Here is a 144,179-nt window from a genome sequence, read left to right as displayed (position 1 = left end):
CGATTACCGTAATAGGATTTCCCACCCTCAATGGTTACAGTAGGAATTAAGCTTCTAATATATGAACCTTGGGGACACAATTCAATCAATCCACAGCAGTCCATCAACAGGTATGGATAAACAAAATGTGGTATATATGAGGGTGCTACCAAAAATTCATGGAAAGATTTGTATTATCTTTTAATACTATTTTCCCATGAACTTTTTGAAGTACCCTCATACACGCAGTAGAATATTATTCAGCCTTAAAAAGAAATGACATCGAATACATGCTACAAAATGGATGAACCTAGAATGCATTATGCTAAGTGAAATGACAGACACAAAAGGACAAATACTGTATGACTTCATTTGTATGAAGTACATAGAGTAGTCAAATTCATAGAGACAGAAAGTGGAATGGTGGTTGCCAGGGGCTGGGAGAAGAAAGGAATGGAGAGTTAGTATTTAATGAGTGTAGAGTTTCTGTTTGAGATGATGAATAAGTTCTGGGAATGGATTGTGGTGATAGCTGTACTGTGAATGTACTTAAAGCCACTGATTTACATGCTTAAAAATGGTTAAAATGGTTAATTTTATGTTTTATGTAGTTTACAAAACACACACACACACACACACACACACAAAATCATCTGAGAAATCTACAAACTACTGATGCCTGGGCTGCAATCCCCAGAGACTTCAATTGATCTGGGGTGCGGTGCAGGCAACAGTGGTTTTTAAAGTTCCTCAGGTGAGCCTGATGTGTTGCCAGGCTTAAAAAGGGCTATATAATCCTCAGGGCAGCAGTGCTCAGCCTGGACTGCATATTAGAATCATGTGGGGAGTTTTAAAATATACCGATGTCTGGGTCTTACACCCAAGATTCTTGTTTTATTGGCTTGGGGGTGCTGCCTGGCCATTGAGAGTTTTTCTTAATCCTTAGCAGAGTCCCATATGTAGTCAAAGTTGACAGTCATTGCTCTTGAGAGAGGCCAGCATCTCTGCCTCTCACACCACCTTTGGAGAATGAGTATTTCAGTATGTCAGTGATGACATCAAGCGCGTGGTGGGGTGAGCTTCTGGTGAGAGTCAAGGGGCCAAGTTCTCTAAGTCTACATGATTCTTCATTTTTGCCTTCATGGAGTCAGAATGTTAAAAATGGAAGCAAAGGAGACCAATGGAGGGCTCAGGAGAAAGGGAGTGAAGATCAATCTACTGGGCTCACTCTTTCTCTCTCCTTCTTCTACTCTTCCTCCTCCTCCTCCTCCTCAGCTCCTACCAGCTTCTCACATGGTAACTGCTGTCTTGCTCCCTGACCCCATTCCCAATCCCCATTTGAATTCCCCTTCCTGCCCAGGAAGGGCCCAGAGCTGGCCTGTCTAGCCAGGGTTCCAAAGAGCCAGGTCTGTTGGGAATATACCAATCAAGGGACCATAGAGCTGGTGAATGAAAAATGAGCCAGTTTACCTTCAAAGGATTATTGAGGTGGTAGAAACACACCATCCCCTGATTGATCCTGATTTACTTCAGCTAGTCTTCTGTCACTTTTACCTTTCTTCATATTTGTATTTCTCTTCTTCTGTGCAGATGCCTGCTTAGTCTGCTAATGAGGTGTGTTACATTCTTGCATCTTATTTGACAAAGACGTACTCCCACTTTAGGTCCTTGGAAGCAAGGCCATCTAGACAAGGGGTGGGGTGGGGATTTAGACATGCAGCTGAAAGGCAATGTGGGATCAGGGAGACACCTAGAAGCTAGGAAGTATGGACAACGCTGGTAAGGCCAGTTCTGTTCCAGGCCTTAGGGGAAAGTAGTGGTTCCTCATTAGTGGATCCTATTCCATCAAGGTAGAATCCCACCATAACATTTTCAGCTGATGACTCACTCAGTGGTAAAGAAAGCACATTTTCCTGCAATGTCCCCTGTGTAATATGCCCCTCTTCCATATACATGACCCTTGGGAAACAAGCAGACATTGGTAAGGAGGCTCAGGATTCCAGATCCTGGCAACCCACTCAGACAGAGATGACAAGGAACGCAAAACAGAAAACAGAACCTCTGTTTTCTAGGAGCCTATGATCTAGTTGAAGAGCTAAATAATACAAACATGGAAAACTGACAAAGCAAGGTTTTGGACTTTAGGATTTCTGTACTGTTGGTGTATGCAGTTCAGTCGTTTTCCAGAAACTTTTATCAAAGGGCCTAGGGGTGGACAAAGAACAAAGAGAAATAATCTTTTTTTTATTTTTATTTTTATTTTGTCGATATACATTGTGGCTGATTATTGCTCCCCATCACCAAAACCTCCCTCCCTCCTCCCTCCCCCCCTCCCCCCCAACAATGTCCTTTCTGTTTGCTTGTCGTATCAACTTCAAATAATTGTAGTTGTTATATCTTCTTCCCCCCCCGGTTTGTGTGTGTGTGTGTGTGTGTGTGTGTGTGTGTGTGTGTGAATTTATATATTAATTTTTAGCTCCCACCAATAAGTGAGAACATGTGGTATTTCTCTTTCTGTACCTGACTTGTTTCACTTAATATAATTCTCTCAAGGTCCATCCATGTTGTTGCAAATGGCAGTATTTCATTTGTTTTTATAGCTGAGTAGTATTCCATTGTGTAGATGTACCACACTTTCCGTATCCACTCATCTGATGATGGGCAATTGGGCTGGTTCCAACTCTTGGCTATTGTAAAGAGTGCTGCGATAAACATTGGGAAACAGGTATACCTTCGACTTGATGATTTCCATTCCTCTGGGTGAGAAATAATCTTTGAGGATTAGGAATGATGGACTCAGAAGGTTAAAGAAATATGACTAATGAAGACATGATTATTTCCTGTGTAATAGTGGTGTAATTTATTTATTTCTTTTTAAAATGTGACAATCATGATCATTCCTGGTTAATGATGACCTTAACCTTTGTAGGTGTGCAAAGTCAGGTAGAAAGGTGGTTAAATATTCTACTCCATACCTTCAAGGGTGACCTGCTCTTAGTCGGTCTCCTGGAATTCCTAATGGAGGGAGTTTAGAGGGTGTTGTGTGCCAAAAATTAATTCAAAGCTCCAGATCACTTGGGCTGTCCATTTAGAATGTGGGAATTCCTTGGCATGGTACCCTGTGGACACATTTGGTGGGTCAGACTGGGGGTGTGGCCTGGATGCTTTCTACAGTTCCTTTCAATCACGAGGTTCTGGGTGCTAAGTGACCGTGGAGAAGGGAGAAACCAAAGAAAATTACAGTGGCTGAAGAAAGCCCAATAGAAAAGTAGAGGCCTACCCTGAAGGCTGGGTAGAATTGGAAGGGCATCAGGTCCTCCAGGCGGGACAGCCCATGATCAAAGACTAACTGTAGACAATGACCACACATCAAAGACCAGCCATGCCAATGATCCCAGTGGCTCCAGGATTATGGAATACTTACAAAGCAAATTAACATATAAATAAGATATATTTGGGTGGGAGAGAGGGACAACATTTAAATAACTGATCGCTCAAATTGTAACATATTATATATCTAAAATAGATTTTGAGCATAAGTATGGCTATTTCAGGAGGAAGGACACAGTATTAAATTAAAATGCAACTGAGATTTATTTGTTGGAGGAAAGGGGAGAGGAAGGTACCTGTTCAGTTGACCCAGTTTAAATCATACCTGAGGCATTTACACATTAGTTTTATGCTAATCCTTATGCTAATTATCAATTAAATTTGTTCTACAAGGCAAAATCAGAGAAAGCCTTATTTTGAAACATTTTTGTAGGAGGCTAGTTGAAATTATGAGTAAAAGGGCATTTATTTAAAATATACTGTTATTCAAGCTTTTTACTAAGTGACTTTAATGAGTTTTATTTAATAAGGTTTTGTTGTATATAGATCAGAGCTCTGAAGCTCCTGGAAATGTTTACGGCATCATAATAAAATAAGCAGTCAATAATTATTTAATGCTAATGAGAATAGCTTGACACGAGTATGTATTGAGTCAGCTGTTTAACACTATAATCATAGAATGTCAGCTCTAAAGAGCATCTTAGCTGACCTAGCCCAACACCTGCGATTGCAGACAAGAGCCCTGTGGCCTACAGAGGTTTTCTCTGTCTCTTCTTGAACAGCAGTGGTCCTGAAAGTGCAATCCCTGGACCAACTGCATCAGCTTCATTGGGGAGCTTTTTAGAAGTGCAAATTCTCCAGCCCCACCCCAGATCAACTGAATCAGAAACTCTGAGATGGGCCCACCCATCTGGGCTGAACAAGGCCTCCAGGTGACTGTCATCCAGGCTATGTTTGAGAACTGCTCCCCCACACTTCAGCTTCAAAATATCTTGGGGAAATAACTTCTCTTAGATCACTCTCAGCCACATAGAGAATTACTTCCTGTTTTACATCTAAATTTATCTCCCTCAAGCTTTGAAGGGTGGGGCACACAGTCTTCACAAGTGTAGAGACACTTCTCTCACATTCCTTTATGCGTAACAGAACCGGGTGAGCCTCAGCACAAGGGAGCCAAGCCTAAGGAGGAGATGAAGACAAAGCTGGACCTGCATAGGGACGTGGGAAAACAAGGGCTGGACTCTGCCCGCCCCCAACCATTATTTGATAATTTGATCATCTAAGATCCACTCCCAAAAGAAGCACAGCATAGTCTGGTTTGGGGGCTGGGTTTTTAAGACTAAGAACATGAGTCAAAGGAGGACGGGGTGGGAGAGGAGGTTTGGAGCTATGTAGCAGAGATGATGGGAGTCCCGTATGCTGGCCAACAATGTTTCAGAAATGGTCTGAATGAAGCAAGATAGAATAGAGAATGGTCCATCCTGAGGGAGCTGAGCATCGACAAGGAAAAAAATGGCCCCAGAGGACTGGCTGTGATTTAGGGCAGGATCCTACTGCTCCCCATGCACTCCTGCCAACCCAGTGTTAGCTGAGAAACCCCGAGATCCAGGACACTCAAGAGCTGAGGGCAGAAGAGAGCTCTGTAAGTGGCCTGACTGTGCTCCTGAAGGCTTCACAGCACTGTTTGGGATCAGTCCCAGGGGAGGGAAGGACTGTGAGGTGGACAGTGGCTACTGTTTCGTCTGCTTGGACTAGCACTCCGTTCTCAGGAATTCTGCTTTCCAATGTGCAGTTTAATAGGTCCCCCAATTTCTAACCAATCTGTTTCCTTAACTCAGTGACTGGCTGGAAGTAGTCATGTCCCCCAAGCTCAGCCAGTCCTGGGATTTCTGACATTCAATCAGATGAAGAGGGTCTCAGCCTTGCTCAGGAGGTAAAGCTGTGGGTATGAGTCTGAGCCTTTTGATGGCCAGGTCCACAGAGGCTGTGTGGAAGGAGCCAGTCTGCAGTGGGAGAAAGTGACTGCCCCACTGAGAGAAGCAGAAACGAGAGGCAGAGAAAGGGTCGGTGGCATTCCAGTCCCTACTAGAGGTTATACCTGGGGCCCAGCTCACACACATCTTCCTACAGTCCAGTTGGGTGAGCCAGCAAATTCCCCTTTCTGCCTAAGCCAATTTGTCCTTCCAGGCATTGTGTCCAACTTTATGACATCTTTCTGAAGATGCTTTAACTGCCAAAGCACCCAGTTAAAAACAGGGTTTTGTTTATTTTTAAAATAATAATAATTTTATTTTGCTCTCAAGTGGATAAGCAATCATCCCATACTATTTTTTTATTGTTGTAAAATATACATAACATAAAATTTGTCATTTTAACCATTTTGTGTACAGTCCAATGGCGTTAAGTTCATTAACAGTGTTGTGCAACCATCACCACCATTCATCTCCAAAACTTTTTCACTGAAACCCCATACCCATTAAATAATAATCCCCCATCCCTGGCAACCACCAGCAGGGTTTCTAGAAAGAGTGGAATAATGGTTTTATTTGCATCCAGTACTTCCCTGAGGCTAATTCTTGCTTGAGACCTTTGAGGCATTGGGCAGACTGACTTCAGAATAGAGATGGGACTCCTTTGACTCCTTCCCAAGGCTACACTTTTCCAATTGAAATTTACAACTGCATGCTTTTCTATCTCATCTCAGTAGCGTGAATAACCATACATAAAACAAGCAGGACTTGAAGGCTCTAATTATAATGCAATTTCATTTTTAACTCCCATTATTGCCTTAAAAGCATCCTGCGGAATTAGTTCTTGCCCAACCCTGGATGAAACTTAAGGCAATGTGACTTTTCTGTTCATTTATATGTAATAAAAGGTCCTACAATTAGTAACTAAAATGTCTAATCCTGGGTAATCATCAAATCATGAAATTTAAGAGGTTTCTCCTCCTCCTGACAGCTCGGGTAAGAGGCCTGCACTGAGGAAGGGACAAGGTAGGCTGCTTCTCTCTCATTCCCCCCTAACACTTTTACCATATCCCCTGCAGCTGGCTAAGTGTGGTTTCTGATCCCGCAGGTATAAACTGCAGTGCAGGAGGAGATGTAAGTGTGGCAATGAAATCTTACCTGGCTAGTACTGTCATGTTGAGCTAATGGTGGGCTCTTGGGACTTGACGATGTTTAGAGCTAATCTCTGGTGGCCACATTCATAGGCTGTTCTTTAAAGACCCTGACCCTTGGGCTGGCCAGTTAGCTCAGTTGGTGAGAGTGTGGTGCTGATAACACCAAGGTCAAGGGTTCAGATACCTGTACTGGCTAGCACCATAAATAAATAAATAAATACTCTGACCCTCAGCACTGATTTCTCAGGCCAGGGCAAGTGCAGCTCTCTTTTGAATGACCATTTACTCCTTCTTCAGCCCTTAGGAACTTCAAAGTACCTGCAGCTTTACTCTACTGAGGTTTCATTGCCCCTTCAGGTAACCCCCTTGGACAAGACCTAAGTTGATCCCTGCACTGAACCTCTCTTGCATGAGGCTCCTGAATGGATGAACAGTTCACCAAAGTGGTATGAAAACTGCTTTGTAATGAAAATATCTGTACAATCAGTAGCCACAGAAAAACATTATACTTAAGCAGAGCCTCCTGAAAATACAGCTGCCATTGACCATCTTCTAAGGGAGTTTCATATTTCAGAGAAGACTGACCCTTAGCACGTGAAGTTCGAATTCAGCTGCCCACTAGCATCAAAAAGCCCAACTGAAGCTTCTATACTTCCCCATTGAAGCTCTTCCTCTCCTCCTTTTTGTTAAGTTGGTATATAAACCTTTACCCCTGGCTATTCAGTGAGGTACTCATTACTGACTTCCTACAAACATGTGAATAAATCTTGTCTTTTCTCCTGTTAATCTGTCTATTGTCAGTAAATTCACAGGCCCCCATCATTGAACTTAAGTTGGTAGAGAAAAAGTTTTTCCTCCCCTTACCCCCATTTGGTCTGCAGTAAACTCTCAGTCATTTGCCTATCCCAGCAGACTCTGGAGTCCAGGCCACTCAACACACCCACCTCTCTTCACCTTCACTGTAGAAGGAGCTCACAACATGTTTTTTAACCTTTACAGTTTCCAGGTAGGAATCAAACATGAGCGTAGGATACCCCCAATCTACAGGGGACAAATATTAATTTACCTGAGTTATCCCAGAGTTATCCTGAGTATCCTGATCAGATACTCTGAGTTATCCTTTTTTCTAAACTTGAGGTGAGAGGTGGGCATGGCACGCCCCCCTTTAATGTGGCAGGAAGTTCTGAGCATCCTTCAGTTCTTGCAAAAACCCTTTTCTTATCTCTGACACTTGACTCTTTTATTCCCTTGATGAAGGATTTAAGAGTCTAATAACCATTTTTTTCTGCCATCTGCTTTGTAAATTTTTGCATCTCATTGTTCTTGTACCTTTTTACAACAGGGTGTCTATTTCAGGGGCCCTCAGCCAAATATTCACTTTAACATCCTCTTACATTTATCTTACTTAACTTGGCATCTTCCCAAGCTTATTGATGTCCACAGACTTGTAAATTTGTAAGCTCACACATTTTCATCATCTATAACAGTGACTCATGGAAGAACTGTTGTGACCTTCGTCCCTTGAGAAGCATTTCTCTTTATTCCTACCCTTCATTTTCTGCCATTGAGCCAAGCCTGAACCTTTGCCCATTTGTTAACCTTGTGATGAGCATGTGTTTATAAAAACTTGCTTTTTGTGTGGAACTTGGTCAAAGAATTTTATCACTATAAATAATTTACATGCACTAATTTGCACCATCTTAATCAATTATGGTTTCCTTTTTCTGGGTACCATGTTATCATTCACTCTGTGGATTGTTTGTTCATGCATTTAGATGTTCCTATATTTTATGACAGATTCCACTAAAGGTGTCCTCTGGAACAAACATTTGTTTTTTGCGTAGTAGTAGTATTGGCAGCTCGACAGCCTCCTAACTCAGTGGTCATCTGTAACATCAGACTGACCAAGAATAACTCAGTTTCTTCCTTAGCTGTCTTCCGATCTCTTCAATGGATATTGCCTAATTCTGGCAACTTAATATTGAGTTTTAAATAGCTTCTGTTTAATAGAATGCTTCTACCATACTTGCTTCAAAAGACATTAGGAACCAGACTTTCTCTAGAATATGGAGCCAAGACAAAAGGCAAAGAAAGCTTGAATGCTATGGTCCTATTACTCCTGAATGCACGTGTGCACTACATTTATCTAGTACAGTGTGAAATAACATGGACCCTAAGCTTGACTGTAAACTTTTGGTTTCACCCTGTTATGTTTCCTCCCTTGTGGTTAGCCTCTTGGGAGGGGATTTCCGGAGATGCAGGCTCCACAGTTTGTTTCCCAAAATATTTTGCATTGTTTTGGGTGAGAGAGTGTTTTGCCTACTCTGTGACACCTAGGTCTCAGAGTGCTAATATGATTTATAAACATGGTCACATGATCATAATTTGTCCCATTGGTGAGGGGAGGTGCTTCTGTCATGACCCATTTTTTCATAAGAAAAGAAAACTTAAAAAAAAAAAAAAAATATATATATATATATATATATATATATATACTTTTTTTATTGTGGCAAAATATACATAAAATAAAATTTACCATTTTAACCATTTTGAAGTGTATAATTCAATGGCATTAAGTTCACAATGTTGTGCAACCATCACCACTATCTATTCCCAGAAATTTCTCATCAACCCAAACTGAAACTCTGTACACATTAAAAAATAACCCCCCCTTACCTTCCCCACAGTCCTTGGTAAGCACCACTCTACTTTCTGTCTCTATAAATTTGATTACTCTAGGTACCACATATAAGTGAAGTCATACAATATTTGTCCTTTTGTGTCTTACTTCTCTTAGCCTAATTTTTTCTAGGTTCTTCCATCTTGTAGTCATCCCATTTTAAGGCTGAATAATATTTTATCATATGTATACACCACATTTTGTTTATCCATTCATCTGTTGATGGATGCTTGGGTTGTTTCTACCTTTTGGTTAACAATCAATGCTGCTATGAATTTTGGTATGCAAGGATCTGTTTGAATCCCTGCTTTAAATTTTGGGGGGTATATACCCAGCAGTAGAATTGTTGGATCATATGGTAATTCTGCTTAGCTTTTTGAGGAGTTGAAAAAATGAAAACTTTTGAAGTGTCATATTTTTTCATCACTAGCCACACGTTGGCTCTCCAGGCCCCAAATGTGATGTGATAGAATGTCTCAGAATACACCAGTGCCATTTAGAATCATGGGATTTGAGGTTATGGGTACACCTCCCCAGTCTGTCAAATGCTCCAGAAGCTGGTTTGGTATTCCTGACACAAGGCAGAGTAGGAGGAGACAGTTCAATTTTGGGTATTTTGTCTGAACCCATGATATCGCTGTACAGAAGAGTTCCAGGTTTTTTCCCAAGAGGACTCTGATTTTTAGGGCAACTCTAAAACTAACTCTGTATCCCTAGTTTGATGCAGGCTGGAGCCTTTACAGAACTGGACTAAATCTTAGGGTTGTTCCAGGCAAGACTAGAAAAACACCCGCCTCTTCCTAAACTGCCAGAGCACATTATCACCAAATCCTGCCAATTTTTATGCTGTGACATATAACTTGATTTTGTTTTCTTTCCATATTCACTGTCACAATTCTGGTCCGAGTTACCCTCATTTCTCTTGTGGACACCTGCAGTAGTAGCATGTCTTGCTTGTCTTCCACATGCGCTTCTGTCCCTTAAACTGTAGCCAAAACGACATTTTTGAAATTCAGATTTGATTATGTCATCAACAGGATTTTCAGGGAACCAAACACAATGATGATAAAGTTCGTGTGGGAAAGTAAACAGGTAACAATCAGAAATTCTTGAAGAACAGGAGTAATGAGAAGGGACCAGCCCCATCAAATGTGAAAATAGATTACTAAAGCCACAAGTACTAAAATAATTCATATCAGCATATGGGTAGGCAAATAAATGGAATAGAATACAGAACCATAAATGAGACCCAAAATAGATAAGGACTTAAATTATAATGAAGGTGACATTACATTTTGAATCAGTGGGGAAAATTTGATTTTAAGTAATTAGATGTTGAGACAATTGAAAAAAAATGTTTTCTTAACTCATGAATCATACCAAAACAAGTTCCAAGTATATAAAGGATTCAAATAGTATTTTTAAAACAGGAAACCATAAAAGTACACAAAGAATTTCAGGAGAATGTCCTTATGTTTAGAATAGGAAGGGTTTTCTGAAAATAAAAAATCTCAGAATCTTTCAAAGAAATGATGGATAAATTTGTCTACATGCAAGTTAAAATTTTCTTCATAGAACAATATCATAGATGAGGTAAAAATGTAAATGACAAACTGGTAAATACATTAAGGACACAGAATACTATCCTTAATATATAAAGTCCTATTACGAGTCAATAAAAAAGACCAATCAACAGGAAGATGGGCAAAGAACACAAACAGGCAGTTTACAGACAGAAATAATTCAAATGTCTTTTGCATATGTGAAAAGATACTTCACCTCTTTTTAAATAATAGAAATGTAATTAAATAATCAATAAAACTATCCATCTATCAAATTAACAAATAAAAAATTCTAATACAGCATTTTATTGGCAAAGGTGTTTCAAATCTGGCATCTCATATATTGTTAGGAAGAATGTAAATTGGCATTACTCTTTAAAGGATAATTTAAAAATATCTATCAAAATGAAAAATGTGGGCTGGCAGTTAGCTCAGTTAGTTAGAGTGCAGTGTTGGTAACACCAAGGTCAAGACTTTGGATCCCCAGACTGGCCAGCCACCAAAAAAAAAAAAAAAAAAAAGGGAAGAAAAAGAAGAAAAATGCATTTACTGTTTGACCTAGCAGTTTCATTTCTAGGAATTTTTCTGAAAATTATGAAAGACTCATATATAAGGATATCATGAGAGAAGTCTAGAAGCAGTTAATAATTCTGGCAGGATAGAGTACACAAAAGACTTTCAGAGAGGAATCCATCACCAGAAGAGTAAAACAGCTGACACACTCTTAGCTAAGACAAAAGAAATCCCCCACCATCAGCCAACATGTGATATGGTTCATGTACGTTTAAAGGGATGGTTAAAAAGACTCAAGCAAGGCAAAATCTATGGCTCGCTGAGTTCTAAGGCTGGAGAAAGAGATCCTCAATATTTCTTCTGGGACCAACATTAATTTTTGCATGAATTTCCCTCCTAAAAATACCTGTATTTCCCTCTCTGGGAATAACTTGCCCGTCATCCCACACTTACACGTTTCCTGATGAGGCATGTAGCACATCTGCTCCTGGGACCAGCTCCGTAATTGGCAGGGCCCACTGCATGGGGAAAATGCAGGGCCCCTTGTTCAAAAATTAAGAATTTCAATATGGCAACAGTAGAACATTAAACCAAGTGTGGGACCCTGTAAACAATGTCCCATAAACCGTCCGTGCTCATCTGTCAAAGGAAGCTCTGGCAGACAAAATGTGTCAGGGCCACACATCCAGGGGCAGATGTGCTAATGAAAGTGGGTTGAAATGAATAATTATATAATTAATTCTCACTGGTGACCTACGCCATGATGATAGATTATTAAGTCTACACTTAGCATTGTATAAGGAAACCTAAGGAAATAAACTCTAACCAGGTAACTGAGTGCCTCTGTTATTTAAATAGCACAACAGCATGTTTGTGTGTTGAAGAGGGTATATCTTCTTACTGTCCCTTGCTCCTAGGGTCCAATTTTCATCAATAATAGTCGTGTCTCAAAATTGACCCTTTGAGTTTCATTGCTTTGAGGTAAACATTTTTTCTATTTGGGCATTCTCTTTAAAATGCAACCATTCTCCAAAATTAAGGTATCAAGTTCCTAACTCTATAGTGAGTATGAGTTTATCACAGACTTACCCCAGCCTAAAGTAGACTGGAAACATACTGGATAGAAATTGATTACACAACCTGGTGAAAGGTGGCTGATTGGCTACAAACGTCTTTTTTGTGTGTGGCTGGCCAGTACAGGGATTGAACTCTGGGCCTCTGTGTGATCAGCACCGCACCCTAAGCAACTGAGCTAACCGGTCAGCCCTATACATTTCTTAAAGCGCTTATTCGTGTCGTGTTGTTCACTGGTCACTGCACTTGGGGAGCTTGTTAAAAAGACAAATTCGTGGTCTTGAACTCAGATTCGCTGAATCAGAATTTCTGGGCCCCTAAAATCTGCATTTGAACAAGAGACGCAGGTGATTCTGATACATAAAGTTCGAAACTAATTGCTTTAAAGGTCAATTAAACTTCAAATAAAATGAGATGAAAATATCCTGCAGTTCATGTTTTGTTTTCATCATTACTTTTATATTGAAATGAACATTATGGGGGGAAATGCCTCAACACTGCATGGTCAGGGCAGAGGGAAAACTGGAAAGGGGAGAAAATGGAATTGAAAGAAAAGGCCTAAGAAATGACACTTCAAAAATTCCATCTTTCCTGGGGCTGGGGCTGTACCTCTAAGACTTCTCAGAATAACCACAATTGATTTTACATTCCATCTTAATCAGTGCCACTTAGTAAGTCTTTCGAGAGTGAATGAGAAAGACTATGGATCTAAGATCCATCCATTCATTCTCTCAAAGACTGAGACTTGAGCCTGTGCCAGCCAGGCACTATGCGAGGGTACTACTTCAAAAGTTCATGGAAAAATAGAATTAAAAGATAATGCAAATCTTTCCATGCACTGTTTGAAGTACCCTTGTAGTCACTGCTGGAGATAGAAGGGAGAGCAAGCAGAGCTTGGTTGGAGAGAGGTAACAAGAACATTAAGAAGTTGACATTGATATTTGTTTTCAAAACTTTAATGGAGTAAAGGAATAGGTTGCTTTGTTAATGATAAAAATGGAAAGCTATTTTGTTATTGTATTTTGGCTTCACTGTATGGGGGAAGTTAAAATGGGGAAATCCTTAGCACTTATAGAATTGAGACTTTTTATTTATTTATTTATTTTTTTGCAGTGATGGGGCTAGCCAAACAACGGGTTACAAAGCATTTTGGCACAAATAATGATTTCAGCAGCAATATAGGTGATTCTCTCATCATCAGGAATTAATCTATTTTAATGATGTGGTTCTCAGAATGTAGTGGAAGTATTCTCCACTCCTCCCCTGCCCCCACCAGGTCTTGGAGCATGTCTGCATCTTTAGGGTGGGTAAAACGAGCACGTTGGATTAGGTAATTGTGAAGGGCCTTTGAAGCTGTTCTTGTTCTTGCACTAAAGACTCCACACTCTTTAAACTGGACATGGAAATGGAGTAGAAAAAGGAACTTCAAGATTGACCTTAGATAAGCCTGAACAGATGTATCTAGATAAGGAATATCCATGTAAACACCTAGTATATGCATGGTATTGTCCTAACTTGGGCAGGAATCCTAAAGAGATGAAAAGACAGGCCTTGATCCCTCCAGGATTTTACAAACACAGTTGAGAAAATTGTATATAGCTGTGTGATGGAATTAAGTCGTCAGAGGAAACCACCAAAGTGTAGTTGGTTGAGGTGGTCTTCATCTCCTCTCCATGGCCAGGGCAGATTTCCAGGGAGGAGGGGAGCTCAGCTGTGCAGTCTTCCCACCCAGTATTCACTGAAAAACTCTCACCATCATTACCACTAATTTTACGAATTCCAGGAACTCAAAGTGTCAAAACAAATGAGTGATACATGATTCAGAGAAGGGAGGTGCAGGAATGCTGGAACAGGAGCTGCCAGGAGGAGGATGCACCTGAAGGTGAGCTGTGAAGGAGGTGAAGGAGGTGCAGAGAGGTCAATATAGGGAATTTGGGAACAGTCAAAGAGGTGGGTCTGGTTGGAATGCAGAGTGCCTATAGGAGTCAGTGAAAGCAATTTTCCTTAGGGAGTCAGAATTTTATAGTCCTGAGAATGCACTCCCTGATAGTCCAGCTTAATGCCAGCATAAAACACAAGGTAAGCTTTACTATGCCTTTTTTGTTATTAATACAGCATCTTGGGCACTAGATTCTTCAAGTCTACCTAACCAGTAGGTAGCAGGCAGTAAGAGTTCAGTAGCTCCATCTCCTGAACTTTGCAGAGCTCCTAGAGCACACTGTTCTCCCTGCCACCTTTACGTTCCTCAGGGGACAGGCTGTCTTGTTACATAAGGGAGCAGCATGATAATACCGTCAGGCAAGCAAGCGTGCCACGAGGTGGCTGGTGATAATTCTTGCCTTAGACTTTTGGCTCTCTGGGTATCTGTCATGTGGAATATCATGTTCAGGAGGATCTACTCACTAGGTATCTGCTTCTCAGGCTAATGGGTATTAAAATGCAAAGTAATCATTCAAAGTTGCAGGTTTACCAAGTAGGTCCAACACTCTTTAACGTGTCTGAAGAATAAAGATCAGAAAATGCCCTATTGTTGGACAAGATAAGCAGAGGATCCATTAACTGTTTTATTCTTTCATAAAAGCTTTATTTAGGTATAATTTACATAAAATAAAATCCTCCCATTGTTAGTGTATGATTCAGCAATTTTTGGTATATGTATAGAGTCGTGCAACTATTACCACAATCCAGTTTCAAACATTTCCATCATCCCCAAAAGTTCCCTCAAGTCCATTTGCAGCTAATCCCCACTCCCACCCCCAGCCTTAGGAAACCACTGATCTGTTTTCTGTCTCTATAAATTTGTTTTGGTTTTTTTTGGTTGGACTTTCATATAAATGGAATAATTCAATATGTAGTCTTTTCTGTCTGGCTTCTTTGAGTTAGGATAGTGTTTTTGAGGTTTATCCAAACTGCAGAATGTATCAGTTGTCCTATTCTTTTTATTGATGAATAGTACATATACATAGTTTGTTTTATCCATTCACTGGTTGACAGACATTTGAATTGTTTCCAATTTTTGGCATTCAGGGTTTTGTTTGGACATGTGTTTTCTTTTCTCGTAAGTAGATCCCTAGGAGTGGAATTGCTGGGTTATGGTAGTGTTATGTTTAATGTTTTAAGGAATGATCAAATTGTTTTCCAAAGTAGCTGTGCTATTTCACATTCCCACCAGCAATGTATGAGAGTTCCGTTTACTCACATCCTCATTATACTCAGTATTATCTGTTTCTTAAGTTACAGCAATTTGTGGGTACGCAGTGGTATCTTGTGCTTTAATTTGCATTTCCCTAATGATTAATGATGTTGAGCATCCTTTTATGTGCTTATTAGCTATCTGTATATTTTCTCTGGTGAAATGTCCATTCCAATCTTTCCCCCATTTTTAAATTGGGTTACTGTCTTTCTATTGTTGAGTTGTAAGGGTTTTAAAAATATGTATTCTGGGTATAAGTCTCTTATGAAATATATGATTTGCAAATATTTTCTCCCAGTCTGTGGCATGTAATGATGTATTTTGAAGCATAAAAGTTTTTAATATTGATGAAATGCAATTTCTCAATTTTTACTGTTATGGACCATACCATATCCATATATAAGAACTTTTCGTGCCATATACAAGAACTCATTTGCCTAGCCAAGGACACAATTTTCTCCTATGTTTTCTTCTGAAAGTTTATCCTTGTAGCACTTACATTTAGGTCTATAATCCATTTTGAGTTAATTTTTGTGTATGGTATGGGGTAAGGGTCTAAGTCCAGGGTTTTCTTGTTTTCGTTTTTGTTTTGTTTTTGCATATGGATATCCAATTTTCTTAGCACCATTTATTGAAAAAACAATCCTTTCTCTTGTTGAATTATCTTTGTGCCTTTGTTAAAAATTAATTGACATAAATGTAAGGGCTTATTTCTGGACTCTCAAATCTGATATATCTATATAGACTATACATCTATAAGATAGTGTGCAAATAGCACACTGTCTTAATTACTGTGGCTTTGTAGTAAGTTTTAAAATTAGGTAGTGTAAGTCCTTCAAATTTGTTGTTCTTTTTTAAAAATTGCTTTGGCTATTTTAATTTTATTGCATTTTCATATAAATTTTAAGATTAACTCATCAATTTCTACAAAAACCCTGCTGGGGTTTTGACATGGATTGCATTGAATGTATAGATCAATTTGGGGAGAATAGCCACTTGACAATATTCCAAGACATAAACATGGAATGTTTCTACATTTATTTAATCTTCTTTAATTTCTGTTTTCAATGTTTTATGCCTTTCAGCATATAAGTCTTCTTTTGTTAAGTTTATTTCTAAATATTTTATTCTTATTGATGCTATTGTGAATGGAATTGTTTTTTTTAATTTCATTTTTGGATTGTTGTTGGTATATAGAAATACAATTGATTTTGTGCACTGATTTATATCAAAATGTGACTTTGCTAACCTTGTTTATTAGTTTAAAGGTTTGTTTGTCAATTCCTTGGGATTTACTACAAACAGGATGATGTCATGGATACTTTAATGTTTTTTCCTTATTCTCTGGTTCAAAACCTTAAAAATATTCATAACTTTTGGCCCACTAATGTCACCTTTAAGATCCTGTCCTTACACAAGAGTGATGCACCCAAAGATTTATATACAAGAATGTTTATCACATAGTTTATAAAAGCAAAAATGTATAAGCAATCTACATATCTAACAGTAAAACACTGCCTGAATAAAGTATAACACATTTATATGACAGAATAATGTACTGGCTTTTCTGAAGAATTCTTAGCAACAGTATCATGTTAAGTGAAAAAGAGAACAGAAAAGAAGAAAACTCTGATAACAACCAAGATTAAGGGTTCAGGTCCCTATACTGGCAGGCTGCCAAAAACAAAAAAGAGAAAAGAAAACTGTTATAAAATTCTTAGTATATATAGCATAAGCAAATATTTTTTAAAATTTAATTTTCCATATACTGTCCAGCTAATTAATTTTAGTTAGCATTTGTGAAATGAGGCCTAGGGGTCAACATACAAATGTATGGGAATTGGAATTTTGCTCCTGTTCTGAGGGCTATAGTGCTTTCTTATGGCTGTTTTTAAGATGAAATTGAAGCATTAGAATAAGCCATGATGAAATTTTATCTTGGAAGTTTGGGTATTTTTTTCAGGTACTTAGACTTATATTTCATTAAGTTGAATTTTAACCTGGTTTTGATATTTTGGTTTCAGGTAGCTGAAATACAGTACTTCGGGAACATGATGGATTAAATACTTTGTGTCCTGTGAATCTAACTACTATTTATAATTTTGATACTCTGGGGAAAATGAATTCCAAGTTCCATACAACGTTCACATGTTTGGAAAAATCCCTCTCAGACATGTCAATTCTTATAAAAAAAACTTTATTTTTATTTTACAAATATTTTTAACCTTCATCTTCTCACAACGATTTCATAGAAGACTGTTACCTGGAATGAAAAACACCACAAGAGAACAGAGTCCTATGTACGTTAATATTTCTTTTGTCACTGTACAGGGGGAAAAAAATGCCTGTTTAGTTGACCTACCTGAGTGACTGGAGACCGTTTTAAACAGGTGAACCAAATGAGGGTTGCAAACATATGATTCAGGTCACGTCCACTGACGAGAACCCCTGGACCCTGGATAGGGATGAATTTTTGAGAGAGGGAGAGGAAGCTGAAGCTGTCGGTGCCTGGGGGACCCTCCCTAAATGTTGACAGCTCTCTGCAGGAGAAGTGACCCGCTCAGTTCCAGCTTGGCCTGAGGACCCTGGCAGAACTTCTGATCTGACATGTGATTGGTAGTAAGCCCCAGCCAAGAATGTGCTCTGCTGGGAAGGGCATGATATCATGCCATTCTTCATGAACATTCAAGAACCTTCTGTGCCAGGAAGAATAAAATGAGCAGATAAACCCCTTATGTACCAATCCAAGCCCAAGTTATGGGAGTGAAAAGCAGATTGAAACCTAATGAATTTGCTTTAAGTATTCAGATTAGTTAGGAACTGGCTAGATCCCAGTCTCCAGCAAGTCTGGGGCAGCCAGTCAACCAAGTGGCACCCATTCATTCATGAAGCCAAGAAAATACGAGGAGTTGGAATTCTAGAAGGCCCTGAAGTCCTTCCAGAGAGGGAATTAAAAAAACATCTGATACGAAAACACATTTCCAACTCTATCCTCAGAAGGAAAATCTCCCTACAATTGAATTTTTTTCTTCTCCTATAGCTTCAGAAAAATAGAAATTACTTAAACATATTTTTTTATACTCCATACTACTTTACTTGGTATGATGCTAAACATTTTTATGTCTTTACTTTTAATCACAAACTCATCTATTTTTTGGTGCTGTTAGAGGGACATAAATATATGCCTTCCTTTTTAAAAATTTTCCTAACATCTTATTCTTTTCATACGCTCTCTGAATAATCACAGAAAATTCAGAGCGAGTGTCTTGGCCTAATTGAGTTTAATTCCAAGGTCTCTGTTCATGATTTTCTTCCAACCCTGCTCTCCAAAACCTAAGGTTAAAATAGGAACTCTGCAGGCTAATGAGATGAGTAATTGAAATGAGTACAATTAAATTCATTATATATATATAAAGCCCTCTGCTCCTTACATGTATTTTACTAGAAGATGAATGTTAGGAATTGAGGGAATTGGTCTTTCAAATTGTTTTTGAGGAACAAAATTGTTTCATAGTGAGTTTCAATTTTTCCATTTCAGAACTCCCCGGCAACTCTTCTTTCCTAAGCACATCGCATTTATCTATCGCTTTGAAACATTCGATCACTTTTGGCTTTATTCTCTCCTCCTCTTTGTGACAGCTTTTGTTTATTCTTTATCACATTCCGAACTTAGAGTTATCTCCTCTTCTCTGGAAAAGATCTGACACTGTGAAGACCCAGTTTTCTGCAAAACTAACAGTCACAAAGACTTGGTTATTTCTGCATTCTGTTGAATTTCATAGATGTGCTGCCAAAGAGACAGTCATTGTACTAGAGTATCTCAGCTTTCAATATCTTTCTTCTCACATGAAGATAAAGCTGAAAAGCAGATCACATCAACCTCACACTTCCTGATATTTCATCCACTTTAGATGACGGTTTTTTGTCTTGTGAAAATTTCATTTCATCAAGGGATAGTGACACACGTACTGTGCTGTATAAAAACAATTTGCTTTTGAGGATTATAGTGCTCATCACAGAGTGAGTGTTTACAGTTCTGTCCCTTTCAAAGTCACACACTTGGAGCTGCTAATTTTAGCCGTCTCCAGGAGTCTCACAAGAGGTTGCTTTCGAAGCTGTCAGCTTCCAGGTGTCATACACTGGAATTGTTTTTTAGAGAGCCAAAGGGGTTACGGAAGGATACTTCTGGATTTTCTATGTTCTTTCTTGGATTTGGACAAGATTCAAAAAAAGAAATGCCTGCTTTGCAAAATCTACTTTGCCAACAAGAACAATTCCTGGCAATTGGAAAGAATAGGGCCCATGGTATTTCTTCTATGGATTTTTTCTAACCTTTGTGAATTCTCTTTTTTCCTATTACTGTATTGAAAATAAGAAGAGGGTGTGTGTGAAAGAGAGAAGGGAGGGGAGGGGGAGAGAGAGAAGTGGGAGGGGACAGGAGGGTGGCTCCTGCCTTGTTTCTGTGGCTTCTGCTTTTCTCAGAGAACCTCAAAGGACTACCGTAATACCAGTTCTAAGTGAACGACATGTGACTCTTATTTTCACCTCCTCTCCACACCCTCCGCGGGTTTCCTACGTGTACTTCAAATGCCAGACGGTTGTGTTACTCTTTGGTACGGTTGTGTTACTCTGGCCTTAATCACTGTATCAGGCAGATGCTTTTTATTTTCCTAAGAAGCGAACAACTAAACCCGAGGTCCTGCACGGGCTTTGCAAAAAGCTGCTCTGTCTCTGAGCAGCAGTCAGTGACAGCTCGTCTGGGTTTCATCAGATCACTGGGGCTGCATTTCGTCAGGCACCTTTGCCAGGGCCTCCCTGGTGGCGTCAACAACAAGTGTCGCACCTACTGCAGAAACAGCCCTCAAGTTTCTTCACAGGGATGCTAAAAAGTATTCTCCAGCTTCAGCAATGACTTAGTTCATTCAGGGGCAGGGAAAAAATGCTCTTCCTCCAGACCTTCCCTGGGCACGGAATTTTCCCTCTTAGGAAGACACGAGCTTTTCTGGAAACAGACACAACTGTGCTTTGACCCATTCGTGGAACAGACCCTGAACCCTGTAACTCCTTTGAATTCCTCTCTCAGGAACAGGGACACCCAGTCAATGCCTGACACACAGCCTGGGGAGCCCACAGCCGAGCCAGCCGTCCTATAACATCTCTTGGACAAAGAGTATTAAAAAGTAAGTATTAGACTTCGGTTTTTATGTAAGGAATGGCTGTGGCTTTAAATATATAGTTGTTTACATTTTCTACAACAAAGAACAAAGCAGATTGTTTCCTTATGAAGCAGAACTAGGTAAAACAAGTAGGGTTATATCTGGGTTTTAAAGTGGCCAAATTCTCACAGTCTTGTAGTTTAAGTCCATTCTGACTCTTTTGGAAAATTGTTATTTTTAAATGTTTGTTTATTTTGATTTGACAATAATAAAAATAGTTTCTTCCACATCATGTCTGTCTTAACAATTAGAAAAAAACAAACACAGAGGGTGACTCAAAGGAGTGATTTGTAAAGGCTTTGCAAAAGTAGCATTAAAAATTGAGGCAACTTTCCAGGTATCTCATGCCCCAGATACTTTTGCCTGAAATATTTGAGTATTTTAGTCAAAACGTTTTCCTTTTACCTTGGATTACCTGAATGATTGATTGGGAATCTCCCCTTTCTGGGTGGACACAGCTGTATATCGTCTGACAACAGGGGATGTAAGTTGCTGAAAAGCTATCAGGCATTTCAAAATGGCTGATGCAAACATTCATCGAGACTTTATATAGATTTTTTTAAAATTTAAGGCAAAAACTCAGCCAAAAAAAATCCTTTGATAAAATGGCAACACCATCACATTACACGTCAGTGAACACATCTAAACTTTAAAACCACCAATTAAGGGTGTCAGTTACATACATCTGACAATCATTTAAAAATAGATAAAAGTAATAATAGCATGTAGAGCTGCTTCTGTTCTAATTATTTCCATCCCACAACCTTTTCCTTAAGTAAAGATAGCCTTCAATTCTGAAGATTAATTAACCAGGAATGGTATGTCAGTCTTACCGCTCGAAAGATACATGATACATTTTATAACAGCCTACCAGCTAAGGGTAAATGAAACCAGCTTTTGTGCTGTGAGGCTTCTGAACTGAAACCAAGGATGCAGTGAGCTACCTTCTGAACCAACAACATGACAAACCCTATTTTCAAAGGTATGGATGGCCAATAAGCATTTTCAGATCTTGGAAATCAGGATTTAAAACAAACTAAATGCATGTTAGCTCCCAAATTACATTGCCCTGTTGAACTTTTGACAAAATGTTCGATCACAACTTTGGGAAGTTTTCTAGGTAGGGTGGAATTCCTATTTTCATCACCTGTAAAGTTTTTTCCATCCAATTTCATTAGTTTTTGACAGCCCCATGCACACATACACAGAGGTATCAGCCTATGCAAGGAGCATGCAGTCGAGAGAGCATGCTAATCTGGATGGAGGTGGGGAAGTAGAGTGGTCCTGAGGAAGCAAGCCCAGGCTTTAGAGTCAGATGTGGGATCAACTCTTGACTGTAGCACAGTTTTTGAATCTGTCTGAACCCCTGTTTCCTCATCTGTAAAATTAAGATGATGGTATACCCTTTGAGAGGGTTGATGGGGAGTTAGATGATAGATACCTGAAGTATCTATCCCACTGCAGTTTCTCAACTAAAGTTAGTTCTTCACCTCGGTTAATTAAAAGCTTCTGTCTCTCTTTTCTTTCCCTAAAACTTCAGGATACTATTGTAACATAAACAATATAAAGTAATAGACACTACACATTATTGACATCAGTGCAATCAACGATGAAACAAACATAACACAGAAAATTAAATTCTTTGACAAAAGTTCAGTACTTGGAAACAATGAGTTTGAAAGCAAAATAAGAAAAAAGGATTAGGGCTGGCCCCGTGGCTCACTCGGGAGAGTGTGGCGCTGGTAGTGCCAAGGCCGCAGGTTCGGATCCTATATGGGGGTGACCAGTGTGCTCACTGGCTGAGCGTGGGGCAGACCACACCGTGCCGAGGGTTGCAATCCCCTGCTGGTCAAAAAAGAAAAAAGGATTATATTTTAGAATGCATCTGAGATACATAAGAAAAAATATTTTTTACTGAAAATAGTTGATATGTTTATTATCTAAAAACAGAGGCAGAGATTTATCAACATCATCTGAGAATGCTTTTTAATACATATTAGTACCATATTTCAATATGAGTATTTAGGGGCCGGCCCATGGCTCACTTGGGAGAGTGTGGTGCTGACAGCACCAAGGCTGCAGGTTCAGATCCCTATATAGGGATGGCCGGTTGGCTCACTTGGGAGAGTGTGGTGCTGACAACACCAAGTCAAGGGTTAAGATCACCTTACCAGTCATTTTTAAACAAACAAACAAACAAATAAATATGAGTATTTAGAAATCCATCGTAATGAAAGGTAAGACAAATCTGTGTATACAAGATGCTGCCTGTGGTTATTATGGAAACTAAGGCACAAGCCCGCCTTTCCTCAGAGATGACAGTTGAGCCTTGCATTGATTAAATGGAGGCACTGGGGAGTGATGGGGATGGGAGTGAGAAGTCTCCAAGGTGGACTAGCCATCAGTGGGGCTGAGCAGAGACAGCAGCTGGGTAGCTGGGTGGGCCATCTCAGGAGCGGTGTGGTTTCCAGTCTAGGGATCACACTGTGGGCTAGAACTGAGAGGCCAGTGATGAAAGTTCACAATGAACAGATGCTCCCTTGTTCTGGAGCAAGGCTGAATCAGGCACAGGAGGGGGCAGACACGAATCACAAGCAGGGCTTGTGGAATAGCTACAAGGAACTTCATCAGATTTCTTTCTTGTTCCTCTTGCTTTTATTGAGACACCTCACAGCTTTTTCCCAGACACATCAGAGTGTCTGGATATATATATATTTTTTTGCTTCAGTTACTAACAGGCTTACCAGGAATCCTGTTATTCTGGGCTTAATTCTGCCAAAAAAGAATATTGAAAATGCAGAAATATAAAGAAATGTGGGAGAAAGAGATGAGGTCATCTTAGGGTTGGCAGAAACGAAGGAATAAATACCCGACCTAAATGAGGGAAAAGCACATTTAAAAATGTTTAGAGCCCTTATTGGGATTTCTGCAGATGCACGCCCACCTGGCATGGCCCCAATAGATAAAACTGACCAGGATACTTCAGACATCAGGTCACAGAGACGGATACCAGATTGAAGAGAAGCTAGTTCTGGATAGTTCAGGTCTGGATACGCTGCAGTTTACCTCTCGAGGGCCATCTCCTCCGTGGCTGCTTCGTCACATCTGGGGCCGCACAAATCACCTTGATCTTCACTGGATCTTCAGCCCTGGTCATCACCAGGCTCATTTGCTCCACAATCCCCCATTTAAGATCTTCCTGTGAGTCCAGTGGTTCTCAGACCTCCACATGCAATAGAATCTGACAGCTATTAAAACACAGGTTTCTGGGCTCCACCCTGAGAGTTTCTGATTCTGAAGGTCCCAAGAATTTGCATGTCTTATTCGTTCCCAGGTGATGCTGATGGTGTGGACCAGGGCCCACACTCCGAGAACCACTGCTTTAGCCATCAGTGTGGCCTGCAATTCCTGAAGGAAACCTATTTGCGTTTGTTCCTTTCAATTACTAAACTTGCCTGGCTTCTCAGAGGTGTCAAAGGCCGAAGACACAATGTGCTGGTGCTGTGGAGAACACAAAAGCTAAGCCTATCAGGTCCTCTGCTGGCAAACAGTTTACAGTCCAGTTGTCTGTGGGGGGATACTGAGTGTAGGGGCCACACACAAAGGCGAATGTTCTGTAGTTCAGAGGGGGCTGTTTTTTTACAGCTGAGGATATTAGGGAAGACTTCAAAAAGAAGCTAGCATTTGAGCTAGGGTTTGAAAACTGGGGTGATCTGAACAGATAGAACTGTGTAAAGGAAACAAGAAAAACAAAATAAAAACACAGAGGGCAGAAAGAGGATAAATACAGAACTCAGAAATTACTTTTGTTGGGCTATGCTTTTCAATTTTCCCCAGCACCCTCTTGGGAAAGCATTCTTTGCTTAAGCCCTCTGACCTTAAATCCGTTACTTCTGTATGTAACTTGGTGTCCAACATAGAGATCTGGAATGGAGCCAGTGGCAGGAATTCCAGGCACCATGGGCTGAGGAGGAGAGGGCATGGACGTTTCAGTATGTCTTCTGGAAGTAACAACAACAAAGATACTCTCAACTTAGCTTAAACAATAACATGGATTTATTGCTCACACATTGGAAAAGTCTACGAGTTTGGTCAGGACCCTCGGTGTGTTCCTGCATTTCTAGAGACTCTGCTCCTCTCTGATTTAGTTTCAACCTCAGGCCAGCTTATGCAGTCTCTAGACAGTCAAGGGCCTCAGCTGGGGTCCACATGCTTTCTTTTTCCTGTTGAGGACCGAGTGAAAGACTAAGCTTTGCACTGATCCGAACACCCCCGACTACTTTCCAAAGAGTGCCACGTGCTGATTGGCTTAGGCTTCGGTTAATGAACCAATCGGTGAGTAAGAGTACGCTGAATGTATCCTTTCACTACAACAAATTGAAAATCAGAATCAAGAAACCTGGGCTTTGGCACTAACAAGCCATGTGACCTTGGAAAAGTCATTTAACCAATCTGTGTCTCATGTGCGTTTTGAATTGTAAAATCAGGGGAGGTACCAAATTCTCACACAGGTTTCATTTAACCTTGAGCTAAAGCCTTCCCTTAAAGAATTGAAAACTGCCACAGATTTTAAATAACAGGAGAAAGGAGTATCAGAAGGAAGAATCTATTCCACCTTCAGAAAGTCCAAAACAAATCCAGAGAGAATGGCAGGCCGTTTGGCATTCACCATGTCTATCTGACAAACACTGTGCACCCAGCACACTGTTGGGCACATGGAGATGCTCACTATCAATATTTTAAAATTAAATTTTGTTTATTAGGTAACATATAAATTCAAAATATCCAAAAGGATATACAGAGACAATCACTGTCCTCCACGGTCAAGTCCTCCTTTCCCCAGACTCTCAGGCCTCCTCTCAGGCTACCAGTTTCTTGTGTATTTCCAGAGTCGTTACATGTATAAATAAGCATATTAGATTCTACTTCTTCCTTATGTAAGTGATACAGTCTCTTCACTTCCACATGTTTATATCACTTAATGTATCTTAGAGATTATTCCATATCTGAGCATATAGAACTGTCTCATTCTTTTTAAATGTCCATTGCTATTTAAAAAAGAGACTCCATTGTTTACACATACTGTAGAGAGATTCCTATTGATGGACATTTAGGTTGCTGTCCATGTTTTGCTGTCAGAAGGAATGCCGCAGTGAATATAGTAGGTGCTCATGAAATGTTTGTTTCCTTCTTGCTTCTATCTTTTAAATTAACTTTATTGAGACATATTTTGTATATCATATAATTCACCATTTCTAAGTGTTCAATGCATCCATTTTTTTTTTTTAGTAAATTTACCAAGTTGCACAGCCGTCACCACAGATCAGTTTTAGAACATTTTCATCATCCCCAAAGATCCTTCATGCACATTTATTATCAATTAGCATTTTTCCCACTGCCCTTGCCTCCAATAACCACTAATTGACTTTCTGTCTCTATAGCTTCATTTGGAAATTTCATATAAATAGAGTTATACAAAGGTACTTCAAAAAATTTGAGGGAAAATGGGAGTAAAAGATAATCTGAACCTTTCTGTGAATTTTTTGAAGACCCCCTCACACAATATGTGGTCTCTTGTGTCTGGCTTCTTTCACTGAGCATAATGAGAATGTTTTTGAGGTTCATCCATGTTGTCCCATGTATCCGTAGTTTGTTCCTTGTTATTGTTCAATAGTATTTCATTGTATGGCTATGCCACATTTTGTCTATCCATTCACTGGTTGGACAGTTAGTTTGTTTCCAATTTTTGGCTATTATGAATAATCCTGATAAGAACATTGTATGCAGGGCTTTGTATGGATATGTTTTCCTTTCTCTTTAAAAAATACCTAAAAGTGGAATTTCTGGGTCATTTGGTAAATTTATGTTTAACTTTTTAAGAAACAGCCAAACCATTTTCCAAAGTGTCTGTACTATTTTTATATTCCCACCAGCAATGAATAACGGTTTTTGATCTTTTCTACGTCCTCACCAACATTTGGCTGTCTATTTTATTATAGCCATCCTAGTGCATATATGGTGTTATCCCACTGTGGTTTTAATCTGCATTTCCCTAATGGTTAACATGTTGAGCATCTTTTCATGTGCTGATTTTCTTGGTTCTATTTCTTATATACAACACTGAAATCACACCCAAGAAAGAGCACAGACATTTGCACTCCAACAAACCTGGGCTCATATCTCAGCTCTACCACTTGCAGGCCATGAGAAATTAGGCTTGTTATATCAACCCTTTAAAGTTACTTAAGCTTCCAAGTCATTATCTGTGAAACAGGAAAGGACACCCACCTGGTAAGTTCACTGTGAGGATTAAATGTGATCATGAGGATTAAATGTGTCTATGAATTGCCTAGGCTGACACATAGTAGGAATCCAAAATATGTTGTCTCTTCCTGCAAGGTCTGCCTCCACACCCACCCTCACCTCCAAGAAATATCCCAAACCATCTTTGGGGAGGGTACTTCCCCTAACTAACATGGGACTGGGTATTAAGTGACAGTGGGTATAGTGTCTAAGTCTACAGGAACTCACATGGCAAATTCAAGAACACAATTGCCATTGGATTAGGCTGGATAATCAGAACTAATCCCTCCTGTCCCCAGTGAGAAAACACTGATTGCTTTCCTTCCTACCAGCCCCATGAGAGCTGGTTGCACATGGTCTGCCCGTAGGCTGTGAGCTCTCCCTTGATCCCTTAGGCTTCCTGCTGACAGCAGCCATGCCACCAGCTATCTGTGTGGGGACAGATTAGCCAACATAGAACTTGGCATCATTTGAGTGTTTTAAATGTTCAAAGAACTCTCCTATAGTCTCTTACTTGTGCTCCACTGATTTGAGAGACATTTTTGTAATTTTGCTGATGTTAAACCCAAGGCCACTGATAGCAGCTAACACTTACATAGTATTTACTATACTATTCAGAAGAGCTGACTCACCTAATTTTCATAACAGACAATGAAGTAGATATGACTATTTTCTTAGTTTTATAGATAAACTGAGGCAGAGAGAAAGCAAACTAGTAAGTGACAGAGCTAAGATTTGAATGCAGACAGTGTGGCACAGGAATCGTGCCCCTCATCACCACATCATCCTGCTATTCTGTTAAAGACCCTGCCCACTTTGCAGCAGCATCTATTAAAATGTAACAAGTGAATACTCTTCTATCTGGCAATTCCATTTCTGGGTATCTTGTCTAGAAAGGCACTTATATGCCCAAGGAGGCATGTATGAAGATATTGTGTGAGACACATTTGCAAGGCTAAAAACTTCCAGACAAGCTATGCATAACCAATACAAGAGCAGACAGGTTAAGTGTGGTGTTGTCGTACTATGGAATAGTAGTATCATCTAGCAATTTTTAAAACATGATACACAGCCTTTTATGAATTAGATTGACACTGTAAGATTGACCAAACTTATTAGTAGGTAAAACAAGCCAATTGCAAGGAAAGCGTATACAATTTAATGCCATGCCTTGCCATGGACCACATGGCCAACAACAACCTGAAAAGGCAAATCTAGCATTCTTTCCAGTTAACACATTATCCCTTCAAGGTTGTCTGTGAAGCCCACCACAGCCACCTCCACTAATACCAATAATTCAATATTGATTATTCACCTGTAGCAGAGAATGATACACCCCTCATCAAGGCTTGTCACCTTCAGAGAAGCCACAAAATATGAACCACAGCCTGTCTTAACTGTTCTTTTCCCTTCCTGAGTACAGTCCTGCCCCGTGGCTGAGACACGTAGTAACTGAACTACGTGAGTCAAATAACGTGTGTTTGTCAGTATTTTCACACGTGGGACAAACTGTCAGGAAGTAGTCACCTAGGGAGGAGTCACAGATGACACTCAAGGTCCTCAACACTAGCCCAACTCTTGACAGCTTGATTTTTCCTTTCTTTCCTCCTCATCCACAACAGTAGTCCCTAGGAACAGGAACGAGAATGGGAGGAGACATGTCCTGCAAATTGCTATCACGGGTGAGCATTACACCAGGAGACATTTTTACACATTACTTGGTATATCACTTTTTAAAAAAAATCATTGTGGTGACCCACAGCAGAAAAGGAAACTGATGAAACAAGTGATGTCTTTCCTTAAAGTCTACTGATTACCACTGTGGAAACCAATTAGGTGACAGATTCTCAACCCTTGGCTTGGTGTTGTCAGCACCACGCTCAGCCAGTGAGCAAACCGGCCATCCCTATATAGGATCCGAACCCGTGGCCTTGGTGTTATCAGCACCGCACTCTACCGAGTGAGCCACGGGCCGGCCTAGGTGACAGATTCTTAAGAGGTAAATGACGTACGTTATTCTAACCCTTAGAATATTATCATCATCACCTTTTACAGATGAGGAAATAGTCTCAATACCTTACCCAGGTAAGTGGCAGAGCTGGATGTAGATTTGTCCCTGGCAGGTGACAAAGCCTGGGTTTGATCCACAGCCCTATGATGCCTCCTGGTCAGGAGAGCATTTTCTGGCCATGAGAGCCCCTCACTTATATGGGCAACTCTCTTAGGAATGTGGAGAGTCAGGGTAGTCGTCCTTGGGCCCCAACAGTTGCTGCTAAGAAGTCTTGCAGATTGGTGGTAACAAGGAAACACTGATATGGGCTATAACATGGACAAACCTTGAAAACATTATGCTAAATAGAAGATTCTACTTATATGAAATCCATAGAGATAGAAAGTAGATTAGTGGTTGCCTTGGGCTGTGTGTGTGTTGGAGGGGGGTTGGACGTGGAAGGATGGGAGGTGAGAGCTAAGTGGTGCAGGGATTCTTTTTGGAGTAACGAGAATGTTCTAAAATTGATTGTGGTGATGGTTGCACAATTCTGAATACACTGAAAGCCAGTGAATTAGACACTTTAAATGCATGAATTCTATATGTGAATTATATCTCATTAAAGTTTGTTTTTTTAAAGAGAGATGTTGGAAAGACATCAGCATCACAATGGGTCAACAAGGCTGGCCTTTCCAACCTGAAGCCACATTTTTATACGTTCGCCAGCCCTTGTTCCATACCTTGTGCTGAGTCTAGGACAGTAGATGAGCACATGAAAACAATTTGCATTACCAGTTTTGAAATACCATAAAAAATGTAAAACCGCACCTAGATTTTGTTCTCTCTGCCATATGTTTACAGCCAGCCCTAAAATCGCTTATTCAAAAATGCTGAGAAATCTCAACTTTTTATCTCAAATCAAGTCCACAGCTGTAGCTTCTGTTACCAATTTGAGCCTCTAAAATTGGATGAGTGAATTCATGGACATCAACAGAAAGCTTTTTCTTTCTGCCATGCTTGGCAAGGATGGGCTCACGTTTCGTCAGCAGTGAAGACAGAGCACATTCCCACTCGTCGGTCTCGGTCTCCGTGTGTTGTTGGGCCCACATTCATTCTGGCATATTCATTTGTTCATCATGATAATTCAACAACACTCACCAAATTTTTAAAAAACATTTTCATTCTTGTGCAACATGAGTATTATAAACTTTGTCTTTTTTTTTTTTTTTTTGATACTTCTTTCAACCTACGTGGCTGCAACTTTTCCATTGCACATTACTATGACTTCTAAGTCAATAATAATGTGTGTTAATCTGGGCTTTTTATACCAGTTGCTATAAATTGTTCAACCACCAAATGTACTTGTAACTTAATCTGAAATGGAGTTGTCTATTTGCCCTCTTACAGATGAGTTTTCTTCCTGTTCTGTGCAACTAATTTACCATCTATGCTGACAGGAGCTTACTACAAATGGTTGCCAACTTGCAGTGGCTGGACTTTCAATTATTCTACTTTATTTATTTATTTATCTATCTATCTATCTATCTATCTATCTATCTATCTATCTATCTATCTATCTATTTATTTATTTATTTATTTATTTTGACCAATAAGGGGACCACAACCCCCGGCAAGGTGTTATCTGCACCACGCTCACCCAGTGAGCGCACCGGCCATCCCTATATAGGATCCAAACCCGCGGCTAAGGCACTACCAGCGCTGCACTCTCCCGAGTGAGCCATGGGGCTGGCCGCAATTATTCTACTTTATGACGGTGCATAAGCGATACACATTCAGTAGAAACTGTACTTCAAGTACAGTAAAAACCATTCTGTTTTTACTTTCAGCACAGTATTCAATAAACTACATATGATATTTCAGACTTTATTATAAAATAGGCTTTGGGTTAGATGATTTTGCCCAGCTGTAGGCTAATGTAACATTCTGAGCTGGTTCAAGGTAGGCTAGTCTCAGCTATGATGTTCAGTAGGTTAGGTGTATTGAATGCATTTTTGACCTAATGATATTTTCAACTTAAAATGGGTTTATGGGGACCTAACCCCATTGTAAGTTGAGAAGCATCTGTATGCTCTTGAATATAACACGTATTAACCAGGGACCCCACATGGTCCAGTCTCTGCACATTTGCGTTTAAAGAAGTCCTATAACCAAAAATAATTGGAAATGCACTTTGAGACTTTGTTGTGTTCCTTCAGTTTTTTGGTCTTTAAATATTTTTTGCCAGTTGGTTAGTCCAGGGATCAAGTTTTATTTAAAATTATAAAAAGTATCCAATTCATGATCACAAAGCAAATTTCTTAAAGTCTTTTTGATCTCTCTTGCTCAGTCTTCCACATCTGTCCCAGCAGCCCTAGAGCTGTTCAAACTTCTCTCCAGGACACCTGTCTGCCCCATGCCCTAGCAGTTTTCATCTTTTTGATGCTAACATGTAACTTCTTCAACTCCAAAAGCTTTTTCTAACCATTCCGTGAATTAGTTTAACCTCAGACCTAAGCACACGGTAGATTGCTGCACACATTCTTCCTGTTGGGAGGGCAGTGTATTCTCCTAATTAATACTTTTTTTTACCCTGTGTTGGGAAAATAGAATAATTTAATCAGGCCCCCTCGCCTTAGGTCCATCTGGGGATGGTGCAGCACATTCTTTGTAAGCAAATATTATGTGGGGGGAGGGGCTGGAGTTAGTGTGCCTGCACAGCGCTGCGACTTGGCTGGTGTTGACTGCCTTGGGCATCTGCCCCACACGGCCATGATTTTGAACCTATGGCTCCAAGGACCTTTTTGCCAGTTGCCTAGCTTATAGACCTGCGTGTGAGGGGTCTGGTGACCCAGCCTGGCATGTGAAGGGTTTGTGACCCAGTCTGTGAATGGGCTTGAGGGGTCTGTGAGCTCCAGACCCAGCTCTAGCTTGACACCCTGATATTCAGAGGGCTTGGGTGTTTCATGTAGGGGCAAATTGGGAATGCTTTCTTGTTTTTGAGGACCCACGATGTTTCTAAACAGAACATCCTGAGATTAAGGAAATGTTGTAGAAACTTCAGAAGCAGCAGGAGAGGCTCAGAGGACAGAACTAGAGGCATTGTATTAGTCCGTTTTTGTTGCTTATAACAAAATACTTGGAACTGGGTAATTTGTAAGAAAATGAAATTTATTGCTTACAGTTTCTGAGGCTGGGAAGTCCAAAGTTCATCTGGTGGTGGCAACAGTGACCCAGGGGTCTTAAATTGCGAGATGGTGGGAGTAGATAGAGCAGAGAGAGAGAAAGACAGACTCTCCTCTTTTAAAGCCCTCAGAACCACGCCCCTGACCACCATTTTTTTTTTTTTTTTTTTTTTGGTCGTTTTTTTCGTGACTGGCACTCAGCCAGTGAGTGCACTGGTCAGTCCTATATAGGATCCGAACCCGCGGCGGGAGTGTCACCGCGCTGCCAGCGCAGCACTCTACCAAGTGCGCCACGGGCTCGGCCCTGACCACCATTTTTAATCCATTCACTACTGCGTGGTCCTACAACCTAAACACCTCTTCAAGGCTCCACTTTTCAATTACCACAGTAGGATTTCCCACCCTCTTAACAGTCATCGTAGGGGCTAAGTTTCTAATACATAAAACTTGGGGGACACAATTCAAGCTTCAGTGAGTTTGGGGGGGACATAATTCAATCCGCTACAGGCATCGTGGGCAGAATGTACCAAAGGCGGCATCTGCCCAGCAGGACCGTGATCTGTGTCTTCACACAGGGCCCTGAGCCCTGAGGGCCCCGTGCTTGGTTTAATTCTCTGCCATCACCACTTTAAAAACCTTTATCCTATTTGAACAAAGAACCTCTCACTTTCATCTTGAGCTGAGCCCTGCAAATTATGTAGCTGATCCTGCTACTGAGGCAAAGGTCCCCAAACCTCATCTGCCTCCCACCTGGGTTCCCCATCCCTCTGCTCACTCCCACTCATTGGAAGACTTTCAGGTGTTGAAGAAACCTTGAACTGTTGTCAGGGAACTTGTCTCTGGCAACCCTTCTCTCAGGGTATCAGAGACAACCTGGAAAAATGGGAGGAAAGAGGGAGGAATTGGTTGTAAGTGATTCAGATGTTGTTCTGACACCCATAGAGAAAGGGGTTTCCCCTTCAGCAGTACAACTGTCGCAGTTTAGATCTGGCCTCTCCCACCAAGAAAGAGCTTAGCTCAGGCTCCTGTGTTAGGGCCCTCGGCACTCCTGGATTCACCTTTTGCAGTTCCTAATCGCCCCTTCCCTGTTCGTGCTGACCGCACCATGGTGGGGTTCTTTTTCTGAGCTTCGTGGTGTGTGAGAGCAGCTCACCAAGGTAAGGAGAAGGGGGTCGCTGCTGTTTGGATAGACCTGATGCTACTTCCAAGCATGGGGCTCCGCAAAGGGTAGATGTGGCTGAGTGGGCCCAGCATGGGTCTTCAGGGTAGAGCCAGAAGGAAAGGGTTCTCTGGATTCAGACACACCTGCGTTCTCAAAGCTGCCCCATATCTGTGCGTGTTGTGCTCTGCGTGTGCAGCTCCAGCGGTGCCTTGCACACTAAAGATGTCCGTCTGCACAGCCCTGAAGGGTGGCCCCAGGGCAGCCGCCACTTGAGCTGTGTGACCTTGAGCAAGCTGTCGAACTTCTCTGAACCTCAGGTTCCTCATCTGTAATATGTAGAAGGCATTAACAAACCACCCCTTAGGTAGTTTAAAGGTGATCAAGTGAAATAACACATCTGGTGACTAATCAAGTATTTCATGCCTGCTTGTATCAATGAGTGCATGCCTGCTCCAAAGTGCCAGCCCGGTCGCTGCCCTCCCTGGGGCAACTGTCTGGTGCTCAGAAGGAGCAGTAGTTTCCCAAATTCAAAATATTTCCCCCCTGGAAATTCATTTGAATGTACTCAGCTCCTCTTTTTGAAGGCAAAGATGCACACACACTTTTTTGAGTCCAATGTAGAAAGACTTTAAGGAGAGAAAGAAAGAAACAAGAGGAGGTGGCACTAGCCATAGGCTCATGCAACTCTTCCCTCTTGATCTGGGCTCTGGCTGTCCTGGGATCTACCTAGGACTATGGGACTAGTAGTCCTCAATGAGGACCCTCACCACCCCACCCAGGGGACATTTGGCAGTGTCTGCAGAAATTTCTGATTGCCACGCATGGAAGGGTGGGGAGTGCTACTGGCATCTAGTGGGCAGAGGCCAGGGATGCTGGCAAACATCATGCAGCACACAGGACAGGCCCCACCACACAGCATATGCCCGAATACCGGCCTCCACTGGCCCCAGGGCAAGAAGCCGAGAGAGCAGCACCATGAGGTGTCTGGAATTCCTAGGAAGGCCAGAGAAATCCCAGCAAAAATGGTGATGTCGGGGCTTTTTATTTTTCAGATTCTCGTGGCACAAAGCATGACAGACTCGGGAGGGCCCCAGAGGCGTGCACCTTGTTTTTTATCTACGCTGCTTTCCCAGAAGGTTCCTGAGAAGTCAGACATCGTGCTTCACTGCATAGTATCTGGTAACTACCCCCCGCCTAGCTAATCACCCTCTGAAATCTCCCCGCACACCAGGTTTCTTGGCTCTCAGAGGCATTATGAAAACATCATTTGGGAAAATTACCTTGGAAGTTTTCTCTGAGTAATTGATTAAGTAACTAAATCCTCTATGATTTTTTTCTAAAAGTTTCTTCAAGCAACTTTCTGGACACAGTTAGGGATCTTTTTCATTTCATGCTTAGTTCTTGGGCACGCAACTGTCACATTGTCTATTCTTTCAGATAATCCACTCTTAATTTCCAGTGGCACATAGGAATGGCATGAATAACTTCACTTCAGAAAATTTATTGAACTCATCTTCTGTTACTCTTTCATTGATATCCCCAAACTGCTAAATTAGTCTCCCCAGTGCTTGCCCTCTTCAGGCACATTATTAAGCAGTGAAAAGGTTAAAAAGCATATGCAGGGGAGGAAAAGCAGAGGACAGGAGATTCCCCTGGCTGGAGAATAAATAACTCACAGCTGATGAATGTTGATACTCCCTCCATGGTAAAAAGGATTTATCATTAAAAGAAAATAAGACCAAAATGATTGGATAGGGAAGTGGTGTCTTGTACCTCATGGGCGGCTCTCTTTTCTTTCTTGGATTTTGTCTCTAACCTTGGAAACATGAAAGTGCCAGTGATATTTGCTGAGGGCAGACAGAAAACTCTTCTCCACTGATCCCCTTCTCCTAAGTCCAGAGAGGAGAAGAGCCAGCCTTGGAAATGGCTGCCCTTCCCTCGCACAAGTTATGATAAAACCTCGTGTTCAGTCTAGAGGCTGGAGAGCAGAACCACGTGCCCAACCTCTCCAAGCCCAGAGCTTGCTTTCTCCCAGCTTGTGGACCATCATTGAGACAGGCGGAGATGCACAAGGTGGCTTGGAGTCTTCACAGCAGAGCCCCCATGTGTTTGGACATCCTCTTAACTTGCCTGCCAGTCCCCCCACACATTATTAGTCCGGTGCCTCCGAAATGCTCAGGAGGTGGCTCTATATGTGACCCACAAGTAGTTTCAAAAAACAAGTGGAGAATTTTCAGGTGAGGTTTCCAGCAAGTGGAGGAAGAAAAGAGAAACACCCACAAGGTATGAGATACCACTTCCCTACGCAAGTCTCATTTCTGGCTGATTGTTTAGATCTATGCTGCATAAAGGGGAAAAACCAGTCAGCCATGAGGAAACTGGAGGAATTACTCAGCCCTGCTCAGTCTGAATGGAAAACTGGAGTCCAAGAGATCAGAATGAGTTCCCCAGCTCATGCATGCTTTACATACTTTCTCCAAAAAAGTCACGTACACACAAAAAAAGGAGCAATGAAATGGTTCCTAATAAAACCAATTGAAAGGGTGACCCAAGGCTGAGAAGGACAGGCAGAAATGAATTATGATTGGCACCCTCCCTGACTGATGGTTTTCAGGGAAGCCCATCTTTGGTGGTTTAGTCATTTGTCTGTAGGAGCTCAGCCAAGCAGCTGCTGCAGAAGGATATGTCCTTGCACGCAGGTCTATCTGCTTCCAACCACTCAGGCATCTACCTGAAGGAGACAGAGAGGAAGGACCCGCAGTTTCCAAAAGCACATCCACAGCATCGGCACAGAGAAGCCTCGCTGGGAGACCTAGGAAGGGAAGGAGCAGGACTCTGAGTTTTTCCAGGTCCTGCCACTTTTTCTTGTTTCTGTCCCAACCTGCTTTGGCTTCCCTCTTTCTATGGCCTTAGAAGAACATGGAGTCCTTATCTTAGTTGCCTCTGGAGTTTCTGGCCAAAAATCATGCGATAAATAAGACAGAAACACAAGAAACGTTTCTGGGATGGATTCAGAATGGTGTATTGTTTCCAAATACCCAGGTTTCCTTCCTGTATATACAGCACATTTTGATAAATTTTCAGTGACGTGGAGGCTAGTGAGAAAGCTCTTTGAGACACACTGGAAACTTTCCTGCCTTATAATAGGAGGGAAGAATTCCTAAGGGGCAGGTGAAATTCCTGGGTTTTTATCAGATTAACTCATTAGCATCACATTTGGTTAATGATCACCAGGGAAGGATGAACTGTGAGGGAGAAAGTGTAGTGCTGTGACGACAGTCTCAGATGCACAGGGCCAGCGGGGAAACCTGCATTCCAAACTCATCCATCCTCAGGAAGAAAATGGCTGACGCGCTTTGTTCCTCTTTCTTTTGTACCATAACACATACTCCACTCTGAGCACTGTTAAAGTATAATCTTCAGAAAGCTAAAGTGATTCCCATGCAAATATGAAATGAACGTTTCAAAGATTTTATTCAACTCATTCATTAAAGAGGGAGCCAGAAAGTACTAAGGCCAGGGGGGTTTTTTTCTTTTTTTTTTTTTTTTTGATGGCTGGCTGGTAGAGGATCTGAACCCTTGACCTTGGTGTTATAATGCTGTGCTGAGGAGCTAGGTATTTACAGGAAATTTAATAAAGGAATATTAAGATAAAATTGCTGGGTTAGGTGTGACACTGGTTAATGTCCTATAGGGAGACAGGGCAATAAACCTTAACTTGTGGGGTTATGTTTTCTGCTAGACAAAATTATTTGCATCTCTGTTGGATAAAAACCTATGAGTTAACATATAACCTTACTAAATCTAGGAATGTTATTCAGTAGTAACCATTGAGTGAAACAAAGTATATTCCCTAAGATCATTCTTGATGGGTTTTTGCCTCCATATGACATTGAAAAAAGATACCATCTGTATCTTTGCTTTATTTCCAAGTATTGGGTAATTTTTTTTTATAGCTCCTTGAGACTAGGGACAGCATTTTTCATTTTGTATCTCCCCTCTTCCCCTGCCCCAGCACAGCACCATTTTAGGCACTTGACAGGCTCAATAGTGTTAACTAAATAATATATTTGTATCAGTGAGAGAAAGCATTCTCAATTCCCCAACTGAAGTAGTCCATCATGCTCATCCCTATTATTTTTTGCCCATTCTTGTTCATTGCATTATGATTTTTTTTTCTAAAAAGACTTAAAGTAACAAGAATGTTCTTATTTTTTTATCATCAGGTCAGCCCAAGCCAGAGGTAACTTGGTATAAGAATGGTCAAGCCGTAGATGCCTGTGGTGGTACTTCCAGTTATGAATTTTTTGAGAATCAGTATATCCATGTGTTGCATCTCTCTTGGTAAGTGGCTATGCCCTATGGACTGTTCACTAACATCCCCATATTCTGTCATGTGCTTTTGGAGTCCTAATTTTAGATGCAATTGGCAGGTCTTGGCCAAGGCATTCAGCCATGACTATTAGCTGAACTCTGCCCAGTAACTAATTACTCTACCCTAATTTGCTGCCACTGATGGACTTAAACTTTATTTAGAATTTTATTCAAGGTGATCCAGACATTTTTATTCATTAGATGAGCTTTTCATTTAATCTCATTTTCTCCGGGAAGTTAAGAAAACATGATGAGACCTCAGCACTCTCATCCAACTTTCTGTCTGGAAAAAGAAGTGACTGACCAAGATCCCACAGCGAACTGGTGACAGGGTTAAGGTTAGAAAGCCTTCTTCTGGCTTTATTTTAGGCAGTAGCGAGATGCAGTACAGTAGTTTCTAATTCTTTTTTGTTCGCCCAAGGACTATTTGTTCAGATAAAATCAGGAAGCTCGATATGCGAAGTAGAGAAAATGAGAAGCTGGGTGGGGAGTCTGTGCTCTTGGTTCTCAGTGCTACTGAATTGTTCACGGTGCCCTTATGGGGGCTCCAAGGAGCCTGAGGTTCCTGCAGAGCATGGTATGAAAATTACCGGCAGGCAGGGGCTTGTGCCGATAGCCTTGGGTCCAGGAATAAAGAAATAAGACTCAATTTGAATTCCAGCTCTGCCATGTTTCTCACTGTGTGACTTTGGCCAGTTATTTAACTTCTCTGAAACTCAGTTTCTCCATCTGTAAAACAAAAGGTGACTGAGAGAATTAAAGGATTTGATGCTTGTAAAAGTTTTGTGCATAGTTGTTCAATAAACACTAGCTTTCGAATTTCCCCATCCACTTTTTTGTTTAAAGTCAGATCAGAGATCATTTCACCATGGAGGAAAGGCTTGATTCATCTGACTTACAGCACATCTAGCCTGACATCCGAGACATCCATCTATGCATCCATCTTTGAATTCTTTAGCTAATATTCATCAGGCACCTACTATATGCCAAGCATTTTGCTTAATGCTAGAGGTGGGAGTGAATGACACAAACCTTGTCCACACCCTCACAAGACTTTGACTCCAGCATGGAAGACACGTGGTGAACAAATACAGCCACTCTTTCCCCAACTACTCCAACTTTCTTGGGAGGCAGCCGAAACGGCACTTGCTGCCCCTTGACCCTGGCTGGGACTTTTCTGTTCCTTCTTCGTAATCTTGCTAAAGCTTCCCCCTCCTCATCTTCACCCCATTCAGTTTAGAATCCACCTCTGAGGTTCGCAGGCAATCCCAGTTACCCATGGATCTGTCCACCCTCAAAAACTCTTTTCTCCTCTGACCTTATTACACAGGGCTCCCTGTGGGTTCAAGACTGATGGATAGTTCAGGAGACTGTGGGTCTCATAGGGGGCACCAGCTCTCTCTGTTTCACACAAATGCATCTCCTAGAGCCTGGGACAGTGCTTGCAACATGAATATTCATTAAAAGGGTGGATGAGTATATGCACATGCGTGTATGTGTGTGTGTGTGCGTGTGCGTGTGTGTGTGTGTGTGTGTGTGTGTGTGTGTGTATTTGTTGTTGTTCATTTGTCTCGATCAATGTTGGCAAACATTTGCTATGAAGGACCAGATAGTAAATATCTTAAGCTTTGCAGGCCAGATGCAAAAACAGGCCACAACTATTCACTTCTGCCATTATAGCACAAAAGCAGCCATAGATAATATACTTTTAGAAAAAGAAAAAGAAAAAAGAGAGATGGCTGACCAGTTCACTCAGCAGGGAGAGCATGGTGATGAGAACACCAAGGTCAAGGTTTGGATCCCCATACTGGCCAACCAACAACAACTAAAAAAGAGAGGATAGCTGTGTTCTAATAAAACATTATTTACAAAAACAGGCGAGGGGGACAGATTTGGCTTGTGGGCTCCAGTTTGCTGACCCTGGTGAGATCCTTGAGGATCTACACACTGAACTTCTTTGTATGTTTCCCACTCTTGCTTGTGAGAGGGAGAAAATATCATTTATTTTCTCGACCATCATAAGTTCTTAGCTGGCACACCTCTATAACAAAAGCAGATTAACAAGAGAAAAATGAAAATTTTTATTTTTAATGTGTGATGTACCCATCATGTGGGAGAAGCCTCAATTCAAAAGCATTTCTCTCTCTCTCTCTCTCTCTCTCTCTGTCTCTCTCTCTCTCTCTCTGTCTCTCTCTCTCTCTGTCTCTCTCTCTCTCTGTCTCTCTCTCTCTCTCTCTCTGTCTCTCTCTCTCTCTGTCTCTCTCTCTCTCTGTCTCTCTCTCTCTGTCTCTGTCTCTCTCTGTCTCTCTCTCTCTGTCTCTCTCTCTCTCTCTGTCTCTCTCTCTGTCTCTCTCTCTCTCTCTCTCTGTCTCTCTCTCTCTCTCTCTCTCATCTCAGCAGTGGCTTGGAGCTCTGTCTTTGAGCATTTTAACAAAGAGCCATAAATCTTAGAAGCAATAGGACAAAAAAGAGCAGTTTTAGGCTTTCATAATGTAGAAACTGTAAGAAGGAAAATTTACAGGAAGAGTAAAGTCTGTTCCTAAATTTTCCTAGCCCTGCTGGTGCCAGGCTCTGAGCTCAGGCTCAGAGTAATAACAGAGTTTTACATCTCCAGTAATGACAGAATTTACATCCCTGTCTCCAGGTAGGAAAGATCAGGGAGACAGAAAGATCTTTTGCCTTGGGAATTGCTGTCCTTTTATTGGGCAAGTGTAGAAAGAAACAGGGAAAAGGACAGAAAGGACCCATGCACTCTGACTTTTTAGCTTAACACACGTCAGCATTTTCAAGACGAATATTTTGATTTTTCTTCTCTTGTCTCCCTCTGAGCACTCAAAACATATTTCTTGATTGGTTAATTTTAGTCTCACACTATACCAAAATATTGTACTCATTTTAGCCAGAAGATATACTTGATGTGTGTTCTTTTAAAAATTGAGATTTGCTGTTAATGATTTTTGCTGTTTACAGAGGACTAGGGTGTTCAAGGATGGAGGAACAAGAAGGCCATGATCAAGCTCCGGGGGCAGTGGGCAGGTGAAGGTGGTAGAGATACAACACAGGGAGGAGAAATTTAGGAAGGGAACTGCACTGTGGACGGGGCAGGGAGTCACCATGCTCTGCTCTGAGGTCCAGCAGGGCAGTGGTTTATTGTAAAAAGTGAATATTTAATGTAACAGAATCTACTCTTTCCAAGCTCCTGGCCCACTGTTTTAAAAAGTAGCCCACCCACTGGGAAAAGTATTCAGTTCCAGTGCAAGAAATGACAATAGCGCTATATAACAGATACGGTCACATTTTGCTGCTTAGTAGTAAACATGCTGGGTACAAATGATCTTTGAGAGTTCTGACTATGCCAGTAGTTCTGGACTGTAGCTGCCCATCATCATCACCTGGGAGCTTTGAAAACCCATTAAGGCTTGGACTTTACCCTTGACCGATTCACTCTGAAGCCCAGATGATTCCAATGTGTTACCCAAGATGAAAAATGCTTTGCACCCTTAACATTCTTCTGCAAAGTAATTTGACTTATTATACCCGTGTGTTAAATGGTGGTTAGGAAAATGAATGGTATTTTGTGCAAATGCCTTTCAAAGATTAAAAGTTAGTTGTTAATTATAATATTAGTCTCAACTCTTCCTGCCATTATCAATATACCATACACCACTAGATTAGTTCACAGCCCAAAGAAAAGTACTGTACTTCATTTACTTGAGTTTAGTCTCTGGGTCATTAAATCTGAGTTCTTGGGTATTTGAGAGCTCCTGTTTCTGTGTTTCCCAAGGGCTTTTGGGGGTTTAACAAATCTAATCTGCAGTTCCGCTTTGAGCCAAGAGCCCTGCTGCTGTATTTATGTATCTCTTGATTTTCCCTCTTTCTCCTGCCCGGTAGTTCCCCTTCTCCCTGTCCAGCATTCTCTTCCTCGTGCCACACTAATCTCAGGAACTCAGGCACTTCAGGCAAGTGAGACAGTGTGCAAGAGATTTATCAGTGCTGTTGTGACCTTTACATTACCACGGGTCAAGTGTGCTTGGCAGGAAAGAGAAATGGAAAGCCGAGAAAGCATTCAAAGGGAGAGAAGCATCAGTAATAACAATACACTGTGCTCTGTCTCTTGAAAAAAAAGTTTTTTTTTTATCAAAGATGTGGGAGTTGGGAGGAGAGGAGGAAAATGTAAATAGATGTTTTCTACCTCATAGTGAAAGCAAGTTGTGAGATGTGTGTACAAACAGGGAATTGTGGTCTCTTATGAAAACAATTTAAAGGAAGGCAGCAAAGCACCAGATAACATCTGTCCAGGAACCCACACCTAGGGAGATAGACCCCTCTCTGCAGCAAGGAGGCCTCTTTTGATGGTCACGATCATGTCCTGCTGTGCTGAGAGAGCACAGATTACACGTGAGGCAGAGGAAGCTGGATGCACAGGGAGGGAATGCGGAGACAAGGCAGGAGTCCAAAGCTCAGCACCCACGTTAGAGGGAGGGACAAGCAGCCCCCTGGCTCTCTCGTTGGCTCAGCCCTGGCCTCGCTGGGCTGGAAGCAGGCCCTGTGGAGTGCTGGGCAGGGACGATGTCCAGGAGTCAGTGAGCAGCCACCGAAGGCCAATCTGCTCATGGAGTGTACAGGCTTGAATAGTGTCACCTGAAATTCATGGCCACCTGGGACCTCAGAATGTGTCTTTGAAGTAGGGTCTGTGGATCAAGGGGCAAAGAGCATTTTCCAACTCTGCCCCAAACTGGGTATTGATTACTCAAGGTTTTGAAGAAGACATCAATGGGTCACTTATACTTTTGCCCCTCGGGGACATTTGCCAATATCTGGAGATGGTTTTGATTATCACACTGGAGAGGGTGGGGGTGCTGCTGGCATGTAGTGGGTAGAGCTCAAGGATGCTGCTAACACTGGACAGTGCATATGGCAGCTTGTCCCAGAATGAAGAATGATCCAATGTAGAACATTAATAGTGCTAAGGCTGAGAATCTGTCACAAACCACCACAGGACTGAGGGCTTTAAGCGAGCAGCAGCACATTAATTGTTTGGATCCTGTGGGCTGGCCGGGCGGCCTCTGTGGTTCAGACTGGCTCACTCACGCTCACTTGTGCCACGTGCCTCACTTGGGGGCTGATTGGGCTAGAAGGTCCAAAATGGCATCACCTACGAGTCTGGCCACTGAAATGGCTATTGGCTGGGCCACCTCAGTCCTCCTCCGCATGGGCTCTCCTCCTCCAGTGGGCTGCAACTGACTTCTTATGTGGCAGCCCGAGCAGCATTCTATGATGCTAGAGCAGCAGGGTCCCTTGAACTCCATCCCAGCACCAATTCCACCACATTCTCTGGGCCAAAGCAAGTCACAGGGCCAACATAGATTGAGGACGCAGGACAATAGACTCCACCTCTTGGCAAGTGGGGTGGCAAAGTTACATGGCAACAGGGTGTGACACCAGATGGGAGGAATTAGCAGCCACATTTTGTAAGCTACTGTGCCCTCCATCCATCTGACACCTAATTAGGCTTTTAGATCACCTGTTTGCAAACCTCTTTATCCTGTTCAAAAAACCCTAAAACTACTTATGGCTGCCCCTTGCCTGTAGAAGTTTTTTTCATTCTTCATTCATTCATTTAGTAACAAGCATTAAGAGCACTTCATGTTCTCATCACAGTGCTAAGTAAGGGGATGGGGAGGCCCTCCTCCAGGGTGCGGAGCCTGGGGCGAGAGAAAGACTGCCTTCCAGTGGCCTGTGTGCTATATGTAAGGAGTTTGCACCTTATCCTGAAAATGATGTCCAGTCTGCAAAGGAGTTTTTAAGCAGCTGAAGGTCATGGGCAGGTTTGCCTTTTAAAAAACATCCCTCTGACTACAGTTTGAGACTGGATTGGAGGGTGGACCTGATCCAAGGCAGTAGGTAGTGGGTGTGGGGTGTGGAGTGTGGGGAAGGGACAAGTGTGAGAGATGTGAAGGAGGTAGAAGAACTTTCCTCCCCGGATTTTCCCACATTTCCAAACTTACCCCCTGTCCCTCCTGCGCATGTGCTGCTCAGGGGTCAAATGCACCAGCTCATGGATTTCAGCAGCCTTGGTCCAATGCTGTGTGCCCTCCCCACTTCTCCAAGCCCACCCAGCCTTTAAGGAATAGCACAAGGGCACAAATCCCCGGGGCTCTGTGGACAATACCCTGACTCCTGAAAATGGTGCTCTTTCCTGGGGCACTATCTCACTATGTTACCTCCTTGGAGGGACCGCCCCTAATTGCCTGTGTAGAAGAGCCCCCAGCACCTTCTCATCACTTATCCAGTTTTACTTTTCTTCATGTTCCTCTTCTTAGCTTCTATCTGGCTCCCCACTATATGGAAAGCTCTGTGAGGCTGGGACTTTTTGTTTACTGCTGTCTCCCCAGTACTTAGAGAACTGACACATAGCAGGTGCTCAATAAATATTGCCCCATGGCTTGATGTATTTGTAAATCATGATACAATTCTCCAAGACCTTCCTCAAAGGCCACACGTTTCCTTTTTCTGTGCTCTGCCACTTATTAGCTGTGTGGCCTTGGGCAAGTCAATTAACTTCTCTGGGCTTCAATGTTTCATCTGTAAAATGGGTTTTTGTGATGATTTAAGTGAGATTATTTATGCAAAATGATCAGTGCACATGTAAGTGTGCAATAAATATTAGTTAATATCAGTTGACTGCCCAGTCCCTGAAAACATTGAGGGGCATTGTGTTCTCAAAATTACTCTGAATGACTCTGTTCTAGCTTGTAATATCAGTTATGTTTGAAGCCAGAATAATTTTATATGAATAGTTTTGAAGTGTTAAAATGATCTGAGAATTTTCAGACAAAAAAGTAATGGATATTTAACAGGAGAGCTGTAACCCAGATCCAAGGGTTTCAAATGTTTTTGTTATACATGTTTACACTCGCAATCACATTTGGATGGTTTTTAGAAGATGGAATCTGTGACTTCAGTTATGTCTCAGGCTTCTCAGTTATTACTCACATCCGGATGAACAGACAGACCCCAGGAGTCTTGGGACTCTATGTTACATTCCTTAAGCCACTTTTATTTGAGAGTCATTTACACATGCTTGTCATCTGAGCCAAAGGCTTTGTATAGCTCACAGGAGGGCCATCGACTTCTTTCTATACAGGATCACCTAAACAGGAAACCTAAACTCTTTGCCAGACATCTGAAAAACATGAATTCTTAGTTGTGGATAGGGCTGGGCAAGCAAGTATAGGTGAATCAGTTAAAAATATCACCATTCCTGTAAGAAACACTTCAAAGTATACATCATGCTAATGGTAGAATTCTCACTATTAACTTTACCTGCAAAGGACAGGATATTATTTTCACCACTGAGGGCAAAGATCTGAAGTCAGGGTGTCTGGATTTAAATCCTAGATTTACCTCTTACAAGCTCTATCATCTTGGGCAAGTTACTTAACCTTTCTGTGCCTCAGTTTCCTCATCTATAAAATGGGGATAATAATAGTATACTGCTTTAAAGGGTTGTAGTGGGGATTAAATCAACACATGCAAAGAATTTGGAATAGTCAGTAAATGAGTTATTTTGTGAGCTTTAAACATGTTACTCAAACTGAACTATAATTTTGGAAATAAGATAGTTTGGAGGTAAGAAAGTTAGCTTAGTTTGGCAGTATTTTTTCTCTCTGCTATTTCCCTCTTGGAGAGTAAAATACAATTACTGTGCTTGATCAAGGAAATCACTGGGTAGAAATAAAGATGACTGAACCTTGCTATGTCTTGGCTGAGAGGAAAAATGCTTTTCAGCCAGCGTTGGAAAGCATTTTTGTGAACTTTGTGTTCCTGTGAGCTTAAGTAGGTGTAACAAGTCTTAAGGGTGACTGGTGGAACTTTCCAGCACAGAGCTGTGGTGAGTTCCTGTGGCATTGCTCCTGAGTGAGTTCAGCAGGTGCTCACCATGGCCATTCCTGGAGCCCTACCTGAATGCACGCTGAGGGTCTGACAAGAAACTACCATTTAGTCCCTTGACGATAAGTCCCTTCCAGGAATACATGGCCCATCATCACATTCCAGTTGACTTTAGTGGGTAAGTGTCTCAAAGGAGTGAATGGTCACAGGCCAGGCCATGGGATGCTCACTCACCTTTTCCAGGGGACGGGGACTTGGGTGGCTGCTCCCACCATGGTGCTGACCCCACAGGAGCAGGTGACAGATTGATCCAGGAGCCCCTTCCAAGACCGTGGGACAGCCAGGGAAAGGTACACCAATCACTAGAAAGTGGATACATGCTGAATGTCTCTGAAAATGTCACTCCATCAACACCTCCTGAGAACTGAGAGCAGACCAGGAATGTTTGGGAAGTTCTTGGGCCAATTGGAGTTCCATCCTCATCTGCAATCACAGAATCTTGGTCACATACTCCTGAGGACTGAAGAGATGGGAAGTCTCACTGATGTAGAAATCACAGCGTTTTAGCCCTAGAGAGCATTTGACCCACTCCAAGGTGAATATTGTGAAGAAGTTACGTGACAAAGGTGGACAGCCAGTTGGGGGCCGAGCGGAAACCTAATCAGGCCTTGAGAACCCTGGGGAAGGGCTTTGCCTCGATTCTGTGCAGAGGGGGCAGGACTAAGAACAAGGTGCAGTTTGGCAACATATGTCTTTGTTCTGCCCAGCCCAGCTCTATTTTCTCCACTCGTGCACTCAGCTGAGGGCATCTCATGAAAGTCCCCAAGTCCCCTCTGCCCACAGGAAGCCTCTCCTGCCCCTCCTCACCTCCTCCTCCCTTGTTCTGCCATGGAATCCTCTGTGAACTACTGTTTGCCTTGGGCCCCTGCCTCTCCCATCTGCCTCCAGTCCCTACCACCTTGATTTCTTGCCTCGCCCCCTCCAAAACACACGCCCAGTTCCCTTGTTCCTGAACCCCACAACATTGGGCCAGTCCCAGTACCTTCTGCCCCTCAGCTCCTGAGAAATCAGGCCATGCCTCAGCCATGGGAGGGAAAGGCCAATGCTCTGGATCCTCCCAGAACCCCTCCAGGTCTCACCCTACACCTGGACCCCAGATGAACCCAAGAATAGATATGGCCTCTGAAAGGGGTCAGGACCTGAAATGATCTGTCTGACCCTGCCTATCTGAGTTGGCTTGGGCCGCCCTAACAAAATACCATAGCCTAGGTGGCTTAAACAACAGAATTTTTTTTTTTTTTAAAGATGACTGGTAAGGGGCTCTTAACCCTTTGACTTGGTGTTGTCTAAACAACAGAAATTTATTTCTTTCCGTTTGGAGGCTGGGAAGATCAAGGTGCCAGCATGGTTAGATTCTGATAGGGGCTCTCTTTCTGGTTTGCAGAAGGCCACCTTCTTGCTGTGTTCTCACATGATAGAGAGAGAGGAAGCAAGCGCTCTGGTGTCTCTTCTTATAAGGGCACTAATCCCATCATGCGGACCCCACCCTCATGACCTCATCTAAACCTAATTGCTTTCCAAAGGCCCCATCTCCAAATACCATCACATTGGGAGTTAGGGCTTCAACATGTGAATTGGGGGATGTGGGGGAGGGACACAATTCAGGCCATAGCACTACCCCAGATATGGTGTCCTGACCCTGTACAGGGACAGGCTAAGACCAGGCCAGTGGGGGTGGACAGGGCCCATTAGTTCAGAATCAGAGATTGCAGCACTCTGTGAGACCGTATGTAGATACACATGAGGGCCAGCTCTGGAGTCAGACTACCCAGCTTCAAGTCTTGTCCCTACCTCTTTCTTGGGCAGGTTGCTTAACCTCTATCAGCCTGTTTCTATATCTGTAAAGTGGGAATAGTAATAGTATGTATCTTGCAGGGTTGGGTGAAGATTAAATGAGATAATACACATAAGGAAGTCTTTTTGAACGGTGCCTGGTACTTAGCAAATACTGCGTACAATGTTAACTCTTTCTACCCTGAGGTCTCCTGTGTGGTGTTAGACACAGTCACTCTTGATCAGAAGAGTCTGAGAGTGGAATCAGGCTGTCTGGCTGAAGCATTTCAGAGAAGATGGGGTCAAAACAGATCTCTGAGTTCTTGAATGAGAATCTTAGGGTAGATTCTAGAGCTGGTGATGTGTGACTGCTGCTCATGGAGGTGCTAAGAAGCCAGGCTCAGGTCAATGACATGGACTGTACCTGTACAGGCAGGACAGATGCAAAGAAGGCAAACACAGCTTGGGGCAAGGATTTAGTTCAAGTCTTGAAGCATTAACTCAGTTCTGAGTTGTTACAGAGCTCAGAGATGTGAATCAGGCTGAGTGACACGTTCCCTGCTCAGGGCTTTGCCCCAGCTGTTCCTTCTGCCTGGACGCTCTCTCCCCAGACAGCCCGGACGCTCTCTCCCCAGACAGCCCCATGGCCAGCTCTCTCCCTTCCTTCAGGTATCTACTCAAAATCACCTGAGACCTTCTCTGACAAGCCATCTAAAATAGCATTGGCTGGTCAGTTGAGTCAGTTGATTAGAGCATGGTGTTATAACACCAAGGTCAAAGGGTTCAGATCCCCACACTGGCCAGCCACCAAAAAAAAACCCCCCAAAATCAGTGCCCACCCCCAGCACACCCTACCTGCCCCCAGCACACCCTACCTTCCTTATCTTGCTTTATTCCTCAAGTAGCATGTAACTCTTAGCTTTGTTAAGGTATAACTAACATATAATGAACTATACCTATTTAAAGTGTTCAGTTTGATAAGTTTTGACACAAGCGACCATCCCCACAGTCAAGAATGTGTACCCATCTGTCACCTTCAAAAGATTTCTCATGCTGCTTTACAGTCCCACCTACCTGTCCTCTCTGCCTACCCATCCTCAAACAGCAACTGATCTGCTTTCTGTCACTACAGGCTCAATTGTATTTTGTAGAATTTCATATAAATAAGATCATGAATATGCACTCTTTTGTATCTGTCTTGTTTCCCTGCACTTGAGTGTCTTGAGAATGATCCATGCTGTTTGGCATATCAACAGCTCATTCCTTTTACTGTTGAGTAGTGTTTCAGTATTTCAGTGTTTGGATCTATAGCCACTTGTTATTCTGTTCACATGCTGATGGACGCTTGGGTTGTTCCCAATCAGAATGCATATTTATTTGTATCTTTGTGTTTCATGAGTCTCCACCAACTGGAATGGGACTCACATGGAATGGAGGTGCCACAGGAGATTGTCTGATCTGTTCCCTGCTGTACCTCCAGCAGTGAGCACAGGATCTCTTAGTCAGCATTCAGTTAAGGTTTGTGGAATGAATGAACACAGTGCACCCAGTGGTTTGGTTCTGTTCTTCAGAGAGTTTGCTCTGAGGGGAGGGGAAGAAACCTTTCCATGTGCGGCCATCTGGACTGAGGGAGATGATTTAATTACTGTGGCTTCTTGGTGGTCAGCCTACCAGTACTTTACGGGCTCTGCTGTTTAGGGGACTGGAAAGACAGAATCCTTTTAAAAGGCCTCCTGTAGTAGCTATAGTAGAAGGCTGTGTCAGCAGCTCCTGTCACCATCTGAGCTGTAGGGTGTCTGAGCTGCTAGTCATTATTTGGCTGGCCCCATTCTGTCCTTGTCATCTTCCATTCCCTGGGGCTGCTGCTCCAGCAGGGTGCATATTCTTCCACCAGTTAGAGCTGTTCCTTGGCAGCCCTAACGAGCCTTCCCCAACACGGGGCTGCTGTGCTGGGTCCCCTGCGTTCCTGCCGGTTGCTGCTTCCATTTGCCCAGCGGACACCAGGAGATGGCAGCTAGGCAGAGTTGTAATGAGATGATCAGGTTAGGAAGACAAAGAGGGTCACAGCAAGCGTCTAGGCTCTGAGGAGAGAACAGTAAGCAAGGAGAAGCAATTAACTGTGACAGGCTTCTTCCTGACCACGGGTCTCCAAACTTGCTTTTGAGAGAGTTCTCGGGTCTGGTTTTGCCCATTCCCCCTGCCTGGGTCCAGCAATTAGTTTTTTAAAAAGCAAAAGCTACTCATACCACCCACAAAGTTACATGCAGGGGCAGCTTGCCAGGCAATGACTAGGGAACTCAGCTCAAATAGAGCAGCGTGTCAAGTGACAGCTGATATGTTTCTGAGAATTTAATAAAGGAACTTTCACCTTTTCTAGAAATTTTGGAGTCTTATAACTGGAGTGACTCTGAGACATTGCCGCTCAAAATTTGACTTTGGACCAGCAGCATCAGCATCCTCTGGGAGCTCGTTAGAATGGCAGAATCTCAGCTCCCCCTCCAGACCTAGCGAGCAGACCCTGCGTGTTAATGAGATCCCAGGTGGTTTGTGTACATGGTTAATGCATGAGAAGGCCCGCTCTCAGAATTAGCCCACTCCTGGCTGTACATTACCTCTGGGGAGCTCTTAGAAAATACTGACACTCAGGTCCCACCCTGAAGAAATTCAACTTAAATTGGTTGAATCCAATAGGTCTAGCCTATTCCTTTTACTTTCTAGGTCCCCCAAAGCCCAGAGAGATCACTGGACCCATCCAAAGTAACATAACTGGTTAGGAACAAAGCCAGGGTTAGAACCCCAGAATTCTTACCAGGCCCTGGGTCCTATTGGCTCATTCACTGCATCTCACCCTACCAGCACTGTCTTCCAAAACAAAATCTGCTAACGTGCATGCTGGAACATAACTCAGAAAGGAGTGGTCATAGGACTTCCTTCAAAAATAGGGATTAAATGAGGGCCTACTATGTGCTAGAGACTGTTCTAGACCCTGGGGACACAGCAGGGAACACTGGAGTCCCTGATCTCATGGAATAGGGATAATATGAGTCAGACATTTACCAAACCAGCAACGCTGTGTATAGCGTGTCAGGAATAAAGGAGGGTGAGGGGAGGGAAGGAGTGTTGGGGGGGTCTCTCTGATGAGGTGCGAGGAGCAGAGAGGGGAAGGGAAGAGTGGGGGGGTGATGTGGTTATTACATGGGGGAAGAATGTTCTCATCAGAGGGAACAGCAAGGGCAGAGCCTGGAGGTGGGAGCAGGCCAGGCCCTTATGGCTGGAGAGGAGGGAGTGAGGGGAGAGTCATAGGAGATGGATCTGAGAAATGACAGGGAGGCCAGATTGTAGGGTCTCAGGCCATGGCACATGGTCACGACTTGGATTTTGCTTTGACTGAGATGGGGACACACTGGAGGGTTTCTAACAGAGAATGAATTGATAATTTAATTTAGGATTATTTTTATATTGCCACAATGCCCTTTGAGATTTCTGGGATACTATGCTAGGCCAGCAGGTACTATGCTAGGCATGTATTAGGTGCTGGGGTGGAAATTGTTTCTAGTTACGCTTAGTTTTCTTCTGATAAGAGGTGTCAGTCATCTATTAACTAAGCCTGGTGGTAGTAATGCCCTAGAATTTTTTCCTTTCCAAAATCAATTTGCTCATTTCTTGTTCAGAGAATCTCTGGTGGGTCTGTGTTGCTCTCAGAGGCCCAGAAAGCTGTTACAAGGGCAGTGCTTTGGTGCCAAATGAGAGCCAGGAAACCACTCCTCATGCATCCCCAGGAAAAGACCCCTGCCCTACCATCAACTTTCCAATTCTCTAAGCTCATTCGCTGAGTTATGACGGCTGACGTTCACATAGCTTAGTGCTCTGAGCCCTGGCTGCCCGTTAGGATCACCCGGAGGCTTAAAAATACTGATGGTGAAGATTTCACCCCTGTGATCCAGCTTAAGTTTTGGGGGGGTGGGGGTGGGAGGGCCCTGGCTCTAATCTTTTTTCTCCTTTTAAAATAGACTACATTACAATTTTTTAAATTAATTAATTAATAGACCTTTTTTTAGGGCAGTTTTGGGTTCACAGAAAAATCGAACAGAAAGTAGAGTTCCCATGCACCCTCCACCCCCACACAAGCACAGCCTCCCCCATGATCTACACTTGGCACCAGAGTGGTATGTTTGTTACAATCCACAAACCTACACCTACACATCATTATCACTCAAAGTTCATAGTTTACATTAAGGTCACTCTTGGAGTTGTCCATTCTATGGGGTTGGAAAAATGCACCATGAAATGACATGTATCTACCATTATAATATCATAAAGAGTAGTTTCACTGACCTAAAAATCCTCTGGCACTGGTATTTTTAAAAAGCACTCAAAGTTATTTTAATGTCCAGCCAGGGTTGAGAACTACTGATTTAGTGTTTACTGTGTTGCCAGGCCTTGCTGTAAGCTCTTTAGAGGAAATAACTACCTTAATCCTCATGTCACCCCTCTGGTGTGGGTACAGTTATGGTCTAGAGCTATTAAGCAGCTTGTCCAGAGTCGCACAGTGGATGGGCCAGTGTGTGAACCCGAGCACGCTCACTGTTTCATCTGTTCCTTCACCACTGTGCCAGACTGACTTTGCAATCTGCCTCTGCAATCTGCTCAGAATTGCACTTAGGTGAAGAAGATAAGTAAAATTTCCCCATGCAGTGCTCCTGAGCAGAACTCTGTGCCTTCTGCTCAGAAGCTCCTTCCAACCCACAGCTCCTGTCCTTCAGGACCCTCTCCCCCTCTAGCTCTGCCTTCTGCAACTCCCAAACCAGCTCATTGCTTGACTGTCACTTACACATGGCCTGCTCATTCCAGCTCTGGTACATCTGCCCAGAATACCCTCCCCTTCCTAACTCAGCCAAAGTTTAATCCTTCCCTTCTGGGCTCAAGTTCCATGCTCCTGGCTCCATTCCCTGAAGGTCCAGGCCACCCTGACCTCTCCCCTCCTAACCACCAGAAGCACTCACTGCCTCAACCGTGCCTTTTGGAATTTGGTGACACCACATTTTGCAAATCACATACTGCTTCCTGTTTAATACCTGAAAGTCTTATCTTTCAGCAAAACTGACAGCTCCCCTAGGGAAGGAACCAAGTCATACTAATTTCTTGTTTCCCTTCTCAAGTCCCATGCGGTGTGCGGGCATATGCAATTGTACGTCCACCAGGACATATGGGAGAATGGGCTGTCCCTGCTCAATCAAGGGCCACAGGCCATCTCAGACACAGAGAACACGTGTGTTCCCTCCTCACCCCAGTCCACGGTGTAAAACGCAGTGAGCATCTCACAGAATCCTTTCCCATTCCTCCCTACGTGACCATTTGATCTGCTTCCCAGTGAATTGGAGTTTGAGGTTCAAACCCCTCAGTATGGGATAGAAAACATTCCTCAGTCTGGGCCTGTCCCACCTTGCAGGGATGACCAAATTTTTTGTTTTGCCTCAGTCAGCCTCAGTTTCCCTGACGTGTCCCAGTCTCTGCCTGTTGTCTTGGTGTAAGTATTAAGAAAGGCCCCTTTCATTCTCTAAAGTGTCCTGTTTAGACAATAAATAATGCGGTTGCTTTACCTTTCTGCCTACCACTCCCCCAGGGTTCAAATACAAAATGGTATATTATTTGCTGTGAGGGCCTGGAGCTTTCCCATTTTCTCCAACCTTCTGCCTGCCTGGAATGATCAGCTCCCTCCCCCAACCCTATATGTGCACCATCTTTCCTGCCAAAATCCTACAGTGCATTTCCGAGGCCTGCTTCAGTTGCTGAGTTCCCTGGGAAACCTCCCCTCGTTATCTCGCCCGCTCCAGTGATCCTTGTAACTGCATGATTTTTAATGGCACTTACTGTCCTGTATTGTAGCTATTTGCATAGACACCTCATTTCCCTTATTGGGTGGGAAACTCCTGAGAAAGGGCCTAGGAATGTAACAGTTTATCTTCTACATAGTGGCTAACACAATTCCTTATAGATGGTAGACACTTCCTTACATTTTTTAGCTGCGTAACTTAAAACAAGTCACATTTTCTCTGGGCCTCAGTTCTAACATCTGTAAAATACATCATCTCTGTCTCTGTTAGGATCTAACCAGGAAGACAAAAACCATGTTCAAGCATTTAGTGCAGGATAACACAGATGACTGAGCCAAATGGAACAGTGAGGTCACCAGGAGATGAGCATCAGCAGGAAGCCACTATCTCCTGGGTACAGAGACAAAGGGTGGAGGCAGGACTACCAGTCCCAGGTCACAGGTCACAGGGCAGAAGCTGGACCCCTGGTGAGCTGTCTCCTGGGATCTGGAGCTACGAAAAGGCACAGCCACTACTGGAAACGCCACTGGAGGCCGCTTCTTCTCACCCTTCAATCTCCTGCCTGTCTTGGTCAAGTGCAGCAGGAAGCCAGCGATCATGGGAGCCGGGGAGTCGGCACCTCAAGGGGGCAGCCCCAGTGGTACAGAGCCCAAAAGGGGAAGGTCGTGAGTGGGTGAGAGGCACACAGGTCCCAGGAGCGGCCCAGTTCTGTGGTCCCTTTCAGCTCTGCAGATGTGTGGTTCAATCAATCTGTCAGATCCCTGAATAAATTGGTAAGTGATGAGAAATTTTTGAAATGTATCTAACTGCTTGTAGAAAACATGATCAAGGAATTCCCGTGTGTTTCCAGTATTATTATAACTCTTCCATCTCTATGACAGACATAGTTTTGGGGCTTGGAAAAAAACAAAGCCTTTTCTATTCAGTTATTTGGAGTAATTCATTTAAGATTATTGATAGCAGAAGTTAGGCAGGTAAGAAAATACAGACACAGCGTAAGGAAATATTATGACCTTAACCTGGTGCTATGACCAAAGGAAGGACACGGATGTCATCGTGTAATTATTTATTGAGTTGAGCCCTCTCCCCCCTCCCTGCTGCACGGGTAGGCAGGGCTCAGAAACTTCACAGCACCCAAGGGAAAGTGTCGGAGGCCGCCCCACCCCGCACTCCTGGCTGCAGGAGTGAGGACACTGCAGACATTTTGTTCTCAGATCTTGTTTTCTTCCACTGGAAAGTGGAATGCATAATAAAATGGAATGCCTGTGGTGCAGGATGGTGGTTGTATAATGTCTAAAATCCAGGGGGGATTCCAAATCTTACCTCTAGCCAATAGTTTCCGCTTCTTCCCCTACAAGCCCTGTCTTTTAGGGCTCCTGGTCAAGCTGCAGTTAAAATCAGCAATTTTAATATTGCTGGGAGAGTTGTTTGGGAGCAGGGAAATGGCCTCAGGGCAGACAATAAGGGCTAAGGGCTGGGATAAGGCACTTTCAGTCCACACGGAAATACTGATTTTGTTTTTATTTGTGCCGGTGGAATCACCCACATTAATGATCAATAGGTAGATGTATGAAATAATGCATGTGAAAACACAGCACCCTTAGGGTATTATGCTGGTGATTGAAATGTAGGAACTTAAAAGTATATCATTTTTGATGGGTTTGTTGTGCTGGTAGCTAGAGAAAATAAATCACTGTTCTATGTCTTCCCTTCACACTGGTTACATTCTATTCCCTAACCCCTTGTCTTCATATTCCTATTCGATGGGGTAACTAGTCCTGTGGATTTTTGTCCCTCTTAATTCTTACTAACATTTTAACCCTTGTTCCCAAAGCACAAAGTAATGCTAAGTTGGCTGGATCCTGAGGAACTTCCAAGATTACCTCTCCCCCCACCCCAAATTGATGGAAACATCCTCTTCCTGCCTACAATTAAATCACATAGGCCCATGTATTAACCACTGAATCAGAATCCTTGGGGGTAGAGCTCAGACATAGGTCTTCTTTCCACCATGCAAATCAGGGAAAACAAAGAGATTAAGTCATTTGCCTAAGAGAGAACATAAATGATTGTACTGAACAAAACAGACAACCCTCCATGTGAATATCCATCTTGCGGGGTCTAACAGCCAGGTGCTATGCTGTGAGAGGATGCTTTAAAGCTTCCCTTGGCGAATAGCTTAAATCAATGGTTCTCAAAGTGTGTTCCATGGACCTCTGGGGTTCCCTTTAAACCCTTTTGAGGATCACAAGGTCAAAACCTCCAATTTTTATTCTCATAAAAATACTCAAACATTATTTGTCTTTTTCACTGTGTTGACATGTGCACTGATAGTAAAAAGAAATGGAGAATAAATGTCAGTGCCTTAGCATGAATCAAGGCAGTGATCCCAAATTGTATTAGATGTCACAGAGTTCTTCACTGCCATACAGTTACAGTTAAAAACAACAACGAAAAAGTTTTACTTAATAATGTCCTTGATGCATCAGTAAAATTGGCTAATTTTATTTCATCTTCATAACTCAGTAAAAGTCCTTTTAACCCCATGTAATAAAATAAAAATAAGCACAAAGCACTTCTGCTGGGTTTCCTTGCGGTGATGGTTGCCTTGATGGAAAGCACCTGTATGATTGTTTATTGTAAGCTGAACTAGCCACTTTTTTCATGGAGTACAATTTTTTTTTTTTTTTTTACTTGTAAGGGGATCGTAACCCCTGGCTTGGTGTCGTCCGCACCACGCTCAGCCAGTGAGCGCACCAGCCACCCCTATATAGGATCCAAACCTGCGGCCTCAGCGCTACCAGCACTGCACTCTCTTGAGTGAGCCACGGGGCCAGCCCCATGGAGTACAATTTTTACTTGAAAGAACAATGGACAAATGATGGTTATGCATCCTTGGGTGTTTAGCAGACATTTTCTCAAAAATGAACATGTAGGCCTGCCACTTCAAGGAAAACTAAAGGTATCTGTTGCCAGGGATAAAATCCAAATTTTAAAGCTATCATTGCAGTCCCTTCTTTGAACTAGGGACTCCCAGTTTCTTCAAAGATTCTTTCTGCCTCTTTATCTCCTCTAGTTTTGGAATTCTTATTATGTATATGTTGTGAACTTGATTGTGTCCCATAGGTCTCTGAAACTCTGTTCATTTTTCTGCATTCTTTTTTTCCATCTGTTCCTAAGACTGGAAAATCTCAATGGACCATCTTCAAGTTTATTGATTATTTGTTCTGCCCACTCAACTCTGCTGTTGAGCCCTCTAGTAAATTTTTCATTTTGGTTATTATAATTTTCAATTTCAGAATTTCTATCTGGTTCTTATTTGTAATTTCTATGTCTTTATTGAAATATTATCCCCATACTTTCCTTTAACTCTTTAGATATGGTTTTCTTCAATTCTTTGAACATATTTAAAATCAGTAGTTTAACATCTTTGTATAGCAAGTCTAGGGACAGTTTCTATTGAATACTTTTCTCCCCCATGTATAGGTCATACTTTTCGCATGGCCAATAATTTTTTGTTGTAAACTGGACATTTTAAACAATATAATGCGGTAACTATGGAAATCAGATTGTCTCCTCTTCCCAGGGCTTATTGTTGTTATCTGCTTGTTTATTGACTTTTTTGAATTAATTCTTTAAAATCTGTCTACTTTGTTATCTGTGGCCACTGAAGTTTCTACTCAATTAGCTTAGCAGTCAGCTAATGACTGCACAGAGATTTCCTTAGATGCCTGGAACCAATAAATCTCCCAGTTTGTCAAGGGACTCTGTGTGCATGTTGGGGCATGTTTTCAACACTCAGCCAGGTACTTGACAACTCGGCTTTAGCCTTCCCTTCCTGCTAGTAGAGAAACTTAAGGTCAGTTAAATGGGAGAGCTTAGAATTTTCTCAGATCTTTTCTAAGCAAGTGCACAGCACTGGACATGCTCACAGCCTCATGCATGTGCATGAGCTTCGAGATCTCCAGGAATATGTCTGAGCTTTTCAATGACTCCTATGAACATCTCATTCCCTGGCTTTCGTTTTTAAGTTTTTTGGTTAACCTATCATTTGCTCCAATTGTTTTCCACTGCCTCAGGCAGCCATGATGTTAAACAGTTTCCTTTGATTTTTTTTGACAAATGCCCCCACAGAAAAGTTGTTTATACTGGGTAAGCTCTGAGTCAGATCACATAAAGACAATCTTGTGAATGGGGACTTCCAGGAAACCACCGGACAGGTCAAATAATGACAGCTCTTTGGGAACAAGACTTTGCAGGAGCTCCAACTGTGTTCTGTCCCCTCCAGTGGCTGCCAGGTCCCCGGTTTCACTGTGATTGTGGATTCTTGGTTTTCAAGATTACTGTGGAGCTAAGGAGGGGAATCAGGATTAGGGTGAGTTAAAGCACCAAAAATTCACTGCTCTTTCCAAGATTCTGTTGTTTTTCTTGAATAAATGCTCCCTGGATTGCCTTAGATTAATTGCCAAAGCTCTGAAAAAGTTGATTCAGATGAGTTTGCCAGTGTTATTGTTGCATTTATAGAGAAGAGAATTTTCAGAGGTCCTTACTCTGACATTTTTGCTGATGTCCTCCTCTCTTCTACTCTCTACCATACAACTTAGCACAAAATTGACCCATATTGTTCTCTGATAAATTAATATTGATATTACTTCCCTCTGTGGCATTTTGGAAAATTTGTGTCCTTTGTCAGAAGTTTGACAGTTTCCCAATACTTCAAAATTGTTCTGAAAACATCAGAACATACTAACATATTAACATATTATGTTATAACACATTAATGAATGTGATTTGAAAAAATATTGTACAATGAAATGGATTAACATTTGGAAGTTCTCATAAAGCAAGTTTTTTTCAAATGACCAATATGTGATGTTACAAAATCATGCATGGGTAAAAGACACATTTAAAATGCAATATAGACCAATGGATTTTACGTAGCAAGTATGGAAAGTTCACTGCTGTGGTTTCAGATCCCACATTGCAACCAATCTTCATATAGTATCAAAGAAAAATATCTGCAATCAGAATAAAAGGCTATTAAAGTGCTTCTTCGTTCTCCAACTACATATCTGCATGAGGCCAGTTTTTCTTCACATACTTCAACCAAAACAATGTATTGCACTACGCTGAATGCAGAAGCAATTACAAAATCCCAGATGTCTTCTATTAAGCCCAATATTTAAAATATATGGAATAATGTAAAACAATGTCACTATTGTAAAATTTTACTTTGTTTTGGAAAATATAGTTATTTTCTGTAAAAAAATGTTATTTATGCTAACATGTAGTGAATTTATTTTTATTTTAAAATAAATGAATAAATGTTTAAATTTTTTTCTGTTTTAATTTTACGATGGTAAATATTGATAGATATAACCCATGTAAACAAAAATTTGCTGGAGTCTTCAATTATTTTTAAGAGTATGAGGAGTCCTGATGCCAAAATGTTTTCAGAATCTTTGGTTTAGACCAATTTTGAGGGTTCAAACTCTGAAGAAGCCCTGTCCACTTAAGGTGACATGGGGCTCTTTTTCTTTAATAAGGAAATTATTAATTTAGAAGGAACGTAGAGAATTGAAGCAAGACTTTCACAGCAGGGTGAAGGAATGCTACTGCTTCCCTCAGCCACATACAAGGAGGAAGCTCGACTAATTGTTCAGGGAATCTTTTCCCGGACAGCTTTGCATTCCTGTGAAATCACTGTGGGGCATGCAGGTCTCTCTGCCAGCGTCTTGCAATGATTTAATGCCCCAATCTACTCACACTATTTTAACTGCTACCATTGAAGTCCCTTCTATGAACTCCCTGCCCCTCTGGGTTGTGCCGTACAGCTTGGCACAGAACTGACTCATAAGGTTCTCTGAGAAATTAATAGTGTTTCCTTCGGTTGGGCTGAATGTGATATCTCAGGCATCTTGACACCTCAGCTCTTAACATAATGTCAGGTACCAGCACATACTCTACACAAGTTTGCCGATTACTGATCACAATGAAGACCTAAGACAGAAACACTTATGTGAATACATTCTTTGCAAAATGATCTCTCTACATACTGTCATTTCCTTTCTCTGAATGTTCATTTTCTAACAGCACATACGGAGCCAGGTTGCAGGGTCAGAAGCCTCTGGTTTCTTATCCCAGCTCTACAGCTCATTAGCTTTGTCACTTTGGGAAAATTCTTCAGCTTCTTTGAGCCTCAGTTTTGCAGATGGGGCATAGGTAGACATTGTTTAACACAGGAGGCAACAAATGCTGGTTTCTTGCCTGATTTTCTCCCCCTCTTCTTTAGGATGCTTAGAGATAATTATCAAGGACTTGTCAACCCCACATCATAATTCTCTCAGAGGCATTCATTAGCCAGTGAGAAGTTAATTATACTTAATCCAGTTTCTTTCCCTCTTAGTGTACTTAGGATGGATTGTAAATCTCATATTAACTAAAACACGTGTTCCATAAAATTATCCATCACTAAATCATAACAATCTCTCATCTGTTTAGTCACTAAGAAGTTAAATATATTAAATCCAATTTTTTCTCTCTCTCTCTCTCTTTTTTTTTTTCCGCCCTTGGCTGGCTGGTATGGGGATCTGAACCTGTGATCTTGGTATTTAAAGCTGAGCACTAACCAAATTATCTAACTGGCCCCCCATTAAACCCAATTATTTTCTTTGTATTTTCTAAAATTCTTTTTGCTTTTTCTCCTTGATTCTTGAGAGTCACCTGTTTCTCTAATTTACTGCTCATTTTACCTGGCCCTTTGTGCCTTTCAGCCTTATTTTCTTCTCTTTATCTCTCTTCTGTCCACACATGTCATATTACCTTCAGGGCAGGTGGTTTCTCTGGCAGAGGACTCATGGTCTGGATAGGTCAGGAAACCTGGGTTACTTGGGATTTTCCAGTATTCCATAGTGATCGTTTATGTTCCCTGTAAGCTCTTAACAGGCCAAATCTCCAAGAATTAACTGAAGGTGTTCATGAAGGGAGTGATGGGGTTATGTGAAACTATAGCAAACGTCACTTTTCTTCAGCTGAAAAGATTCAGCTTTAACTGAAAAGACCTAAGCCTAATTGATAATGACAAGAATATCCCCAATGGTAGACCAAGAATTTATGTCAGAAGGCTTTGGGATCTTTAAAAGCAGATTCACAGGCCCTTTATCCAGGGATTTTGGTTTGAGAATTTAAAATAGGGTTTCCTGATTCTTCTGCGTGCTTCTTGAAAACCAGAGGCAACTCGGTCTCGGCACTCCCACATTCTTAGAGAATACATCCGGCATAAAGTTTCTGCCTTGTAAAGCCCTTTCACACTGACTTTCTCATTTGAACTCAGAATGAGCTTGTGAAATAGACAGGAGCAGGCACTGTTTCCCCCAGGAAATTCAGTCTTATCTCCCCATGCTGTGGGCCAAAGCAAAGCCAGTTATCAGCTATGGGTCAGCCTTGGCCAAGCACAGCCACCCTCGAATGGCTTCTACCTGGGAGCCAGGTTACCAACTAAACAAGACATTATTGAAATTGGAGTTAGTCTCTGACTTCTGAAAATGAGGACTATGAGCAGGCAAAGGGGTCCCTGCAGTGAGGAGGAGGAAGGATAAGGAGACTGTGTTGCAGCTGTCTGTGTCCCGAGTTAGATATTTGTGCATGTTTTACATAGAGAACAGTCAATACAGATATAAGCATTGCTTCTGAGTCCAAGCCAGACTCACAGCTCCTGCCTTCTGAAAACGGTTGTTGACTTCTGAGCTGGGGGATGCACAGAGGGAAGTCAACAATATTATAATTACAATGAGGTCCAATGAGATAAATAAGAGCGCAACTTATAAAACAAGTGTGACAAGTTTTTATCAGGACCACAGAGCCTGGGGAAGGGTCCTGGTGGGAAAGGAGTCAGTAGAGCATGGCAGGCACCAGCCACCTCCATGAGGCTCCTGTCAACAAAGGGGGAGCCACAGGAGAGCCATCCTCCCAGGACAGGGACAGCAGGCTCAGGCTGATCCAGGATTCTGTTCCTCACCTGCCTGACCACAGCCGAACACTTGGCTTGATCTATGTTAGTCAGGATGACATGTGGACATGGGTTCCCAGCCAGTCCATGGGCTGTGGTTTAGACATTCATACACATAATCCTACCGTGGCGTCGTCTTTACAGCCTTCTGGCAAGAACCACACCTTTTTATAATGGTCTTACACAGGGCTATTGCTTACACTGTTCTATCACACAAAGTAGAATGAATATTTTACTTATTTGTTTATAATGTCTCACTCCAGAAAAATAGAGCTTTTTCAAGTTCTCTTAATGTAGAAATGACTTAAAATAAGAGGAGAAACTAGAACATAAAACATTTTCCCCATTCATCTAAGTCATGCTCAGCATTTTCAATCAGGGGTAAGATTGTGGAAAATGCTCTAAGGAAAAATGCTGAGCTTCCCAGGGTTCTCAGCCTAAGGGGTAGACGGAGACCTGAGGCCGTTTGCCTCTGACCACAAGCCCTTTGCCAGGGAAACCACAGATCTCCTTGAGTGTGCAGTAAGACTGTGGTCATTTTCTCTGTGTGTCATGACATGAAAAATGTTGGCATGCATGCACAATCACCACAAACTCACCTGTGTATTCGCTTCATCCTAGCTGTACCAGAAATGATGCTGCTGTTTATCAAATCTCGGCTAAAAACTGTTCTGGAATGATCTGCTGCTCTGCTTCCATTGAGGTCGAGTGCTCATTGGAGAACCCACAGCTCTCTCCTAACCTGAAAGATGACAGGAACACAGGTTGGAAATATGAAACAGAGGCAAGTGAGGGGAAAAGCACAAATGGCATTGATAAGAAGGAACATCCTTTTAAGGAAGCAGACAGTGTCTCCCCAGGTGCTCCCACGCCATTTGATTCCTGTCCCCTCAAATTCAACTGTTTACGCTCACTCCAGTTATCGGCCAGTAATGACACTAGTGCAGCCAGTTCTGAAGCCCCCTCGGATGTTAACGGAACAAAGCAAACTGAACAGGCTGAGGATCCGAATACCACAGAGGAAACTGCAGATGGGTCGCTTCTCCTTCATTCAAGCAATACTCCTGAAAAACAAGATGTTTGTCACCACAGGCCAGCACATTCCAAAGTACCAAGGTTGGTAGGTGGTGGCCTAAGCAATGACAGCCCTAATGATGAAGCCTTATACTCTAGTCATCAGAGTCCCAAAGTGCAGAAATACATCAGCTTCAGCCAACCGCTCTCCGAGGCGACGGCCTGCATTTCCCCAGGTGACAGTGCCAGGGTCAACAAGCAACTCGGCCCACAGGTTTCCAGCAAAGACACTGACGGTGACTATGAGCTTTGCCCAGAGATAACCCTAACCTACATGGAAGAATTTTCAGATGATGACCTGGAGTATCTGGAATGTTCCGACGTTATGACAGATTACACTAATGCAGTTTGGCAAAGGAACCTGCAGGGGACTGAGCATGTTTTTTTATTAGAAAGCGATGACGAAGAGATGGAATTCAGTGAGCATGGCCTGGGTGGGTGTGGGCACTTCCTCAGTGAAATGGGTTGCGGGCCTCGGGTGTCGGATGACACTGAGTCTATGGGCGCCACCACTGGCTTCTGTGGTTATCACTCACGGCCCCAAGAAGTGGGGACAAGGAACAGCAGAGCCTGCATGCACGGCCCCTTATCCTCACAAACAGGGATGACTCTTACGTTGGGACCTCACCAGGATGGAACATCTACGGTGACAGAACAGGGGAGATATAAACTCCCTGCTTCTTCTGAGGCTGCTGAAAATGATTATCCAGGAATTCAAGGAGACAGAGATAGCCACCAAGCAGGAGAGGAATTCTCCAGTGACCATCTGCTAAACATGGATAAAGCAGCGACAGAGACCCAGAGGAAGCCCTTGTCTGGTGAGTTAGAAAAATCAGGGATGAGCCAGTTTTTGGAGATGGCTGAGAAGAGAGAAGGGGAAAAGGGCTTGTGGAGTAAGAGGGGCCTACAGACACCTGCCAGGGGGAGGCGACCAGGAATTAAGGGAAAACCCAAGAAGCTGAATGCCAACCTAAAAGAGAGTGCAACAGCAAGCAGCCTTAATCTTCTCCGTCCCAAAGGACTTGCTAAGCACCCGCTAACCCGGAGTGGTGAAAGAGAGACTCCTCATGCCAAAGCAGGAGCTGCTGATTGGAATTCCCACTTCCATGCAGGAGAATGTGCCCCTTCAACCCAGGCAGAGCAAGAAGTGGAAACCCTCCAAACTCCAACAGACTCACTCCCCAAAGCAGGGGACGCTGGCTTCAAGGGAGAAGGGATGCAGGTTAATAACCTATTTGAAACAAGCCAGTTTCCAGACCCAGGTAATCGTCCTCAGGTAAGACTCCTCTTTTTAAAAAATTACAAGATAAAAGGCATTTGAAGGTGTGTGTACGTGTTTTCCTGCACATGACATTCACGACTGCTGTAGCCTAATGTAAATCAAAAGTCCCCCAGTACCATCAGGGTACTTGTGAATGACAGCTGCTGCTGCTGCTGCTAGGAAGGAAATCTGGTTTTGAAAAAAGGCCCAGATAAATCCTAAGCCATCCTAATTATAGCAAAAGACTGATAGAAGTAAGAGGCACTAATGGGATTCTGGACAGCTGGAAAAAGAAATCTGATATTTTGTCTACTGCATGTGTTTTACTAGGCAATGTCACTATTCAGAAAGTTTCTCAAGCAACTGTTTTGGGTGTAGTCTTTAAAGGAAAAAAAACTTTCTTTTTAGCCATTTTGGGGGGTTACTTTGAAAATGATGGGTTTTGGCTTTAATCAGAATTCAAAATACAGATGAAAGATTTCAAGGTGTCTGAAAGACTTGTAGAATTCATTCTGTGATGCTGGAGAAAGATTTGCTATGCTGGTGGATGTTTTTGTTTGGATGTTTGTTTTATTTTGTTTTTCTTAAACCACAGAGTATAAAAGAGGCTAAGAAAATACTGCGAGGAAATAAATTTGTTTTCTCCTTTTACTCATTTGGGGGTGTAAACAGTTTTAAAGCATTCCAAATGGGCTTTGGAATGATGCTGTGCTATGGCCAAGATTTGATTTTTGTAAATAAGTACCTAATAAAAGTTATTTATCAGTTGTTTTTAGTACACTTTGTGTTCCCCTCGCCCACGATCTTGTAGTAGGAACCTAGTATGATTTTTATAAAAGACAATAAATACTCCAAAAAAATTCCCCAAATGCAAAGTTATTTAACTGTCTCTGTGAAAAAATAAAAAATTGATACATTGATTTTTAAAGACCCAGTTATAAAATAGCTCCAGATCTGAGGAAGCTTTTGGCTGAGCAAATTATTCTGTTCTCCTGGCCCCATGAGCCAGACAAAAGCCACATTGCCACATTTATGCTTTACTGTTTGCAGGACAGCCAACTTTATCCCATCTAGTTCTTTAAAACACATGCCACTTAGCAGCTCACGTGCCAATGACCACAGATTCATGCTCGAGATAAGTTTAGGGAGGTAGTTTGGCCAAATGTTAATACAAAATAAAGTGACAGTGTTAATCTCTTCATGTCAATAAGCATTTCCTCTTTTGTTCATGAAATGCTCTTCCTTGCTCAGCTAAGTGCCTTTTTGCTGTCATTTATCCACTTAGAGTGACTCACTGGACAAATTATTTTCATTATAAAGGTTGGGGAGGAGATGAAGCAGCCTAAAATGAGTAAGTAGAAGGGAAGCGAGTACTGACGATAGTTTTAGACACAGCACTGTGGGAAGCAATTTCTGGCTCCGCCAACTGCCAAAAATTTCAAGAAGGTGAAAGAAGAAGTCCCCTTTGTCGTCCTCAGCTTGTGCCCTAAACTGAATTCTGAGCTGCAAAGCCTCAGTGGCTAGCAGGATCACTGGTTTCCCGGCAATGCAGCTACATAAAACGGGCCACCTCTGGGGCCAGCATGCCTGTCTCCTGCACCCTGTTGCAGTTCTTAGGGAACTCTCTTGCTTACATGCTCACATACACATGTTCATGAATACATACCCACCCCCCACCAGCTACCAGCTCAAGGTCCAACCTGTGATTTGTGGTGTGACTAAGGCAATTATCTCAGAACCATGAACATTACTGTTCAGAGAGCAATACAAAGAGCTCGCATTTTCTGCGGGTAGCAGGACCACATCTCACCTTGCAGTGATCAGCAGCAAAGCTGACCTCTCACTTGAGGGACAACCAGAAACATGAATGGAAGCTGTACATTTACAAGCAGTTCTGTGCAACCCGAAGTGACAAATATGATCTCTGTATCTGTGGCATTTATCTTCCTTTAACTAAAGCAGGAAAATTTTGCCATGGGGATTGCAGTATTTGAGAAGGCAAATTCTTTTACCCAGGCAAAAAGTTACTATTTAATTGTAGGAGATGTGTGTATTTCTCACAAACATATAAAATTTAGCCAAATTTACAGCAGATAACTAATGATCATTGTAAACATGAAACAGAAACAATGGGGGTCGCTGGAAACTAAATGCAACTTTATAATAGTGTTCAAAAAAGAAAAGGATTGGTGAATCGTTTCATAACGAAGGCAAAAGACATTAATATTAATAAATTTGCCCACTCTTGAGCCTTGCCTGATTCACTTACCTTCAGGTGTCTTTTTGTAGCAACAGTGACCAGCAGCTTATCTTTTAGCATGTTATCTTCATCTGCATATTGCTTTTAGCATTCTGAGAAACATTCCATATCTCTTATTTTCTGTTTTAGGAACAAGGCTTTACTGTAGAATATCTCCTGCCTAAACATATGTCTCCAAGTATGCTTCCTTCCTGTCTTTCCTTGTCTTTTACAACGCAACACCATCTTGTGATGATTTGTCTAGAAATAGTACTTACCGAGGCTAGGATTGGAAAGCCCCCAGTTTCTCTACATTTATGGAAGGTTCCAAAGTTGATCTCTGTTTAGGAGTGGAAAACAGAGAGGGTACCCCAGGCTAACTTGAATCATCTTCAAGGGTCATACTGCCAACACTTCACCTTGGTTTTGAGCTCACTTTCCTGATCTAGCTCAGAGGCAAGGCCTGACAATCTGCCCATCTTAAGTTTCCTTGTAGCCACATTGGAGTAAGATCATTCTAGCTCTTAAATCAGAAGTGCTGTGCCTGTCCTTCTGCATAGCTGCGCAGCTTCGCTCCAGAGAGATTTGCATTTCTGCTTGGGGTCGTGGGATCATAAGTGTACAGTATGAAAACGCGTTATTAGGTTCTGGTAGTTATCGATCTTCCCGATCAGGAATCAGCACTAAGCATAGAAGGTGAGCTCCATGATGAGGGAGAATTTGTTCACTGCGTTTTGTTCACTGGTCCATCCCAAGTCCCTGGAGTAGTGCCTGTTACATAGTAGGCACTCAATCATTGGCTGAATAAGTCGCTGTACAATACTAGATGAAATGCCAAGTGCAGTCAGATTTGAAGCTAATCATCATTGGTCTGGACCACTTTATGGCTTTTATTTTCCTGAGCACATTCTTTGGTCACCTTTACATGAAAGAGGATGCTGCCAACTCTGCACTAATAGGACATGCTTCCTGGTGCTCTTTTGGCCCTGGGAATGGATTGATTTGTTCTAAACCACCCACAACCTGCACTTGGGTTCCCTTGTGAATGCTGTGACTCACATAAAACTTTGGCTTTATTAGTGCTTTTAAAAAAAATTTTTTTTTAATTTCTCACGAATTGCTAATTAGATTCAGGAAGATCTTACCACATTTACCTAGCACTCAAGACCTCCCACCATTTGCCTCTGTCTATCTCTGAGAGGCAAGGCTAGAGTACACACCAGTTTCCTCATCTGAAAAATGAAAGCGTTTTCTCAGACATGTGGTGGGTTGTCCACCTTCTTGTCTGGAATACCTTCACCTGCCTTGCTACTGGCTCAGTCCACCAGCTGCTTCAAGGCCTGGATCTTGCAAGATGCTTCAAACGGTTCTCCTCACCCCTAACTAGGATTTCTCTTTTCAGAGAAACCCAGAGAATTCTCGTCCTCATTCTTTGTAAAATGTAGTGGGCTCCAGACCTGAACTTGGTTCCTGCCTTACCACTTCCCAACTCTGCAGCCCTGGGGAAAATTATATAAGCTCTCCCAGCCCCTGTTTCCTCATCTATAAAACAGAAATAATAATACTTCAAGGATGTTTTAAGAATTAAAGTTTTGCAATGCAAAATGCTCAGCACAGTGCCTATCTGCAGTTAACATTTAATAAGTATTAGTTTTGTTGTCATTTTAATTTTGTTTATTATATACCTTCTGAATACATATGTCCTTTCTATATTAAAGACTTGAGGGCTGGCTGCAAATGTTTTTATATCCGTCTTTTAATTGAAATTTTTATTGAGCTAATTGTACACTCACATGCAATTGTAAGAAATAATACAGAGAGATGGCCATACACTTTGCCCAGGTTCCCCAATGGTAACATTTTGCCAAACTATAGTATAATATCACAACCAGGATATTGACACTGATCCAGTCTACTGATCTTATTCAGATTTCTCCAGTTTTGCTTGTACTCATGTGTGTGTATTAAGATCTATAGACATTTACCACCTGCCTTGGTTCCTGTGTCCACCACCAGCATCAAGATATTGAACGGCTCCATCACCATGAAGATCCCTTGCATTGCCTTTAATAACCACACCCACCTCCCTCATGCCCTCTCCCTTCTCTACCCTTGGCAATTACTAATCTGTCCTCCAATTCTAAAATTTTGTCACTTCAAAAAATGTCATATAAATGGAATCATACAGTATATAACCTTTTGGGACTGGTTGTTTTCACTCAGCAGAATTCCCAGAGATTCGTGTGTATCAAAAGTTCATTCCTTCTTATAGCTGAGTAGTTTTCCAGGGTATAGGTCTACCACAGTTTGTTTAATCATTCACTGGATGAAGGACATTTGGGCTTATTCCAAACAGTTTTTTTGCTGTTTCTAATAAAGCATTTATGTATAGGTTTCTATGTGAAAATACACGATTTCTCTGGGACCAATGCCCAGGAGTGCAGTTGCTAGGTCACATGATAGTTACATATCTAGTTTTTAAAGAAACTGCCCAGTTTTCCAGGAGGGCTGTACCATTTTACATTCCCATCAGCAGTATATGAGTGATCCAGTTACTCTACATCCTTGACAGAATTTGGTGTTGTCACTATTTTTTATCCTGGCCATTCTAATATGTGTGCAGTGGTATCTCATTGTTTTTTAATTTGCATTTCCCTAATGGCTAATGACATTAAACATTTTTTTCTTATGCTATTTTCCAACAGTATATCCTCTTTGATAAAATATCTGTTAAATCCATTTTCTAATTGGATTATTTGTTTTTTTAAGTTTGAGTTTTGAGAGTTCTCTATATTCTCTATATATTCTAGACACCAGTCCTTTGTTGGTTTGCAAACATTTTCTCCTAGACTACAGCCTGCCTTTTCATCCTTTTTACATGGGCTTTCACAGAGCACTTTAAATTTTGAATAGAACCAATTTATCAATTTGTCAATTTCCTTTTATGGATCATGCCTTCAGTATCAAGTGTAAGAACACTTTGCCTTGCCCTCGATCCTAAAGATTTTCTTCTATGTTTTTCTTTTTCCCTATAAGTTGTATAGCTTTCTGCTTGACGTGTAAGTCTATGATCCACTTTGAGTTGTTTTGTGTAGAAGGTATGAGGTTGAGGAAGAAGGTTTTTGTTGAGGTTCTTTTTTCTTGCCTATGGATGTCTAATTTTTTCAACACCATTCTTGATAAGGCTTTATATCTATTTTTTAAAAAGCACTTAGCATACCACCAAGCACCCAGTAAGTACTCAATAAAGATGTCAGAGTCTCATCCCCTCTTTGAGGTCAGATAAACGATTATGGCCACTTTCCTGCTAGGGATTTTACCAGTGGTCAGGACAACATCAACCTCACAGCCAAGAGCTGTGGGTATAACAAGGAAAGAGGGACCCAGTTGAGCCTTTTGAACTGAACAGATAATCAAGCCCAGTTGAACTAGAGGTCAAAGAAACCAGGGTTTTTTTTTTTTTTGTTTTTTGTTTTTGGTTTCTAATAGGCAGTTATTCAATCCGTAGGACTATTTTGTGCTATTTGGGAAGAAGGGGCCAATCAAGATTATCATTCCTGGATCTGTCCACAATCTGAGGATTGGCTGATTTAAACAGAAAGCCAAGTAGTGAGAGACATAGAGACAGAAACTTTGAAGTCCAAGTCCAGCAGTTCCCACTAAATCATGTACTCTCAGCTTGAGGGTGAACATACCTCCTAAGGGAGTCCACTGCCATCCTTAATTCACATGGCGGAAGGTTTACCTATTCTGTGCTAGGTAGATTTGTGCTGATGTGGTTTGAAACTTCATGCTAATCCAAGTTCAGCCTAGTTGATGGGAAGGTAGTACAAGAACAGGATAGACAACAGCTTGAAAATCTGCAGGGCCATCCAGTAACAGGTAGGGCACATAGTAGGTCTCTAGTAAAAATTTTGGGGGAGCATGGGAAAATACATGCAGACAATCTAAGCCTTCTTGCAATACAGTTTTCATATGTAGGACAGAACCACCTGAGATCTTGAGAGCTTATTTGCATAAAGAAATGTATCCCCCCTTCAAAAATAACAACTGTTTGAACAATGACTCCAGAGGGCTAAGCTGCCAGACCTCTGCAGATGATGGATGGGAAGGACAGAGGCTGTAATTGCTCATCTCTCAGCACGTGCCAGTTGCACCTCTTGTCAGCACCCCTCTGTGGCTGACCCAGGGAGTAACACGAACATTTGTTTCGTTTGTAATCACAGAGCCTGCTGTGCCACTTCTGCCAAATACCATTAACTGTCCTGGAGCTGCATGATTGGTTAATGTCCTGGCTCACTGCAGTATTTGTTCTCAGTCATTGTTAAATAATCAATGAAAAGTCATCAGTACCGACAGCCTTGTGACTCCCCATGTGGTCTGCAGACTGACTTGTTAGAAATGCAGACTCTCAAGCCCCGCTGCAGTCCTCCTGAATCAGAATATGCATTTTTAACCAGATTCCTAGAAGATTTGTATGCACACCCAAATTCCAGAAGCCCTGGTCTACACAGTACGGGTCTTTCTCAGATTAGAAAAGACCTTAAAGCAGTGGTCTTAATTGTAGCTACACATGGAACCTCTTGGGAGCTACAGAACTATCATTGCCTGAGTCCCACCCCCAGAGATTCTAGTGTAATTTGATCTGCAGAGTGGTTTGGGCACTGGGAGTTTTAAAAGCTGCCAGGTGATTCTCTATACTTCCAAGGTTAAGAACCCTAGCTGTGCTTCAGAACCACGTGTGGTACCTTCTAAATATACAGCTACCCAAGCACCACTCTGGAGGTCCTGATTTCAGCAGTTCTAGGAGAGGGCTCAGGCATGTGCGCCCTTACAGAAGCTCCACGGCACCCCAAGTAACTCTGGGCGGCAGCTTGGTTGAAAGGCCTGCAAGGGTTGTTCTGGGGGCTCCAAGTTCTACCACCTGTGCTGACCTAGGTTTCAGAGAGCTACAGGTTGTACACTTCGTGAAGTGCATTCTCAGTGATCCAGGAGCCTTTGCCTCTGATTTCCCACAATCTTAGCCAGGGTACTTTTCAAACAGAGGCAATAGGTATTCTTCACACATAGGATGTTTCTGCCCTAGTGCAATATATGCATTCCTGAAACACCTAGCATTCTGAGAAATTACACACTTAAAGCCTAAAGATTTTGGGGGAAAACAGAATTCCCAAGAGGTCACTTAGGAAACGGACCATTTTAAAGACAGAGACTAACAAAAGCCGTAAGCATGCCCAGGAAGCTCACTCGAACTGCTGGGGGAGGTGGCTCAGGCTGACTGGAGACTGACCTGGCAATCACAAGGAGGCTGGCAAGTTAGCTCACTTGGTTAGAGCCTGGTGCTGCTAACAGCTGCAGCCAAAACAAAAACAAAAACAAAACTACACAAGACAATAGAGTGGAAATGCAGTTAGAGCAGGCTGGTGGATGCTGAGACCTCGAAGACAGAGGTGGCTGTTATACACACAGACCCGGAATGTGCTTCTAAGGAGAGAGCAGCACTGGGGGCAGGCTCTTTTTTAAATTTCATTAAAATTTGACTATAAAGGGCTGGCTGTGTTATACTGACATCATTCCCTTCTAGACCAATCACATAGAACTAACTCATTATAGAAATGTGTTGTAGTGGAGAGAGCACACTGCAGTCTGAATGTCTCCTGCTCAGCTGGTTCTAGTCTGCTTGGAGTCCTTAGGGCGGTGTCTCAGTCAGAGCTGGGATTGTTTGCATTAGAATCACCTGACGTTAAAAAGTGCATGTTAAAAAATGCAGGTCTCTAAGTTTTACTCCAGACTTGCTGAACCTGCATTTTTAATAAGCTCTCAGTGATTCCATGGGCAGTAAAGTTTGGAAACCATGGGCTTCGTAAGACAGACCTACAGTGAATACTACAACTTGAGGCGTTTCTGTAAAGAATCACAGGACTGTGGAAACAACAGGACGTTTAGGGCTCCTCAAGTGTAACCGCTTTGCCCTAAGAGGAAGGATAAAAACTCATGATTTGAATTTTCTTCTGCTTTCTAGTTGGCTTGCTATAAATGCAGCTTGTTCTTCACCTGTTCAGGCAACTGAAATAAACACAGATGCTGATTTATTGTAACTAATCCAAAACAGGTGTGCCATTTACAGCTGAGTTTTATTTTGAGGATTAGTTCAGTGACAGGAATTTGGGTGGCAGCAGGGGAGGCTGGTGATAGGAGGGTCACTTGGCTGCCGGGGTGGGTTTTAGTCCCTGTAACAAATTTGTCACCACTGCCTTTGGTTGGAGCTGAGTGACAGAGACATGCCCTTAGTCTTTTTTTTGCAATGACTGAAGATGAACTTGTATCTCTGAAATAAGATGGTAAAAACATTGAACTAACCAACCACATATAAAAACAAGTGATAAAGCTATGGTAATCAAAACAGTGTAGTAGTAGCCCCAAATAAACAAATAGATAAACCAACCTAAGTAAAGAGTACAGAATGAGATCCAATATTGGAATCTGGTTTATTATAGAAATAGTCTTTCAACTTTTAGTGAAGAAACAATCTTCACTCCTGACACAATTAGTTATTCATACAGGAAAAAAAGATCAAACTCCAGATGGATCTCTGAGTTAAACATTAAAAAAAAAAGAAAAAAAAAGAAAAAGAAAAAAACCCTACAAATTATTGGAAGAATTACTGGAAACTATTTTTATGACTTTGGAAGAGACAAGATCTTCTTGGGACACAAAGAAAAAAAAAAAAAGCATACTTTTGACTGTATCAAATAAAGTTTTCTATACAACAAAAAATACCATAAATAAAATTAAAGGAAAGTGACATAATGGGAGAAATATGTAGAATATATATAATAACAAAAATTAATTCCCAAAGTATATAAAAAACTAATAGGAAAAATACCCCAACTGAATTTTTTTAAGAAAGGTAAATAAACATGAAGTTCATAGAAGAGGAAATACAAATGGTCAATAAATATGAGAAGATGCTCAACCTCATGAGTAATTAGGAAGATATAAATGTGAAAAATATAACATTTTTCACCCATCAAATAGACCAAAGTTTAAAACGATGATAATATCAAGTTGAGATTATGGAAAAATGGGTTCATTACCAGCAAGAATGCAATTTGGCAATATATTTTAAAACTAAAAAGGACTTTACCCATGATGCAGCAGTTTCACTTCTCAATATCTGCTCTGGAGAAAAGCTTGCACAAGGGTTTTTGGAAGACTTGTACCTAAAGTGTTTTGTAGAATTGTTTGTCTAAGCAAATATTTATGGAGAAATGGCTAAAAAGAATGTGGCCCGTTCAAATGATGGACACCTCAAAACATAACATACACTGAGAAAGGTTCATTGCAAAATAGTACATGTAATATGATACTATTTATGTCCCCCAACCCGTAAGAGTATGTTATTTGTACATACATATAAAAGTACAATAAAAAAAATTTTTTTAAGCTTGTAAGGATACACATACAAATGATAATGGTGCAGTAATCTAGCATTAAAACATTAAGTGATTTTTAAATATTTTTAAAGGACATTATATTCATTTATTACTAATATTATTGAAATCTGAGTAAAAAAAAGAAAAAACAGGAAAACAAAGTGGAAGCTAGAAATTCTTAACTTTAGTTCTGGCGCTGCCACTAACCAACTGTATATCCGTGAGCAATTTCTCCTGTCCTTCCTAGGCCCCTTTCCTCGGTGTAAACCAAAGAGGTTAAACATGAAGATCTCTAAGTTTCCAAAGCACTAAAATAAAGTGCCACGAATCCCTAATTTTACATCATCTGTCAAATTAAATATTAAATAAAGTGGAAAAAATGTGGCTCTCAAGGCAAGGAAAGCCCTTGTGAGCATAAAAGAAGAAAAAAAAAATAAATCTGATGATGTAAGAATTTTGCACCAAACCCCCCCACTATAAACAGAATTTAAAAGCAATTGAAAAATTGAAAAAGTACATGTGATGAATAGGCAAGGAAAATGATGTAAGAAAAGATGAAGAGCTTAATCAAAAATGGAAAAAGGAATCAAGTCAGCAATCCATAAAAAGTTGTACAAATCATCATAACTTATCAACTTTCTTCCTTCTTTCCTTTCTTCTTCCTTTGTCCTTGCCTCCTTTTTTCAATTTTCATATATTATTCTTAAAATGATAATATGCTGTTAAGACTATGCGGAAATAGGTTTTCCCCTACACTGCTGGAGGGAGTGCAAACTGGTACAACCTTTCTGGATGGCAAACTGGCAATATATACTAATACCTTTAAAATGTACATTGTGGGGCAGACCCCACCACCCAGCAGAAGGCAGAAGCACACATGGGGTCCTAGGCAGGAACTGTGGGCAGCACCCCCCACATGGCAGAAGGCACGAGCATGCCAAAAAATCACCTCCACATGGGTGGTCCACCACAGCCACTGCCACAGTCATGGCTGCCACCACAGTAGCAGCTACAGCCACCATGCAGGGACCTGCCAGACACTCAACTGTATTGACATGAGGAGAGTCACCAGTGGAGACTGGAAAAAGAAGAGGAAGTCTCTCTTCTCAAAGCTCACTCCAGAGTCATAGAAGAAGCAACTACTCTACCAGATGACCAGACATCAACTAGTAGAGATACTAGAAATACAAAAAACCGAGAAAATATGACACCACCAAAAGAATATGATAATCCTCTAATACCAGACCCTGTAGAGCAGGAAACGTTTGAAATGACTGAAAAGAAATTCTGAGCAACAATCTTAAGGTAACTCAGTGAGAAACAAGAAGATACAGTTAGGCAACATAATGAGACAAGCAAAAAAAATCCAGGATATGAAGGAGGAAATTTACAATGAGATCAAAACCTTAAAAGAGAACGTAGCAGAACTCATGGGACTGAAAGATTCATTCAATCAAGTAAAAAACACGACTGAGAGCTTAAGGAGCAGACCAGAACAGAAGAATGAATTTCTGATCTTGAAGATAGTCTTTTTGAAATAACCTAGGCAGACCAAAAAAGAAAAAAAGGAAAAGGAATTTTAAAAAATGAAGAAAATCTAAGAGTGCTAGCAGATAGCCTTAAGCACATAAACATAAACATTCAAATCATGGGTGTTCCAGAAGGGGAGGAGAAAGGAAAAGGCATTGAAAAACTATTTAACAAAATAGGAACAGAAAAGTTCTCAGGGATAGGGAGAGATGGACCTTCAGATCCAGGAGGCTCAAAGAACCCCAAATAGATTCAATCCAAAAAGATCCTCTCCCAGACACCTTATACTCAAACTGGCAAAGCTCAAAGACAGAGAGAATCCTAAAAGCAGCAAGAGAAAAGTGTCAAGTCACCAATAAGGGAGCCCCTATCAGACTAACAGCAGACTTCTCAGTAGAAACTCTACAGGCCAGAAGAAAATAGCTTGTAGATATATTCAAAATACTAAAAGAAAAAAACTGCCAGCCAGCTTTTGTACTATACCCAGCAAGGGTGTCCTTCAAAAATGAGGGAGAAATAGTGTATTTTCAAAACAAAAAATGTGCGAGTTCACCTAACACGACCAGCCCTACAAGAAATCCTCAAGGTTGTCCCTCATCTGGAATCTGAAAAATGATAATCACTACCACAAATACACAGGAAAGAGCAAAACCCACTGTTAGAACAAAAATGCAAACGAGAAAGAAGCTAAATCTTACCACCTCAAAAAGCCAACAAACATCAAAGACAAACAATAAAAGGGAAGAAAGGAACAAAAGATATTTAAAACTTCCAAACAAAAATCTGTAAAATGCCAGGAGTAAGACAATACTTTCAGTAACAACCCTAAGTGTAAATGGATTAAACTCCCCACTCAAAAGACACAGACTGATTGAATTAAAAAGCTAGACCCAACTCTATGCCGTCTTCAAGAAACTCACCTCACATGTAAAGACACAGACTAATAGTGAAGGAATGGAAAGAGATACAGTGAAAATAGAAACCAAAAACAAGCAGGAGTAGCTATTCTTATATCAGATAAAATAGACTTTAAACCAAAAACCATAAAAAGAGAGAAAGAAGGCCACTATATAATGATAAAGGGATCTATCCAGCAGGAAGACATAACAATCATAAATATATATGCATCCGAAACTGGAGCACCCAGATATATAAAGCAAACACTGTTAGGCCTAAAGAAAGAGACAGACCCCAATACAATAATAGTAGGGGACCTGAATACCCCTCTCTCTGGACAGATTATCTAGGCATCAAGTCAATGGAGAAACACAGGATTTAAACTATACTTTAGACTAACTGGACCTGGCAGATATCTACAGAACACTTCATCCAGCAATTACAGAATATACATTCTTCTCATAAGCACATGGAACATTATCCAGGATAGACCATATGTTAGGTCACAAGTCAAATGTCAACAAACTTTTTAAAAATTGAAGTCATTTTAAGTATCTTTTCAAAATGAAACTAGACCTGTACCTCTCACCATACACCAAAATCAACTCAAAATGGATTAAAGACTTATATATAAGAGCCCAAACTATAAAACTACTAAAAGAAAACATAGGGGAAACACTTCAGGAAGTAGGACTGGGCAAAGACTTTATGAACAAGACCCCAAAAGCACAAGAAACAAAAGAAAAAATAAACAAATGGGATTATATCAAACTAAAAAGCTTTTGCATAGCAAAGGAAACAGTTAACAGAGCAAAAGGACAACCTACAGAGTGGGATAAAATATTCACAAACTATGCATTGACAAGGTATTAATATCCAGAATATACCAGGAACTCAAACAACTTAACAGTAAAAAAAAATAAATAACCCAGTTTAAAAATGGGCAAAGAAGCTGAATAGGCATTTCTCAAAGAAAGATGTACAAATGGCCAACAGATGCATGAAAAAATGCTCAACATCACTAAGCATCAGGAAAATGCAAATCAAAACCACACTGAGATATCTCACCCCGCTTAGACCGACCACTATCAAAAAGACAGAGAATAACAAATGCTAGCAAGGATATGGAGAAAGGGGAACACTCCTACAATGTTGGTGGGACTGTAAATTAGTGCAGGCATTATGGAAAACAGTATGCAGTCTCCTCAAACAACTACAGATAGAACTGCCATGTGATCCAGCAATCCTGCTGCTGGGTATATACCCAAAGGAAGGGACATCATTTCAAAGGGATACCTGTACTCCCATGTTTATTGTAGCTCTATTTACAACAGCTTAAAGTTGGAACCAACCTAAATGTCCATCAACAGATGACTGGATAAGGAAAATGTGGTATTTCTACATAGTGGACTACTACTCTGCCATAAAAAGGAATGAAATTCTTCCATTCGCAGCAATGTGGATGAACTTAGAGAAATTTATGTAAAGTGAAATAAGCCAGGTACAGAAAAGAAATATCATATGTTCTCACTCATAAGTGAGAGCTGAAAAAAAAAAAAACAAAAAAAAGAAAGGATACAACAATCACAATAATTCCTTGAACTTTCAAAAGGAGAGAACAGAACTGAGGCCACCAGAGGTGGAAAAGGGGGAGCAGGCGGGGCAGTTATGGAGAAATTGATAAAGGGCCACAAAAAAATGTTTACATTGTATAATGATAAAATAAAAACAAAACAAAATAAAATGTAAATTTTGGCCCAATAATTTACCCAATAAAATTGTCAGAGATATAAATGGAGCCATCTGGATAAGAATCTCCATTGTAGCAAAATTTATAGTAATGAAACTTTGGAGGTTTTGGTGATGGGGAGCAATAATCAGCCACAATGTATATCGACAAAATAAAATTTAAAAAAAAAAAAAATTATTTTCCCAGAAAAAAAAAAAAATTATTTTCCCAGAAAAAAAAAAAGAAACTTTGGGAATAATCTAAATATTTATAAATATTTAACAAAGGGGGAATGGTTAAAGTCTGGTACAAATTTGGAACACCATGCAGCCTTTAAAAATTATACTTTCAAAATATTTAAGGACATGGGAAAATGCTTGTAAACACATTACAAAGCAATATTTATGTCCTCCCTTCCCTTGAGAATCTCAATGTAATTCTAGCACAAATCAGTCTCAAAATTGCTTCTTTTGCTCTTACATAAGGCAACTGACAATATATTTGGTGGTATTAAAAAAGAAATACCTTCTATTGTTTTATAGCTACTTTACAATATAAGTAAGCTCCACTCTGTTCTACTGAAAAAACAGTGTATACATTACAATACTACAGCTTTTCTAAATCCCTTAAGAGACTGCCCTAAAGCCAGAAAGAGAATGTTTCTCTTTGATCACTGAGAAAATATCATGGTTGTGAACACCTGAAAGTTAGATGCTGGATAGAAGCCCCTTGAGAGTCCAAGGGCTCTAAAAATCAGTTAATATTGTAAAACATGAAATGAATAAATATGGATAAAATTTCCTTTCTTATCATTTTCCTAGAACTATATCCAATAAGACTGTATAATATGATATGTCAAATACCCCCAGGGGGAAATCCCTTCTATAATGGTAAGTAAGGTTTTAAGAACTGAATTGTCCTAACCCCTGAAAATGTATATGTTGCTGCCCTAACCTGCAGTGTGACAGTATTAGGAAATGGGGCCTTTGGGAGGTAATTAGGGTTAGATGAGATCATGAGGGTGGGGCCTCCATGATGGGATAAGTGCCCTTAGAAGAAGAGACACCAGAGAGCTTGTTCCATCTCTTTCTCTGCCATGTGAGGACACAGTGAGAAGGCAGCCATCTGCAAGCCAGAAGAGAGCCCTCAATTGTAACTGAACTGGCTGGCACCTTGATCTTGGAATTCCCAGCCTCTAGAACTATGAGAAATAAATGCTCTTGTTTAAGCCACCAGTCTATGGCATTTCATGATAGCAGCCTGAGCTGACTAAGACATAAGGTTGCCCTCAAATTACATTCATGGCCCCAGGTAATTTGGGAACCATTTGGTACACTAATGCAGTCAACTGCCAAAGGACATCTCTGTAATCTAAAATAGCTTCCATTTATACCTAATTAGTACCAGAGTTTAGTCTATTCACTGAGAGACTCTAAGTTCTAATGGATGATGATATGATATTATTTTGCTCATGGCATGACACTTATATGACACTTTAGTAAGGCATTTTTCTGAAATGAAATTGTTATTTAACAAAATTAAGCAATGAGACACAAATCATATCAGTCAGTTCTGTAGTTAGATAGCCCAAAGGTGAAAACATGTTAGAGGTACATTTTTAGATCATTACCTTGACTTCAATACCTGGTCAAAAGTTTGCACTGATGGTAGGAAGAAACAGATGTGTTGTCATCATCTGCAAAAATAATGGTTTATTGAGTATTCATGGGTTCCAAGTACTAGATTAATACCTGACACTTGGTATTTCCTGTAATCCATATAACAAAACTGTGAGCTGACCCACAAGTCTGAAAGAGGATAATTAACATGGCCAAGGCACATCTATTTTAAGTGGCAAATTGGAATTCAAATTCCACAAGGAAATCAAATCAATCAACACAGCACAGATGGAAGCTGGTAAAGATTATGATGACCACTGAATTTTTATTGGGAGCAGAGCCAGAGTCATTCAGGTAAAAGAACCCCAACTTCCAGATTATTTATGAAATTATCTAATTGCTCCCAAGCAGATGCTGCTGATGCCCTGCCCAGTAACTACTCAGTCCACCTGGGTTCACCTGCAGCTGCAGGTGAAGGCAGTTTCCAGCATCTGACAGCTCCCCACTGCCTGAGAACTTTCTTAATGTCTTTGGAAGCTGCTTGGCCACACGAGGCCAAGAATCTGGAGGTCAGAGAAATCCTGAACTAATAGGGACGGGAGTTGGTAGATAATGTCCCAGCCTCCCCACCTTCCTATGGAATGACTCTAAGGCATGTACCGCACAGTTCCTGAGTGAGTCGCCATGTGATCAGGCCCCTGTTGTCCAGAGCAGCAACACATTCATTCATGTACAATTTCCTAGCTGATTTTTCTTCTGTCTTGTATACTCCCTCTCCCCCCATGCTTCCCAGGAACACCTTCCAAATAAACAAAACACATCCAAGTTCTTGTCTCTGGGTCTGCTTTTTGAGGGGAACTCAAATGAAGACAACCCATTAAGGTTGAATCTCCACCCCCCCACCCTGCCTCAGAATACTGAAAGCACCTTCTTTGTAGGTTTTACCTTGAAGGATTCTGGCCCATTCCTGAAGGCCCAGCGATCAAATGTCACTTATTTCATAAAGCTTTTAAGATTTTAATCTTCCTGCGTAAACATCCAGCCTCATTCACAGCCTTCTCTGTCGTCCTATACCTCTTTATTTTACTGATTTTAATCACACTGGATTAGATTCATAGTATAGTGATTTCTCTCCCCCGCTAGACTGTAAATTCCTGTGGGTGAGTGCCTAGCTTTATTGAGCACACCCAGTACTCGATAGACGAATTCAATAAATGTTGAGTTGAAAATCATGATGTGACTGATAGGTCTTACATGGAAGGATTTAAACTCAGCAAGTGTGACAACTTTGGAAACATTGTAAACCAAAATAATATGAAAATACCTGAATCATAATCATTTCTTTTAAACTATACATAAGTATAAATACGGAAAAGAAGTTTATAAATCTCTAGTGAACATTTTGGGGCATAGACCCACTGAGAATTAGGATCCAGAAAGTCAGCATATCTTTACCTCAAGTCTCAGATTGGGCAAATTCCCCAACTCTAGAAAAGCAAAAATGCCCAGTATCTTTTTCCTAAGGAATGAAGGTGGCAGAGTGTAGCTAAGGGACCCTCTTCCCCAGCAGACTGTTCAGGCCCATTTAACAGTATGGTAGGCAGAATAATGCCCCCCAGAGACATCTCCACCCTAATCCCCAGAACCTGTGAATATGTTATTTATTACATATGTTAATTATCACACATGTTAATATGTTAGCATACACAGCAAAAGGAACTTTGCAGATGTGATTTAGGTTATCAACCCTGAGATGGGGAGGTTATCTTGGATTATCCAGGTGGGCCCAGGGTCCTGATAAGTGGAAGAGAGAGACAAGAGAGTCAGAAATAGAGAGAGACTTGAAGATGCTGCTGTGCTGGTTTTGAAGGTGGAGGAAGGAGCCATGCCATGTGTGTGGGGGGGGGGGTCTCTAGAATGTGAAAAGCACCAAGGAATGTGTGGGGGGAGGTCTCTAGAATGTGGAAAAAGGAAGGGGATGCCCTGTGTGAGCATATGTCAGCCACATATGCAGTTTTACTTTTTTTGGAAGTCACATTTTTTAAAAGCACAAAGAGATATGTGAAATAAATTTTAATAATATATTTTATTAACTCAATATCACCAAAATATTATTTTAATATGTAATCGATACAAAAATTATTAATAAGATATTTTACATTTTGGGGGTTATTAAGTCTTCAAAATCTGGTGTGTATTTTACATTTAAAGCAAATCTCAATTCGGATGTTAACTATTCATTAGAAATACTTGATATGTACTTAAAAAATTAACAGTCGAGTAGATTCGCATTTCCAAATTGTTCCAAGTCTACTTAAATTTTTTCCTAGAAGGATCACACATATCAGTTTTTAAATGTACATGTGCCTTAATTAAAATTCAATAGAGTTAAAAATTCAGTTCCTTGGTTGCACAAGGCACATTTCAAGTGCTCACTAACCACATCTGGCCAGAGGCTCCTGCATTGGACAGGCCAACTCTAAGTCATTTCTGTTGTAACTGATTTCTAAAAAGCATATCACCCCAGCCCTCAATGTTAGTTTTCTTTTCTCTTCTACAGCTGATCCAGTGACAAACTGTAATTCTCTCTCTCTTTTTTAAAATAGACATTATTTTTTAGAGCAGTTTTAGGTTCACAGCAAAACTGAGCAGAAAGGTAGAGAGAGATCTTGAATACTCTCTGACCCCACACATGCATAGCCTCTGCTGCGGTCTACACCCCACCAGACCGGTACATTTGTTACTATCAATGAACCTACAGTGACACCTCATTACCACCCAAAGTCCACTGTTTACATTAGGGTTCGCTCTTGAGGCTGGACATTCTGTGGGTTTGGACAAATATTTGATGACATGTATCTACCACTGGAGTATGTAATTCTATTCCTAAGGAAAGGGACACTTCCTGTATGTCAGCTATTCCTAGCCATGGTCTACTGGTTTGGAACAAGTGGCAAATAGCAGTGAGCCCCTCGGGCCTCTCAGCCCTCAACCCTTGCAGACTTATTTCTAATGACCAGCTCTCATCAAGGCAGCCCCCCACAAGCAGGGCTTTAGTGTCCCAATTGGCATCTTGGCAGCCCTGCGGCTTGTTGGACGGTCTCCACTGTGTCTCTTATGTCACTTTAAAAACAACATGCCACCCTGCCCTCAGGCTGTCTATCAGGTTACTGTCAAGCTACAGGACAAAAGAGGACACACTCCGGTTGTTTTGAGGACAAAGGTTTTGGGTTTGGGAAATCAGATGTGGAACAGGAAGCTGAGGGTGAGGTGGAGGTAGTTTTTTGTCATGAATTTTCATCCTGCCAAGTCTAAGGGCTCGTGTCTGAAGGTGAAGAAACAGCAGCACCATCTCCTTCAGGGCAGGGATGCCGAGGCCCAGGCCCCCAAGGATGCTGGGGTCACCTAAGATAGTGCTTCTCCTCCTAACATGCAGCTTCTGATTCAGCAGGTCTGGGGAGGGCCCCGACCATCTGCATTTCTAACAAAGTTCCAGGGATTTCCAGTGACCACACTTTGAGTAACAAGGACTTAGGGCTTTCCCCAGAAGGTATTCCCGATGCCCCACCCTTCTCTCCCACTTTCCTCCAACACACTCCATTGCCCAATGGCTAATCATAGCTGACATGTTCAGTGTAAACAAGTGCCAGGAACTGTGCTGCTCATTTCTTTATCTCAACAGCCCCATGAGATAACTCCTGTTATTATCCAGGCTCTAGGTCAGGAAGCCGTGCAGCCTTGCTCTGAACAATCTGCCCGACTCCAGGCCCTCATCTCTATCCATGACATTAAGTAGCTTCCCTAATTCCATTTTAGGTTTGAGCTCCTTAACTCTCTCTAAAACTAAAATAAACTAATTGTTAACTATGGTTAACAATTAGTGGTTGCCTCTGGTCGAACGGGTCTGAGTAACTGGGTGGCAGGGGTGGGAGGGACACTCATTTGTCACTACATACCCTTTTGCTGTACTTTGTGTGTGTGTGTGTGTGTGCGCACGCGCGCGTGCATGTGTTTGTGTGTGATCTATTTAAATGAATGAATAGCTTTAAAAAATAAATAGTTAAAAAATATATAAGCCCATGGTACAGTTAGAACCATATACCAATAGCTGGGCCTGTTTTCAGGGCAGGTTCTCAGGGCAGGGGAATGGGATACTGACCCCCACATTGGGCATTCAGCATCACTGCAGAGACAGGTTCTTTGGGCCCTGGCCATGTCCCTCCCATCCTCTGGGAATGTGCAGAACAAGCTGGCCTGCAACTTCCCACCATATGATACACAGTACATTTACCACCTGGCTGGCGAGGACTTTTCCAGCATTGGGAGACTCCATAGAGATGATTTGGTGAATAATAATATTGGTAAAAATGGTGCTATTCAAAGTTAGATGTGAGAATTCCATCCCTTCAGACAGCTTGGCCTGGGTCTGAATTTCACAGCGCTTATCTTTGCTCTTTTGTGATTTTACATATTAACCAAAAAGAGAAAATCATGATATTAACCAAAAAAGGATTGGACGCAGCTACTGTGAATTCCCAGATTTGATTCAGACCTCTATGCTATCTCACCAATCTAAGCTAATTGCTGTGGTCATAAAAATGTGACTTTAACATACATTATAAGGAAATTCAGGTTAATTACTAACCAAACCACATAGTGAGTGAATCTAATTGCTAAGAAGGGTTTAAAGAAGACGCTCTGGCCTAGCCAGTTTTTACTGAACAGATAAGCTTCCAATGTAATTAGCCATAGTTAAGAGTGCCTGTGTCAGAGGATTAATTGGCTCAGTGGAACATATTCGGGAAGGCAAGGACTGGTTTGGCTGGAACATGGTGTGGACAGATGATAATATTAGGGAGGTTGGGGCTAGAGCCTGGTAGGGCCTTATCACCAGCCTAAGGAGTGGGAAGAAACCAAGCCAAATACCAGCACCTAACATGTTTTTGATATGTTCAAAATACCTTTGGACACCTCCACCCAGCCTCCAAAGAAACTGAGAGTCCAGAATTCTTTGTTTGCTTCCCACATATACCTAATCACCGTCTGGTCCTCACTCTGTGTCTCTGAATACTCTTCATGTCATTAGCAGAAGGGATATAAGCATGTGTACATGTATTAGTCTATTTCTGTTGCTTATAACAGAATTACCTGAGACTGGGTAATTTATAAAGAACAGAGGTTTATTTGGCTTATGATTCTGGGACAGCTGCATCCAGCATGGGCCTCAGGCTGCTTTTACTCATGGCAGAAAGTGGCAGGCAGCCGGCAGTACAAGGAGATCACATGGCAAGAGGAAGCAAGAGAGAGAGAGAAGAAGTGTCAGGGTCTTTTAAACAACAAGCTCTCACGGGAACTAATAGAGTGAGAACTCACTCATCAACCCCAGCCCCCAGGGCGTGAATCGATTCATGAGGGATCTGCTCCCATAACCCAAACTGCTTCCAATATTACCAATTTAGGGATCAGATTTTGACATGAGCTTTGGGGGGACAACACATCCAAACACTATCAGTGTCCAACAAAAACAAACAGAAGTGACTGGAATAAAGCTCAGCCCAGCACTCAGGTGTAAATATGACTATGTCTCTTCCTCAGTGCCATTTTGAGCCACACATGTTGCAGACTGCAGGTAATATTTACCCAAGTCTTTTGGAGGTCCTCATCCCCTGTTCCGCAGGGCTGTGGCAAGAGACCCACGCACTGTCCCTGTGCTGTTTGTCCATTGGAGTCACTGCTGAGAGGTGCCCATTGCCCTGACCCCTTTGGCCTCAGGCCTGGTGGCTCCCTGTCCTTTCTATGCTGCACCAGGGGCCTGACATCCCATCTTGCACACGCCATGCCCTCCCTGGGCTCATGCTGGCCCCTGGCAGCAGTGCCATCCTGGAAGCTGGGAGCAGAGACACCCAGCAACTTCTTTTCTCTCCTTTACTCCCAGGCCAGTGGATTTCTCTCTCCCAAGGAAGGTCAGACTCCCTTTAAGTCTCTGGTCAAAACACTCCATGTCCTTTGTTTACCCAACGAATATTTATTAAAGACTCAGTGTTAGACCCCTTGCTGTGCGCCAGGGACACAACCCCAGGCACAACAAAGTCCCAGCCCTCAGGGGGCTCATCTTCTAGTGGGGGACGGACAATGAGCATAGTAACCCACACTGTAACAGATCAGCTGGTGATGAGCACGAGACAGATAGGCAGGACAGGGAGCGCTGAGGGGTGCCACCATACCAAGGGTCAGGCCTCTCCAAATCTTCTAGCTGTTCTGAAAATCCTCTAAATTCCCCTAAGATCTTAAGCATTTTGATGCCCAAGGGCCTGAGGGTCTAGAAGGCAGGCCAGTTCTCTTTCTCACTCTCCCAATCCCTCCCTGAGGCAGTGAGGAATAATCTCTCCACCTGCTTGAATGGGGACAGAGCTAGAAGGACACCCAAGGAGGAGAGCCACCACGGTGCAACATCCCTCCAGCGACAAGGTGATGGAAAGGGGAGTGAGATGCATCTCACCTCTCATAGGAGCTCACTGTGACCTCTAATTCCCCCTGCTCTTATTTGTGAGTGGTGGCTCCCCAGTAGCTCTCTTGCTCTCGGCGGGAGTCATGGGGTTGGAGTGAAGATTGACGGAGGGCAAGGGAGTTTGGAGCTGTTGAGTGGGCTACTTCCACCTCTCACCCTGGCCCTCATCCCTGTTACTGTGCTGCACCTTTCAGAGGGTCCAGAGTCTCGGAGGATTGGCTTGCAAAGGTGCGAATGGATGTGAACTTAGAGAAAATCAAAGATAGAAAGCAGTGGGAGTGGCCCTGGCCTGAGCAAATCTCATTCACCCCTCAGGCTGCTCTCTTGTGCCTCAGTTTCTCTTCTGAGTTACAGGTAACTTGATGAAGGGCAGAAGGCAGAGAAGAAACACAGGAGAAATAGCAGATGGCTGTTCCCAGGGCTCCTCCAATGGCACCCTCCTTCCTAGATTTTTAATATCTTCTTTGCAAAAAAGGCTCAGATAAGCTTGAACCTCTGGTTTTCTGTGGCACTTCAAAGTTACCGTCCTCTTGATGTGCTAAGAGTGCACCCTGCAGACCCACAACATGCATGTGGAGCTGTTTCCAGTGATGGGACAGGGACTAGGCTGGTTAACCACCTGACCAGATCCTTTGAGTCTCCATACCTCTGAGATAAGGGAGGACCAAGAAGCCTGTTGGTCCCTGGCTGGTCCGAAGGACCAACTGAGGCAACAGAGAGACCTATCCCGGGACCCCAGGTTGGATCCTCAAGGGAAGCAGAGGCTGGGGACACTTGGCAGGCCACTGGGGAGGAGCCATCCCATGTGAGGGGGGAGCAGGAGCACCTCCAGGTCAGTGCCCATGCAGAGACATTGCAGCCTGTCTTATAGTCAGGGCTGGAGAAACAGAGTTCAGGATGTAGTCTGTGGGGACAGAGAACAAAATGACCTCTGTAGCCCATCACCCACACAGCAGCTGTGGTGCCAAGTGCTCTCCCCCAGGTCCTCAATGAGAGACACAGTGGCTTCATCTTCCCCCAGATCTACCCTATAGAACTTCCATACAAGTGAGTACATTGTACAGCAGCTCCATATAGCCCCAGAAATGATGGCTGAGATGACACATGTTTATGAAGCACTTATTTAATGTGTCAAGTAACAGTGAATGGTCTAATCTTTCAAAGAGCTCTTTTACAGTGAAGCTCCCTGAGCTGGAACCATGAGAGTGGTCCTTGATGCACTCTTAGCCTTCAGCACCATGTCTAACCTCCCCAAACGCTGTCAATTCTAATTCTGCAGTGTCTCCTGAGTTGGAACCTTCCTCTCTGTATTAGTTTACAGGGTAACTGTAACAAATCACCAAAATCTGGGTGCCTTCAAATAACAGCAACGTATGCTCTCACAGGTCTGCAAGCCAAAAGTCTTGAATCAAGGTGTTGTGTAGGGTTGGTCCCTTCTGGAGGCTTTGAGGGACAATCCTTCCTTCCCTCTCTCCTAGCTCCTGGTGGTCACTGGCAGCCCTTGACATGTCTTGGCTTGTGGATGTATCACTCCAATCTCTGTCGCTATTGCCACATGGCCTTCTTCCCTGTGTCTCTGTGTTCAAATGTCTCTCTTCTTATAAAGACACCAGTCATTGGATTAGGGCTCAGTCTCATCTAGTATGACTCATCTTGATTACATCTGCAAAACCCTATTTAAATAAGATCACATTCACATAGCACTTGAACATGACCTACTCTCCATCCCTTCAGTCACCACCATAGCATGGGCTTCCTAATCTATCTGGACCATTGAAATAGCATTCCTTCTAGACTATGGACCTTCTCCCCTGATGGAACATCTGCTGACCCTAAGCCTTGACCACCTCCCTGCACAAAACGTAAGTTCCAAGAAGACGGAGACTTTGGCTGGTGACGTTCTTTTCCCTAGAAGCTAGGACAAGGCTTGGAAAGTTGAGGGCTTTCAACAAGTATTTGTTGAATAAAGGATGAAGGAATTAATAAATGTAAATGCATAGGCAGCAAATAAATCGATTCTGTAGCTTTCTCTAATACACTTGTCCCTTCTCTTCTCACTGGAGTAGAATTAATTTCTCCCAGCATGTGTTATTTCTATATCTATGCTAGCATTTACTATATAGAATATCTATTTGCCCAGCTGGGTGGTTATCCTGTGAGCTACATGGAGACAGATGCTGGGTCTGATTGATCTTTGAATGCCCAGAACAAACACAGTGCCTGTCAATATTTGTGGAACTGAATTAAATCTAGTTAAAGAGGCAAGCCAGAAACTTGAGAAAGCATATTCCCCCACCCCCTCCAATGTAATGCCTCCACCACATTTGCAGGGCTGGGCTGGGGTAGAGGTGGGGAGGAGGTAAAATTGCAAATTCTGTAAGTTCCCCTTTCTGCTGATGCTTGAAAAATTATCTTTCTGAGTCAGCATAGGTATTTTGATACTGCCTTGAGATTTTGGTCACTTTTTTAAACTGATGCTTTAAAAACAAGTGCTTTCACATTTACCATCAAACTGATGAGGTTGGGTGGGAAAATAATCATCATGAAAACCATTTACCCCTTCATCTTTTAAATTTCTAGTTCAGGGTCTAAATCTGACAACACACATAAGGAACTCCCCATCAGAAAGCGAGAGCGTGCGAGGGTGTGGACAAGTGGGCTCACCATACCCACGGGAGATGCTGGGAGGGAGACCAAGTCAGGGCCCAGACGGGCACTTGGGTCCTGCCTTTACTTTTCCTGATGCTAGGATTGTGTTAGAACAAGATAGGGGAACCACAAGGAAGGGAGATCTCTCTTACTTCCATTTTGAGACACGGGAACTAGCCACCCCTCTACCTACCAGTGTGTGGCAGCTCAGACACCATCTTCCAGAGGAGCAGGGCGAGGTGCACAGGGCTAGAGGGGTGTAGGCATCCCCTAAAGGACTGTTCAAGCTGTGGACCAGAAGCAAGCTTAATCAGAGAGAACATTTTTTTATTCTCCACCCATCCCCCAAATGCCTGCATGTGATTAGAGGCCCATGAGGAAGACAAGGTCAGTTCCAAAAACCAAAAAAGGGGCCGCATTCACTCACGCATCTGTGAAGTAATGTGTGTGAATTTTCCAAGCGCATGTGTAAACATTAGCTCAGTATCTTTTTAGCCTTACCAGCTCAACTCACAGCATTGAATCCCAGACATTTTCTTTCTTCCTTCGTTCTAAAAGCATTTCCCCACCAGCTTCAGCTTTCCAGAAGCTTCTTTGTGAATCATTATTTTTCCTTTCATCTACGAGGGGAAAGTTTATTTTGATGGATCCATCCACAGGGCTCCCTGAATTTCTAGTCTAATCTGCACCATGATCGTCTCCATTTCTCACCCTATTTTGATTCCTTTCATCTTTCAAGTATAGGTGTTTAAACCGAACCCTTCAGTTGCACATTGCAATTTTATAACTCTGTGTCCATGATAAATTGGACATTCCCACCTTCAGTGCCTGGTGCCCAGCTATAGTTGGTAGAGTTACGCTTATATCTTCTGGATGGTATGTATTTGAAACTTCAATTAAACAAAAAATGCTTCTCTCTCTACCCAAAGAAGAACATAAAGGTTTGGTTTACATCTAAAGAAGCCTCAGGCAAACCATGCACCAAATTATTAGTGATGAAGAAGAGTTTTAGTTTAGTAGAAGTTACATATTAACCAAAGCACAGGTGCCTGGGCAATTTTTCAGGTAGGAGAACAATGTCTCAACACAGACTGCACAGACAGAGAAGAGAACCAGACCAAAGAGGCAGTCTTTCTTCATCTGTTGGCAAAGGGACGTTGGACCGAGATCAGATCAGATGGATGTCCACTCATTTGACATAATTTTTGAGCACCTACTAAGTGCATTGCATGGAGTTGAACAAGACTAACCCTGTCCTCCCTGTCATGGATCTCAGTATCCTAGGAAATTTTGTTTCTTCTGCTGAAAGAAGCTGTCTCTGAATCTAATCAGCTAACTGTTATTGCATGCTGGGAAGTTGTACCCTCTGATGACTGTACTGCCCAAAGGATAACCAAACCTGAGGACATATAGTTATCCTGCTGACTTCCTAGAGGAGATATACAGGATATCAGTTTATCAAGCCCCAAACCTCATTTTCTCCTCATTCTTTAGTAATGAACATCCGAGGCAGGCAACCTGTCTAATATTTATGTTTATGTTCAGATTTTCCAAGTGCCAAATACCATCATTGCTGTACACTTTGAAGCCCACGCTGAATAGGCAAAGTTCTAGTATAGTAACCGTGACAAGAATTTCCTGTTTCTAAAGTTTACAAGAACTTGCTTTGTTTAGTGTATTATTGTCAGTGCAGTACGGTAACTGCTACTACCTTGGTTTTGATTTTGCTCACAAATTCTAGAAACTGTAAAGAGAGATATTGATTTGAAAATGCTCTCCTAGAACCTGACAAAGATTTCATTTTTTCCTCTTATTATCCAGACTGAAACCTGCAGTGAAGTTTCAATGTGTGGGAAGTAGACAATACCAGTCCACTCACCCCACGCTCATGGCCCACAGCAGGGATTCATTCTGAGGCTCTGAGGGCCCTTAGGAGGGGATCAACAGAACACTTGAAGTTATATGCAACATTCTGTGGGCGAATCGAGACATTCTGGGAAGAAGCCATATCTTTCCCTGGCTCTTCAAAGCAGAGTGCACCTCACAAAGCGTTAGCAAAGTTGGGAGCCCCTGGCCACTGGTCTCCCTTTGTGTGGTTGTGATGATTTTCACTGGCTTGGACTGGGTCTGTGAGCCTCCAGAACTCTGCAGGATCAGCTTTAGGGCCCATATACCAACACTGTGCAGTCTACGAAACAGATGAGACGCTTAATGCATAGAGGAGTGAGAAGAGATGAGGGAGGCAGAAGAGCCAGGAATCAGAGAGCACGTGCCTCCTGGTGACCCAGGCCGTTGTCTCTCCCCTGACCCTCTCTGGGGGCCCCACTGGCTCATTTTTGGATCAGTCTACGTATGGTGACATCTGTGCCTCTTCCCTAACACGCTTATAGTTAACAGAGAAAATTAGATCTAGAAGCCTTAGGAGCCAAAGGAAAATCTGATTCCAAATGAAGGGTGAAGTTTAAGCCCCAGTTCAATGTTTCTGTGGTTTACTGGCAGCAGGTCACAGCATACAAAAACTGTCAAGGCCAAGAGACACTCCCCAACCCTCTTACTTTACCATGGGAGAAACAGAGAGAGAGATCCAGAGACTTCTCCAAAGCCACTTCTTGTGGAGTAGCAGATCCAGTAGCCAATCCAGGTTTTCTGAGGCCCAATCCTCTTTCTATCACCCTATTCTACTTTTCTTTCACCTTGCTGTGTTTTGAATGTCCCCCCAAGTTCATGTTTGAACTTAATCCCCAATATGGTAAAGAGTTGATTGGATCTTGAGAACCATGCTCTCCTGAATGAATTAATCCCTTCATGGAGTAGTGTTCAATGGGTTATCATGGGTGTGGGCTAGTAGCTTTATAAGGAGAGCAAGTGAGCACGTATAAAAGCACCCTTCCCTTTCCTCACCATGTGACACCCCGCATGGCCATGGGACTCTGCTGAGACTCCCAACCAAGAAGAAGGCTTTCACCAGATGTGTTCCTTGGACCTGGGACTTCCCAGCCTCCAAAACTGTAAGAAATGAATTCTGTTTCTTTATACATTACCCAGTTTCAAATATTCTGTTATAAATGACAGAAAACGGACTAATACATACCTCCTTATCCAAGTCCTGGTCTTCCAACACAGGAGAGGACCGTTTAGTGGCAAACTTTCATGCAAAATGGGTCAGTTTTAAAAGCAGCCTTCTTTCCCTACATGCATCTATGTTTTCCTGCAGCTGGGAGTTTGCTGGGAGGTGAGAGGGAGAGCTCTTATTCCCATGAAGTGCAACTGGGAGATACATAAACTTAAAAGGTGGGGCTGTGAAGTCCAATGATTTTTCTTGAATTCCACTAGGCATTTTTGAGTAGTCTTTGGGTTTGTTTGTTTGTTTTTGCTGTGTCTTGAAGAGTTGGTATATTTCTCCCTAACAATACAGAACTCAAAGTCCTGAAGGTATACATGTCTACGCCATTTTACAGATATGAACTACAATGATGTATGCAAAGCACTTAGAACGGTACCTGCCGTGTGCTAAGGGCTATATGATTAGAAGCAGCAGTACTGCTCCTACTAACCTCACGTCACCCGAGATGCACAATAAACACTCCTAGCTCATGCTCTGGTGTCCTTCCACTCACACATGTCACCTGGCAAAGACCCCCACTGAATGCACAGAGCCCCTTAGCCCTAGGAAGGGTACGAGTCATGGAAACCCAGTCCTCTCCCAACAAGAGATCAAATCGGTATTTTACAATCTACAACTTTCCCAAGAAATCAAGACAGTGTTGTAACACCAGTAGGCTGAAGATTTGTCTCCCAGGAGGGAATGGAGTGAAGAAGAGCTGGTCAAGTGACAGGGATGTTCAGGATCAGGTTTCAGGACTGAAGATTTTAGATGAGTTAAAAGTAACACACAATCTTCCACTTTATTATGTGTTATTTTAACATACAAAGCCTTTAAGTGAAGCTCCTTTCTGGGCAACCAGGCAACTCCTAAAAATAAACTCAAGTTCCTGAAATACTTTTGTTTGGCTTTAAGCTTTCTTTGGCTAGGGACTGGGCTATCTATTTTCAGTTTTGCAGTCCCAGGTGGTATGGATTTGATCTATCGAATGACGAAAGACCAAATGACGCTGTGCCTGTGGTGAGGACTCAGCAGATATTTAGGAAAGGTTATCCGTGGGTGAAGCTACAGCAGCCAAGGATGTTTGGGGAATGGGGAAGGTTGCATTTAAAGATTCCTGGAACCACAGGGGAAAATTGATGATGTGTAGACAACCTTTGAAGGACATAGTTCTGCTTATACTTAGTCCAGATAAGGAGGCAAGAGCATTAAAAGAACACTAAAAAAATAAAAAGGAGTTGGAGAAATAAAATTATCCCATGGTGGTACATGTTGGCACATGCCGGTGCTGCCCAGCTAAAGCAATGGGCTAAGTGGCTTGACCTCTCCTGGCCTGGGGGGTGGTATTTGGCCTTTAGAACTGTGGCCTCTCTGCTTCGATGATCATCTTTTCATATTTCCACATTCTCCCTCCCTGACTCTACTTCAAGTTCACCTTGCCTCAGGTCCTTTCGATCCCTTGGCATTTTGACCAGCCCCTTGAGCTCCCATCCCAGGCGTCACACCCCTGCCCTTTTGTGACACTGTCCTTCAAACTAATCCCTACCAGGAGCTGCCCAGTGCCTACAGAGGGCTCCAGGGTGAACCTCACATCCCTTCTCCTTCATTCTTGAGCAATATATTTTTCTCTAGTATCCATGAGGATGCTTTTAGCTGCAGTTAACAGAATAACCAGCAAATAGTGGACTAAACACAGGACCTATGCTGTTCACAAGAAGTCTAGGGGTAGAAGATCTCAGTGTCATTCCAGTGGCTCAATGCTGCTTGTAAGCCCCCAACTTCCTTCTCTCTTTCTGCTCCACCAGTCATAGCGTATTGGCTTTTCACTCTTGCACGGGTTGCCCCAGGACTGGAAGATGGTAGCTGCAGCACCAGGCGTAACACATCTTGATTAAAGGAAGAAGGAGGGGCAGGCAAGTTACCCGCCATATCTGCACCTTACATAAGGAGAGCATGGCTTCCCCAGAAGTCCCTTGGCAGAATTCTCCATACATTGCATTAGCCAGACTGACCCCTTGGCCCCATCTAGCTATGCAGGAGGCTGGGAGAGTATGTGGCTTTCCAGTGTCCTTAGTTGGAAGTAGCAAGAGAGAGGGGAATGGGGACGGTGTTGAGTTAGTCAATCAACAGTGACTCCCACATCTGCCCACTCTCGTCAGTAGAGAAGGTCCCTGAAACTGCACTGAAATGTTCAAGAATTGTCTCATAATTGATGCATATAACTTAAGAGTACAACCTCTGGTTTTTGCACTGCAGGAATCTTATTGTTAGTGTGGAAGAAGATGACTCAGTGGTGACCGTCCACACTCTGTTCCAGAGCAGTACTATTAGTTAAGCTCCACATCCATTTGGCCATGAGTACAACTGGTCAAGAATTGTTATTTATCTTTTCCATGTACATCTTGTCTCTTCAGCTGGATTACAAGCTATCTGAGAAGAGGGATCTTATCTCATACCACCTTCTATTGTTAGTGACTCAAATCAGTGCCATGCACTTTGCTGGCATCCAGGACATTCGTTAATGATGAGGAGCGTAACATTGAACGTTATGGGGTGGACAAGAAACAACATCCCCTTCCATTAGATCCCTGGCAGACATAGGAGGCAGAATTTTTGGAAAGGCCAACAAATGAAAACAATGTGTTTGTGGAATCAGAGGCATGCTGAATAGGGTTTCAGTTGCCTGCACAGTATGTTTCCAAGCTAAGGCTGCTTTCAAACAGGAGTTTGGAAGTGCCACCAAGTTTGGTTTACCCTTTCTCCTCCTTGTATTCACTCATCTGTTTATTCATTCAGCAAAATTATTTGAGCCACTTCTAAGTGCTCGGTTCTGCAGACTCAGAAATGAATAACAGAGTTGTTGCCCTTTGAACTTGTGGGGAAGAAGACACGTCAGCAGTTGGTCATGTTGCACGAAGAAGGACCATTGCAGTCTTATGCCGACAGTGTCTTGGGCGCTCAGAATTTCTGGGTTTACATGAAGTGGAGTCCCCAGCCTTTGCTGTGGCAAGGGGGTTTGTTCCAACTTCTCTGATTAGAAGAGCTGGGTTGGAAAGGGCTTTGTAACCAGACAGACTTGGTTTTAAGTCCTGGTTCTGCCATTGACTGTGGGATGATAGGGAAATCTAACCCTTGAACATCATTGGCCTCATGTGTCAGTTCTCAGTTCCCAATTCATACCTCTCAGCTCTCAATTCATCCTTCAATATACGTACACTCCGTGATGACAGAATTTCATTATTCTCCTTTAAAGTAACCAACTAAGTAAAGTTATCTTTCTCCATAGAGGGTGCTGGAAGGACACTGCAGGAGGAAGAAGATTTCTGTCATTTCAGCAATGGTGGGGTTAGTGAGATGGGGTGAGATGGGGTATGGTCATTTGTAGAGCCTGCCCCACCAGCCTGTGGTCCATCTGAGGGGATAGATGGGGATCTGGTAGCTTTGGTCTAGTGATAACTTTTCTGCAGCCCTCTCTTTTCAGAAACCAGGGCCCCACATGGCCTGCCTGCTCTGAAGGCTTCCAGCCCATACCGACACCCAGGCTCCCTCCACAATCCCCCATGTGGCCTATACACAGGCTTCTGAGGCCCAGGCACACAGAGCTGTTGTTATTTCTACAAGCCTCTCACCCCCACCACATGCAGCCCACAGGGTCTGAAGGCCTCAGCCTGTGCCCCTGCCAGTGCCCAGATTCTAGTGCATTCCCTTGCTACTGGTTGTAGCATGCTCCCTGCCTACACTTTGTCTACTGCTCACCCAGCAGGTCCAAACCAGCTTTGCCCTGGCTAAACCAGTGAACTTCTCTGCTATCTGGTGGCCTGACCACACCTTCTGTAGCTGGGTCTGAACCCCTCCAAGTTTGCCCTTCCTCAGTACTTTGCCTCACCCTAGAGTACCACAGAGTTCCCTTATACCTCATGGCACTCTTCTAGCACAGTTAACAATTCTTTGTATTAAACTTCCCTTATATGACCTACTTTGAGGTTTCTACCTCCTGTTTGGACTCAGGCTATTCACCTCATCAGTAAAGAAGAGATAATAGCATCTTGAATTCATATTCATTTTATGGATCAAATGAGAAAGCCCTCATAAAGCCCATAGCTCATGGCTCAGCTCATCGGGGCTGCTCAATTTCCCCTTTGCCTTAGCTACTGCTTTCTTTTCATAGAAGACAAGGAAAACTAATGTCAGCAAGTGCCTTCTGGGCACCAGGGGTGTGCCAGGCACTTGACAGGATGGTGCTGACCTGCATGCGATTAGCTTTAGAGGAGGAGACGGAGGGTCAGAGAGGCTAAAGAGGTTACTGGGGGTTGTACATACTATATTGGATTAAGCTGGACCACAAACCCATGTTGCCAGTCCTCTGAGTCCACACCACACACCATAGTGCGCTCCTCCTAGAGCCCCAAACACTCCTTCTTTCCATCTAAATGAGAACAATTTCCTTACATAACAGAAGTCCCTGGGTCCCAGCACTCACTCAGAGAGTAGCCAAGCAGCTGAAGAACCATTTGCTGGAGTTCTTTTGTAATGACTTAAGTGAGAGATCTCCTAAAAGAAAGCTCTGACTCATTAGAAAGGTGTGAGTATGTGGTTTCCCTTTCTCTGTGAGCTGGCCTCTGCATAAGAACTGAGGAGCCTGCTCTTGGAACTGATGCCGTAAGTCTTGACAAATAGGTACTGGGCTGTTGAAGCCTCCGCTTTGAAAAAAAATCCCACCGGTTAAAATCAGATTTATGGAATTTCACATCAGCAGTGGATCAGTTACATGGTCTGTTGCTTGACTATTAAATTTTACAGGCCGGCAAGCTTTGCTATGTTTGCTGGTGTTTCCTGGGTACTTCCAACAGTGCCTGTTATGCAGTAGATGCTCACTAAATGTTTGTCAGATGGATAAATTTTCGTGGCCAAGGTTTCATCCCATTTCTTTATATTTGGGGCTTCACTAAGGTATTTAAAAGTAGGATTTTATTTTAAAAATAAGAGAGGGGAGGAGTGAATCAACCTGAATAAGAACATGACTATTTTCTAAGTCAAGGCAAGATACTGTAATGATCTATTCCAATGACCAAACTCATCCCAATGAAAAGTTACTTGTCCTGTGTTTCTCTCTTCTAGGAGATGTTAGTGTCTTCTAGGTATCAGCCTGTTATTCTGTTGATATGGTAGTCATCAGTAATGGATGGGTGAGGGTAAATGTACCATCCCAGTAAATATCACAGTGGTTTTTTAACTTGGAAAAAGCTGCTCAGTGCCTGGCAGTGAATTCTACACATGGCAACTCTTCCGTAAATGTCTGTTGGCACTGATGATACTGTGATGATGACAAGACCTTAAAATAAAGGACTGACCTAGGTAGTGGAAATTCAGGCAGAACAGAAACGCCTAAGAGAGGGGTTGTGGTGTTTGCATTGGGTATTCTCTCTCCACACCTCAAATCGTGACCAGGAAGCTACCCACACTTCCTGTGCTTAATAACTTGGTATGTTTGTGGCTATGGCACATTATAAAACACCTGAACCAAAATAGCAAATGAAAAAAATACTCTCTCCATGTGTTATAGATGTTCAGGTACAGGGCAGAAACCATACACACATCAAACTCTATGATGCTTCAAAAAAACCTTCTTTCTTATTTCCCAGTAATTATCTTTCTAATTTTCCCTTTTCCATGTTAATATGATGAAGAATAAAGAGGGACAGAAAAAGAGAATAAATATATTTTCCTTTTCAGAAACACTTATGGTTAAAAATCTGCTTTAAAATAGGATTGTTGACTGGATGGTTAACTCAGCCGGTTAGAGCATGGTGCTGCTAACACCAAGGTCCAGGGTTCGATCCCCATGGCCAGGCCCCCCCCCCAAAAAATGCAGAGGTTTAATGGGTGAAATTGGGTAGAGCTGTCTCAGCTGGTACCTGGTTCATTCACTTATTCATCCTTTCAACAAATACTTTTTAAGCACCTACTATGTGCTGATCGCTATAATAGGCCTTGAATACAACACAGAATGGGCACTCTCTGCAGATTTGCCTCTCTTGTATCCACATTACCTGAAACACTCTTTAGTATACTGGAGATATTCAATAAATATTTGTTGAGTACTAAATTGCTTCTTATTCAGTTAGCATTTTTATGCCAATCAGATGTGAGTGAAGTGAACCTCAGGATAGCTTTAAAAGAGAAAACTAGAAATAGATGGTTAACGGCAGCAAGTGGCCTGGGGGGAGTATGTGGTTAAGCTGTTGTCCTGTTTCTCACTGGCAGCGTATACAGGGATTGACCACAAGGGAGTAAGACCGATTCTCATGCATGATTCACAGAAATAAGCCTCAGGACTCTGGAGCTGCATGGTGCACACGAACATTTCATCTCTATTTTGTCATACACTGGGAGAGAGTCCATCTATCCCCTCTCAAAGGCCAGTCATCTGTTTCCTGCACATTTGAATGAAGCTGCTCCAAAGCACGGGTCCGGGGGATAAGGACTGAGTTGCTTGCCAAAAATTAGCAGCAGTTTCCTTCTCCTTGGCTGGACGTAATTTTGTCTTGCTTTAAGAAAATGATCTATAAGCTAAAAATTTCATGAGACAAGAATTTAGTCAAAGAGTTTGCTGCTTCCTTGAGCAATATCCAATATCATACAACATTCAAGTAGTACTGTGATGGGTTCAGTCCTCAGAATGTGAGATTTCTTTCTCCCTCCCTTTCTCCCCACTTTTCCCAAAAATCTAAGCAGTCCCGAATCCCTTATTTCTTGTGAAGGTGCTTTGTCTGCCACAGGGCAAATGCTGTAAAGTTTGGGAGGCATTCTGGGGTTTTTATAACCTTTTCTGGTTACAAAAATGATTGAAAGAAATGATTGACAGTGCTAATGTCCAACCATAACTTCCTTACTTCAGTAGAAAAAGGTTCAAAGGACAGGCCTCACTCTGTTCTTTAGTAACGTTATTAGCCAGCAAGCTGTCATATTTGGGGGACAAAGATTGCTCATTGGTACTTTGCAAGTACTGAATACTTCATTTGTTATGATCATATGAAATTTATCCTACTGGAAAGATGCACACAGCTCTTGTGACTTACTTGATCAAAATAATTAACATTCAATTTATTTTCATCTTTTTTCCTGAGAGAGAGAGAAAACGAATCATTATTAATGATGATTGTCAGGAGGCTTTTTGCTTATATAACAGTGAATTTGACTAAGGGTCCCCTGGAACATGGAGTTGCGTAAATTTGCAGTGTTCCAGGACGTCTCTACTAGCTAGGGCGAGTTTGGGGATTAATGTATGGTCATTAAGTTTTGATCATTCCTGCTCCTCTTCTTGTGCATTATTACAGTCATCGAGGGTGAGCACTCTTGGGATTGCACTTATACCCTATTGTGGGTTCTCCCAGGAACAATTCTATTAAAAACACTTTTCATCTTCCTAGGTGCAAATTCAGGAAATGGTCAGGGAGAGAACATGTCTCAGCCAGATGCCAGCTTTCTCAGAGCCTGCCGGGGAGGAGTCTTCATTCATCGGGACCACAACAAATTCCTTCCCCAACTCAGGAGGGACCCATGAGGAACACGCATCATTGGCCCGATACCTGGAGGTAGAAAGCTGTACTCAAGGCCCACAGCATGAAGAAAAACAAGACAGAGAATACAACACTCCTAGCCATTGCTGGGAAGACCTTGAACATGAGTTGAGCATCTCAGAAGCCAAGGGTGGAATTCTGTCCCCAGGGGGGCTCTCCGCACATCTCCCCCAGGACGCCAGTGCTGGGCACAGGTACCCTGAGGCTCTCTCTGTCGCTTCCACTGAACACACAGATCCTGCCCTCACTCTGCAAAATGTGTGCGATGGGCCAAGGGGCAGAGAAGTGGCGTGTATGATGGAGTGTTTTGAAGCCGGTGACCAAGGAGCGTGTTGTGATGCCACGGGTCCTCCTGTGGCAGCACCAGCGGATAAATATTTGCCTCAAGAAATTTGCTCCACAGACTTCACACTGGCAGGAGTTCCAAGCAAAGCCAAATACCTTGCTGTTTCCATTGCTGAGAACAACCACGCAGATGGTGCTGAGGAGAGCTCACCTCAGGCACCAGAGGAGAATATTGTCCAATTTCCTTCCAATGTACAGTTTGGTCATATTTTAAGTGGCCCCACCACCAAACCTACAGAAGACCCACTTTGCATGGCATCCAGTGTACCAAGGGCCCACAGCCATGTCCCCCAGCTCCCAGAGGGAGAAAGTTTCTGTAGCGATTCCCTTCTTCAGATTGATAGTCAGACAGGAGATGAGAGCCAGACTAGGGACAGAGCAGCCAATAGGAGCCTTAAAGAGCACTTCCAGGAAAAAAGAAGTGAAACAAAGCAGAGGATCCAGCAGAAAAGCCTGGCCCACCAGGGTTCTCTTTCTGCGGATGATTCTCAAGAAAGTGTGCCCACCACATCTCCTGCGCAAGAGGAAATGAACTGGGTGCCCTTGGAGCACTCACCAGCAAACTCCAGGGAAGAAAGAGGACAGAGCTCAGGCCTGGGGATGAGTGTCTCCATGGCGGATGAAGACAGTCAGGGTCTGAGCAATGTTTCATCTCTCTCGAGTGTTCTTCTGGAGGAGTCTAAAGAGAATGGATTAGGACATCAGGAAGCAGGCAACAAGCTGAAGATTATAACTCTAGAGGCTCCTGTTTCAGAAATCTGGCCACCCAGAGAACTGACACATTCTGAGTGCAAAGAGTTGGAAGCTGGTCCCATAGTGCCTGACAGGGTCTGGGCTGTACCTGATGTTCTAAAGGCAGATACCGCTGTGCCTGAACTGGATGCCTCTGGAGTAGCAACAGTGGCTCACAGTCCGCAGCATGAGTCTGACTCAGCCCCTGTGAATAACAGAGAGATCCATAAAGGTGAAGAACTGGGCCGCAGAGCACACTGGAGCAGTCTTTCCTCCCAGTATTTGAGCCAACCCAGATTCCTGGAGTCATCCGTGGACCCCATAGATGAAAAGGCATTATGTGTTGCAGATTCACTACCAGAGGCTTCCAAAACCGGAAGGAAGGAAGATGTTAACAACGTGAGTCGAGGCCAGGGGGAAAACCAACTCAAGGTGGATCACCCTGGCTTCTTTAAACAGTTTCTGACCTGCCCTAAAATCCTAGAGTCCTCTGTCGATCCCATTGATGAAACAAGTTTGATAGAGTGTACAGGAGCTGGACAACAAGTGCCTTCTGAATGCACACAGGGGGTCATCGGAGAGGGCAGTAAATTGAATGATGGAAACTTGGGCCAGAGAGTGGAAGTCCAACCTGCTGTTTTGCAAGTTCCAGAGGAGACCCTTCCAAGTGAAAGCAGAAGCCACAGAAACCAAGAGGACAGCGAGAGAGGGGCGGCCAAACAAAGTCAACACGGTGAGGCAGAAGTGGAAGCCCACCCTGCCATTTGGCAAGTCCCATGTGCTGATGGAGGCAGGGAGAGAACTCCAGGTGGATGCGGCATAAACCAGATACAAGAAGGCACCGGCAGAAGCTTAGCCGAACAGAGTAAAAAGGACAAAGCAGGGTTCACTTTCCCCATGTCACCTCTTCCTAGATGTCTTGCGATGACGACTCCTGAATCTGTTGTGGTTGATACTCACAATTCCACAGGCTGGATTCATGACATCTCTGAAAATGACTTAGTTGAGCCCCCACATCATCAGGATGTATTTTCTGACTCAAAGGAAAGAGGAACTATCGAGAACAAGTGTGGGAAACATTTGACCTCTTCTAGCGATCTTACGCGATTGCCTAGTACTTCATCTCTTAAACGAAATATCACACGCATTTCAATAAGCCATGAAGTTCAGGAACCTAAAATAGAGGAGCCTGAAATTGGGGAAACCAAACTCCCAAGCTCATCTGTCTCGCCAACAATGACTTTGGCATTCATTTCAGGAGAATGTGAGTCAGAGAAAGCCTCCAGGTTACTGCAGGACCTGTGTCAAAAGTGCACCCTGGGATGTGTGAAAAAGCCAAGGGAAAAGGACAGGCTCAGCCACTTGGCAGCCCAAACTGGCAAATTACCAGAGGCCCAACCAGCAGTGACTGGCTCAAAGGAGGTCAAGAAAAAGCAAGAGACCTCAGGAAGTGGACATTTAGCTGAGGGAGTAAAGAAGAAAATTCTGTCCAGGGTGGCAGCCTTGAGAGTGAGATTGGAAGAAAAAGAAAATGTCAGAGAGAACTCAAGCTTTCTAAAAAAGATTCCTAAACTAGAGACATCGTTATCATGCCCAGATGAGAAAAAAGACTCCAAAAAGTCACCATGCAAAAGAGAAGGAAAAGGTGAGGCTCTGTTGCTTTCTGTCATTGTTAAAAGTTTGGCTTTGTAAGACCAGGTGCCAAGTTCCTATGTCCTCTTGAGTCCTTTGCAATTAATGTGAGTGCTCACCAGTTGGACGCTGTGCTGCTGTTGTGGCCAAGGGGCTTGTGCATGCAGACCCTGCTTCTCAAACTTGAGCAGGGATCAGGATCACCCTGAGAGCTTGTTAAAACACAGATTTCAGGCCCCGTCCTTAGTATCTGATTCAATGTGCATGGGATGTGGCTCAAGAATTTGCATTTCTACCAAGTTCTCGGGAGACCTGGGGGAAAGACCACTGATAAAGGCCGCCCGTAGGCCTGTTTGATTGAGGAAGCGTGATTAATGTGATTTTCTGTTTAATTATCCTTTCTTTAAAAAAATCTATTAAGAAAACATTAACAGACGCATTAATCAGAGTAGCTAATTAGTATAATTAAATAGACCACACACTAAGCAGGATTTACAGAACTAATCATTTAGGTACAATTTGGGACACTCCTCTTTAATCACTGATTTTTCATTAAAATTGGCATAATTGGACCTTGGTTTTTCTTACATATTTGAGTATAAAATTTCTTTCTAACTCACCCTCTCCTTTATCTGAGTCTAAAGTCCTCTTTGGTCTTTGTTCCAGTTCTGGTCTGGAACTTGAGCCTCAGAAGTCCTTGCAATTCAAGCTACTTATACTTTGCCTAGGAAATCATTTCAGCCCCAAATTCCATTTCTTGGCCTGAATTTTAGTCTCTTTTATTTTGGAGCTCTTCTTTCCCTTCCCATGCAGCCTGGTAGGAGTCAGAAGAGAGAATAGTGCAGCCATCTATAGTGGCCTGGGTGTCCTAGAGCAGAAGCTGTTATGGCCCTGTTTGATCTGAAGGGAGGAATCTTCTCTTCTGCTAAAGCGAGAACTGAGACTTTGAGACTGGTGTCTATTATTCCCAATCTGTATTGAATGGGCCTTCAGCCCCTGCTGCAGAAAGAATCAAACATAAAACTGCCTCCTGAAGAGTTTGGGGGTATCAACTGGGTTATTAGTACCGTATATATGTTTTGAAACATATTTAAAGAGGATGAAGGAATGTTTTAAAAGATCTCAAAAGTGGTTTTGGCTAGAAGGAAACAATCTGTTGGGAATTCCTGTCCATGATTATTCAAGTTACTCGTGGGAAAGAGGACTTTCCAGGCAGCCACTGCAGTTGAAGAGTTGATGGTCACAGCAGCACACTGCTCAAAGCACTAACGACTGCAAAGACAGCACAGGCAGCTTTCTGGGAGGGCTGCAGGCCACAGGATAGAGATGACCACAGACTTTTCCAGGCCAGACCAGCCCAAAGTGGCAGTGAAGGACAGTCACCAGTGCTGCCCAGGACATGGAGACCATCAAGGGGCAAAGCTTCAAAGTAGGGAACATTTGCAGGTGTTCAAGCCCGTGGGGAGGAAACTGTAACATGGTGGTATAGGGTACGATTAGGAGCTGGGTTACTTGGGTTCAAGTCTGGCCTCTGCCACTAACTGGGTGGTCTCAGACAAATGCCTTAGCCTCTGGGTGCCTTACCTTCCTGTAAAATGGGAGTGCTGGTACTAGGACTCATATCAGGTATAAAAATGCAAAGTAATCCGAATGGTGCTTGGCCCAGCAGAAGCCCTCACAGTTGTCAGTTACTGGTTTTTATTATCAATATTATTGTTAAATTAAAAACAAGGCAATTTCTATGCCGAGTATTACGCCCATGAGATCAATTAAGAACTTAGTTAAGACGCAAGGTTATTGTGTCTGCGCTGATACCAACCTAATCTTAGAAGAAAGACTGGTCCTTGTTCACACAGCCTCTCCTCTCTGGAGAACTCAGGGCCTCCACTGGAAGGTGGCAGCCGTTTGGAGAGGGAGCAGAAGGGGACACTCACCTGGGTTAACCTTGAGTCCACAGCAAAACGGAGTCAAAGGCAGGTTTTGCTCACTCGTCAGTAGGTCCCCACCCTGTGGTTCTATCCCAGCTTTGGAGGAGGTGCTACTGGGGCCACCTCTCTTCTCTGTGGGGATTTTCTTTGCAGGGAAAGATAGGAAAACAGGTGCCTGGCACACTGGCATCCACTTTTTTAGGATTACAACTCCCCATCCTAACTACAGCCCAGCATTAGGTCATTCCACTGAAAGAGCCATGGTCCTGACTTAGTAAATAACTGCTTGGTCAACATATTTCTTAATTTACTAAGGACATGCTATTTTATATGGTGACCCCAATTATTTGTGATAATTACTTCATGACATATTATTAATAAGACTCTGCTGTGTGCACTAATCCACATGAATCAACACAGATGATGACGTGACGGGACAATGATTCTCTTCCAGCAATTACCATCTGGGACGGCAGTGTCAGAGGGCTGCTCGTGACAATGGCCTGCTTTTTCTTTTTAACTTATTGCTTTCTATTTGCTCATTATGGGTTTCTGTCTACTGACCAATTCCTCAAGCACACAGAGGTTTTTGGTTGTTTTTCCAGTGTAAGCCATAACAATTTCTTTCTTTCTTTTTTGATGTAGTAACGTTTATTGGGAGCCAAGTATGAGGATCAATCCGGGAAACACTATCCAACTGAGTCAGAGATGTGCTCCCTATTTCATTATTTTTAAATTAAAAAAAAAAAAAAATGGGGGCTGGCCAGTTAGCTCAATTGGTTGGAGTGTGGTGTTGTAACACCAAGGTCAAGGGTTCAGATCCTCCTACTGGCCAGCTGCCAAGAAAAAAAAAAGAAGTTGCCACTCATGAGGCACCAGATGGAGAAGTCCTCATTCCTTCTCGTGGTGCTGGCTGTTGTAAGACTGAGTCCTCCTCACTGCTGCTGGCTAATGTGCAGTCTGGCACCCACCCTGCCATCTCCAAAGGAGCACCGATTGAATGCCCTCCCACCAGTGACCTGGTGGGTAGGAGTCTGGAGTGTGTGTATTGGGGGGGGTGGGGACTGACTTGGATAATTCCGAAAGAAATCAAACAAACACCGAGGAAACCTTTTCTACATTCAGAGCTTAGGACAACTTCTACTCACCAGGGGACTTCTCTATTGCTTTCCCCGGACACGTGGCTGGAATGTACACAGAAGATGACCCTGCTACACGCCCAAGCTTCCTCCAGCTGGCTCAGCCGCATTCCTACCTCTGTCTCACACAGACGGGGGTCCTTTCCAAAGCCCGGAGGCCCCTTGTCTGAGCCGGCTTCATATCTCCCAAAGACCACCATTTAGTTCTGCCACTCATTTTATGCCCCTCCCTCCATCCCCCAATTTTCTTTTTGTTCAATACTCACAGCAGGTTATGGCAGCCTTAGGAACATTTCAGTGTCTCCAAATCACCCATGAAGATGGGAAGGGCTCTTGGAGAAACGGCCCAAATGGGGAAATGGGCTTGGTCAAGATCTGGACCAGGAGTCTGAGACTGGGTACCTGCACACAGTCCCAGCCGGGCAGGGGCCAGCAGGGCCAGGTGACCAGAAACGGATTTTGCCATCAGTAGGCACTTGGCATATTCCATCTCTCTCGATTATGCACTTGGCTCCCATCATCTTGTTAGTACTCTTGGCTACTCTCTGGTTGAAGGATTTGTTACCGAAACAGCCCATTATGGCCTCCTGGGCAGAGAATTACCATTAAAATAGCATCTGTTACCCCAGTGTCTGCTGGCTCCCAGGACAGAACGGGGAAGCACACTGAACACTGGGACGTTCTCACCCCCTTGGTAGCTGAGTCCGTGGATCAAACACAGCCTCAGTACTGGTGACTGTGGGCTCGGCTGTGGGATGTATAATGTTTTGTAATGAGGTGCACTTTTGTGTTACCAAAGCTTGGAGCCATGGCACTTGGTTGGTAAGAGACTGACACACTTCCAGTAATCTCACTGCCTACCACATGGTTCTGACCTCTCCACGGGGGCCTCCGTCTCCTCTTGTTCTAATGTCTATGCTGCCACCCAGTGGCTGCCCCAGCTAATTACACATTTGCCCAGCATGCCAAGTTCTCACCGATCAAAATTAAGAAAGTGCTAGACATCACTCCAATCCATTAGGCTATCTTCAGCAAAGACAACTGAGACCGAGGGAAAAAGACGGGTGAATATTCAGCCAACATTTATTTATTTTCGATTATCTATATTTATGGGGTATAGAGTTGACTATCAGTATTTGTGTACAGCATGAGATGATCTAATCAATGTTATTAGCATGGTCATCATTACAAATCGTAATTATTCTTTGTGTTCCTTACCCAATTACTTCGTAATCCCCTTCCCCTCACCCTTTCCCACTTCGAATAACTATAGGTCTGTTCTCTCCTGAAAGTTCAACAAATTCAACCAATACTTATTGTCGAGTTGCCTTTTACATTTTGGAGGCTTAACCACAATTCCCTTGATAATCCAGATTTTATTCTACTCCCTAATCCCCAGCTCTGATTTTTGACCTGGCTCATCTGATAATCATTTAAACACATCTTCATGTAGACCAAGTACTATAGAATAAGTATCTATAATCCCCTTTTTAAAAAAATCTGTCACGTTCTATTTCACTTTGAGTATTACAGACCTCACCCAAGGAATTTAGGTAACAAAAAGCAAGAGTTTTCTATTAGATCGACTTGTTCATTTTCCTCCCGTTTATGTTTAGGCAAGCCACATCTCTTCTCAGATACTCAGTTTCCTCATCCATAAATTAGGGATAATAATTATTATCCCTGCCTCTGGGGAATGTTATAAGAATTAAATGAGATAAAATGGGAAAGTCTTTTGCCCACCCTGACCTGCAAATCTCTTTTTCTAGCTCCAGTATTACTGAAAAAGATCCAAGCCGAGATGTTCCCTGACCACTCTGGAAATGTAAAACTAAGCTGCCAGTTTGCAGAAATTCATGAAGATTCTACCATCTGGTGGACAAAAGATTCAAAGTCAATAGCGCAAGTGCAGAGAAGGTGAGATATTTGCCCCTGGTTACTTTTCACAATTGTTGTTTATTTATTTCACAATGCAGTTGTAAAAGAAAATAATAAATTATAGGAAGTGAAAAAGAAAATCGAAGCAGAGAATCCACGCTCAAAGTACAAAAGAAGAGTAAGTGAGGGATGTCTGCATGGGGACGATGGTGGAGGGTTCTTGCCCCAGCTCTGCACCTTTGAGTTCTGTGGTCTTAGGAAGTCGCAGAACATTTCATTACACTTTAAAAATCAAGGAACATGTCAAATAATATTCTAGGCTGAGGCTCTGTGGTCCTAAAGTCAAAGAGCTCTCCTTTGTATGCCTGTGAATTTTGCTTGTGTGTTTTCTGTTTTCATAAATTCCCATTAATCAGGCAAAGGCCAAACAAAACCAAGAAGGTGAATCAAAAGGCAAAAGCAATCCGTGAGGTTACAGGAAAGGAACAGCTACGGAAGGTGACACACAGCCATCTCTAAGATGGGACAACCAGTTTATTTCTGGGTCACGGGGTATCAGAGGAGAGGAGAACGAGGCAAGAGACGAGTGAGAACTGTTGCCGAGAATGGCCCGTGTGGAACGAACCTGGTTAATGGCTTCCTAAGGCACCTTCTTGGCACCGCAGGCCTGTTCAAGTGAACTGATGAACTCAAGCTCATCTGACACATTCTAGAAACACATCGCCTGGTTCAGTGGAAACCAGTGCAGCTCAAGCCTCAGAAGCTTCTTTCTGTTGCAGGAAGTCCTAGTTCAGCTCCCTGAGTCATGGGAGATGCTTCTATTCCCGTAATCTTGTTATAAGCAGACTGAAAACATGAGAAAATCTGAGTTTTCTGTTTAATTAATCAAATATGTCTGCTTGCGACACGTCTGGAAATTATTTCCGAGATGCAACAATGGAATACTTGAGTTTGAGTTTCGTATCTGTTAACATCACTCCAGAAAAATCTAATTGGATTGTGATTGACATAATGAAGCCCCTTTGCCTAGAGCGTCACCATTATCCTGCCTGTCTTGTGTATGTGTTAAGAAGAATTATAGTGGAGAAAAAATGGTTTAATATTTAAATCAAGGGGGTTCCCTAGAGCTTTATGAAAAAGTGCTAATTATTCATTTTAATTATTTTCTGATGCTGTCAGCCAGGAACAATTAACCAGCGTTGTCAGTGTTTTCCAATTAACCAGCCTTGCTCTAAGCTCAGAATAGGTGCTTAAATCTTCTAGGTCCCTCTTCCATTTGAGGTGTATTTACAAAAGCCTAACCTTGCTCTAGGATTCCACCGGCTCATGGCATGTGGGCAAGGCCTCCACGTTCCTAATGGTGTTTGCTTCATTTCTTCTCAGCGACAGTGTCTAGCTTGCTGGGACCCATTTGCCGTCTCTATGCTAATACACGAGACAATTTGGGAGTCATAACTCCTTTATATATTGAGAGATCATTTACAATATTTTTGGTGGGTTTTCAAATGATAACTAATTTCTCTCACCCCTATTTCTAGTTGAGTGTTTCCTTTTACATGTCCCTTTATGAAATATCTCACTGCCTTGTCGAGGTATAATTTCCAGAGTTGAAATCTCTCAAATATAACATAAACAGGTAGTAAAGGTTTTCTTGAATTTATTAAATAATGAGGAAACCAGTAAAGCTGTTCAAAGGAGCATTTGAGGAATGGAGGTTTATATACTCAATCAGGCAAGGGAATGCGGAAATAGATATTCAAATAGATATAAAACTGGTTAATGTTTGAAAGGTAATAAAACTTGGGGGTTATCTTTTCTACTGCATAGAAACCCACAAGTTAACGTGTAACTTAAAAGAGTCTGGGGAGGTTCTATTTAAATGGTGAACGGCAAAGTCAACACAGGAGCATTCTCCTGTAACTAAATAATGCTTGGGTGAGCCTGTTGAACAGTGACCTACAAAGGACATGCAACCATCCTCTTGCCTTTGTCCCCAAGTTTTGGATGCTATCCTTAACAGGCTAAAGTTTGGAAATTAGGTGTCAGAGCACCTTCCTTTGGCTAGGGCAAGGACTAGTATCCTCTGAGGACACCAAGAAGAAGAAAGTAGAAGCTTTTTCTGAGTACCTGTGGAGCAGTGGTAGGTCCTGGCTCCATGTAGATCACACACTGGCACCTCCAGTGCTACACTGGCCATCACTATCTTCTTGGTAACCAGGAATCCACTCCACACTCTGGGGAGAGAGGTATTCGGCATACCCTGGGCTTTTTCAAAGGGTGGTTGTCCACATGGGGTACACTGGCTGACAGCTGAGCCAGGTCAAGGAGATACATCATTCCTGCTGGGCTACCAGTGAATGACGAGCTGGCTGCTGCTGAGAGTAAGTTCTCAACAGATGGCCACAGGAAAGACAACCCAAGGACTTAGCCCAGAGTGGATGGTGTGCAGAGGGTGCTGCCACCTCCCCCTGGCTCCTTGGGGCTGGTAATGGATGATGGGCTCTCTCAGAAGTCCCTGGGTTGGAACACTCTCCCTCCATCAATTTCATTCTTGGCCGTGTTACTCTGATCGCACTGTGGACATAGGCTTCTTTTGCATTTATCTCCGCAGCTAACCACCACTCCTGTTCAGCCCTGTCTGCATTTGGCCATTTCCTCCCCTAAGGTAAAAAATATTTGTCCCTTACAAGATAACAGGATGTGAAACTGAACTTTTCCCTCTTGGTTCAAAAAGGTGCAAGATCACTTTTTTCACTTTCCACAGATGTATTGGTATTTTCTTTTGTCCATTGAATTAGTCCGTTTTTCTTGCTTATAACAAAATACCTGGAAGTGGGTAATTTATAAGAAAACAAAATTTATTGCTTACAGTTTCAGAGGCTGGGAAGTCCAAAATCCAGGAAATACATTTGGTGAGAGTTTTTTTTTTTTTTTTTGGTGATGGCTTTACAGCAATGCAGGGGTCTCACATGGCAGAAAACAGTGGAGCAGAGACAGAGAGCTCCTCATGTGCTCTCCTTTTAAAGCCCTCAGAACCATGTCCCTGACCACCATTACTAATCCATTCACTACAGCGTGGTCCTACAATCTAATCACCTCTTCAAGGCCCTACCTTTCAATGACCATAATAGGATTCCCCACCCTCCCAACAGTCACAGTGGGGACCAAGTTTCTAATACTTGGAACTATGGGGAACATAACTGAAGCTTCAGTGAGTTTGGGGTGGGGGACATTCAATCCACAGCATCCATCTCCTCTGAGACTAGGAGGTCCTCAGGGGCAAGGACTGTGCCTTTTTTCCCATCATTGAATCCCCCAATACTAAGCACATGGCTGACACTCAACACATGCTGTTGAACATAACTCTTGGGAATTTAAAGAGATAATTTTCTTTCATGGAGAAAGCCCAGCAATACTACTGCTCCCCATGCTAATGGTAAATGACCACTAACGAGGCTAGGCTTTTTGATAAAGCTTCCCATAGCTAGTGTCAGTTTCTTCTCACAACACATCTAAAAGGTGATCTTGCTCTTTCTGATTTCACAGACGAGGAGGCTGAAGGTGGGAGCCTAAGTAACTTGCCTGAGTTCAGCCTCAGGATCGGAATCCAGGCCTGTGTGAGTCTGAAGTCATTCCTCCCAGAAGAAAGCCTTGGGTGGGAGTGATGGGCTGAGACAGAAAAATATCTTCCTGGTTCTGGGCCAAGTATTGCAGTATTTCTAGGCTGGAAGGAAAATTTTCATGGGACAATTCCCCAGTTTTTCAGGTGGATCCTGACTTCTTTCAGTGACAGAAACACTGCGCTGGGCTGTGGAGCCCTGGAGCCCTGGAGCCCTGGAGAAGGACATTCCACCAGCCCCCTTGCAGACTCACTCAGCGTTTTACTGTCCTGCTAGGAAATCTTCCCCTTTTAACTGGGCTTGTCCATGTCCATTTTAACCATGCATTCAGGTTATGTTCAAAGGCCCCATCAGTGGAGGAAGTATTATAATTTAGTGGATCTTGTTTTAAACCACTGGTACATTCCAGAAGAGTCACTTATAAATCAGAGACTTGGGATCTATTGAAAAAACAACCAATAATGAACACTTTTGTTGAAGGTGCAACAGAGAAAAACTCAAGATAAGTGGATTTTTGTTGTTAAACTATGAAATTAACCAAAACTGAAACAGGCACTGCACATACACGTATGCAATCTTAGTGAATGTTTAAATAAAATTTATTATAAAGAACAAAACTAGAATATTTGAATATCATTTTTTAATGCAAAGTAAGTTTTTTGTCTGAGATTTTGGAATAAGGATTGTGGCTCTCACCATAATTCAAATTATCCCAGACTTGAGGATTAGAACCGTAATTTACTTGGAGAGGCAACTTAACAAAGTCACGATCATTTGCTTAAAAAAAAAAAATCTCTCTATGCCTCAGTTTCCTCATCTGTGAACTGGGAATAGTAATTGTACTTCTCTCATTGGATTGTTCTGGGGACAACGTGAAATAGAACAATGCCTGGTGTGTGCCAAGTGTTCAATACACGTTAGCTGTCATCATCATCACCACCACCACCAACAGTTTTTGTGTTCATCGAACAGTGTCTGGAACTTAATAATATCGAGTGGGTGATTGGGTGGGTGGTTGGGCTTCAGCAGAGAGTACACTGTTTAAAAGAACCCTCATTCATGAATCCTTAAAAGCAAAGGACCTCTTTCTCTTGTCCTTTATTGTGTCTGTTTGGGTTTGGATTTGGAGTTATCAGATTTCCTTCAAGTACAGGAAACCTGGATTAGTAACATAATTGAGGTGAATTCTGAGCAGAAATGTTAACAACAGCACCCAGAATTCACAATTCCAATCTTTGCTCTCGGGGCAGTTAACCCCCGTAGATGTTTCTTTGTATTCATGTGGCCTATTGGAGTGAGGGTGTCATACTAAAATGTAATGACCCTCCCTATGGAGGAGTAACTTATTTAAACAGCTTATGGCGATCCTGTCCTTTAGCCAGCCCATTGCCTGAAAACATGAGGGCAGGGAAAGTGTTTGTTTCTGTCTCCTTAAGTACATTAGAAAAGTGCACCTTTAGAATGATGACGTGTGTAAATGTTAACATCCCTTATTACAGTGCAGGGGACAACTCCACTGTTTCCTTTGCCATCGCTCAAGCCAGTCAGAAGGACCAGGGTCACTATTACTGCTGCATCAAGAACAGCTATGGAAAAGTGACTGCTGAGTTTAACCTCACAGCCGAAGGTAAACCCCAGCTTTCTGGTTTCAAACAAAAACCACTAGTCCCTGCCGGTTCAGAATGGACATTTGTACTGAAGTCATCCTCCTCTCTGTCTTCTAGTTCTCAGACAGCTTTCAAGTCACCAGGATGTAAGAGGTAAGCCAACCTGGGTCTGCCTGTCAGAGGCAGTGGGCTTTCCCTATAGCGTGCAATGGCTCCTGGAGCAAACGGTGGCAGCATCCCTCCCCTGGGCTCTTCCGACCCGGCGGGAGAGAGCCACGAACGACCGGAGAATGCACACAATTCATCCGCTGTTCCAACGGGGTCATGAGGGCCCTACTTCCCATTGCAATTCTATTAGGCTGCAAATATCCAGCAGAGTGTCATGTACAAGATGAGACTGCAGCAGTGTGGTTTTGGGGAACACATGGAGGGGGACTTAGATTTGACCTTGTCCTTTAAGCACTGAGTGTGGTTCAGCCTTTCCACATGGGGTTTCAGCCTGGCACTGGCCCAGCATGTTTTCTTTCTTCAGTTCCCTTTTCAGTTTGCCTAGCTGAGCAGATTCCCCAAGAGAGGAGGCATGTGGAGAACGACTCCATGTGTTTGCATCATAGTGAAAATGAAAGATGGGTTTCATGCTTTCTTTCAGCCTAACAGGTATAGCAACGGCCCACCAGCCACTGCCTCTGACCCACACGGTGCTGCAGGGCCACCCATTCAGCTTTCCATGGTTTGGTGGGATCCAGCCTTGCCGTGTATTTCCTCTTAAGGAAAATTACTCGCCCACCTATCTATGCCCACCCATGCCCACCCCTACCCAGTGGTGTGCTGGCAAATATTTAACAACCTGCTGGGGTGGGGAAGCCCTGATTTGTAGAGTTTTCCAATTTCCATGGTGTAAATAATCTCAGCATGGCCAATTTTAAACTACCAACGTGACATCATAAATCGGGGAGCTGGGAAGAGATGCCCATAAGCAGCTCTCAGGAGCTGGGGCAAGGAGCTCACGCCTCTGCAGACCTCCTCACCCCCAGGTCACCACAACTCTTAGCACAGGGTAGGACCCCGGGGCAGTTTTAGGAGAGCTATGGATAAAACTCTTGATAATTTAAATGGAGTTAGCATCTTAAAGATTTACTGCATGTGCTAATTTTTAAAGCAAACAAAACACCTGAAATCTCTGTGAAAACAGGACAATAGTAGTAATCAAAATGCACTGACATCCAGTAATTTAAAAGTAAGAAACTGTGGGCCAGCCCGTGGTGCTGATAACACCAAGGCCACACGTTCAGATCCCATATAGGGATGTCCAGTTAGCTCACTGGGTAAGCGTGGTGCTGACAACACCAAGTCAAGGGTTAAGATCCCCTTACCGGTCATCTTTAAAAAATATATAAGTAAATTAAAAAAGTAAGAAACTGAGATCTCAACTTAGAAATGTTCTAGCAAATATTGTGATATTTATCCAAAATAATAAACGTTAGGACAAGTAGTGGACTAATGGGCACAAAACCATGCTGTCTATGCTCAGTGAATCATGGTGCGGTATATGCATGAATTGAAACAACACACTGCACCCCACAAATATGTACAAGTAAATGTTAAAAACAAAAAGTAAAGATAAATACAAGATCTTCACAAACCTATTCAAATGCTGAATACCTGTCTTTAGTGTGTAGCGTACTTGTACTTGTGCTGTAATCTAAAATCCTTCCCCCATTTTGCTCCCACCTCCCCAAAAGTCAAAATATGCACACACACAAAAAAATCCCCTTCTTTCTTATCCTTCAAAAAACAAAAGGACTCTCAGAAGGGAGTCTCTGTTTCACCAGCGTCTTAGCATTGATTAGCATTCACATCTCAGATACTTGCTATGACTTTGTCAATTCACGCTTGCATAAACTCATTTCTCAAAGTTTTCACCAGTCAGAAATGAGACCCCAGTGGGGATAAGCTATTCGTCACCTGGTAGAAATGGTGCTGCTGTTGTACCCTGGTGACTCCAACTATGGAGTTTGGGTTTGGAGCTTGATGACATCACGTTTTCCCAGCTTCTGACCCCATGACTGGGGGTCCCAGTTTAGTGGACTCACCAGGCCCAGGAGACCATACCTGGCCTCACCTTACCCTTATAACCTTCAGATGAAGAAGCTGAAAATTACTTTTAATTAAACTTTTTTTATTTGAAAATCTCTCTCTAAACATTTTATTAATTTAATTCTCTATAGGAGGAACAAATAACATTTTACAAATTGATATATAATTAAAAAACTAAGGAAACTAAGCTCATTGGAAAGTCAGAGATGAATGATGTGCCAGAGGAAACACAAACCAGCCCAATGTAATGATGTTATTACATTTTATGAATCTTTTCATGGATTGCTTTTCTTTTTACCTCTATATCAGTCCATTTCTGTTGCTTATAACAAAATACTTAAGACTGGGTGATTTATAAAGAAAACAACATTGATTGCTTACAGTTTCTGAGGCTGGGAAGTCTAAAGTCCATCTGGTAGTGGTGACAGTGACCCAGGGGTCTCATGTTTCAAGACGGTGGAAGCAGAGAGAGCAGAGAAAGAACAGAATGAGAGACTCTCCTCTTCTTTTAAAGCCTTCAGAATCACACCCCTGACCACCATTTTTAATCCATTAGTTACTTCATGGTTCTACAATCCAGTCACCTCTTCAAGGTTCCACCTTTCAGTTACCGTAATAGGATTTCCCACCCTCTTAACAGTCACAGTGTGGGGCCAAGTTTCTAATACATAAAACTTGGGGGACACAATTCAAGCTTCAGTGAGTTTTGGGGGGACATAATTCAATCCACTACAACCTCAGTGCTGTCTTTGCCACCAGTGACCATAGGTTTCCACACTGTTCCTTTGTGTTGAGCATTTGGATTTCACAATTTAAGGGTGTCTTTGTAGATCTGTGTCCTGATTTAGGCAAATAGAGGGAGGGTAGAGAGCTTTCTTGTTGCTTCTTAATTGCCTTCAGCTCAACAATTATTTTGCCAAGAAGCATATTTGGGGGTGGCATATTCTGGTCTCCCACAGTCCTCTGCTAGCCTTTGTGAAAATGTTTGGAGCATCTTTCTGAATGCCTTCTTTCTTCTGGCAGTTTCTAGCTCTTCACCCAGTTTTTCTATTTGAAAATCGCCCAACTACCCCCTTCCTTTCTCTGGCAATAGCTAGGCTTAGACATTAATCAATACCCTTTATGAATAGTATCAGTCCATGTCTTATCATTTTAATAGCTAGCATCAGTCATAGGTTACTCTTAAATTATATGATTTGACAATATTTTGAAAAGAAAAGGAAACTATTTCTCTAAATATTCTGTATAAAAATGTGAAGTGAGATTTTCACATGGCCCATGATTTCTTTCTTCTTTTAAACATTCAGAAGGATGTCAGTTTTTAACAACTTTGAGGAGTGGAAGGTGTTTTAAAAAACACAAACAATCTAATTTCCTTGAAAGCCATCTGATTTTCTTCTCTGCACAAATCAGAAGTCTGATTCGTTCATCTTTAGTTTAAAACGGAACATCCTGATTGAATCCATTGTTATTTGAAACATGGGTAGAATCCAGTCTGAAAAAACAGCTGCTAGAAAACTCAGAAAATCATTCTTTTTTTTTCCAAATAAATCCAAAATAATTCTACTTGTTTTTTCACTCTCTTCAAAGGCAATTTTTTAACTTTTTGCTGTTGTTGTTTTGTTTTTATTGCCTACCTATTTCTTATATTACGTGCTTTCTCAGTGGAGGCAGCTTTTCCCCCAAGAGGGCCAAAATTGGTTCTTGGGAGTCAACAAAAATCTTAGCTTTTTGTGTGTATAAATCATAGATACACATAGGGCACACAAGCAGATATATAGTAGATCTGTGGTGTTAAATTTTCATGGAGGGCATCCTGGGTAGGGGCAATAATGGAAAAAGTTTGATGTGATATATCAGGTCATATCATTGGTCCTTTCTCCCTCTTCTACACTTTGCCCATCTTCTCAACTTGCCTTTGGTTACCCTGAATGGTTCTGCTTATATTTCCCAGACCTGTTTAAAGTTCTTTTCCTGGTCTCCCCAGTTTTGCTCCAGCCGATCTCCCCTCGCATCTGATCCATCGGGGCCTCACGCTGATCCTCCTGCATGGTCATCCAATGATCTGTCTCTTCCTCACCCCCCACCCATCTCTTCTTTCAGCTCTGCCTCTGTTGGGAGTGAAGTGCAGTTTCTCCCTCTGGGTTCTTCAGGGCAACCTTGTCGTCGTCTTTGTGTGGGAACACTCATTGCATGCAGTAGACCAAGGAGCAGGGTTGGGGGATATTCCATCCAACCAAAGCTGTGCTATGTTTTAGGATATGAGGAGATTGAATTCAGCCAGCTCATCTTCAAAGAAGACTTTCTCAACGACAGATACTTCGGGGACCGCCTGCACGGGCAGATTGCCACGGAGGAGCTGCACTTTGGAGAAGGGGTCCACCGCAAAGCCTTCCGCAGCAAAGTGATGCAGGGCCTCATGCCCGTCTTCCAGCCTGGCCATGCCTGTGTGCTCAAGGTACACAACGCCATCGCCCATGGGACCAGAAACAACGATGAGCTCATCCAAAGGAACTACAAACTGGCTGCCCAGGTGGGTCCGTCTGCCCAAAAGATATCACTTCAGGTATGAGAGGGACCCATGATAACATGGGATGAAAAAAATCACACTGAGAATTGATAGGAGTGTCTCCAAAAGGGTGTTTTTCTTCTTTCCGGGTGCAGCGATAGGGCACCACTGGATTAAGGCTGAATGCTGGCAATCACTTCTCATTCTCAGGAGGAGTGTCTTAGTCTCATGCCAGCCAGTTGGGATTCAGCCAATGCCTGGAGACACCTCACCAATTCTGACCTGGGATGTGATTATTTTTGTTCGTAGGAAGTCCCATGAGATCCCTGGGGGGTTGAATCTACTTGGACACAGGATGATATGGAAAGAAGGGTTCTAAGCTCCACCACATGCCAGGATCCCCAAGGACAGATGAAATTGGCACTAGTTTCTGGAGTGTTTTGTTTTGGTTTGTTTTTTGGAGAGAGAGGAGGGTGAAGTGTATTCAGAAAAGTCAGTATTTGTCTTGTTTCCTGCCTTCCTGAGTTTGGTTCAACGTCATCTTATAAACTATGAAGAGATTGACCCAGGTCTCCGGCTGAGTTACCACCACCTCTCTATGCTATTGAGTCATAGACACTTGAGGTGAGAGGGGAGGAAAGAGAGCATTAGCTTGCCCCCACCTTGATCCATGTGTGAGGGCACTTCAAAAAGTTCATGGAAAGATTTGCATTATCTTTTAATTCTATTTTTCCATGAACTTTTTGAAGTACCCTTGTATTTCAGTCATGATACCAGTACTGGCTAAGCTGCCAGGAGAGTCGGGTCTAGGTCTTTCACAAACTATGTGCCCTTTCTTATATTTTCCCATCAAATTAATAGGTTAAACTTAGATAAATCTCTTGGATACTGTCAAACATTAACCATCCATGATTCTCAGGTGTGGCAATGTCACGGGGGACTCTTCTCCGAGTATAGGAGTTTGCCAATTGCATTCTTTTCTCCTCCGAATCCACCCCTCTTTTTTCTTTCCTTTCATTGAGTATTTCTTCTATCTAAAGTATGACCCAGTCATGGAAAATCCCCCAGCATCCAGACTCCCACCCACAAAGGCCCCACAGAGTAGGAAGCAGAATCCACTTTGCTTTTCCTAAGCCAGAAATCTTGTCAAGGAGTTTATTATTTATTACTCAGATTACACCTTTGGAAAGGAATTGCAATGGGAGATGTCACAGGAAGCCCAGCAGGGCCCGAGCACTACCTAACATCCTGTGAGGGGCAGTCCCCTTAGTGTAGGGGTGGACTTCAGCCATGCTGGTTCTAGAAATTTTATAGCTCAGGGACAGCTGACCCCAGAGACCTCTTGACCTTCAACTGGATAGTTCCTTCATGTCTCCGAGCTCCTCTGTAAGTGGCCAACTCTAGGTTGCAATAATTGTTGCCTCTGTGACCCCAGCCAGGGGATTTGGGAATCCATTGCCTTAACCTATATTGGGAAATCTACTGAATAGTCTTTCTGGGCAAGACTCTGTCTGAATTTCTTCTAATCACCTGAATTCCCCATGTGTTTGGGTGATATAGGAATGCTATGTTCAAAATACTGCCAGATACTATGCCAAGATCTATGCTGCTGAAGCACAGCCTCTGGAAGGCTTTGGAGAAGTGCCAGAGTAAGTGTGTTTACCCTGTCTGTGTTACCACCCCTGACTTGCTGAGGACTGGGAGGGTCTGGAGGGATGAGAGGATGAGAAGGACCAGTAGGACAAGCATTTTGCTTAGTCTCTCAGTCTGTATGCTCCATGAGGGATCATGTGGCCACTATCCTGTTTCTTGCTGGGTCTCCAGAGTCTTACAGAGAGATACTTGATAAATATTCTTTAAATTTGTGTATGTATATATGGATAGTTGAATGATTGAATAGATGGATTGATGGGTTGATGGATGAATGAATGGATTAATTCATTCAATAAATGAAACTACCACGTTAAATAGAAAAAGAAAGGGTATCTACTCTCATGGATATTACATAGTCTAAACAATAAGCAAATACAAGAGAACAAGAAAACATCGCAACACAATTAGTCCTATGATAAAAATAAGATACGGTGATGTATCAGGGAAGCGGAGGGGTGATCAGAAACACAGTACCCACTTCCTAGAATCCTACAGAAATAAATTGCACAGACTACTTTTATCCACTCATTGCCTAAATATTTATTGGCCCAAGCAAATTTGGGGGGAGTCTGGAGCTCGTGTTGACCATTCTGTTTATCTGGTTGAGATCATATTTGCGTGCTTAAGTGGCAAGAGAAAGCGCTGTACCAGTGCACGATGGAAATTTCAGACAGAGCAGCCATTTATATATCAGTAAAAACAACAAGAAGAAAGAAGGAAGGAATTCTTGTCTATATCGTCTCTGTTAACTCACAAAGTGGGGAAAATACTTTCCCTGAGGCGGTATGATGGGCATATCATGGATAAAGTCTAATACTTTCTGCTCTTTGTCAATAAATGCTTAACATACTTATTTCTCAGCAACTTCAAGAAAATTAATGTAACGCAAAGAAAACCCACTTACAATTGCTTTTCTGTCACCTGGACAGAGTTAAGGATTTGTGTCTTGAGAACTCACCCATTCTTTTTCTTAAGTCCCCCCTCTTCCCAGTCTCTGTCCTCTTCAGTCCTTCCTCAAGGAAGGGAAGATTGAGCCCACTCATCAGTCCCACCACGTACACAACCCCAGTGCGCTGCAGCGAGGACAGACCCGAGTTTCATGTGGCTTGACTCTTACACTGTTTGGGACCCTTTATGAGGAAAAGAACACCAAACTATGAATGACCAGACTGATCTCTAAGTTTCGGTCTGGCCACCAAGTTGTTCAGGATTGCCCTATATGTTTACCTTTAAAGATCCTGGCTTAAAACCATTTTTGAGGCATCTTCATTGAAGGGCTCTTGTGGGACTTTACAAAGAAGATCGACGCCAACCATCACGCCCCCATCGACTTTAAGGCAGGGACAAATGAGCTGTTCATTTTGCCGTGCTAAACTTGAGATGCCTGTTAGACATCACATGGAGACAGTGAGTAGACCCAGGGAAATGTGAGTCAGGAACTTACAGGAGAGGTCTGGACTGGAGATAGAAGTGTGGAAGTGGTCTGCATATGAGTGGTGTTTAAAGCAAGGAGGTCACTAGGGAGGGTGTGCAGAGAGAGAAGAGCTGTCCCAGGGCATGTCAGAGTCCAAAGGTTGCGGAGATGAGGAGGAAACAGCAGAGGAGACAGAGAAGAGGTAGCCAGAGAAGCAGAGGAAAACCAAGGGGAAGTGGGCTTCTGGAAGCCACGGGAAGGTGTTTCAGAAAGAAGTGAGAGATCAGCTATGTCCAGAGCTGCTGAGAGCTAGCAAGGCAAGGGCTGAGAGAAGCCATTAGACAGAGCAACATGTTGGTTGTGATGCCATTAGCAGAAGCTTTGTTAGAGAGAAAGCTCCTTCGGGAGGTGCAGGAGAAAATGGGAGGGAAGGGATCTGAAACAGTGAGTCCACAGCGGATTTGAGTTTTGATGCAAACTGTGAGCCAGTAGCTGGAGTGGGCTGAGGGTCATCATGCTGTGTACAGTTATTACAGCACACTGCTGTGCTCTTGGGAATGGCTTTGCAGAGGGAGCTATCGATGGGGGGACAGTGGGGAACAATCGCTGGAGCAGTACCTCGAGTAGTGAGAGGAGCTCGGATCCAGAGCACCAGTAGAGAGATGGGTCAGGTAGGAGCAGGGACAGCTCGTCACAGTACAGGGAGGGAGCATGTGGACATGGACCTTGGAAGATGGGGACAGATGGTGGGGGCAGCTTTTAGAAGTTCTTTTCTGATTGCTTCAGTTTTCACAATAAACAGGAAGCTAAGAGTGAGCTTGGGGAAGGAGATGCCGGTGATTTGAGGACAGAGAAGCAGGTATGAAATAATCATCTAGGATGATCTAACAGTGAATGCATTAATGCTGACACATACACCCGGGGTCTGATCAATTCTCCACTTCCCGCAGCCTTCATTATTGCGTAGCCTCCCTGTGGGGCTGCCTGCTTCTGCGCTTGCCCCCCACAGCCTGGTCTCTACACAGTGACAGTGATCCTTGTAACACAGGGGTCTGAGCGTGTCCCTCCCTTGCCCCAAACCCTCCAATGGCCTCTCCTCCAACTCAGTACAAAGTTTTCCACACAGCCTACCGGGTCCCCAAGGCCTGGCCTCCTGCTCCCTCTCTGCCCTCGCTCGCCTCCTGCCCCTCTCCCCCCTGCTCACTGCTCTCCAGCCACACAGGGCCCTTGCCACTCCTTGAACAGACCCTGGAGCCTTTTCCATTTGCTTTTCCTTCTACCTGGGATGCTCTTGCCATAGATATCCTCGTGGTCCCCCCACCCCTCAGCCACTTCCTGCAGGTTTCTGCTCAAATGTTCTTTATTAATTAGCAAGGACTTCTCTGACCCCCCTAAATAAAATAGCAGCCCCTTCTCCACCCCTGTGCTACCAAACTCCTCTCCATGGCTTTATTTTTCCACCTAGCACTTAGCAACATACAGTTACTTGTTTGTTGTCTGTCTCCTTCATTTAAATGTAAGATCCATGGGATCAGAGTCTTTGTTTTCTTTACTGCTGTTTTGTGGACAGCACCTGAAAGAGCATCTGACACATAGAGGCCACTGAATGAATATTTGTTGACTGAACGAATGGAAGGAAAGAAGGATCAACAGATGGATGGGTAAATAGAAAGAAGGAAAGATGGATGGATGGATAGATGGATAGATGAAAGGCAGGAAGGCTGGATGGATGGATTATGACCAATGAGTCATTAAGATATGACTACAATGAATATATTCATTGCTACATAAGCAATTAGACTCCATCCCAGGAAAGGATTTCTAACCAACTCTAAAAACAGGTAAAAGCCAGAAACATGTACTCTTACTCATTGCATAATCATTGGAGGGATTTTTAGTCTAAATCTAATGGAACTAGGAGATTGATTCTACAGCTCCCTATTGCTCCAGGTGAGGATAGAAAGCACCAGTAGCTTTTCTTCCCATCTGAGAACTTGATGTGTGCCTCTGTTCTCTTCCCTGCCAGGATCATTCCTATTTTTCTTATCCATCGACCTGAGAACAACATCCCTTATGCAACAGTGGAGGAGGAGCTGATTGGAGAATTTGTGAAGTATTCCATCAGGGACGGGAAGGAAATAAACTTCCTGAGAAGAGAATCAGAGGCTGGCCAGAAATGTTGTACCTTCCAGCACTGGGTGTACCAGAAAACAAGTGGCTGCCTGCTGGTTACGGACATGCAGGGTGAGGGGAGCAGCTTGGCCCAGGCTGCAGGGACGCTGTGGGCCTGGGGTGTTCCTAGGACAGGATGGGGAGAGGGTGGGTGGGGAGGGGAGGTGGCAGTCTGCTGGGTGCCTTTAAGCACCTTTACCTGCAGAAGGGGTTACTAATGTCTGATCAGAAACAAGGCTTGACAAAGGAGCCTGAATGACCAGCCAAATGGAGTAATAATGTTCATGTTAATAATTTATGCCAATAATGCCTTCCTGTTACAACGGGTTACCAGAGACTGGCTTTGTTGTTATATATTCAGTGGGTGCAAACTCAGAAGTATATATGAAAATCCAGATGTACCAAAAGATAAATTAAGATGTAGTATTTGGGCCAGCCAGTTAGCTCAGGTGGTTAGAGCGTAGTGCTGATAACACCGAGGTCCAGGGTTCGATCCCTGTACTTCCAGCCACCAAAAAAAACCAAAAAAAGATGTAGGATTTTGTTCTCAATAGGTGAAAGGGTCTTTAGAATGCTTTGGACTTTAAGCTCCCCTGGTGAATTTACAGTATGTTTTCAACTTATACACAAATTTTTAGGAATACCATTTCCTATATGATGATGGAATGTCATAATTAGGGTACCCCCAGAGAAAGTCCAGAGACAAGTATCTGAGTACAAATCTGTAGCTTATTTGGGAGGGAATCCCAGGAAACACTAGTAGGGGAGTGGGGAAGTGGGACCCAGGAAGGGAAGGCAGCCAATAGGTTTGTTATTACACAGCCAGTTTCTGCTGTGGGCAACTGGTACTCACTCCGCTGGGAGCCTGGGGAGAACACACTTCTCAGAATCATTCCGTCTCAGGAGCAAGGGGCAGGGATGTTTGCACACCAGCTACCATTGCCACAAGTGGCAAGCTGCTCCTGGTGGGGCATTAACTCCCCTGCACTCACCATCTGCCACATGGGCAAGCCAGGCTGGGCAAGGCATGATCAGAGGAAGTTCTCAAGACAAGAAATGCTGGTGGTGGCACCTGAAGGTGGAGCGAGGTGCACAGAAGTGGCCAGGGTGATGGCAATGGGTGGGGCACCAACAGCTTCTGCCGCAGGGGTTTCCCTATTCCTTTTTCTTCCCCAATAATAATGCTGTTAAGAAAAACCTGAACTACACTATTGTAGGCCTGCTAAATATCAGATCATCGTATTCAAGGATCCCCAGCTCGCTCTAGCTGGAGCAGGGTGGTGAGCAAGACCCCTCTGGGTTCTGTTCCCTGCACCGACACTTCCTGGCTGTTAGCCTCGGGCACATTACTTACCTCTCTGTGCCTCAGTACTTTCCACATGGGGTAGTCGTGAGGATTAAATGAGAGAGTAAAACCTTTACCCCATTTGCAAAAACATACAGAGAATTCCCTACGTACAGTTCACCAGCTTCGCCTACATAACTACAGAATGTGATCAAAACCAGTAGATAGACATTGGCACCATATAACTACGTACACTGCAGACCTTCCTTAGACTTCACCAGTTTTTGTATGCACTCATTTTTTTCTATTATTTTTTATTTAATCTTCATCATAACCCTGCAAAGAAGATATTGTGATCCCCGTTTGTCAGATGAGAAAACTGAGGCTTGGAGACAGTGATTTAATTGCCTGCTGTCACTCAGTAGTAAGTAGAAGGGTCCGAGACTCCAGCCCACATTTTATGACTCTGAATCCCAAGCTCTTTCCACTAAACCACAAATTAACAAACTTGCAGGAGATTTGCTTCTGACCTTTGCAAGTGTCTCCTGATGTTAGAAAGCTGCAGTGTGTGCACCATCCCTCCCACTTCTGAGCCCTTGGAGGGACACCAGGCAGGCCAGCTGGGAAGCGCGTCAGTCTTGCACATGGGCCCATCTGTACGCTTAAGGCAGCACCTCTGCTCTCTCTAAAGAGACGTTGCTGCCACACACACACAAATGTGGTCTTTACAGACAGCTACTTATTCTATTTAGACTCCGGCTGTGCAATTGATGCTGTCCCCCGTCTTTCCTCCTGCAGAGTTAATTTTGCATTACACATCATTCTTCCACCGAAAAGCAACACCCTAGAGCTTCATGCACTGCTAGCTTCACTCCCAGGCACTAGTAAACAACTGTAGTGGAACGTTACATCTCTTGGTAAATGACGTGTGCAGTTTAATGTGTTGGCACGGTGTTTTACAACGGTGTTTATTTCCTCTCTGCTGCTGGGAAAAATTTTTCTTGTCATCGTCATTGTAGCATGAGATGGCACATTCATTTCCTAAGCAATCCCCACTTTTTATGATGATACAGAGAAACTGGAATTAGGATGAAACAATCAACCAACCCAAATTCAACCATCACTTTCTTGAAGTCTTAAAAGTTCTCCTCTCCCTGGCTGCATTCGTTTATTTATAGGATAGTGCCAGGTCCTGTAGGTTTCTGGGGTAAAAGGCAAGGTGTGATTTGGACCTAAGACCTACACACACTGGTGAGTCCACTTGGGTTTCTAAGAAGCTGTCATCCAAAAGACCTAAGAACTCAAATTCTGGAGAGGGGACTCCTAATGCTGTAGACTTCCTTCCTTCCACCAGAAACAACCCATAGCTTACTATTCTCTCCAACTCAGTTTGATAGCTGCACACTAGAATTTAGATTATTATCCTCTAGAGACTCTTAATAACCTTGGTTGAATTGCTGGCAAATTATTAAACCGAGAGAGAGACGTTTCCTTTCAAAAATTACATTCTATTTTTCTAAACTGTAAATGACAGTTCGTAATTTCCCTTGAGAAGCAAGGGAAAGCAATTCCCCAAGTTCAAGGACCTTTTACCAAATGACTTTTTAAAATCGGACTTCTATGCAACTTAGAGCTGTAATTTTTAAATACAACCTTCCATGAAACAAGATGTCCATAGAGGACTTATGCAGTTTGGTGTCTTTTTTTTTTGAAAGCATGGCTCCTGTGATAAAAGCTATGTGAAGCATATTTCTACATATGTTTGAGTTGTTAGCAGCTTTGAAAAAATGAGACTGATTAGTTACCAACTGTGAAAGATGCTTTCAGAATGCTCACTGGTTCCCCCAAATGCCGTGTCTAATCGAGCTCACAGGCACACTGAAGGACAGCTGGGCTCATTGCTTCTGTCTGACTAGCCAGCCTGAATAACAGTGTGGCCTGTGTTTTTGCCATGCTCCAGGTGGCCCCCGCTGAATCACAGCATTAACCCTGCAGCATTCCTTTCCCAGGCCTCAGAACACAGCACTCACAGGAAACCAGCCACCAGGCTGCCATCAGACCTCATCCTCAGGGCTGGCTTTGGGGGGATGCTGGTTCCTTCTTCCACAGCCGAGACTGGTTTCTAGGCTGCCAGGCCCCTCCGTGGGCAGGTCACCTGCTGGTGGTGGGGAATAGCAGTGCTCACAGCCTGGTCCATGTATGAGAAGAGTCAAGGGTAAGAGAGAAAGGGTCAAGACCCAGGCCTGGTGTCCAGCAGGTCCAGACACACTGGGTGGAGTGGCACTATGGGTCCCTTGCTCTGTGATAAAAAGTCACTGGATTGTATGGGTGAGGTCATGTCAGAGGTCCACTCATTTGAGGCAAGTGCCAGAGCCACCAACTTAGGGGGACAGGAACAAATTTGGTACTTGATTGGGGGGAGGAGATTCTGGAAAGGCCTAGAGGCCATCCACACGCTGGGCTTCAGGGAGGTGCTGTTACTTCCTGCTAGACGGGAGCCTTAAGGATGCGGGCTGAGGCTGGGGGCAGAGTGAGAGAGGTTGGCACTTTTCTGGTGCAGAAGGGGCAACAGCTCTTGCCCTGCCTCACGTGGGAAGATGGTAGGATTGTCCATTGTCTTCGAACCCCAGTTCCCTAGCTATTCTCCCCACCACTCCTGCTGGGAAGGCAGGAGTCAAAAGACCCCTGCGTGCTGGGGCTCCGAGCAGGGGAGCCTGCAGCTCTTTGCTGAACTGGAGTGGGAAGCTCAGGTAGCTGTCTTGTGGTTTGGGTTTTGGTAGCCTCATCCCTCCCACTCAAACATGGTTTAATGGGTAGAGGTTAGGTTAAGCGTTAAAGGGTCAGACCATGGGTTCCGAATGTCGGCGTCCCAGGCCACTGGTTAGAAGTCTCCATAGAACTCAGGAGTGTTTGTCTGGGTCTGAAGCTGATCCAGGACATCTTCAGTCCTGGATGGGAAAACTGTCTTTATGGGAATGGGAAACTGCACATCTGGAGTCTGGCTTTGAACTGAACAAAGGCTGCCTTGAGCTTTCTCGCTGTTGACAGTGACCTCCCCAGCCCACACCCCCTCCTTCCACTAGGTAAGAGTTTCCACTTACAGTGAGGAATAGGCACCAGACCTAAGCCCAAATCAGAGCATTTCTGGAGACAGCGCTCGTGGGAAAGGGACAAGACCCGGCTCCACTCACAGAGTGCTGGCTGCCTCCTCCATTATGGGGCTGGGTGGGCTAGGCTGGCTGAGGACATTTCCAGAGCTGGAAGGCCTTGGGCTGTCTGCCCACATGAGGTTGACATGCCTGATCTGGGGCACTGGAGGGCCTGCCTTCGCCATTGTCACCCCAAAGCGGGATGCATGTCCAAAAGGCTGTCAGAGGGCTCTGGTGTTGGAAACCAGCAGAAAAGCACACATTTGCACAGGCAGGGAAATAATGACGGGTTGTCACTACCTATTCCCTGGGGATAGATGGCCTGTCCTTTCTGAGGACCCCTGAGTAACACACACCCTGTTTTTGCTCTCTCTTCCTACAGGTGTGGGAATGAAGTTAACTGACGTTGGCATAGCAACACTGGGGAAAGGGTAAGTAGGAAAATCGAATGCATATCGTTCAGCGCTGGGCTTCCGAGCGAGCACCTCCCAGCAGACCCTGCTGGGCTGATGTGGGCAAAGTGGATTTCTTGTCCTGACCATGGATGACAAACATTCTTGGGACAAATTTAGTTCAATTCCCTCACTTTCATAAAGTATTTATGGACTTTATTCTCGTAGGGAAATACATTTGCTTCTTAACATTGAAACAAACAAGAACTCTTACAAACACATTTCGAAATTAATTACTAACAGGAGTGCCATGGGGAGAAAAAATGCTAGCGTTATTGGGATGTTTCCTTACTGTGAATATTGCATTTTTCTACATTTAATATCTTCACTATTAAAAGCTTCTCAAAAACACACATATACATTTTTGCAATTGACTGCAGTGAATTCAATTTGTACTTTTTAAATTTACTTTCCCCTCCAGTAGTACTTTAGGCAGCTCACAGACTCCCATGACAATTACAGGAGTGAGTGGCTGTCACAGAGCTGTGATGAGTTACTTGTTTTTGATGGCTTTAATTTCCTAAGTTAGGGTATTGCTTTCATCAGTGTGAGGCACATCCAGATGATGCTATGATGACATTTTACTGGGGGATCTTTTTAACAAACTGTTCCTTCTCACTTGTGGTTCTTGGTGAAAATGTAATGTGTGTTGGAGCCACGATGCCTTTGCCTACTACAGCTCTTCCCACATACTCAGCCCATCCATAAGGAGGAGGAAAAAGAGGGCAAACGACTTTTGGAGGGGAAGGCTTCTATTTGAAAATGTAGTTGTTATTATTTAGGTATGGTAAGGCCAACAGATCAGGAGACAACTATCACTAAAAAGATAGTTTGTTACCCACAGTTCCCAAGAGGAGGGGGCATGCCATGCCATGGGGGGCCACATGGGAAGTGTCAGGGTCAATCAGGACGCAGAGGAAGTGAGGGGGAAACCCGGGCAAGAATTTTTATCAGGGTTTCCTGAGGAAGGAATGGGTGAGACAAGGTAAACAGGTTTAAGATTGGCCAGTTTGAAGTTTTCCAGCAGGCTCTGGGGTGTAGGGACTATCCCCAGAAGTCTGGCACCTGCCCGGAGTGCTTAGGGCAGGCTGAGAGCCCGATGGAGGAGGTGGTGGGGGTGCGGGCTCTGGACTGGTTGGTTTGCATATGGAAAGTGCTCCAGAAGGCAGGTCATTTATCATATCTAGAAACTGGCTAGTCCTGAGAGGAACAGTCTTTCCAGGGCCAGGAAGACGCCAGATGTCAAAGCATAGAAATACAGAAAATAACATGGCGTGATGAATACAGCTTACTCCCCCATGGCTGGGAATGACTTATCTATGTGAGCTTTCTGGTTATTTCAGACTATCAGCCTCAGTTACGCTCTAACGAATACACTGGTTTTCAGCTTTAATGAAGGATTGCAGAAAGTAGAGCGATTTAAAGAAAGTGGAAAGAGGACCACTCTTTCTTTTAAACTCCAAATCAATAAGTCTGGTTCACAAATTTCTTGCTGGTTGCACAAAGCTGCCAATTTGGTTTTAGAACCAAAATGCAGTTTGGATATTTTGCCCTGATGTGGCTCCTTCTGAAAAACTGCTCAGTGATAATAAAGTTTTATTTTGGAACTATCTCCATGCTTCTCCCCCAGTGCTGCCCAGAGCCCTGACTGTCATAGGCTGCAGGAAAGTTCCTTGGTCATGGCCTTGGGCTTGTGAAGAGAACATTGGGAGTGGCGATGACATAGGGGGAGGTATGGACGGGTGTTTTAGAGAGAGACTTGGTTCAAATCTTGGCCCTGCCACTCAGTTTTGCTTCTCCTGGTGAGAGCCTTGCTTCCTGGTGTCATGGACATTTGTCTAGCCTACCTGATGAGGAGGGTGACTATACATCCCAGTTTTCCCATGACAGACCATTTTATGCCTGATGTCCCTCCATCCCATCCAGTTTAGCATTTGTCCTGGACAAGTGTCTGCCTTTAGAAGATGAAGTATATGGTGTCCTATTTATGAAGTCCTCTGGACCCCAGAAGGATTTCCCAAGTGGACCCCTTTTTTTTTTTTTTTTTTTTTTTTGCAGACTCCATGTTCTCTTTAGGACGTTGCAAATTCAGGCATGGCCCAGGTCTGGTTTGAATCCTGGCTTCTCATTGGACCAGCCATGTAACTGTGGGCATGGGACTTTAAGTCCTTAAAGCCCCTGATCTACAGAATGGGGACACTAAGGCTTGCCCTGAGGAGTCCCTCAGTTAATCTGAGGGTCGGTGTGAACTAGATAAATATTAGTTTTCTTTTCCTTCTCATGCCTCAGCTTGACACCATGGTAGCAAATTTCATACAGTTATTTAGAACAACTTTCTACCAAACAAAGCAGAAACCTGCCCAAGAAGCTTCAAAAACTTAGATGGACTTAAGAGCGTGGTTAAGACATCTTTTAAAAGGACATCAACAGCTTCCAGGAACCCAGACCAACTGAAAGCTTCAAATGGCACATTTTTTCTCCTAACTTAAAAAGAAATCCAATCCCTTGGTTTTGTTCTTGGCTTTAATGTGACTTATCTGGCCTGGGGCAGCTGCCCAAGAGCCATTAGAACTGATGGCTGGAGCCCAGTGCAAAACGCTGTCTACAAAGTGTTACTTACTACCTTCCCACGCAACGAGAGGTTAGGGAGGAGGAAGCGGGAGAAGGGAATTCTGAAGCCTTTGAGAACTTTAGAAGGGATATTAGATCATCTTGTCCATTGCTGTTGGGTTTTTTTAAAAACTTTAAAAAAAAAACTTTATCTTTTAAGCTACGATTCTTTTCAAAAGAAACACATCTTAGAATCCCAGTTTGAAAACTGATAAGAGGGGGAACTTCTCCAGAGAGTAAAGGGTGGCTGAGAGGTCTCTTTAGAGGCTCCTTGGAAACCCTCTGTTCTAGAGTAGAAACCAACGACATGTCCAACCTCCTCACTTAACAGTAAGAAGAGCAGGTACAGGGCCGGGGCAGCCTGCTTGCAGGCAGGAGTTTGTAAGTACTTACTGCTTGAAGGGGCACAGAGCCAGATGAGTGCCTGAAGGAAAAGGGCCAGATCTCCAACCCTGGGAGGTGAAATTGCATTGAAGAAACTCTCCGGTGAAAGCCAAAGCTGCAAAATGGAGCTAGAACAATAGCCACACACTTGGAAAGGTTTCAAATTCAAAGGTGCTTTTGCATGCATGAAGAGAAGAGTCCAGATGGAAAGCAAACAAGCAGAGGGAGAAGGCAGGGAGAGGGTTGTAGGCTGCAGAGGGGCTTCCAAAGCCAGCAGGAGACAAGACTGAGGAGTAAGGTGCATTAAGCACGTTACATTCTCTTTATTCTTAGTAAGCATCCCGTGCATGCTTAGTTCATCCCTGATGGAGAGATAGATTTGGGAGTTCTATAGAAGGCTGGTGCTTGGCAGTGCTCGGCTGCAGGGAATGACACCATCATAAGAAGCACTGCTCTGTGTCATTTAAAGAAAATATTCACTTGTGTTTTAATCTGGGCCATATATTTGGCTGCTGACACCCTAGTAATGCAACCCATTTTGCTGTCTTGTTTAATGAAGACAAAGGTTGTGATACTATTTTGAGAGTAAATAGTTGTTTAATCTTATCGAAGAAGCCAGGGAACTATCATAACTTAGTCATTTTAATTCATCTTCACTTAGTAGTATGATCCTTAAGACAGAAGTATGTCATATTTCTCCTGGGAATCAGCAATATGAATATGTCTGGAGACGCACCACCTGCACCTCCGTACCCTTAATCTTTTGGCAAAGGTTGAGTACAAAAACTTCAAGTTACATAGTATGGCAAACAGGATTGTGTTGACATCCAATAATCGATTTTCTAGGTAGACCCAAGATACTAACTGGACCGTTGAACAAATTTTTGATTTGAAATTGCCTAGCCATTTAGAGTTCTCTGAAGGAGATAATGAAAAATGCCGAATTTTATAACCAGAGATTTGGAAATTTAACCTAATTAACCCCAAACCAATCTAAAGTGATGCGTGCTGGGGAGCAGACCCTCTCACGCCACCCTGGGCCCTGCAAACCCTCGCCCCTCCCCAGCCAGCGTGAGAGGCAGGGTTTCTGGGGGGAGACGGAGGGATTGCGAATCAGCCACCAGAGGGCACCAGAGCCAATACTTTGCCCTCTGTAGGCTCCAAAAAAAAAAGCCATATTGCTGAATGGAAGTAAAACAAAGAGAGGTAGCATGAGCAGACTTCATCCAGTTGGTAAGCATTGGGCTAAAGTAAGATGGTTATGAATAGCCGCAAAGGACACCTCCCTCCCAGAGTTGCCGCTGGCCAGCACTGCGTCTTTCTACCCTTGGAAGAGAGGACAATGAGCCTTAGGATGTGTGGCATGTGTCAGGCATCCCTGACATGGAAGCCAGATTAAGGAGACCCTGGACAGAGTCATGAATGACTCGTTACCTGAGGAGGGGCAAGTGTGAGGTGACAAGGGCCCACGTGTTAAGGAGGACACAGGGGAGGGTAGGTACCCTGACAAAGCAGTCTCTATGGATGCCTGCGTGCCCAGCTCAGGCCCTCCAAGCCACGAAAAAGAGGAAAGACTAAAATCGACTCCCATGTTCGGCCACACTGGGTCCCAGAAAAAAGGCTCTGCCTTCTATGCCAAGGGCAGCCCGCTGGGGCACCCTTGTGTGCAACGGGCTGACGGAGGGGACAAAGTCACCTGGGATGCTGTGCCCAGGCACAAGTCCCAGACACCACGTACCTGGAGAGGAAGGGCCGAGACCAACTATAGATGGGAAGAAAGGGCATCTCATCTTCGAGGAGCTCACCCCTGGAACAGGCTTGTGTTTGTGTGTGGTGGCTCCAGACAGACAATTTAAAGCAATGCACAAATCTGCCAGGAGGGGAGGAAGCACATGGACCTTGGAACAGAATTCCCTGATGTCTCTTAAACATCTCACAGCAGGGCCCGTGTCACTGTAGAACACCAAACATTTGTGCTGACTCACCAATGCCAGGCTTCAGAGGGCCGGTCCCACAAGCCTAACGAACCTGAGAAAGGCACTTTTCCTCCCCAAATATCAACTTTCCTGGATTGCCACCATTGTCACCTCCCCCGAAGGCAGCCTGCATCCCATTTCAACCTGAGCAAGCCATTTGGGAGCAGAGCTGATGGGCCCACTGGCTGATTTATTTGGCTGGTCTTTGCCATCAAGGAAATCTGAAAGCCCAGGAGGCAGCAGTGATCATTTTCACAGTTTGGACAAGCTGATGCTACTAGCAATGCTCTTAGTGTGTGTCAGGAGTCTCTGGGGCCCAAGGGAGTCAGTAGGACTCACCCCCTGCACAGGGTGGGAATAACATGGCCATCCCCTGGCCTCTGCCCAAAGTCTTCCAAAGGACAGTTCTGTTGACTGGAGTTGGGAGCCGTGGTTTCCTTCCACTCCTGACCCCACTCCCTGGTTATCCCCTGGCCCAGTCCATTCCCAGGACCTGCAGGGCTCACAGATGGGCTCCTCGTCATTTGTCATGACTTCAGAGTCCAGCCTGAACAGGAGGAACATCTAGAGAGAAGCCTGGTAGACTGGAGAACGCCTCCTGCAGGACATGCTGGTGGCCAGTAGGAGGGGGACAGAGATGAGGAAGGCCCAAGGGGATGGCTGAGAAGGTCAGAGGTCACAGAGAGCCTGAGCCCACAGGACTGGGTGAAGACCAGAGTGGTCCAGAAAAAAGTTATCCGTGCCTTCAGGAAGGTCTGAGCCAAATGCAGAGGGGCAGCCGGGTGACAGGGACTGGAGAGGGAATGTGCTGCTAGGGTGCTGTGGACTCAACAGGTTTGTCAACAGAAATCAAGAAAAAGTCTAGAAGGTGGCTAGAAAAAGAAGGTGGTGTGTGTGTGTGTGTGTCTGTCTGTCCGAAGGAAGCCAGATGCCTGTTTAAAGGCAGAAGGGAAGGAGCCCACTGAGAGTCAAAGAATGAGGACTGACTGTGGGGTGATGTTCCAGGGCAGCAGACACCCTCCCTGAGGATTTCAGAGCTTGTCAATCAGAAGGTCCCGCAGTCAGTGCTGTCCAGCCCGGAACACACCGGAAGTGTAGCCTTGCCCCGGCCCCTCCCTTGCCCCTGCCAGGACGGCAGCCGTGCTCCTCTGAACGGTGAAGTCTCAAGAGCCCGCACCTCCTGGAAATGCTCTCACACTTCTCCGTCGCCTGCGCTGCCTGCCCCGTGGCCCCCCAGGGCCTCCCATCCGCAGGAGAGGTGAGCGGGGCCTTTGGGAATCAGAGCTCTGGGGCGTAGGACAGTGGGGATCTCAGACTTCCTAATTGTCGGGTATCTTCCCTCCAATGTCCCCTCCTTAGCAATCTTTGTCTTCAACTCCAGTGTCAGTTTCAGGTATTTAGGAGAGGACTGTGTGCTTCCTGCACATTCATGGATGGGACTCATGTGGCCTCAAGAACAGAACCATAGCGGATGAGTGCTTCTCCTGCACCCCCCAGGGCCCCTCTGCTCTCTCTTTTTCAGGGCTCACACCACAGAGACCTTCCTTGGTTTTCGGGGTTTTTTTTCTTCTTCTCTTATAACAATGCTCTGTTGACCCTGCTGGTTTGGGGGTGCCTTCAGAAACAATGCAAACAGGAACCTTGCAAGGGTGCAGGGATTCTAGAATACCCCTGCCAGCAGAACCAGAGACCAGGCTCACGGTGGGGTGCTTCTGCCCCACTCCTTCTCATTTTTCTGCAAAAGGAGGGTACTTGTGGCGTTCTGCTTTTTTCCAACCAGGGTGGCTGTCAGGAAAGACAGTGCCAGGGCTCGGTTTCCATGGAGGCAGCCTGAGCTGTGGCTCAAATCAAGGCTTGAGGGAGGTGCCGTGGGGCTGGGTGATCAGGGCAGAGGTGGGCAGGAGCTGGGGCAGAGAGGGCCTGGAAGGCGAGAAGGAGCGAGCTGCGTCTGGTTCTAAGGGGGGTGGAACGTTCCTGCAGTCACTTGGCTGGGATCTGACATACACTCGTCTAGATGAGGTGGGCAGCAGGGGAAAACCGCTGAGAGTCTACCTGGAAAGGTCCTGTGAGGGGTGTTGTTTGTTGAGTTTGGTCTCTGAAGGTCACCTATTCAAAGAGAAGGTCAGCCCAGAATACAACCTCCCTAGAAATCACAGATCCCCGCCCTAAAAAGCTCAGTGACTTTTACAGAAGTACTTTTGAAAGGGATTGTGTGAAAACAAGATTTCCAGTGTCAAACAACTTTGGGAAACCCTCAGTTGAATAGTTTAGGAGGTGTCTTTAGTGTGAGATTTCAGTAGAGTCTTTAGGAAGCTGATGTATATTTTGACTGTCCAAGGGGGGCAGGTGGGTATGTTATGTATTTCTCACTGTATTTACACCACAGGATTTTTTTTCAAAGCATCTAGTTCCATCTCCTTAGAACATATTTTGGGAAATGCTGATCCTCAGGGAAAGGCATGCAAAGCCATGTCGCCCGTGCTCCCGACCCCTCTCCCCTCAGAGCGCTGGCTCTTGCCTGGAACCCTCCTCTGAACCTTGCCCGAGCAGTGCCCTTCAGCAGCTAAACCCCAAGCCATCTTTCCTCTGCCAAAGCTTCTCAGAATTCACTAGGCAGTGTGAAAAATGGCATCTTCTGCACTTCCACAGCACTTTGTCACGGTATAATGTAATTACTTGTTGGTGTGTCTTCCCCACACGGTGGCAACTTCTGGAAGAGAGCCACACAGCTTATTAACCCATTTTAGTTCCTCTACAGTGTCTGGCATACAGCTGGTGCCCAATAAATGAAGAAATGATGAATAAACATAAGAACGAAGGGTATGGACAGAATCTCAGGATTGCTAGGTGTTCCCAGGGAGGAAGGCTCCCCAGTGCCCCTCCCTTTACACGCAGGTAACAATCTGTCTTACCAATGCACAGATCCATCCCTCTGTTTTACTTACACAGGCACATCACACACCAAACCAGGGCTTATTTCAATTCCTCACCCTCATCCTCACCCTGAATTCCTTGTCCTTGCAGCCATTCCCTACAAATGAAAAATTTCTTCAGAAAAGATATCAAACCAAAGCTGTTATAAATAGCTTCTGGCTGGCTTCTAAAAGGGTCACCAAAGTGTGGGGAAACTTCTCTACAGGGCTTTCTTGCCTCACCTAGTTCACTTTAAACGAGCCCTTTGTTAAGCCAGACAAGAACCTCGGTTTGGGCAGCACGGCCAGGGTTGGAAGTTTCTGCAACCTCGCCTCCCGCTCTCCTGGCATGTTTGGAGGCAGGAAATTGGGCGGGGAAGCTGTGAAAGGACAGACTGAGGGAAACATAGCCGTGCTGTCATTTGGCGATTTTTGTATGAGTCTGAAAGACTCCTTCCTTCATTATTAGGATGAGAGGAAAGAGGAATCGTTTTTAAGCAAGAAATCAGCCTCACACCGTTTCTAACACATAGTGAATAGTGAACAAAGCTTTGTTGAGTGAGGCAGGATTGTGCAGAGAGCTTCCTTAGCCCAAGCCAAGTGGAATGTTTCAGTGTGATGTCATGATGTTGTTTGACACAAACTTCAAGAACATGAGATACACCTGCGTCCCAATTTAAATGTAAATACAATTCCAAAGTTAAATAGGGATGATTTGAGATCATGAAACACCTTGAGTAGTTTGTCACCTTGCTACTCAAAGTGGGGCCCTGGACCAGCAACACCAGCATCGCTCAGAGCTTCTTGGAAGTGTAGAACCTCAGACCCCACCCCAGACCTACTGAATTCAAGTCAGCATTTTAACAAGATCCCGAGGTCATCCGTATACACCACTCCCATCCAAGGGGAAAGATATTTGAGAAAAGACTTTACTGAATGATGTTTGGTGGAATAAGTGTTTTGTTCCACTTCTGGAGATTGTGAGAGAAGATGGACAGATTAACATTAAGTGACGGGCCAGAAAATTATGCTAATTGGAGGTTAGGGATAAAAAGATCTAGTTAGTAAAATTCAACAGAGCTAAAACATTTCTAAAAATGGAAATGTGTGAAGAAGTTCTCAAATACAACATTCTTTATTCCATTGTATTAGAATCCTCGGGCTGCTGTAACAAATTACCACAAATTTCAAGGCTTAAAACAACAGAAATTTATTGTCTCATAATTCTGGAGGCCAGAGGTCTGAAATCAAGGTTTCGGCGGGTTTGGTTTTTTCTGGAGGCTCTGAGGGAGAGTCTGTCCCATGCCTCTGTCCTAACTTCCAGAGTTTTCCAGCAACCTTGATGATCCTTGGCTTGGAGATGCGTCACTCCCATCTCTGCCTCTGTCATCACATGGGGTTCTCCCTGTGTGTCGGTCTTTCCTCTTCTTCTTATATAGACACCAGTAATACTGGATTGAGGGTCCACCCTACTCCAGTATGACCTCCTCTTGAATAATTACATCTGCATTGACCTTACTTCCAAATAAGGTCACATTTTGAGCTTCTGGGCAGGACATGATTGTGGGGCGTTGGGGAGGATGCTATTCAGTCCTGTATATCTGTCCAAGAAAAAGTGGCGAGTTTCTGCAATGGTGATCATGCTGGAGAGATGTCACGGAAGACCAGCTTTGTGGTCTCCTCCAGCCCCAAGGACAGCAGATGGCACAGGTGGCTGGTAAGGTGGGCCACATGCAGGAGAACTGTATTTCCCCGCTGCTTGGGTATATGAGGGCTTGGTGTAATTGGGCTCATGTGCGCTGAATAAATGTGGAGTTAACTGGCTAGGAACACAAAGGATGTTGGCCTGTTTTTCTTCTGGGGCAAGGACAATGGCCAGAGTAGTGGCTCCCATTTTGAGAGAACAATAGTTCAAGGCAGAAGCCCAACATCCTGGCTGAGACACAGACCAAAGTGCGAAAGGAGAAAGATTCTTAGTTCTGCAGATGCTGGGTAGCAAAAAACATCTGCACCTGAGACAGCTGGGGGAGGGAAGTTTTCATATTGCCCGAGGGATCAAGTTAAGAGACTAGACAAAGAGAAGTTCATGAATGTGATGGAGAGACCCTGCTGGCTGACCGTAGGTGGCTCTGAGTGTGGGCTGGTATTGGTTCATCTGTTCCTTTGACATTTATTGAAAAGGCTCCCCCAACGGGAATTCTGGGTATAGAGCAGTGTCCTGGGAGGGACCCCCGTCTGTGGAAAGACATGTGCACACAACCCTCATCCCAAGGAGCAGGTCTAGTCCTCCGGGAGATCCAGGGAGGAGGAAGGAGAGGTCTCGTCTCATGGTGTGGAGGGGCTGGGAGGCTGTACAGAGACAGCTGTCTAGCAGGGCTTCAAGGGGTCTGGGGCTGAGGAAGGGCCTCCTAGACCCTGCACAGCTGCCTGCCCTCTAGGGCCTCATCATGCCCGCATGCAGCCGTCTGTTCTAGAACCTGGCTCCAGTCTCTGCTGCCTGACCCTGGCTTTCTGCATGGATCTAAGGAAGGAAGTTAAGTGGAGGAAAAGAAGGGACCAGATTCCTGGAAGCCCTCTGGGTTTCCAGGGGCCACCCAGAAGTCATGCTGTTTTGACCAAACTCAGCTTTCTCCATTCCAGAGATGGGAAGCATTAGATAAGGGCCTATTTGTCACCAAGCATTAACACCTGACTATGAGGCAGTGCTTAGGGAGGAGGGAGTGGTGACCTTTCTGGGAGGTCACGGTGTGAATTAGTGATTTTGTTCTGTAGACAGTAGATGTTGTCTGAATGTTTAAAAGCTCAAGGCAGTGCTAACACAGATGACCAGGACTTGTCTCCTATGTGCTTAGACAGAGAGGCTGGCTCTGCCCATGACATCCTCAGTTTGTCAGAGAAGTGACCGAGGCCGCACCCAGCAGAAGGTGATTCCATCATGCCTGACCGACCAGGCCCAGCTGGCCCGGGTCCCACCAGGGCATGCTCAGGCACGAAGGATACCAGACAGGTGGACATTTCAGCCCTCCTGGGGGTCTCTTGCAGAAGTAGATAGAGATGTAAAAGTGACATGGTCAGCAGCAGAATACTCCTTATCCTGCTAGATGCATCTCCTGTCTTTGGTTGATGTTTTCTTCAACGAGGGAGCTTGACTTTTAGAAACCTAGTCACTTTTCACAAGGAGATGGACTGTGGGCTCAAAGGGGCAGAGCAGTCCTCTAGCAGGGAGGAGGAGGGGCAGGCTGGATGTGTAAGGAACCACCAGGACAGAGCTGCAGGCTGGTGCCTTAGCTTCAGAGAGAGAAACCTTTCCCGCCTGCCCTGAAGTGCTTAAAGCCCAGCTTGCCTTGTGGAGGAAAATGAGCACAGGTGCATGCCCCACTTGTTCCAGGTGTGTTGCCCTTCATGGTTTCTTTGATCACATTGGCTGCAAAATCCACGTCATGCCAGTATCGCAGACCTTGCTTGCCGATTTGCGTTTGGCCCTGTTAATCAGAAACGGCCAGCACCCCTCAAGCCGGCAGGCTAGTTTGTGGGTGTGTAACTTGTGCAGCTGCATGGGGCCCATATTCAGAAGGGCCTGAGTTTGGTTTAATGCTCTACTGTCGTTGTCTTGAAATTCTTAACACTTTCTGAGCAAGAAGCCCATGTTTTCTTCGTACACTGAGCTCAGCCAATTATGTCACCCAACCTGTATGCCAGATACACCCCTGCCCCTCCCCTTCAACTGGCAAATTCCTCACTTTTCCAATGTCAGCTTCAACATCCCTTCCACAGGAAGCTACCATCAGTTGCCCCGATTATAATTATCAGTATTATAACATGGACAACAGCAATCGAATCTTTATCATGTGTCATGCACTGAGCTAGGTGGTTTATATGGATTTTCTCATTTCATCCTCTCAACAACCCTATGGGGTAGGTATTATCATTATTTCTATTTTGGAGATGAGAAAACCAACAGAAGCTTAGAGAGGCTACTAATAAATGTCCAGACTTACTAAGCCAGCAGTATTTTCCTCCATCACTTTTATTGCATTTCATCATAAGATTCAGTATCTGTCTTCTTCACCAGACAGCAGGTGCCATGCAGTCAATGTCTTGCTTCTTCTCTGTTGTATCTGTAGCCTCTAGCACAGTGCTAGGCTAGGTACTCTGTAGAGAAGGGAGGGAGGAAAGTTCTGTCCCTTCCTCCTGTGTGTCTGTATTTTAGAGGACATGGCACTGATGCATATCAACAGAAGATCAGAAAATTGAAAAAACACTTTGAACAACCACAAAAATTAAAAGTATCCTCAGTCTTTTAAAAAATTGTCTTCTATTTGTTGAGTTTCTACCATTTCTACAAAGCACTGGATTAGGTGTTGGGGTGTATTGGTGAGGAGAGAGCATTGACCTTTCCCCTCATGGAGTTTACAGTGTGCACAGGAACAGACATTAACCAATTCATCCACTCACACATGGCAGACTGTGCATGTGACAGTGCTACAGAAAAGAGGCATATAGTCTGGAAGAGTATATGATAGAAGGATTTGACTTGGTTGGGGAGGTCAGGAAAGGATTCCTAGGGGAGGTCAAATGAGCTGAGAACTGAAGGCGAACAACTTAATTAAAAAGGGAGGAATAAGCATCTGATGCAGTGGGAATAGTAAAGGCACAGACTCCTGGAAGGAGGGGCATGAACACTTCCAATGGCTGAAAGGAGTTCAGTGGGTTGGGGAGGCAGTCAGACACTGCAGAATTGCAGGCAGTTTAAGGAATTACATCTTTACCTTAACAGCAATGGAATTTGCAGCAGGGAATGACATGACTTAGGTTTTGTAATGGTCGCTGTGGTGGCAGGTGGAAAATGCACTTATGGGGAGGGGCCAGGTGGGTGCAAGGTGGACCGTATAGGTTTATGGATTTACTGCTTCAAAGCAATTATCCACATGGTTGCTCATGATGAAAGCAAGTTCCTTTGGCAATCAAAGGAGCTCATTTGTGGTAAGAAGGAAGACTGTTGGGACATCTAGGAAGATGCCGTTCATAGGGGAGTATATGGCTGGCATGCTCTGTGAGGAGGTGTGACTGAAGTCAGTATGCACACGGAATTTGGGAATTTTCTGGTGGCTGGCAGAAAGACCTGCACCGTCACTTCCCCAACTATGAAACATGCTCTGATAGCCTACTACCTTGAGAAATTCTGCCCAGATCCCAAGAGGCCTGAGCCTTTGACCAGCTTTCTTGATGGTTCTTGTTCATCTGCAGGGATTTGGGAGACTTGGGGGCCTGCCCACTTGTGCATTCAAGGAACACACTCATCTACCATGATGGGGGTCATTTACAGTTTGAGTATTAAATGTTCCAACCAAAAGGAACAGTCTTGAGACTACTCCTGGACAAGAGGTCAGCATAGTCCTTCTGAGAGCCTGCTGGAGACAAAGGCCAAGATTCTTCTCCTGGGGACAAGGTGGAATGTCATGGAACAGAGCTCTGCTGTAGGAGGGCTGCATTCTAATCCTGTCTCTTGATAAACCTGCTTTGTTTTCCTGGGCTGGTCCTCCAACCTCTCAGCCTAAATTCCTTCAACTGTAAACTGAAAGGTCTAAACTAAATAATTTCTTTCAGTTCCAGAGTTCTAGAGTTTGTTGCTTTATCTCACATGGATTTGTCACCTCTCTTCCCCTGGGTGACAGAGATGCAAAAAGGATCACTCAAAGCCCATTTCTTCTGAGCAGTGAGAGACCCCAAAGGGGTTAATTTCGTGGAACCCTCAAGGGAGAGGCATTCCTTCTTTGGGGGAAATTAACCACGAACTGGTGTTCTTGCCCTGCATTTATTCTCGAGACCAGGAAGTTACAGGAAAAGAAGATAGGTGGGGTTTGAGCTAAGTGTAGTTTAACAAGCTTAACAATAGAAACTGGTAACATTCAGTAAAACAAGCAAGTGACATTCCATAATGCAATTTGCAAAAGGTTAAGTTGATCCACTAACAAAAGCTTGATCTTAGCAAACATTCCTTCTCCCTACACATTTTCCCAGTATCTTTACCTATCAATCAGTAACTTGTCTGTCCTTGAGCCAGCAACTTTGCTGTGCTACAATTCTTTATCTTACAACAGAGACTTTAGCCTGGGGAAAATTTCCTGTCTTTTGCAAGGTTAACATGTCTATATGTACTTTTAAGAAGTTAGGCTAAACCTGAAACTTCAGGGCTTTGGAGGCCTGTGAAATATATTTGCTTTATAAATATTGTTATATTCCATAAGAATTCTTTAATTCAGAACCTCTAGTTGGGAGGGGGTGGCTTTTGAATCACTAAGAGATCTAATGTTTATCAAAATGGTCCAGCACTTGTCATAATGGCTAAGAGGGAAAGGGCAATAATATACTGACATATTGCCGCCATGAGCACCTGGAACGCAGGTAAAATCGTAGGCCTTTGACCTCTTTTTTTTGTATATGTTTATGGGGTACAGAGTGATATTTCAATACAGGTATACAATGTGTGATGTTCAAACTGGGGTAATTAGTATACCCATCATTGAAAACATGTATCATTTCTTTGTGTCGAAAACATTTGAACCCCTTTCTCCTAGCCATTTGAAAATATACAATAAATTATTTAATTATAAACACCTAGCACTGCTATAGAACACTAACTAGAACTTACTCTTCCTGTCTAGCTGCCAGTTTGTATCCATTAACCAACCTCTCCCTATTTCTCCCCGCTCCCCTTCCCAGCCTGTCTACTTCTATAAGCTCCACTTAATTATCTTCCACATATGAGTGAGAACATGCAGTATTTATCTTTCTGTGCCTGACTTATTTGCATAGCAAAGGAAACAGTCAGAGAGAAGAGGTAACTTGCAGAATGGGTGGCCTTTGATCTGTACTGTGCATGCCAACAGATCTTTGCCTGTACTTCATTCCACAGTCTTTGTGTTTCTTTCCCTCTCATTAATAGTAGCGTCAACCATGTGGCCATTCTTACCTAAAATGGAATAAATATATTTTTCACACACCATTAGTTTCCCCTTTCAAATTTTCTTTGTATAAACTGAAGTGTTCTGTTTTAAAAAATTGTTTCCTTCCACCCACACTCACAGGTACAAAGGATTTAAAGGCAACTGTTCCATGACCTTCATCGATCAGTTTAAAGCGCTACACCAGTGTAACAAGTATTGTAAAATGCTGGGACTCAAGTCCCTTCAAAACAACAACCAGAAACAGAAGAAGCCAGGCACGGGGAAAAGCAAAGTGCAGACGAATTCCACAACAGTGGGGAAGACAGACTCTGGGACCCCAGCAGAAAAGAAAACCTAACAGCCCTCATTAACTAACGGCCCCCAGCTAGCAGCACAGTCTTGTGAGTGAAAATCTGCAAACACGCAGGAGAAAATACACAGCCTGCACAGAGTGTGTGACCATCCCTGTTCCCAGCCGACTGTGCTCCCACATGCATCTAAACCCGTCACCTGCTGTCTTTGCTGAAATGATTTCCGAACAGGATCTGTGACCAGACTTATGGAGAGACTGAATCAACTGTCCATTCTTTGTATACACGTTAAGTCTTTTTACCAACCTCATGTCATGTCTGTTTGTGTATTTGCGTGTGGTTGTGTTGTCGAGGACTTGGTGCTGAGCAGGGTCTGTCCACAACCAAAATCCTTTCCACCCCCATTCCTAACCTCGGGATTTCTAGACATATCCAGCTGTGATGTAAACAGAAATCATGAATTCCCCCACTGGGTTGAGCTTCACTAGTGTTGAAGAAGCTGTGGTTGCTGGAGATGGCTTCTGAAACCTAAGGCCATTTCCCATTGTTATTCACAGAGCCAGTTACAATGTTCTGTTCCATTAAATTCATATATAAACATAAAGTGTAAGATGTTCTTTAGAATCTGTGCCATATTTCACATTCCCCCAAGATTCAGTAATTTCCTCATAAGTTTACTAGAGCACAAAATATTTGCATCTGTGTTTTCCCTTATTTTTACATTACAATTTAGGTCCCGTCGTGTTCTACTTGGCTCCCTGAACCTGGGCTCCCTAAACCCAGGGCAGACCCACCATGGGTTGCAGCAGAAGATGCGTGCTGATCCTGGCTGGGGTGCACTAACTAGCTCCCAGGGATCCTGGCACCCCACCCCCACCCCATTCCACCTGAGCCTCCTTCTCTGCCAGTTTGGGACATGCCCAGCCATAGAGGAGAATGGCAGCAGCTGTTCACATTGGGGAAAAGAAATGATATAAAGACAACTCAAGGACAGCTTTATGCCTCCCAAAGTGTAGGAGAATATCTGCTGCCCCACCGGTTTGTTGTTGTTATTTCATTAATAGTCTTATACTTTTAGAGCACTTTCAGGTTTATAGGAAAATGAGTGGAAAGTATGGAGAGTTCCCATATATCCCCTCATCCCCACTCCATTATTAGCATCATTATTAGTGTGGTACTTTTGTTACAACTATTGATGGGCCAGGATTGATACATTATTATTAACTAAAGCCCACAGCTCCCATTAGGGTTCATTTGTGCTGGTGTGCATTCTCTGGGTTTGGACAAACGCATGATGACATGTACCCACCATGACAGTAGCATACAGAGTAGGTTTGCTGCCTTACATATCCCCCACGCTCCACCCCTCCATGCCTTCCTCCCCCAGCCCCAACACCTGGCAACCACGGGTTTTTTTTACCATCTCCATAGTTTTTGCTTTTTCCAGAATGCCATATAGTGTAGTTGGAATCATACAGTAGGTAGCCTTTTCAGATAGCTTGCTGGTTTTTAAGACAGATTTCACCAACTCTCTGACCAAATCTGGGAGAACTGTCGGGCCTCCTCTGAGCAGCATAATCCATGCTTCTCAAACTTCAATGTGAGCATCAAATCACCAGGATTTTGGGAAAATGCAGGTTCTAATTTGGTAGATCTGGGATGGGGCCTGGGACTCTGCATTTCTAATGACTCCCAGGAGGTCTGGGTGCTTCCGGCCAGGGACCACAGCCAAAGGGCGGCATCTAGACTATGAAATGCTGGGGGTGTGACTAGGCCTCCTGGAGTTCAAATAACAGTCCCACAAGGAAGAACCAGCTGCCTCTGACACGGGAATCAGCAGCTTGGTGGCGGCCCAGAGAAACACCATCCATGCGGGGCATCTGCTATAGGTAACACTGACAACTCAGTAACTCCCGTGTGCAGACCTCGGAGCAGGGCTGGCCCTCCTGTCTTCTGCTTTAAAACACCTCTATCCTCAGGCATGGGGTTCTGATAAAACAGGGAACAGAGGCGGGATTTTTGTTTTGAAAAGGGATTTGAAGGAGAAAACACTTCGGTTAGTCACATGTCATCTTTTTCAGAAAGTCTGCCATTTCCAGCCTTTCTTCTGAAGTGTTTCCCTTGGTTTACAGATTATTAAATGCTCATTTTTCTACAAGGCAGCCTATAGCCTCCTTTGCCGATAGAGATCTTACAGACATATTTAGCAGTGAAGTTCTGGAAGGTTCCACAATAGCAAAAAGGTGCAGGGCACATTCTGACTGTAATTATTGTCTGTCTATCATCTATCTACGTATCATCTGTCATTTATCTATACGTCAGTGTGGATGAAACAAAACCTTCACAGCCCAGGATACTTTCTTTGGTAATAATTTGTAATTATAAAAATAATATCAACATAAATGTTAAAAAAATTAAATTATAGAAAGGTCTAAAATGAAAAGTAAGAGTCATCCTGTAACCCTCTTCCCCTCTCGCTGGCTTTGAATCTTCACTTGAGGAGTGTTGGGAAAACATAGGAAAATGGTCAGGGCCCCTCGGATGTTCAGAAT

General features: G+C 43.3%; 1 protein-coding gene across 1 annotated transcript; it reads left to right on the top strand.

Annotated features, from left to right (window-relative positions):
- The first annotated feature begins 53,839 nt into the window (after positions 1-53,839).
- Positions 53,840-142,243, top strand: ALPK2 (alpha kinase 2). The gene is made up of 11 exons (XM_063076688.1): positions 53,840-53,907; positions 61,872-63,600; positions 98,726-101,597; positions 106,421-106,568; positions 111,649-111,776; positions 111,874-111,909; positions 116,112-116,386; positions 117,923-118,011; positions 121,456-121,673; positions 126,418-126,466; positions 141,458-142,243. Exons 1-11 carry the CDS (start codon positions 53,840-53,842, stop codon positions 141,672-141,674), a joined length of 5,829 nt encoding a protein of 1,942 aa, XP_062932758.1. The 3' UTR covers positions 141,675-142,243.
- The last annotated feature ends 1,936 nt before the right edge of the window (positions 142,244-144,179 follow it).

The sequence above is a fragment of the Cynocephalus volans genome, chromosome 13 (genome assembly GCF_027409185.1).
Source record: "Cynocephalus volans isolate mCynVol1 chromosome 13, mCynVol1.pri, whole genome shotgun sequence".
In the NCBI taxonomy this organism is placed as follows: Eukaryota; Metazoa; Chordata; class Mammalia; order Dermoptera; family Cynocephalidae; genus Cynocephalus; species Cynocephalus volans.
Note: the sequence above shows the minus strand (reverse complement) of the source record. Positions and strands in the feature narration are given on the sequence as shown.

What these genes read in the sequence shown, in the direction of transcription:
- ALPK2 (XM_063076688.1), top strand. Translation starts at nt 53,840, where the DNA reads ATGGGAGCCGGGGAGTCGGCACCTCAAGGGGGCAGCCCCAGTGGTACA. An exon ending in GTTTAACCTCACAGCCGAAG is followed by an intron (nt 111,777 to 111,873) that starts GTAAACCCCAGC and finishes TCTGTCTTCTAG; the next exon opens with TTCTCAGACAGCTTTCAAGT. An exon ending in GCTGGTTACGGACATGCAGG is followed by an intron (nt 121,674 to 126,417) that starts GTGAGGGGAGCA and finishes CTCTTCCTACAG; the next exon opens with GTGTGGGAATGAAGTTAACT.